Consider the following 116325-nt stretch of genomic DNA (forward strand, 5'->3'; position numbering starts at 1 on the left):
TGGTCTGAGGTTCAGGAGGGTTGGGCAGCCAGCATGAAAGCTGGTTGGAGAGGAAAGTGGCCTCAGTTCCTGCTGCACTCAACAAGCCAACCTCTGAGATTAAACAGAGGTTGAGATCCAGAGTGTGGCGTGAATTGGTGCAGTCAGGTGTGACAGGTGAGATGAGGACAGGAGGTGGGGCCAGGTAAGCCAGTGGAAGCGAGGCCAGGAGTAAACACACCACAGGCCAGGAGTAAACACTCGAGGGGAGATGGTACCAGTCAGAGCTGGAGAGGTGCCCAGGGTCTGAAGTGTTGGGGGTTATGAGCTGGAGAAGAAACGAGAAGCACCAGCACCTAGAAGTCAGGGAGGTCATCCCTCGGCCAGGCAAGAAGCCAAGTACTCCTCCCTGAACGACAGGAACCATTAGACACAAGTGGGCTGGAGCCAAGAAGGAGAAGAAACAGGAAGACCTGCCTACCTGGCAAGTGACCTGCCAGAGGGCGAGCAGGTGCCCCAGGAAAACACTGTTCAGTGCCTTGCACAGATGAGGATTACAGCAGAAGAAACGTGCCCACCCAACCCACAACTGTGCAAGGCATGTGGTAGGTGAGGGGCAGACACTGGCTAGATTAGTTCTTGACCAGTTAGGAAAATACATTTCAGGGCTCCTTTTCACTTGACTTCTTCCCTGAGGTGAGGAATCCAGGTTTGGAGAAAGCAAGTCATCTTTTTTTGTCCTGGTTATGATTTAGTGAAGTTCTTGGTGGCTCAGATGGTAAAGAATCTGCCTGCCTGAGTGGGGAAAATCCCCTGGAGGAGAGTGTGGCAACCCACTCCAGTAGTCTTGCCTGGAGAAGCCCATGGACAGAGGAGCCTGGCGGGCTACAGTCCATGGGGTCACAAAGAGTCAGACGCAACTGAGTGACTCACACTTCACTTTTGCCCCAGGAGGGTAAGCAGGACTTGTTGTTTCATCACGGGATTCCTTTGAAGTCCCCTCCGCACAAACCTCCCTCCCCACAAGATTCTGCTGAACTGGGATTCTAAGATTAGCCGTTTCCTCCCTCCTCCCCCAGGCAGAGTTGGGGCCTAGAGACACTGTGCGCAGGGGGACGGCCTGGCTGGGAGGGGCTGCACAGGTTTAGCTGGAACTTGGTTGAGTCTTTCTTAAAATGGAAGCATGTCAGTTAGGACTACAACTTTTGGCTACAATAGAAACTCCAAGATGACAGCAGCTTCAATAAACAGGAAGTTTCTTCTCATAGTTAAAAAGTCCCTTAGAAGCAATCTGGCATCTTTTATGAGATGAATGGATAAACTGTGGTTCATCCAGGCTGCTGCTGCTGCTGTTGCTGCTAAGTCGCTTCAGTCGTGTCCAACCCTGTGTGACCCCATAGATGGCAGCCCACCAGTCTCCCCCGTCCCTGGGATTCTCCAGGCAAGAACACTGGAGTGGGTTGCTGTTTCCTTCTCTCTGTAAACCTAACACTGTTCAAAAATGAAGCCAATGAATTAAAACAAAAAAAGTCCAGTGTAGAATAACTCGGGCTGGAGTGGTAGTTCTATTGCTAATCTGAGATTGAAGAAACCGTTATCTTTCTGCCCTTCTAGCTAGCGTGTACCTCTTACCCTTGGGGTCTTCCTCATGGTCCAGGACGGGTGTGGAGCACCAGCTATCTAAGTTCCAGGCAGCAGGAAGGAGGATCCCACATGACCTAACTTTCATTTATGAATCTTCCCAGAGTCCTACACAATACTTGCATTTGTATCTCCTTAGTCACACACAGCTTCAAGAGAAGCTGGGAAATGTAGACTTTTCTCTGGGTGTCTTTGCACCCCTAGTGATACTGTAGTTCTGTCACTAAGGAAAAATAGAAGGGGCAAGACTCTTGAGAGTCCCTTGGACTGCGTGGAGATCAAACCAGTCAATCCTAAAGGAAATCAACCCTGAATATTCATTGGAAGGACTGATGCTGAGGCTGAAGATCTAATACTTTGGCCACCTGATGCAAAGAGCCAACTCATTGGAAAAGACCCTGATGCTGGGAAAGATTGAGGGCAGGAGGAGAATGGGGCGGCCATGGATGAGATGGTTGGATGGCATCACCAATTCAATGGCCATGAGTTTGAGCAAACTGCAGGACTTGGTGAAGGACAGGGAAGGCTGGCAGGCTGCCGTCCACAGCATCACAAAGAGTCAGACATGACTGAGCGACTGAACAACAGTTGGCTAGCTGCTAGGTCTCTCTACCTCATTTTTTTTTTTTTTTTTTTGGCTGCACCATGCAGCTTGTAGGATCTTAGTTTCCTGACTGGTGATCGAACTCACATCCCCTGCAGTGGAAGCATGAAGTCTTTATCATTGGACCACCAGGAAAGTACCAGGGAGGTACAACCCTTCTTGGGAGGGTAGGGTTTGGCCTTTTCAAGAAGCTCTGTAGTTTCTCAGTGACCCTGCTTGGGGGACAACACTGCTGGGTCTTGCTCCAGCCTGGAGGAATTTCAGAAGAAATCTGTGACTGATGGGGAGGAGTGTGGGGACTGCTGGACTGGACAGGCGCTAGAAGGAACACTGTCCACCCCGTGGCCCCTTCCAACAAAAGCTCCCAGGGCTGCAGGCAGACACCACTTTTCTACCCTCGTATTGGAGGGAGAAGTGGGATGGAGCGAAGGATGACTCGGGTAGTAACAGGAGTGCAGTGGCAGCACCCTGAGCCTCCTCCTCCAGGGAAGGGAAGGCCTGCCTGTGTGCCAGGCAGGGGCGGGGGCTGGGGGCTGGGGCAGCAGGACACGGCCCCTGTTTTCTGTGCAGTGCGAAGAGGAACAAACACACCAACCCCCAGTTCCTTTAGCCAGGCTGGGTGCCCTCCCTCATGAATCACAACCCTCCCAGCAGAGCAGAGCTGCTGGCAGCTGATGGGGCTTCTGTCTGACAATGCTCCCCGTGATCTTCCCGGTGCGTCAGATGCCATGTTAATTGCTCTGAATGACGGCACAGCACCGGAGGGCAGAGCAGTGGGTGAGGCTGTGACAGGGGAAGAGAGCAGGGATTCATCCAAGGAGACATTGGGTCTGAGCAGACAGACCCGTGATGTGCGCGGTCTGTCAGCCTGTTAGGTGCTCACTGACAGCTGTCGGTGTTGGAGCCAGGGTTGGGGGAACCTCTGAAACTCCAGCCATGTGTTGGACTCGAGGGTTGAGGGTGTTTTCTCTGCCCCTCCCCTCTCTGCTTCCTAGACCCTGGGATCTGCCAGAGCGCAGATAATTAAGGTTCAATATCTTTTTTTTTTTTTTCTGTATGAAGAAAACACTTTGTTTTAAAAACCATTATGTGTTGTGCTGGGCTTAGTCGCTCAGTTATATCTGACTCTTTGGGACCCCACGGACTGTAGCCCGCCAGGCTCCTCTGTCCATGGATATTCTCCAAGCAAGAATGCTGGAGTGGGTTGCCATTCCCTCCTCCAGAGGATCTTCCCAACCCAGGTTTCAAATCCAGGTCTCCCGCATTGCAGTCAGATTAACATCTGAGCCACCAGGGAAGCCCATGAATACTAGAGTGGGTAGCCTACTCTTCTCCAGGGATCTTCCTAACCCAGGGTCTCCTGCATTGCAGGTGGATTCTTTACCAGTTGAGCTACCATATGTCTGGTTAAATATAAAGTTAGCTAACAGTGGCCATCAGGTATGGAGTAACATGTTACCTGACAATTATCTGGACTTATTTAGCAGTTATTTAAAGGGCCAGCTTGGGGAAATGCCAGGGAAGTGAGCAGTAGATTTAAACCTCAAATCTATATGCTGCTGGCCAGTGTGAGGCCCCCCTCTCTGTGTTTTCTTTCTCTGGTAACTTCAGGCATGTTGATGCTTATCCTTGGAGTGCTCCAAACCTGGGCTTAGTTCCTGAATGGTGTTTGTCTTTCCAGAGAGAACAAAGACAGACACAGATGATTGTGGGATGAATCGCAAAGAGGCACAGGTGTCATCCTGCTTGAATTATTTAAAAGACTCTTGCTATTGAAACACTTTTAAACATCCTGCAGAGAGAGATAGACAGAGGAAAAGAAATTTAGAAATGAATGAGAACTGAATTGCAAAATCACATAGCAATTGTTCTAGCTGTCAGATCTGCCGCCCCACCCAAAATCTTCCTCAACAAAATGATTTCCCTTTTTATCACTCCACATTATCATTTTTTATCATTCATTGTTCATCTTAAACATGGACTGGGCAGGAAGTTCTGCCTTTTCCCATTTATCACTCACAAAAAGCTTGTTTCTATGGTGTCTTTTTGAAGGTTTATATGAGGATATGTGCGCTTAGTTGTTCAGTCATGTCTGACTCTTTGCAACCCCATGGACTGCAGCACGCCAGGCTCCTCTGTCCATGGGCATTCTCCAGGTAAGAATAGTGGAGTGGATTGCCATGCCCTCCTCCAAGGGATCTTCCCAACCCAGGAATCGAACCAGATCTCCTGCATTGCAGGCAGATTCTTTATTGTCTGAGTCACCAGGGAAGCCCCTTATATGAGGATGTTGCTGCTGCTGCTGCTAAGTCACTTAAGTTGTGTCCGACTTTGTGTGACCCGTAGACGGCAGCCCACCAGGCTCCCCTGTCCCTGGGATTCTCCAGGCAAGAACACTGGAGTGGGTTGCCATTTTAACAGAATGCAATTTACTAATTCTGGCAAAAAGCTCCCCAAAGTATATGCTATTCCCTAGAGAATCCCATGGACAGAGGAGCCTGGTGGGCTACAGTCCATTGGGTCCCTAAGAGTTGGACATGACTGAGCAACTAACACACACACACCCACACCCACACACACACGAATGCTTATTCATTTTAATCAGTTGCAAATTGTGTAGATACAGCGTCAAGATAGAAAAGGCAACGTTTCTTGGTTTGCTACTCACAGAGAATAAAGTGGGTTCAGAAAGATTTTGGCTCAAGCATGTAACATTTTATAGAAAAAAGATTTTCTTAAATTTTCCAATCAGAAAAGACTTCTTCACATTTCAGACAATATTTTTCTACAGGATATAAGAACATGATTATAAAAATGAGAAAATAATCCTTCTTTGAAATTAGCTTTTTCAGATCATTGCAACAAAGTCATAGCATTAAAATGAAAATAAAATTATAACTGAGATAAAATGACTTTATAATACAAAAAAGCAATCAGCATGCTTGCCTGAGAAATCCCATGGACAAAAGAGTCTGGCAGGCTACAGTCCATGGGGTCACAAAGGAATCAGACACGACTGAAGTGATTAAAACAACAACAAAAACAGTGAGAATAACACTAATTTAAGGAAATTTTCCAAGTCCGTTTTGAGAGAAGGATGAATCATTGTAGATGATTTAAACAAATGAATTTTACAGGCTCATGGATTTGAACAGTTTTTTTGTTTTGTTTTTTTTTGCCAAACCCATGGCACATGGACTATTAGTTTCTGACCTAGGATCCAACCTGTACCCCCCTCATTGGAAGGCAGATTCTTAACCACCAGGCCACCAGGAAGTCCCTGGCTGTGCCATTTGCATTCTCATCAGCAGTGAGTGACAGTTCCTGTTGCTTCACATCCTTACCAGCATGTGGGGTGATCAGTAGCTGGGATTTTAGGCACTCTAATAGTGTGCAGTGACATCTTATTGTTGTTTTAATTTGCAAGTCCCTAATGACTATGATGTTGATCATATTTTCATATATTTATTTGCCATTTGTATTAATATGTCTTCTTTGATGAGGTGTCCTTTCAGATCTTTCACTCAATTTTTTTTTTCTTTTTTTTCTGGCTACACTGAGTGGCTTGTGGGACAATTTCTCAGTCAGGATGGAACCCGAACTCCCAGCAGTGACGGCACTGAGTCCTAATCACCCGACTGCCAGGCAGTTCCCTTTCGCACAGCTGAAATTCATTTTTGTTTTCTTAGTTTTACGAGTTCTTTGCATGCTGTAGATATCAGTTCTTTATTAGATATGTGTTTTGCAAAATTTTCCTCCAAGTTTATGGCTTATGTTCTCATTCTCATGACAGTGTCTTTCAGAGCAGAAGTTTTAAATTTTAATGAAGTTGTATAGTTGCCAGGAGAGAAGGATAGGGGAAAGAGATAGGGAGTTTGGGACCGACATGTACACACTGCTATATGTAAAATGAATAACCACCAAAGATCTGCTATATAGCACAGGGAACTCTGATCAGTGTTATGTGGCAGCCTGATGGGAGGGGATCTGAAGGGAGAATGGATACATGGATATATATGGCTGAGTCCCTTCACTGTTCACCTGAAACTATCACAGTAATGTTAACTGGCTGGACCCTAATAGGAAACAAAAAGTTTAAATTATTTTTAAAATTTTAATGAAGTTCAACTCACCCTTCTTTCTTCCATGGATTATGCCTTTGGTGTTGAATCTATCAGTCATTGCCAAACCCAAGGTCATCTAGATTTTCTCCTATGCTATCTTTTAGGAGTTTTATAGTTTTGCATTTTATATTCAGGTATACGATCCACTGTGAGGCAGTTTTGTGAAGGGTATAAGGTCTGGGTTTAGATTCTTTGTTTGTTTGTGTTACCTGTGGATGTCCTGCTGATCAGCGTTTGTTGAAAAGGCTATCTTTTCTCCATTGAGTTGCCTTCGCTCCCTTTCCAAAGGTCAGCTGACTATATTTGTGTGGGTCTCTTTATGGGCTCTCCGTTTTGTTCTATCGATCTATTTGTCTATCTTTTCACCTAGCGCACACTATTTGATTACTGCAGCTTTATAATAAGCCTTAGAGCTAGGTGGTGCCGGTCCTCCAATTCTGTTGTTCTCCTTAAGCCTCACATTGGCTCTTCTAAGTCTTTTGCCTCTCCGTATAAACTTTAGAATTGATTTGCTGATATCTACAAAACAAACTTCTGGTGCTTTGATTGAGATTGTGTTGAATGTAATCATTATATACATTTTTGGTGGGTCTCTACCTATCTCTACCTAGCAGTAGAATCGATGAATTGTGGAGAAAGCATATGTTAAGCTTTCATTCAATTTATGTTCAGTTTTCCAAAACTTATTTTGCAAATTCACATACCAACCAGAAGTAGGTGGGAGTTTAAGTTGCTCTGTATCCTTGCAGTATTCAATGTTTTCCCCTTTAGCTGTTTTGGTAGGTGTATAATGATGTCACATTAAAATTATAGTTTGCATTTCCCTGGTGACTAATGAAGTTGAAAACTTTTCAGATACTTATTGGATATCCTCTTTTGTTGAGTTTCTGTTCAAGTTTTTTGTTCATTATTTCTACGAAATATTCTTTTCCTTATCGATTTGAAGGGGTTTTTTTCCTATTCACAATGTGAGTCCTTTGTTGAGCATGTATTGCAAATGCTTCTTCCAATGTGTAGGTTCTATTTTTAATCTGCTAATAATGTCTCTTCAATGAATAGGAGTCTTCATTTTAATATTTTCCAAATGAAGTCATTTTTTTCTTTTATTACCAAAGTTTTTGTGTCTTGTTTAGGAAATCTTTGCCTCCTTCAAAAATTGATGTTGAGAGCAAAATTTAGTCATCAGAATGGGGCTGTGTGTAATGATAAATTTACTTATTCATATACCTATTTGTGCCATAAATATTTATTTCCTGGTATATTTATATAACAGAGAAGGCAATGGCACCCCACTCCAGTACTCTTGCCTGGAAAATCCCATGGATGGAGGACCCTGGTGGGCCGCAGTCCATGGGGTTGCTAAGAGTCGGACACGACTGAGCGACTTCACTTTCACTTTTCACTTTCATGCATTGGAGAAGGAAATGGCAACCCACTCCAGTGTTCTTGCCTGGAGAATCCCAGGGACAGGGGAGCCTGGTGGGCTGCCGTCTATGGGGTCACACAGAGTCGGACACTACTGAAGCGACTTAGCAGCAACTTAGCAGCAGCATATTTATATAATGGAATACCATACAGTAGTTTAAGTGAACTACAGCTGCATGTATTAACAAGAATGCATCTCAAAAGCATTATGCTGAATGAAAAGAGTCACAGAAGCATGGAGAATATATAGTATACTATATATAGTATATTACTATACTATAGTAATATAAAGTAGAGTAATAGTTGAAATTAAAAAAAAATTGAGTTTTATTTATTTATTTGGCCGAGTCGTGGCATGCAGGAACTTTGATCTTTGTTTTGACATTCAAACTCTTAGCTGTGGCTTGTGGGTTCTAGCTCCCTGACCAGGAATCAAACCCAGACCCCCCAGCATTGGGAGCACAGTCTGAGCCACTGAACCACCAGGGAAGTCCCAGACTAATAGGCAAAATTAAACAATGTGTTGTGTAGAAACTCATATGATTGTGGTATATCCTTCAAGAAAAATGAGGGAATTGTTGATGTAAAAGTCAGGTGTACAAATACCTCTTAGAGGATGCAGAGGGGTGTGGTCAGGGAGAGCACACGGGGACTTCTGATATTCTGATGAAGCTCTGTCTCCTAAGTTGGTTGGTGGCTCCAGGTGTTTATTTCACTATTTTGTACCTGTACAGTCCATGCACTCTTTTGAATGTAGGATATAGTCACAGTAATAAAAGGGAAAACAAAAGATGAGCATGTAGATTGAAGGGACACACCCAGTCTTACGCAGAATAGATACAAATATGTCCTCACACAGACATAGCAGGGAAACCACAGAATCTCAGCAGCCTAGCATCACCAGAAAGACAGGTACCTAAAAACAAGGATACTTTGACTGACAGTGGGCTTAGCAGATGCCAGCAGCTACCTAATGACATCTCCAGACTGCTGAGGGAAAAGAATTCCTTACCCACAGGTTATTCCCAAGATCTAAGGCGCAATAAAAGCAGCTTTTGGCTCCGTCTCTTCATTCTTTCTAGGGATATTTCTCCACTGTTCTACAGTAGCATATTGGGCACCTACCGACCTGGGGAGTTCCTCTTTCAGTGTCCTATCTTTCTGCCTTTTCATACTGTTCATGGGGTTATCAAGGCAAGAATACTGAAGTGGTTTGCCATTCCCTTCTCCAGTGGACCACATTTTGTCAAAACTCTCCACCATGACCTGTCCATCTTGGGTGGCCCCACACAGCATGGCTCATAGTTTCATTGAATTAGACAAGGCTGTGGTCCATGTGATCGGATTGGTTAGTTTTCTGTGGTTGTGGTTTTCAGTCTGTCTGCCCTATGATGGAGAAAGATAAGAGGCTTATGGAAGCTTCCTGAAGGGAGAGACTGACTGAGGGAGAGACTGGGTCTTGTTCTGATGGGTGGGGCCATGCTCAGTAAATCGTTATTCCAATTTTCTGTTGATGGGTGGAGCTGTGTTCCCTCCCCGCTATTTAAGTTCAGTTCAGTTCAGTCCGACTCCTTTCGACCCCATGAATCGCAGCATGCCAGGCCTCCCTGTCCATCACCAACTCCCAGAGTTCACCCAAACCCACGTCCACAGAGTCGGTGATGCCATCCAGCCATCTCATCCTCTGTTGTCCCCTTGTCCTCCTGCCCCCAATCCCTTCCAGCATCAGAGTCTTTTCCAATAAGTCAACTCTTCGCATGAGGTGGCCAAAGTACTGGAGTTTCAGCTTTAGCATCAGTCCTTCCAATGAAACCCAGGACTGAACTCCTTTAGAATAGACTGGTTGGACCTCCTTGCAGTCCAAGGGACTCTCAAGAGTCTTCTCCAACACCACAGTTCAAAAGCATCAATTCTTCGGCGCTCAGCTTTCTTCACAGTCCAACTCTCACATCCATACATGACCACTGGAAAAACCATAGCCTTGACTAGACGGACCTTCGTTGGCAAAGTAATGTCTCTGCTTTTGAATATGCTATCTAGGTTGGTCATAACTTTCCTTCCAAGGAGTAAGCGTCTTTTAATTTCATGGCTGCAATAACCATCTATAGTGATTTTGGAGCCCCCAAAAATAAAGTCTGACACTGTTTCCACTGTTTCCCCATCTATTTGCCATGAAGTGATGGGACCAGATGCCATGTTTCTGAATGTTGTGCTTTAAACCAACTTTTTCACTCTCCTCTTTCACTTTTATCAAGAGGCTTTTTAGTTCCTCTTCACTTTCTGCCATAAAGGTGGTGTCATCTGCATATCTGAGGTTATTGAGATTTCTCCCAGCAATCTTGATTCCAGCTTGTGCTTCTTCCAGCCCAGCATTTCTCATGATGTACTCTGCATAGAAGTTAAATAAGCAGGGTGACAATATACAGCCTTAATGTACTCCTTTTCCTATTTGGAACCAGTCTGTTGTTCCATGTCTAGTTCTAACTGTTGCTTCCTGACCTGCATACAGGTTTCTCAAGAGGCAGATCAGGTGGTCTGATATTCCCATATCTTTCAGAATTTTCCACAGTTTATTGTGATCCACACAGTCAAAGGCTTTGGCATAGTCAAGAAAGCAGAAATAGATGTTTTTCTGGAACTCTCTTGCTTTTTTGATGTGGATGTTGGCAATTTGACCTCTGGTTCCTCTGCCTTTTCTAAATCCAGGTTGAACATCTGGAAGTTCACGGTTCACATATTGCTGAAGCCTGGCTTGGAGAATTTTGAGCATTACTTTGCCAGCGTGTGAGATGAGTGCAATTGTGCGGTAGTTTGAGCATTCTTTGGCATTGCCTTTCTTTGGGATTGGAATGAAAACTGACCTTTTCCAGTCCTGTGGCCACTGCTGAGTTTTCCAAATTTGCTGGCATATTGAGTGCAGCACTTTCACAGCATCATCTTTTAGGATTTGAAAGAGCTCAACTGGAATTCCATCACCTCCACTAGCTTTGTTCGTAGTGATGCTTTCTAAGGCCCACTTGATTTCACATTCCAAGATGTCTGGCTCTAGGTGAGTGATCACATCATCGTGATTATCTGGGTTGTGAAGATCTTTTTTGTACAGTTCTTCTGTGTATTCTTGCCACCTCTTCTTGATATCTTCTGCTTCTGTTAGGTCCATATCATTTCTGTCCTTTATTGAACCCATCTTTGCATGAAATGTTCCCTTGGTATCTCTAATTTTCTTGAAGAGATCTCTAGTCTTTCTCATTCTGTTGTTTTCCACTATTTCTTTGCATTGATCGCTGAGGAAGGCTTTCTTATCTCTCCTTGCTATTCTTTGGAACTCTGCATTCAGATACTTATATCTTTCCTTTTCTCCTTTGCTTTTCACTTCTCTTCTTTTCACAGCTATTTGTAAGGCCTCCTCAGACAGCCATTTTGCTTTTTTGCATTTCTTTTCCATGGGGATGGCCAAGGTAAGAGAAACAAAGTAAGATGGTAGGTGTTGCAAGAGGGCATCAGAGGGCAGACACACTGAAACCATACTCACAGAAAACTAGCTAATCTGATCACATGGACCACAGCCTGGTCTAACTCAATGAAACTAAGCCATGCCATGTGGGGCCACCCAAGATGGGCAGGTCATGGTGGAGAGGTCTGACAGAATGTGGTCCACTGGAGAAGGGAATGGCAAACCACTTCAGTATTCTTGCCTTGAGAACCCCATGAACAGTATGAAAAGGCAAAATGATAGGATACTGAAAGAGGAACTACCCAGGTTGGTAGGTGCCCAACATGCTACTGGAGATCAGTGGAGAAATAACTCCAGAAAGCATGAAGGGATGGAGCCAAAGCAAAAACAATACCCAGTTGTGGATGTGACTGGTGATAGAAGCAAGGTCTGATGCTGTAAAGAGCAATATTGCATAGGAACCTGGAATGTCAGGTCCATGAATCAAGGCAAATTGGAAGTGGTCAAACAGGAGATGGCAAGAGTGAATGTCGACATTCTAGGAATCAGCAAACTAAAATGGACTGGAATGGGTGAATTTAACTCAGATGACCATTATATCTACTACTGTGGGCAGGGATCCCTTAGAAGAAATGGAGTAGCCATCATGGTCAACAAAAGAGTCCAAAATGAAGTACTTGGATGCAACCTCAAAAACGACAGAATGATCTCTGTTCGTTTCCAAGGCAAACCATTAAATATCATGGTAATCCAAGCCTATGCCCCAACCAGTAATGCTGAAGAAGCTGAAGTTGAATGGTTCTATGAAGACCTACAAGACCTTTTAGAACTAACACCCAAAAAAGATGTCCTTTTCATTATAGGGGACTGGAATGCAAAAGTAGGAAGTCAAGAAACACCTGGAGTAACAGGTAAATTTGGCCTTGGAGTACGGAATGAAGCAGAGCAAAGGCTAATAGTGTTTTGCCAAGAGAATGCACTGGTCATAGCAAACACCCTGCTATTTACCTGGGGCCAAACTGTGGTGGAGGTAATGAAGATGATGGTGACCTCCCTCAAAAGATCCCATGCATGTGCAGTTACACTCAGTGCCCCCAACCCTGCAGCAGGCCACCACCATCCCACGCCTCCACCGGAGACTCAGACACCCACAGGCAAGTCCGGGACAGTCTCCTGTGGTGTCACTGCTCCTTTCCCCTGGGTTCTGGTGCACAAGGTTCTGTTGTGCCCTCCAAGAATCTATTTCCCAGTCCTGTGTAAGTTCTGGAAACAAAGAAAGGAAGCTTCAAAGAGAAGGCTGAATATGACGAAGGAGGCACTCTTTGACCAGAGAACCTGTAGCAAGGGTACTTCAGGCAGAAAGTATCATTGCTTCTGTAAAGGCATACAGAGGATAATAGCTTTAAAAACTCAGAGAAATGAAAGTCACCCAATAGCTTTGGAAAATAAGGTCAACAAACGAACAGTAGTGTGACATTAAAATGAAACCAATTTTGGCCTTCCCTGGTGGCACGGTGGACAGGAGTCTGCCTGTCAACGCAGGGGACATGGGTTTGATCCCTGGGCCCGGAAGATCCCACATGCTGTGGAGCAACTAAGCACCTGAGCCGCAACTACTGAGCTCGCACTCCAGAGCCCACGCTCTGCAACAGGAGAAACCACTGCAGTGAGAAGCCTGTGCACCGCAACCAAGTGGAGCCCCCGCTGGTTGCAACTAGAGAAAACCCACGTGCAGCAACGAAGGCCCAGCACAGCTGAAAATAAATAAATAAAATTATTTTAAAAATTATTAAATGGAGCCAATTTTATGATTTTGCACCGGGCTTGAGTAAGATACTAAGCAAAATTCCTAAGTTTGCTCATTAAAGTAAGTTCATGGGACTTCCCTAGTGGTCCTGTGGTTAAAAAACTCCACACTCCAATGCAGGGAGCATGGGTTTGATCCCTGACCAATCTAGACAGCATATTAAAAAGCAGAGACATTACTTTGCTCATTCATGCAAAGATGGGCTCAATAAAGGACAAAAATGGTATGAACCTAACAGAAGTAGAAGATATTAAGAAGAGGTGGCAAGAATACATAGAAGAACTGTACAAAAAAGATCTTCACAACCCAGATAATCACGATGATGTGATCACTCACCTAGAGCCAGACATCTTGGAATGTGAAGTCAAGTGGGCTTTAGGAAACATCACTACGAACAAAGCTAGTGGAGGTGATGGAATTCCAGTTGAGCTCTTTCAAATCCTAAAAGATGATGCTGTGAAAGTGCTGCACTCAATATGCCAGCAAATTTGGAAAACTCAGCAGTGGCCACAGGACTGGAAAAGGTCAGTTTTCATTCTAATCCCAAAGAAAGGCAATGCCAAAGAATGCTCAAACTACTGCACAATTGCACTCATCTCACATGCTAGCAAAGTAATGCTCAAAATTCTCCAAGCCAGGTTTCAACAGTATGTGAACTGTAACTTCCAGATGTTCAAGCTGGATTTAGAAAAGGCAGAGGAACTAGAGGTCAAATTGCCAACATCCATTGGATCATAGAAAAAGCAAGAGAATTCCAGAAAAACATCTACTTTTGCTTTATTGACTATGCCAAAGCCTTTGACTGTGTGGATCACAACAAACTGTGGAAAATTCTTAAAGAGATGGAAATACCAGACCACCTGATCTGCCTCCTGATAAATCTGTATGCCAGTCAAGAAGAAACAGTTAGAACTGGACATGGAACAACAGACTGGTTCCAAATTGGGAAAGGAGTACATCAAGACTGTATATTGTCACCCACGTTATTTAACTTATATGCAGAGTACATCATGCAGAATGCTAGGCTGGATGAAGCATAAGCAGGAATCAAGATTGCTGGGAGAAATATCAATAACTTCAGTTACTTAAATGACACCATCCTTATGGCAGAAAGCCAAGAAGAACTACAAAGCCTCTTGATGAAAGTGAAAGAGGAGAGTGAGAAAGTTGGCTTAAAGCTCAACATTCAGAAAACTAAGATCACAGCATCTGGTCCCATCACTTCATGGCAAATAGATGGGGAAACAATGGAAACTTTATTTCTATTGTGAGCAACTTTATTTTTTTGGGCTCCAAAATCACTACAGATGGTGATTGCAGCCATGAAATTAAAAGATGCTTACTCCTTGGGAGAAAAATTATGACCAACCTAGACAGCACATTAAAAACCAGAGACATTACTTTGCCAACAAAGGTCCATCTAGGTATGGCTATGGTTTTTCCAGTAGTCATGTATGGATGTGAGATTTGAACCATAAAGGAAGCTGAGCGCAGAAGAATTGATGCTTTTGAACTGCGGTGTTGGAGAAGACTCTTGAGAGATGCCATGAACACTTTGAGAACATGAATGTCACATTTTACAACCAGTGATGTGATTCACTGGTTGTAAAACACAAAAAAAGCCAATTCAGGGCACTTTCATGACAAGTTGGACTTAATACTTTAGCATGACTGTTGATGTATAGCATGAAAGGATTCTGAGAGCCTCACTTTGTTCTTTGGGAAGAGTAGTATCCTAACTTCAGACTTTTCTTAAGTACACATGGTTAAAAGTATACTTAACAACAGAAACACAATGTAGGACTTCCTTGGTGGTTCAGTGGTTAAGAATCCACCTGCCAAAGTAGGGGAATGGGTTTGATCTCTGGGCCAGGAAGATTCCACGTGCCATAGAGCAGCTAAGGCCATGCGCTACACCTACTGAGCCCGTGTGCCCAGAGCCCACGCCCCACAGCAAGAGAAGCCGTGGCAGTGAGGAGCCCATGCCCCACAATGAAAAGTGGCCCCCACTCACTGCAGCTCGAGAAAGCCCGCGTGCAGCAATGAAGACCCAGGGCAACCAAAAATAAAATTAAATAAAAAGAAATAAAATATATAATTTTCAAACTAAAAGAAGAAACTAAGAGAATAAAAAAATATCGCAGGTAGGAAATGAGCAAAAAGAAGCATGAAAAACGCATGATAAATAGAAAACCAAGAATTATCTGGTAGAGACAAGTCTCCGTAACAAGCCATCATGATAAACTTGGGCAGTTAAATCATATATTGAATTATATACTAATGAGCAGAGTAACAAAGTAATACTTATGAGAAATTAACAAAATCTGGCTCTGTGCTATTCTCAAAGAAGAAAGGTCGAAAGTGAAAAGGATGTTCAGGCAAAACAGAAAGTGGGCATAGCAGAGGTTGCATTGAGGTGGAAATAACCCAGGCTGAAGGCCTCTAGAGAGGAGTTGGGTGGTTGGGTGGTGGAGGGGCTAGTGAGGAAGTGATGTGAGACAAGGGTGAGAGGTCATGTGCAGATCTTTAGGAAGAACATTCCAAGGGTCCTCAGGCAGGAAGAAATTTAACATGTTCGAGGAGCAGAAAGGCCAGGGAACTGCTGAGAGAGTGGTGCAAGAAATAGATCAGGAAGGACCTGGGAGAATATTTACATTTTATTTTTAGTGCAGTGGGGGTCAATTGAAGAGTTTCCAGTAGGAGAGTCATATGATATTTTTAAAAAATATTTACTTCTATCTATTTCTATTTATGTATTTCCCTGTGCTGGGTCTTAGTTGTAGCATGCGGGATCTTTATTCTTTGTTGGGGTGAATGGGATCGAGTTCCCTGATCAGGGATCACAGAGTGCAGAGTTTTAACCACTGGACCACCAGGGAAGCCCCCTCTCCTAAAAATTTCAGTAATCATCTTCTAATAATAAGAATATTGTGTTACACAACCATAAGAAATTTTCAAAAGTCTTCAATATAATCTAATATCCAGTCCATGTTTAAATTCTCCTAGTTATTCCCAAAGTGCCTTTCTTAGTTGTTCATTTTTTTTCAAGTCCACATTTACCAAGTTTCTCTCATCACATCTGGTTATAAAGGCTCTTTAGTCTATTTAAATATGGACCATTTGTCTCAGTTCTTGACACTGATATTTTGTTTTTGTTTTTAAAATCAACTGTATTGGGTATACTTTAGATTTTGTAAATTGCAGTCATTTCACATGTACTGTTCATACCTTTGACAGATGCAAGCCTCAGTTAATAATCATCACGCCAATCAAGATACAAATCTCTGTCATCCTAAAAAGCTCCTCTGTGCCCCTCTGCAGTCATTCTTCCTCTCTGCTCCTGGGCCCAGGCAACCATTAATCTGCTTTCCACTCTCGTATTGATTTTCTGAAGAGGCAAGGCCAGTTTGTTTTGTAGAATGTCCCACGTGTCTAATTACATCCTTGTTGTGTTATTATCTTGATGTCCTAGCTATCGAATTTTCTGTGCATTGAAGATAGGACTAAAGGCTTAATTGTGCTTAGTCGCTAAGTCCTGTTCGACTCTTTGAGAGCCCAGGGACCGTGGCCCTCCAGGCTCCTCTGTCCATGGGATTCTCCAGGCAAGAATACTGGAGTGGGTTGCCATGCCCTCCTTCAGGGGATCTTCCCAACCCAGGGATCAAACCAACATCTCTTACATCTACTGCAGTGGCAGGCAGCTTCCTCACCACTAGTGCCACATGGGAAGCCCCAAAGCCTTCATTTAGGGGCGGGTTAAATACTCCATAGGTGGAAGAAATGCTTCACAGGTGAAATGGGGTGCTCCCTGTGGCATCACCTCAAGAGGCCCAGTGCCACGTGTTCCACTGTTAGGGACGCCAAGCTTGCTCCCTTGGTTGAGATGTGGCCTCGGCTCCTGAGTGATACTAATCTGCATTCAAGGTTGGGAGTCGTTGCAATAAAGGAAAGATAGAGCCTCCCAAAGTCCATCAACTAAAGAGGAGGAACAGTTTCCAGCCTCCGGGAGTGATCATACTACTATATGGACGCTGCAGTGGCAGTGGAATAAAGTTTGAAGTTACTATTCTCTTTTATACACATGCATCCTTCCTCATGCTTGTATGTGTGTACGTGTACACATATATATATTACACATGTGAGATACTCTTCCTGTAAGAGATCCAGTGACACAACAGGAATCAAAGAAGCATACCTCGGGACTTCCCTATTGGTCCAGGGGTTAAGACTCTGCACTTCCAAGGCAGGGGATATGGGTGCTATCCTGGCCAGGGAGCTAAGATTCCTCATGCCACGTGGCCAAGAAAAGAGAAAGAAAGAAATGCACCTCCTCCTTACTCCCACTCCCACACCAGTTCCGTAACACCGTGCCCCCCTCTGTAAGGGCTCCCGTGCGATTCCCCGGGCTTCTTTCTGTGCACTTTGAGCACCTTCATGCACACCCATGCTTTTGTTCCTGCAAAAATGAGATCACGTTACCTAATTTGATCTTTTTAAAAATTTTAACAATTTTCATGGCTAATACTTCTTTTTAACAGCTATTCAGTGTACTTGGATGTTTGGTATGGCTCATTCTCTGGTTTACTTAGCTTTTCCCCTATATAGACATGCTTTCTGGTGACTTTTGTTTGAATTGATGTAAAAACTCTTAGAGCAGTAACCCCCAAACACAAAGTTAAATGAGCATAATTAAAACTATGACTCAGAATCACATTCAAACTTAGTGAAGAACTTTAGTCACTGATGTCTTATAAAAGTCACAAACCTTTGTTTATCAATCTGGAAGCACTTCTGCTTTAGGGTAAAAAAAAGAATAGAAGAAATATTATTCTGGAAAATAAGTGTGTTTTCTACTGGAAACTATGAAAGGAACAGGAGTGTGATCATTCTTGAGTGGGAGGAAAAGAATTAACAACAGCTCATTAGACTGAAGAGAAAGGAGCCAGGAGGGGCGTGGTGGCAAGCAGACACCCCCTCACTCCTTTTCTGACTCCCTTCCTTGCTTTATTTTGAGACAAGAGTGGTTATGCATGTGTACATCACTCAGGGTGACTAAGCTGAAGGTGGCGTAGAAGGCGACCGTGTCTCCTCCGTCACTGGCCTTATGAGCAAGTAATGTTGAAGGGGAAATCAAGCCAGAAGCTGCAATTTCGTGAAATCGCCACCACTATTATGGAAGTGTCACGCACTTCTGAGAACTCCCAGGTGGTGGTGAAATCAGCAGGTAGGTTTTCCAGGCTGGAATGCCATTGTGTAAGGGTTCAATTAGATGCTCGTTCCATCTGAAATAAAAATGAAACCGTGTTCTAGCTCGCACTTCACCAGCTGCCTCGAGCAGGGCGTGGAAATGATCAATTGGTTCAGAGCCTAATGGAATTGCTGAGTTACCCAAAGGTAACAGCTGATGTCTGGATTCAAGAGGTCCTGAGAGAATCCTCTGATGCTCGAGGCTGGCACTTGGCCCGAGCCTAGCTAGTCAGAGTTAATATTAATAGTATAGTTTACCAGGCTTATTATACCGAAATGCTTGTTTAGAAACATGGCTTCCTGGGGTTCACTGGTGGATTATTTCTCCTAAGAAATAGATGAGAAGAAAGAAAAACAATCAGCCATTCCTAGTCAGGCAGTTCAATTTCCCCAGAATTTTTTTCTTTTCTAGTAAATAATTAGAGGGACATTGTAGGAGATATGTCTGGGAAAACACTCAACATATGTCATGTGCTAATCCTAATGGAGCCAGGACTTCCTGTGGCTTCTGTCTGGGTGCTGCTCTGCTCTACTCAGTGCTATGGTCACACAGTAGGCTATGGCCAAAGGCTGCAGGGAAACTCAGCTGGGAAAATGCAGATGTGGGCATTAAGAGGCCATTCCAATCACTGCAGGCAAGTTTTTTTTTCTTTTTAACTTTTTTTTTCTATGTTGAAGTACAGTTGATTTCCGGGAGAAATATCAACAACCTAAGATATGCAGATGATATCTCTCCAATGGCAGAAAGAGAAGAGGAACTAAAGTGCCTCTTGATGAAGATGAAAGAGGAGAGTGACAAAGTTGGCTTAAAACTCAACATTCAGAAAACTAAGATCATGGCATCTGGTCCCATCACTTTATGGCAAATAGACAGGGAAATAATGGAAACAGTGAGAGACTTTATTTTCTTGGGCTCCAGAATCACTGCAAATGGTGACTACAACCATGAAATTAAAGATGCTTGCTCCTTGGAAGAAAAGTTATGACCAACCTAGACAGCATATTAAAAATCAGAGACATCACTTTGCCAACAAAGGTCCATATAGTCAAAGCTATGGTTTTTCCAGTAGTCATGTATGGATGTGAGAGTTGGACCATAAAGAAGGCTGAGCACCGATGAACTAATGCTTTTCAATTGTGGTGTTGGAGAAGACTCTTGAGAGTCCCTTGGACTGCAAGGAGATCAAACCAGTCAGTCCTAAAGGAAATCAACCCTGAATATTCATTGGAAGGACTGATGCTGAAGCTGAAGCTCCAATACTTTGGCCACCTGATGGGAAGAGCTGACTCATTGGAAAGACCCTGATGCTGGGAAAGATTGAAGGTGGGAGAAGAAGGGGATGACAGAGGATGAGATGATTGGATGGCATCACTGACTCGATGGACATGAATTTGAGCAATTTCCAGGAGGTAGTGAAGGATAGGGAAGCCTGGTGTGCTGCAGTCCATGGGGTCACAAAGAGTCTGACACGACTGAGCAACTGAACCACAACAGTCGATTAACATGTTGTATTAGTTGCAGGTGTATAGCAATGTGATTTTGTTATTCATATACATGTATCTATTTTCTTTTTTAAAAAACTTTTTATTTTGTATTGGGATATAGGTGATTAAAGGGCTTCCCTAGTGGCTTAGTTGGTAAAAAATCCACCTGCAATGTGGTAGGTAGACCTGAGTTTGATCCCTGGGTTGGGGAGATCCCCTGGAGGAGGGCATGGCAATCCACTACAATATTCTTGCCTGGAGAATCCTCATGGACAGAGGAGCCTGGTGGGCTATTGTCCACAGGGTCGAAGAGTCAGACACGACTGAGTGATTGAGCACAGCACAGTAGGTGATTAACAATGTGATAGTCTCAGGTGAGCAGCGAAGGGACTCAGCCACATGTATCCATTCTGCCCCAAGCTCCCCTCCCATCCAGGCTTCCGTGTAACACTCAGGCAAGTTTCATGTCTCATCTTTTTCTAAACACTTCATAGAGGGTCCATGCTGCTGCTGCTGCTAAGTCGCTTCAGTCATGTCCGACTCTGTGCGACCCCATAGACGGCAGCCCACCAGGCTCCCCTGTCCCTGGGATTCTCCAGGCAAGAACACTGGAGTGGATTGCCATTTCCTTCTCCAACGCATGAAAGTGAAAAGTGAAAGTGAAGTCGCTCAGTCGTGTCCGACTTTTAGCGACCCCACGGACTGCAGCCCACCAGGCTCCTCCGCCCATGGGATTTTTCCAGGCAAGAGTAAGAGGGCCCATGGGTAGTTAAAATTTCTTCTTCCTGCATTCTAGAGAACAGGTTAAGGTGGTTAGGAGGGAGGGCTGGTTACGAGGCAAAACGCCTCTGTGGGTGTCCTGTGAACAGCCTGCCTCTGGAAGATCACTGCCTTGTTTCATCCCATATTGTGTGTTTAACTCTTACCCCGTCTCTGCTGGGTAACGCCAAGCCGTGGGGTCGGAGTGATAGCACGATGGTTCTGATCTCCCAATCCTAGTGGCTGGAGTCCGGCTGGCTATGGCTTGGTCCTGCGCCAGAAAGTTCAGTCTTATTACCAAGGTTCCTTATCACTCATGTTCCTGGTAACAGGGGCTTCCTCCAGCTGTGCTATTTCATTAAGTCTGGGGATTAACTGTGACTCATTGTGGAGGGCGAGTGAGCAAGAACCTGGCTACTTTAATAGCAGTCTAGTGGATTTTCCTTTGTCAGTTATGTCTGTTTTGAAACAGGCCAGTCTTGAAGTGAGCAATCCCTGGCCCAGAAGTGGCTCAGCATCCACACAGCACCACTGACCCCTCTGGGACCCTCTGGACCACGTACCTTCCCAACATCACCTTGCAGGTAGAACTAACAGGACTGTCTCACAGAGACATGAAATCACACGCACATTTAGAAGGCCCTGAGAGTAGACAGCAGGGAGACAGGCTCAGGAACAGGAGAATCTGCTCCCTGTAGACTGGACCCTCCTGCAGGACAGGCACCAGGCAGATTGTGCTCACAGCTAGTCCTTGATCCTGAGCACATGGTAACTGCTCTGCGAATGTTTGGGGAATGAACGAAGAGATGAGAGAAGAACCAGGAAGCATCTGGCCAGCAAGGTGAACAGTGTGCACACACGTGCTCAGTTGTGTCCAGCTCTGCGACCCCATGGACTGTAGCCTTGGGCTTCCCAAGTGGCTCAGTGGTAAAGAACCCACCTGCCAGTGCAGGAGATGCAGGTTCGATCCCTGGGTCAGGAAGATCCTTTGGAGAAGGAAATGGCGACCCACTCCAGTATTCTTGCCTGGACAATCCGATGGACAGAGGAGCCTGGAGGGCTATAGTCCACGGAATTGCAGAGAGTCAGACACAACTGGGTGACCAAGCACGAGTGACTGGGTTCTTTACTAGCTGAGCCACTGGGAAAGCCCAAGATGAATAGGAACGACAGCTAAATAGTCCCACAAAACAAATGCTACAGTACAGTACCGCTCAAAATTTCCATCAAAGCTCGCTCCCTAGAGAAGTTTACAGGGAATGCTCATCTTGGGGGGGGGGGGGTCCGGAGTGTAGCCCAGGGACCAGAAAGCACACTCAGCCATGCGTGACCGGCAACGTCACAGCTGCCACGTGCTCGCCCCGAGGGCCTTCCGTGGATGACAGTTGGTCCAGCTCCTGCACTTCCTCCGCAACACGGGAGCCTTTCGTAACTCCTGTGCTCTGGGCGTCCTCTGAGCGCCTGCGGGTCCTGAGGGACTGTGGCCCCAACAGCCAGATTTGCTTCTGTCCTCCCATATTTTCTTTCCTGGCGGAGATCTTTGGATTTTGTCTTTTCTCTGGAGACGTTGACTTCTTGCCTCGGAGGTGTGGCCCTCTCCTGGGGTAGTGACAGGAAGATCATCGTTGGTCAGCATCGCAAGTACCAGGAATGCTAAGGAGGCAGACGGGGCTTGTGCAAGGGTGCAGGTTGTGTGAATTAGGACAGCAAGGCAGGGGGATTTCTTAACAAGCTGTTGACCGTCAAAATCAACTGACAAGGGGACTTCCCTGGGGGTCCAGTGGCTAAGACTCTGCACTCCCCGTGCAGGGGGCTTGGATTTGATCCCTGGTCAGGGAACTAGACCCCACGTGCTGCAGCTAAGAGTTCGCACACAACAACTGAAGATTCCTCTTGCTGCAGCTAAGACCTGACACAGCCATATAAATAAATATGAAAAACCAGTCAACTGACAATAGTGTGAGATCTGCTTAGAAGGACTATAAGATGAGAAAAACCCCTCATCCGTGCAGACTCCATGAGCAGGTGCCTGTCGGAAGGCAGAGGACAAGCCAGGTGATCTTGTCAGGCTCCCAAGACACCACAGTTCCCCAGCCCCTGGCTCGTCCAGCACCTCTCGCCGTGTTGTGGTGGCCCAGTTTCAAACAAATCATTTGATCTTATTTTTGAGGCCGGGAAATCTAGGTCACGGCATGTCGGACCATTTTGCCCAAAGTGAAACCTTTGTCAGCTGTCTGCTGTCCTCAGAGGAGAGGGCAAAATTGGCAAAGTTCTGGTTTCCGGCTTATAATTAGCCCCCAGAAAATGATGACAGATCACCCTGCTATGCTGAGGCCAGTCCTCTTTTCCCAGGGACCCGACACAAAGTCCCTGCACCAGCTGCGCCAGCCCTGTTTATCGTTCTCTTGCTGCCAGAGCCCCGGGGCTGCAGGAAGAGATGACTGGGCTCCTCCTGACACTGCTCCCCAAGCAGGGGTTCCCACGGGGTTGGGGAGGGCCCTCATCCGGCTGAAGCCCATGGGCTCAGCTCTGGGAGGTCACTGAACCCTGGCTTGAGTCCCTGGATCCTGGTGGAGCTCGGAGGTCACAGGGGTTAGCTCCTGGCTGCAGGTGTCTTAGAAATCCAGGGACATGGGTCCAGTTAGGGGCTTCTGATGACTTCTCTGTACATCATGGCTGCTCTTGCTCATATCTGAGTAATTCAGGCCATCTGGTTGACCCTGGATTTTCTGGTGTGACCCTTGGATTGGGAGGGATGTGCTCTCAACACAGATGTGTTTTCTATGGAAAGAAATGCCCTTGCTTGGGGCAGCAGGTTTCTCTGCTGGAAGTTGGTCCGTGGCCTGTTGCTTTTCTGCTGTCAGGCCTCGTCTTCCCACCTCTCCGCCCGGTTTCTGTTCTTTCAGCAGCAGCGATGTGGGCTCCGGGGCCCCACCTCCTGCAGACAGGCCCTCTGGGAGTTCAGCCCTGCCTCCCGGCTGGTGGGGGCGGGGGTCCGGCTCCCTGCTACTGCTGGTTCTGGCCACCCCGTGGCCCTCTGCTTGGTCTGTCAGCTCATCCTTCCCCTGTTTTGAGTTCCTGCTCTGAATCATGGGGAGGGCACCCTGCTTTCACAGTTGGACACTAAATCGTGTGCCTAGAGATTCCTACCCACTTGGGTGTCTGGTGAAGATGCAGATTGGGCCAAATAGTCTCACTAAAAAGGGAAACAGAAGGAAGAGATGGAGAGACAAGTAGTTTTTGGAGGAGCGGCTTCCCAGGAGGCTGGATAGCAAGGTGGGGAGGAGACGAACAAGGATGTGATCAGCCTGGTCAGTCCCTCCCATGAGGACTCTGGGTGCCAGGTTCCCTCAGAGCCATCTGGAATGAAGCTCCACCCAGCAATCACTTCACCAGAAGGTGGGTGGGCAGGGGTGAGTTCCCCGCTCCCTCAGTGGCTCTGTGATCTGGGAGCTACTGTGGAGAGGAAGAACCAGACATGGAAAGGACACCGGAGGGACAGGGAAGAAGGGAGCCCAGGGGTGGATCCAGGGGAAAAGGTAGGGAAGCTGTGGGCACTTGCTATGTTCAGAGGAGAAACCCCTGTAGTCTGGCAAAGAATAAGTAATTCTAGTTTCTACTTGGCTGGAAGGAGACCCCCAAGAGCAGGGCTGGTCCCCCAGGACCCAGCTCAGTGCAGACCCAGAGAAGGGTTCAGAGAACCCTGCTTCGCCTGGGTGATCACTCCCCCTACAGGGCTGCCCCTCACCAGGTCAGGGGTGTCTAACCCCCAGAAACACAACCATGCTCCTTCTCAGGATGTTTGAACTCAGAACCCGAAACCGTTGTGTGATGCCTGTCCACAAAGGAACACGCTTTTGGTGACGCTGTTCAAAAGCTTTGTAGCAGGTTCTGCAGATAAGTTAGGGGTTTCTGGATCCAAAATCAACCTAAAACCAACTGCCTTTTGATAAAACAGCAGCAAACAACTTGGGGGAAAATAACCAAATATTTACGAGACTTCAATACAGATCTGTATTGAGCATGAAAGGAGGACAGACATAGACAGTGTACATGGACTGAAGACTCCATGCTTTAAAGATGTCAGCCCTCCCCTAATAACCTAGAGAGTCCATACAGTCTCAGCTGGGTCTGTCGCGTGGAACTCCAGGATCTGACTCTGGATTGTGTGCAGAAACGTGAAAGCCCTCTCAGGGTCAGGGTCATGGTTCTCTCCTGGGGAGAAGCAGGAGGATGCGTGGGCTGGGGGCTGCACGGCTCCTCTAAGGCAACGGCAGCCTTCTCTCTTCTCTCTCTCATCTGGGCACTGGTGACTCTAGTGTTTATTTTCTAACCTGTAGATGAGATATTAAAAAACAAGAAAAATAAAAGCAGCAGGGGAGAGGGTTGTCTGCAGAGGAACTAGACTAAAGAGGACAAGGACTGAGGAGGCTACTCTGTGATCCAGGTGAGAAGTGCTGAGGGTCAGAATGCTGGCCGGAGAGTAGAGCACCAAGGGGGCATCATGGAGTCCCGAGTGGTGGCCCCCAGGGTTAGACCCCAGGGTTGGACCCCAGAGTGGACTCCAGGGTTACACCCCAGGGTGGTAGATTCCAGTGTTACACCCCAGGGTGGCAGACCCCAGGGTCAGACCCCAGGGTTGGACCCCAGAGTAGACTCCAGATTTAGATCCCAGGGTGGTGGACCCCAAGGTTAAACCTCAAGGTTATACCTCAAGGTTAGACCGCAGGGCATCTGCAACTCACGCTGCACTTAATGAGGGCCAGGGAACTGTCTAGAATATCCAGTGACTCCTAGGTTTCCAGCCAGGGGACTGGATGGCCTGTGGTGGGTGGGTAGCAGGGGAGTGGGTTGGAAGGGATGATACATTATGTTTGGGGCAAGTTGAATTTGGGGTAGTTGTGCAAATACCCGAGCGGATAGTCTAGTAGTCAGATGTAAGGATTATAGCTCCGTGGAGGAGCAGCCAGCGGTCTCTGAGAAACGTCCAGCTGCTAAAGATTGTTACAAGTGTTTACTTCCTCTCTCTACTTGTCAGGAGGGACCCGAAGCTCCCCCAGGCGCTGGTAATTTTGCAGACTGAGTCAGTGGATGGCCCTTCTCTTGTGGTTCATCTTTCTTTACCTAAGAAGAGAGTTTAATGATTTTCAGGCTCCTTTTCCCTCAGTTACAATATGGAACTGCTCAGCCTGGTACTTAAGAAACTCATTTCCTACACAAACCTTATTAGAATCTAATTCCTTCACTCACTATAAAACGGCAATGCAATAACCTCAGTTTCCCTGGCTAAGTGGAGGAGAGTGGCTCTGACAGCCGCAAGCAAACTGGAAAGGCAGAGGGAATGAAGGAAAACATAATCCTTACTCCGGGCCCTGGGGAGCTTGGTGAGGGCATCCCATCTGCTCTGTGAGGACACATCTGGGACTCACAGCAAGCCTGGGGCAGGAGGACATGGGATAGCTGGGAGCGAAGGGACCATCCATCACCAGTCCAGCCCAGGGAGGTGGAGTGACTTGCTAAGGGGACCTGGCAGGAGGGACATTCAGGGCTGGGGCTGGGGAAAGAGGTGCTGAGGCCCCCAGTTTAAGAAGCATTTGTGGCCCTAGGAGTGACCGTCTCCTTAAAAACAAGAAGAGTAAAAGGAGGGGACTTCCCTGGTGGTCTAGTTGTTTAGACTTTGCCTTCCAATGCATGGGATTCAGGTTCCATCCCTGGCTGGGGAACTAAGATCTCACATGTCTCAGGACAATGAAGCCTGCACACTCCGGAGCCTGTGGGCAGCAACTAAGACTTGATGCAGCCAAAAATTAAAAAATGTTTTAAAAAAACCCAAGAATATAAAAGGAACAGTAATAAACCTTTCACCTGGATTCACCTACTGTTAACATTTTAACTCATCTGCTCTATTGCTCTATCGTTCTCTCTCTCCCTCTCCCCACATCTCAATTTTTTGAACCATTTGGGAGTAAGTTACATCCATCAAGAATCTTTATTCCTAAATACTTCAGTGTATATTTTCTAAGAACAGGGATATTCTTTTACATAACCAAAGTCATCAAGTGCATGAATTTTCATAGATCTGTAATTTTAACTTAAGCCACTGTTCATTTTCAAATTCTCGGTTGACCAAGAGTGAGCTTTCTAGCATTTCTCTCATTCCAGGACCGGAGCTTGCATTTAGTTATGTCTGTTTTGCTTGTTTAATCTAGAAGTTTCTTCTTTGCAATGCCATGCACACATGACCTTGGAAATCTTCACATCCTGCATGGACAGATTTGACTTGCAGAGGACAGAGTCCTCTCGATGAGTTTCATCAGACAGGGATTTGGCAAAGGGTATTAAATTGCCTATAGAATCATGGCAACATTTAAGGCAACAGGTTATAAACGGAAGCCTCCCCCTTCACAATCATCTGTCTAGGTCCTGAATCACACGAGAGCATCAAAACTGCTGCCTGGCGCTCTGCCTCTGGACATCCATGGGCTGGTGAACAGACATGGGAAGGGGCAGCCTTTGCTCGTTCTGATGCAAAAAAGCCCATCGCCTGGGTGGGTGTGCTCACAGACAGGCTTGGGGGCAGCAGCAATGCAGCCCGAGTCTCATGCTCCCCACATGGCCCACATCCACAGTCTTGGCTGCAAGGATTCTGGGAATGGTGGTCTCCCATATACCCTCCTCCATCACATCCACCTGCCTTCCTTGGCTTCTTCAGTTGACCAAACAGCAACCCTCTAAGAATTCAGGTGCGCATCTGGCCCACACCCTCCTCCTCACCTCAAACAAATCCAAGAGCCCCCTCCATTTTATAATGAAAGTTCCAGTGATTAGAGGGAAGCTGGTTTGAAACCATCCCTTACAGCTCAGACCTGGGTTTCTGCACTTCTCTCCAAAGTCCTGGTTTGAGGAGAGGAGAGCTAATAGGAAAAGCACTGACCAGGGTCAGCAGATGAGAGCATCTCTTGAGGGCATCATGGCTACGCACAGCTTGGCAGGTGAGATCGAGCAGTTACAGTGCGAAGGGAAGGCAGAGCCGAGGAGGCTGGAAGCACTTGGCTCAGCATCTGAGGCTGGGCTGGGTCAGTGTTGCAGAGGCACTTCTGGGGCTCTGAGGCAGACCGCTCCTTAGTGCATGGGGCGGTGGGGACCAGGGGGTGAGGAGGAGTGGGCACCGAGGCCATGCCGACAGAATATTCAGGGCCAGCCCCTCTTTTTTTAATTTAATACTATTTATTTGGCTGCATCAGGCCTTAGTTGTGGCATGCACTATCTTCCATTGCGGTGTAGGGGCGTCTCTCTAGTGGTGCTCTGACTTAGCTGCCTTGTGGCGTGTGGGATCTTAGTTCCCCAACCAGGGATCAAACCCATGTCTCTTGCATTTGAAGGTGGATTCTTAACCACGGGACCATCAGAGAAGTCCCAGCCACTCTTGTTTTGGAATTCTGCGTCCGCTTCTTCCTCCTGGCTCCCTCATCTTCCTGCTCCACCTTTCCGGAGTCCAGAGAGTCCCTCTGCACCACCCACCTGCACGTAGAAAGCTGGGAGCTGCTTCCAGGGAGGGGAGTTCTGTTCTTGGCTTTGCCACTTGATCAATAAACTTCACAATCTGTAAATGTGTGTGAAGCCAAATCATAAACTATTGATGACAAATATGAGGGATTATTGTCATTATTGACTTTGAACTTTTAGAGCTCCACTTTAACACCAAGTATACTATAGTGATCTTCGGGATCGCACACTTTCTCTCTTCATACTCTAGTGACAGTGTTGGTCATCACTCGTGTCCAGCTCTTTGCAACCCCATGGACTGCAGCCCGCCAGGCTCCTCTGTCCATGGACTTCTCCAGGCAGGAATATTGGACTGGGTTGCCATTTCCTCCTCCAGGGGATCTTCCCAACCCAGGGATTGAATCCGGGTCTCCTGCATTGCAGACAGATTCTTTACCATCTAAGCCACCAGAGAAGCCCCACATATACTCTGAGCAGGTCATAAATATTAAATATAAAAACAATAATGACATGACTACATGCTGATGAAGGAGCACTGCTCTGTGCGCCCACTGCCCCTCCTGTTGTAGGGACTAGGCCACGGTCAGGACCACTCCATCAAAGTTCACCCACCCTGAAGATTCTGGAGGAGAAAGCTCAGTCACTGCCGACAGCCCGGCCACTTCCAGTTCTCATCTAGGGAAAATGACTCACGCAGCAATTATTTTCAAGATGGGGAAGAGAGAAAGGAAATGAATAATTAGGAGCAACTGAAGAGATGCAAATTTCCCTTTGCTCAGAGCTGGTAGATCAAGATGCCTCTTTTCATTCCATTTAATTTCAAGTGAACAAGGAGAGGGGGTTGGAGGACAGGAAAAGCGAGACAGAAATGAGAGAGATAAGAGGAAAAGAAAAACAAACTTCCTGCCACAGGAAAGGCAAGCCATTGCTATTCTATCATAAAAGTAAAACTGCAAGAAATGACCTTGGGCAAGGAAGGATCCTAATCCTTTATGAGAATCCCGGTGTCCACAAGGGGAGGGTGCCTGCTGTCTCTGGGTCCCTGTCATGTGGCTCCTTTCGCTCCACCCTTGTCTCCCCTGAACTCCCAGCTCCCCAGCGTGGACTGTGGGATTGTAAGCAAGTGACCACAGCCTCAGCATGCAGCCCGTTATTTTCTGATCAAAGTCCTTTAGTGAAAACAGTTTCACTTTGGTGACTTGCTCTGGGGCAGGCACCACGTTGGGCACCTTGTGGGTGTTCGGCTTCTCCAGGTGGAGCCTCCACAGGGGGCCCAGACGGAGGGCTGTTGGCTTGCCTGCAAGACCCCACAGTCTCTTTGCAGGGGTGGGGGCAGGCTTTGGGGAGGGGTACCCTCAAGGTTCAAGGGCTGCTGCTCAAGTCTGGGGCCAAGGCAGAGAGCTTCTGGGAAGCTTTCCCTGATTCCAGGGGTGCCCAGCACCCTAAGATAGAGTGCCCTATGCTCCCTGTCAGGACACCGTGTTGTTGTTCAGTGACTAAGTCATGTCCGACTCTGTGATCACATGGACTGCAGCACACCAGTCTCCTCTGTCCACTATCTCCCAGAGTTTGCTCAAGATCGTGTCCCTTGAGTCGGTGATGCCATACAACCATCTCATCCTCTGTTGCCCCCTTTCCTTTTTGCCCTCAATCTTTCCCAGCATCAGGGTCTTTTCTAATGAGTCGGCTCTTCCCATTAGGTGGCCAAAGTATTGGAGCTTCAGCCTAAGCATCAATCCTTCCAGTGAATATTCAGGGTTGATTTCCTTTAGGATTGACTGGTTTGATCTCCTTGCAGTCCAAGGGACTCTCAAGAGTCCTCCAACACTACAATTCAAAAGCATTAGTTCATCGATGCTTAGCCTTCTTTGTGGTCCAACTCACATCCGTACATGACTACTGGAAAAACTAAAGCTTTGAATATACAGACCTTTGTTGGCAAAGGGATATCTCTGCATTTTAATATGCTATCTGAGTTTGTCATAACTATTCTTCCAAGGAGCAAGTGTCTTAATTGCATGGCTGTAGTCACCATCTGCAGTGATTTTAGAGCCCAAGAAAATAAAGTTTGTCACTGTTTCCATTGTTTCCCCATCTATTTTTCATGAAGTGATGGGACTGGATGCCACGATCTTAGTTTTTTGAATGTTGAGTTTTAAGCCAACTTTCTCTTTCACTTTCATCAAGAGGCTCTTTAGTTCCCCTTCACTTTCTGCCACAAGGGTGGTGTCATCAGCATATCTGAGGTTGTTGCTACTTTTCCTGACAATCTTGAGTCCAGCTTGTGCTTCATCCAGATCAGGGCACCACGCTGGGTTACAACTGTCCCCCACTAGCCTGGGAACCCCACGAGGCCAGCACTGCCTTTCTTTAGTTCACCCTCAGTGTGAACAAATGTGGAGCACTTGTGTGCCCAGCACACGGCACAGGGTGAGTAGGAAGTGTCCATGAAGCTGCCACTGCCAGCTGCCCTGTTGTGTGTCTTGGGGGCACAGTCTCAGTCAGAGGAAAGATCTTTGCAGCCAGGAAGGCAAGATAAGGAATCAGTCTCACGTGCCAAGGAAGGAGCATGCCAGGCTCCTCCCTCGCATGGAAATGGGGAATGAAGGAAGAATTTTAGTAATGAGTGCACAGCTTCAGGTATTGCACCCAGAGGTGGTAAAATAGTTACTCGGGTGAATTGTCAGGTGGCAAAGGTGTCAAAGGGCTTCCCAGGTGGCTCAGTGGTAAAGAATCCACTTGCCATTGCAGGACTCACAGGAGATATGGGTTGGACCCCTTGGGTTGGGAAGATCCCTGGAAGAGGGCATGGCAGCCCACTCCAGTGTTCTGGCCCAGGAAATCCCATGGACAGAGGAGCCTGGCGGGCTACAGTCCATGGTGTCCCAAAGAGTCAGACACGACTGAGCAACTAAACAACAACAACAAAAAAGAAGCCAAAACCCAACTCAGGCTATTCTGCCAGATGGAAAAAGTCCAAAGTCACTGGGTTGCTAGCATTACCCACCACAAAAGGAAACCATAACCCATCTTGGTTAAAAAGTACACAGATGATAAACACAAGCTGACTTACTGGCTGGGGAATTCGTGAATTTTTTCCCAGAGAGGGCCACAGTCAAGGGCTGCACCTTCGGTGTAACACGCTCAGTAAATATTTACCGCGTCCTTGGGTTCTCACGTTCCCCACGCTCAGCGCCGTGACGCCACATGGCTGGCTGGCATCCTGTCTCATCTTCACGTTGTTCTGCCTGAAACCCCAAACAAGGTCATTAGGGTTTAGAAGGACAGACGTGTCTCTGGCAAGACGCGGATTTGGGAGGCACAACTCCGGCCTTTTAAGGACAACATCACGGAGAGGTCTCTCGTGCCCCGGCAGAGCCTGGGAGGTCAGAGGAAGGCTGGAGTCGCTGCAGGATTGTCCCAGACACAGTGATTCATGCTAGATCATCATCTGAGAAACCACTTAGCAGATCTGCTGAGAACCTCCTTGTGTCCCACTTGAGAGGCTGAGCGGAGGGAGACCTGGTCACACGTAGTTCTGTTCAGTCCTTATTCTGCGGCAACCAGAAGGGCCTCTCCCTGGCTGTGGGCCAAGCTCCAGCGGAAGGGCTGGAGAGGTGGGCTTAGAAGGAGGTTAACAGCTCCTGGAGTGGTGCTTTGCCCACACTGTCTCTGTGCAGGTGTGACCCTGACGTGGCTTGACAGAAGGGCATGCTGAGGCTCAGAGAGGTCAAGTGAGCTACCCAAGGTGACACAGTCAACAATGAGTGGAGCTGGGGGGTAGGGCTTGACCACTCTGCCATCTGACCCCTCCCGAACCAGGAGGCTTCCAAGCTGGCCAACCAGAGAAACAGCCATGTGTTTGTGCTCATTAGGAACATCTCCAGTTGTGAGCTTTCTCCTTTGCGGTGTTCTGCTTCTTCCCAGAGACGGAAAGCATACATATGTGGGCTGCATTTTCCAGGGCTCAGGGAGCTTCCACTGAGCAAAGCATAGGTACTAGCCGATGCAGACTGGTGTCACTGGTGGAGAACGGTCAGACGTGTGACAAGCCAGTAAAGTAAAAGTGACAAGGGGTCTAAATGAGGGTTTACATAAGAAACATGTTTGATACAATGTGAAAACGGTGATTTATATCTGTCTACCTCTAGTCACCTTTCGCGGTAGCTCAGAGGTAAAGAATCTGCAATGCAGGAGATGTGGATTCCATCGCTATTTTGGAGAAGAAAATGGCAACCCATTTCATTTGCCTGGGAAATCCTAGACTGAGGAGCCTTACAGGCTATAGGCCATGTGGTCTCAAAGAGTAGGCCACAACCGAGTAAACAGCAGCAACAACGAAGTCCAGAGGTCGAAAACTCACATGGCCTGTGGCACAAAGGTGATACAAAAGAGACCAACGCATCAAGATGCACCCGCAGCCCTGGGACCTGAGGAAAGCATGGCCTTCAGGGCAGCTGAAATGCCCTGGGTGGGTTTGGCATTCTGAGATGGAGCGGGACCCTACGGTCCTTGCCCTGAAACCATGACCTCTGCATGCCTTTTGTCTATCTTTGGTCAGAGAATAAGTTTCATCAGAGAAGTGAGAACTGTGGAAACAAAGGAAAACAGTCAAAGAAGATTAAATAATAATAATGTAGTCATTAAGAATAGTCAAGGACCTTTAGTTCTTTCTCAAGGGCTATAGATAATATTCTGAGCCATATCCTGTGAGCTGTCTTATACATACTAAAAGCCCAGGTGAAGTTAACTACTTGATGACCAGACTGTACCCATGATAAGAGCTGCCACAATTCCAAGAATTCGCTGCAAAGAAATCAGAACAAATGGACCCCGGAACTGAAGAATAACTGTACCTAAAACAACCAAGGTGATGCTGGACAGACCACTGATGAGCAATGGAAGATGACTGTCAGAGATGGCTGTGTTTGTTTCTGCATGTAGCCCCCCACCCCAACACCACGTCTATAAAAGCTCTTACCCTCTGCTTGTTGGTGGTGGGGAGAGTCAGTCTTTGGACAGGTGTCTGCTCCCCGCCGGGCCCCCCAGTTGCTGACATCTGAAATAAAGCAAACTTTCTTTTCCACCAGGCTGGCCTGTTTATTGGCTTTTGGGCAGCAAGCAGCCAGACACACACACACTCTCTCTTAACAATTCTACCCACTCCCCACTGCAGCGTTCCTACCCACAAGACCCGTCCACACGGAGAGGGGCTCCACCAAAATTGGGAGGATGGTCAGAAGGGGAAGAGGGTGCCCTGTACGTGCCCGAGTCCTCACCCAAACGTCCTGGGTCACTCTGCCGGGGCTTGTCTCCAAGGAGCGCGTTCATGCCTTCAGTCACCCAGCTGCTCCCTGCTCGTCCCTCGTCATCTTTTAGCGTCACGCTTTGTCACGAGCAGAGCTGAGTGCTGGTTATAAAAATGGAGAAAACACACCCCCTGCCTTCAAACTGTTACCGTTCTACAAAGCGCTATTATACAAGCTCAGTTCTATGGGTTTCGTTTGGGGATGCCATGCCTGGGAGCTGGGGGTGGGGAGGTTTCCAGAGAGAAGAGCCTTAGCCGGATTGTTGGAATGAAGGGGCATGTCCCCAGGTTGGGGGCAGTGGGAGGGCGGGGCAGGGAGGGACATCCCAGTCTGAGGGAGCTGCAAACAGGAAATCACAAGTGATCAACTCGTCCCATAATCTTCCTGGCCACCCAGCTTCCAGTCTGTGGATCAATCCTAAATCTGTCCCTGGATTATTTTTCTGAAAACCCATGTTATTCCCCTGTACCAGCCCTTTCATGGCTTAGGATGAAAACCCCAGTGCCTCTCTTTGTTTTAATGAAGTATAGTTGATTTGGGCTTCTCTGATGGCTCAGCTGGTAAAGAATCCACCATGCAGGAAATGCAGGAGACCCAGTTTCGATCCCTGGGTGGGAAGAAGCCCTGGAGAAGGAAAGGGCAGCTCACTCCAGTATTCTTGCCTGGAGAATCCCATGGACAGAGGAGCCTGGCGGGCCACAGTCCATGAGGTTGTAAAGAGTTAGACACAACCGAAGAGACTGAGCACACACACACACACACACACAGTTGATTTACAATATTGTGTTACTTTCAGGTGTAGAGCAAAGTGAATCAGTTTTGTACGTAAATGTATATTCGATTATTTTCCATTATAGGTTATTATAAGAAATTGAATATATTTCCCTGTTTTATACACTAAATCCTTATTGCTTATTTATTTTATTTTTTATTACTTAAAAAATATTTATTTTGACTGTGCCAAGTCTTAGTTGCAGCATATAGGATCTTCTTTTAGTTGCCCCATGTGGGATCTAGTTCCCTGATCAGGGATCAAACCCAGGCCCCCTGCATTGGGAGTTTGGAATCTAAGCATCTGGACCACCACAGAAGTCCCTGCTTATCTATTTTATGTACAGTAGTCTGTATCTGTTAATCCCACACTTCTAATTTATTCCCCTGCCCCTTTCCACTTTGGTGCCTGTGAGTCTCTTTCTGAAGCCCCAGTGTCTTGATTGGTGTCCAAGGCCATCCACTGTCTGAGACCCACCCACTGCTGGGCGGAATTCCTGCCCTCTTTGCCCACCTAGCCTCTCCTTTAACCAGAGCTGCTGCTGCTGCTGCTAAGTCGCTTCAGTCATGTCCGACTCTGTGCGACCCCATAGACGACAGCCCACCAGGCTCCCCCATTCCTGGGATTCTCCAGGCAAGAACACTGGAGTGGGTTGCCATTTCCTTCTCCAATGCGTGAAAGTGAAAAGTGAAAGTGAAGTCGCTCAGTCATGTCCGACTCCTAGTGACCCCATGGACTGCAGCGCACCAGGCTCCTCCATCCATGGGATTTTCCAGGCAAGAGTACTGGAGTGGGGTGCCATAGCCTTCTCCGTTAACCAGAGCAGGTCTCTGTAATGCCAGCCCAGGTGGAAAACTCAAAGCCTCAGAGGCCACAGATCCCAAAACAGCAGGACGTGGCAGAGCAGACGACTGCAGGACGCCTGTGACAGAAGATTGCTGGCTACTGGCATTTCCCTGGGTGTCCTGCTCGCTGTGCTGGGGAGGGCCTTGCGGGGCTGTCCCATGTCCAGTCCTGCGTCCAGACCCTGGTCCAGTCTGGGCCTCCCTTCTGCCTGTCCCGCTCCATCTGTCTCCTATCCTTTCTTCAACACTTAACCTCTTGTGAAACTTCCTAAAACACTCCAGGGAACAAAAGCTTGCCTCCTGCCAAACCAAACCCAAATTTGTCCGGAACTGGATTCATCTTCCTTTTCCAAACTAGAGGAAAGCAGCAGCTGACTTAACAGCATCCTCACTTGTGCTCATCTGGAGGCGCCGTTGGTCCTTGACTTCACAGGGAGCAAATCTTCTGGCTGTGCATTTAGTGCCAGGAGCCAGTCTGTGCCTTGGATGACCGACTTGAGCCTCAGGCTCCTTGTCTACATTGAGGCCAAGAGCGGGCCGTCCTCTCGGAGTCCGTGACATTGGCTCACCTGGCACTGCCCCGGGCTTGTTAAGGACTCAGACGACCCCTGCTTCTCCTCCATCTCCTAAGTTATCCCTGTTATTGTTTAGTCACTCAGCTGTGTCTGACTTTGCGATCCCATGGACTCCAGCCTTCTCTGTCCACCATCTCCCAGAGCTTGCTCAAACCCATGTCCATTTAGTCGGTGATGACATCCAGCCATCTCATCTTCTGTCGTCCCCTTCTCCTCCTGCCTTGAATCTTTCCCAGAATCAGGGTCTTTTCCAATGAGTCAGTTCTTCACATCAGGTGGCCAATGTGGAGCTTCAGCTTCGGTATCGGTCCTTCCAATGAATAAGTGATCCCTAGAGAACTGTGTCTCCATCATGGAGTTTGTGCCCCAGCCTCACACCTCAGGCATCCAGGCTCTGGTTAGGAGCACCACCAGGGCAGAACACCCTGAACTTGCAGCCCTTCCCCTCTTCCCCACAGGGACATGCTGGCCCAGTGACCAAATGCTGGGGTGTAGGAGATCCCGGCACACAAGATAATATGAAAGGGGGAGGAAAGAGCACAAGTTCTGTGAAAAGAAAGCAAAGCAAACATCTGTTGTGACTTTTGAGAAGGAAGGCATCTCACCTCCCTCTGGGAAAGATGGGCCCAGGTTCCTGGCCGCCGGCTGGACCAGGCCCCACTTCTGAGTCCATAGCCCCACCTGGCGGTGAAGTCAGCACGTGGGGGTCACCTATCTTGCTGAAGCCAGATTGTCCCTCTCCTCTTACTAATAAAAATCTGCCTTTGATTTGAAAACCAAACACAGTATCTAATTTACTTCCTCTACAGTAAGCCATTGCCCCTGGGAAAGCTATATTCATTTCTGTTTTTCATCTTGGGCAAAACATTCTTTTCTGAAGAGGAAATGCCACTTCGGCAACATGACTCTGATATACCTGTTCTCTCCTGGACTGTAGGGAAGTGCCCCCTTCTGTAGGATAAAACGTCGCTGTCCGTGATGACACCCGCACAGTGGCCTTCCGTTCTGGATGGACCCCTCCCTCCTCCCGCGCCCCCTCGGTCCCCTCGCAGGGCTGTGCCCCTGCCGGCCCCTGCCGGGAACGGTCCTCCCCTTCCTGGCTGGCCCCTCAGGTGCACTCTCATGAATGCATCCACATGCCACCAGTCTAAGGGGTCCTTCACACTGCACCCTCGACGTAAAACCGTCACCAAGGTGTCACCTCCCTCATGACTTCAGGAAGCACCTTTGTCCCTTATTTCTTGTAGGTCTCTCTCCCACCTGCAACATGGGCAACCTTCATATTTCACGTTTGCATTACTGATCGTGTTCTCTGCTTTTCTCGCAGCGTATGGTGCCCGGACTGTAGACACACTCTGTGACTATTTCCTGAATGAACCCATGAATTCATCTTTCACAGCTGGGCTCCTCTGCCAGCTTTGCAGCCTGCCCCGGCCTGCCCTGAGGCAAGGAGCAGGGAAGAGAGGAATGGCAAAGACACCTGAGCCCTTCTTTAACCGGTGAGCTGGGAAGCAGTGAGGTCTCTGCATGTGTGGATTGACCCATGTCTGAAGAGATCGCTGACGCCCTCATTAACTCACCAAGCAGGTGGGCTGGGCTGTGGCTGGGTCTTGGCTCTGCTGGGAAGAGATTCATTGTATTTTTGGTGGGGGGGCCCACACCACTCGGTATGTGGGATCTTAGTTCCCTGACCTGGAATTGAACCCTCGCCCCCTGCAGTGGGAGCTCAGAGTCTTAACCCACCCTCGGTGCAGGGTGAAGGGGGAAGGATACTTTGACATGGACATTCCTTAAGATATGTTTGCTGCTTAGGAGACTGAAAGTGCCCCCCGGACGGTGGAGCAGGGTATAGTCTCTGTCATGCTCACACTGACACCACTCTCACACAGAGCTTTCACATAAGGAGGAAAGAGGCCATTTAATTTCCGAGCACTGGCGCCTAGTAACCATGACGGCCAGCAAGTGTCGCTGTTCCCCAAGAAGTGAAGTGCAGGGACCAGGCCTGTCAACCTGGGTTGCGGGGGAGGAGAACTGGATGAGGCTGCCCCTAAAGCCAGGGATAGTCAGGGGCCTCGGGGTCATTCATATGCTGGTTCACGGTGGGAAAGTAGCTCATGTCTGGCCTGCTGACCTCCCAAGAGAGTCAGGAGGAACATTTTAGTTCAGATAGCCGTTTTATTTTGAGGGGATGTGTTGGCCACTTTTTTTTTTTAATTAATTAATTAACTTTGTTTTGACTGCACTTGGTCTTTGTTGCTGCTCTTACACTCTCTCTAGTGGTGGCAAGCAGACGCTACTCTCTAGTTGGAGTGTGTGGGCTTCTCATCACGGTGGCTTCTAGTTGCAGAGCCCGGGCTCTAGGTGTGCCGGGTTCACACGGGCTTAGCTGCTCCCCTGCTCCGGGGATCTTCCCGGACCAGGGATTGAACCCGTATCCCCTGCACTGGGAGGTGAACTCTTATTCACTGCTCTACCAGGGACGACCTGTCCCTTGTTTTCGTTGCTGCAACCCTGCCCTGCTGGACGCTGGGACTTTCTGGAGCTGCGTGGCCACTGGCCCTCTTGGCCCGCCCACCTGTCTTCGAGCTTGTAGGTTAGACTCTCCCTGGCCCCTGACACTGCTGCTGTTTGGGGGTGTGGATGCCCCGCTGCAGACACGGGGGCTCTTGTCTCAGTCCCGTGTGACGTCGTCCTCCAGGAATCGCCTCCTGCCTCCAGGCAGTTGTTCCTTCCTCCAGGCAGGAATCTCAGGGACGCTGATGCGGAAGAGTGAGGCCTTGCTCCTGTCCTGACCAAGGCCTCCAGATTCCCATGGTCCACAATTTGTCCTTCGTGTTTAACAATTTCTGGAATATGCACGTCACTGATAAGACGTCCCAGGGAGACCCATCCTGGGTGCTGGTGATGCAGCCCATCGCAAGCACCATCCTCAGGGGGGTGGGGAGCAGGGCTGCCCCAATAACCCCTGGGTTAAATCATAAGCTCCCCGACCCTCCCCAGGGCTTCAATCCCTGGGTCAGGATGATCACCTGGAGAAGGAAATGGCAGTCCAGTATTCTTGCCTGGAGAATCCCATGAACAGAGGAGCCTGGTGGGCTACAGTCCATGAGGTTGAAAAGTGTCAGATGCAACTTAGCGAGTAACACTTTCACTTTTTAACCCCTCTCCCCAGTCTATCCTGGCTGCCCACCCAGCCCTGCCATCCTGAGCTGACATCTGCTTCTGGTTCCATCTTCAGGGCTGGCCTGTCCCTCCTGGGCCAGTGGAGGCACCCTTGCAGGTAGCTCTCGGAGGCTGAGATTTCTGGGTCTCGACTCTTGCCTGGTCCTGGGATGTCAGGTTTCCAGTCCCCTGACAAAGTGCACACAGGGAGGGAGGTTATTGCATTTAGCCACATCATTCTGCCCCAGGGTCAGTGGCACCAGGGTGGCCTCACCCCAGTGGCCTCAGTGCAGGCATTGGGCCAGGTATGCCAGGGAGGTGGTCAAAGGACAGCCCAGCTCTCTAACCCTCTCCACCTCTGCTATCCGTGATGTGCGTGGAAGCAGACCCAAGAAAAACTGCCTGCCACACCCCCATACACCCAGGAAGCACTTCCTGGAAGGCATGTACTAGAATCTGGTTCGTGAGTTCCCATTTCTAGCTTGTAATGCCTCTGGGTTAACTTTAACACAAAACAATACACTGTGATTGTCTACAACTCTCAAAGGCAGGGCAATGAAAGTTGAAGACACCACTACATTTTCTCTGGATCATAGAATTATCAATGTTTAAGAATGGACCAGATTTCTTATGCCTCCTGATAGTGCATGGCACAGCTGAGCCTGGAGGAAAGTGATCATTCCTGGCCCTATCTCCTTTAAGATGATCTCTCAGGGGCAAAGACTTTGAGAGGGCCCTTAAAGGATGGGATGGTAGAATTACTAACATCCTGTGAACAAACGTCCTTGTGGGACAACCCAGCAGATGTGTTCTTTGTTTGTAATTTGGTTTTCCCTGTGACTTCCTCTCAAGCCCATTCTAGCCCTTTGCCCACTGCATCCACACATCCAGATGTATGGATGGCTTGGGGGCCCCTTGAGGTCACAGCAAGGGCCTAGACACCGTCTGGAAGATGTTTAGAGAGAAAACCCCTGTGTTCCTGACTCACTGGCAATACATGTCCCTATACTGGAGTTTGCTAGCATTTTCAGCATTACCCCAAGTCTTTATCTACTTTACCCACGAAGCTGAAACATGTTCCCTAGGAACTCTCTTCTTCGTAATTTTTTTGCAGCATAAAACCACAAGATATATTAAAGCCATGCTCTTTCTGGCTAATTGGCATCACTTTTATAAACTGTTGGGGCAACTGCCAGTGGGTTTGGGCTCAACTGGACCAAGCTGGAGCAGATGACTGACACTGGCCCGGGGCTTCCTCAACACCCCCCTTCCCTGCTCCCACCCCATGGCCATGATTTTTTTTAAATAGCATTTGAGCTGATCAAGAAGTATGTGTGTGTGCATGGTCAATCGTGTCTGACTCTGTGGCCCCACGGACTGTAGCCCACCAGGCTCCTTTGTCCATGGGATTCTCCAGGCAAGCATACTGGAGTGGGGTGCCATTTCCTTCTCCAGGGGGTCTTCCCAACCCAGGGACTGCACTGTGGCTCTTGCATCTCCTGCATTGGCAGATGGATTCTTTACCACTAGTGCCACCTGGGAAGCCCAATCCAGAAGTATGGAAATATTACAGTTATTGAGAGGAAAAAGTCTAGTTTGCCAGCCTCTGCAACACTTTTCAGTTTGCAACTTGGTTTTCAAAGTGAATCCGATTTGGTAAAGAGCCAGATGTGATTGCTCTCCCAGGGTAAAGCCATTCAAAGCAGAAACGGTTAAAATGGTTACTAGGCACAGATTTTCCCACACTGTCCTGAGTGTTCTGTCTTCCATTTAGAAGGGTTTTTCACCCCATAATGTCCTAGGTAGATTCAAAGATGCATGAAACACCAGGGTTTATTTTTGAAAATAAAATACTAAGTAGAATAGCACAACTAAGAAAAAAAAAAGTTATATTTTTGTTTTGTTTTTTTTTTTCAACTTTAACATGAGTGTTAAAACATGTACTTCTTTTAGAGTTCTGAGTTGTTCCATCACCATGTGTTTTAAACTGACTAGTTTTAAATTCACTTATTATTTCTTTACATGTTGCTTTCATTAAAAATAACTTTCCTGGGAATTCCTTGGCTGTCTAGTGGTTAAGACTCTGTGCTCTCACTGTTGAGGAAAAGGGTTCAATCCCTGGTTGGGGAACTAAGATCTTGCAAGCCACACTGTGTGGCCAAAAAAAAAAAAAAAAAAAAATGGTTAACTTTTCTTCCTATAGGCCGTCCGTGAAGCTCTTCTGTCTACATGGGTGACCCCTCATGTCAGTCTGTATAGGAGCTGTTCACCTGCAAATGACTTTGTTCTGTTTATTTTTAAAATTTATTTTATTGAAGTAAAGTTGATTTACAATGTTGTGTTAATTTCTACTGGGCAGGAAAGTGATTAAGTTGTACATACATCCATTCTTGTTCATGTTTTTTTCCATTATGGTTTATCATAGGACATTGAATGTAGTTCCCTGTGTTATATGGTAGGACCTTGTTGTTTATCCATCCTGTACATAATAGTTTGCATCTGCTAACCCCAAACTCCCAATCCTTCCCTCCCCCTTGGCAACCACAAGCCTGTTCTCCATGTCTGTGTGTCTGTTTCATGGATATGCTCACTTGTGTCATATTTTAGATTTCATTGTTAAATGATATCATATGGTATTTATCTTTCTCTGACCTACTTCACTTAGTATGATGATCTCTAGGTCCATCCATGTGGCTGCAAATGGCCTTATTTCATTCTTTTTGTGGCTGAGTAATATTCCACTGTATGTACGTACCACATCTTCTTTATCCATTTCTCTGTTGATGGACATTTAGTTTGTTTCCATGTCTTACTGACTGTGAATAGAGCTGCTATGAACACTGGGGTGCACCATCTTTTTGAATTAGGGTTTTCTCTGGATATATGCCTAGGAATGGGATTGCTGGATTATATGGTAACTATTTTTACTGTTTGGGGAACGTCCATACATAGTTTACATTCCAAGTGGCTTTGTTCTAAATGTGGGCTTTAACAAACACACCACGGAAATTATGTCCCTGGAGCCCCAGGAAGGCCCCAGGGGAGGAACGACATGGGCAGAGCGACCTGCAGACAGGGGCAACCTCAGTGAACCTCCTCCGTGATACTGTGGCCCATGACTCTCTTGGACTGTAGACCAGGCAGGCTGTGCCCTGGCGTCTTGACACGTCGAGTATTTGTTTGTGATGCCTCCTCCCCCTCCAGCGCTCCTGCAAAACCTTGGACAGATCAGCAAGCTCATGGCGGCATCACGCTGTTCAACCTCCAGAACCCACTGGATCAGTCCCAGTGGAGGCAAAGAGTTCACGTGCCGGGGCCAACGCCTCCCGGGCTTTCATCTCTGTTCCAAGAAATCTGACATTTTCAAAAATCCAAAATCAATCGGAATGGAGCCGGCTTTGTCCAGCAGATTATTAATGGCCCTGGAGCCGACTGATCATATTTGCACAACCTTTCAATAAACAGCTTCAACAACAACTAGGGTGGAAAAGAAAGCACACACCTCCCATCCAGTCAGGAGAAATGCGAGGTATTGATTACACCACCTCCTTCTCCATCCCCTCACTTTCAAAACAAATGTAGAGTCTTACCCCAGGGCAGTGGATCCCGGCCAAGCCCCTGTGTCACCAGGTCCCGACTGCATTTTGCTGGCACAGTGCATTGCTTGCTTTAGCTGGAGTAACTTCCAAGGTTTCCTGAGGCCGAGGATATAAACAACTGAATGGGGGGAAAGGCAGACATGAAAGGAATGTCTGACGGGGCCAGGAACTCCAGGTAGCTTTTCCTGATTGATGATTTCTCGGCTTGATGGAAAGATGCGGCCATAAACCTCAGTGGGAAGGTCTGGTCCTCCCAGAGCCTGTAAACAGAAGTCACTCGTGCCGGGAGGGCGGGGAGCAGCACACAGAGAGCTCTCGGCCGGGGGGAGGTTTCAGAACCTTCATGAGGCTCCTTTCTGTTTTAGACTCTGTCTTGTTAGTGGAAGGGCCTGGAGTGCTGCAGTCCATGGAGTTGCAAAGAATCAGACACGATTTATTGACTGAATGACAACAACAGCTGTTTGTGAGAAAGAAGGGGAAGCCACGGGAGAGGTTCCCGAGGACCCTGGTGTTCTGGTCTATACACCGTCCATGCTGCTCTGCTGGCCTGACAGCCTTCTTGGTCCTCCCTGTTGTGACTTTGGCAAGGACAGCTCCAGGACGCAGGTTTAATCCTGTCTCTTCATTGTCCAAAAATGTGACATCTCAACACAGTTAGCTCTTACTTGTGCAACACCCCTCCCACTCCCTAACCTCCATCGGCTTTAATGATTCGTTAAACTAGTTTTGCTTATTCTTCTCCTTCATCAGGTGTTTTTAGTTCCCATCTGACTGCATTGTCACCCTACTGTTTGAGCCTGAGGATAATCTCTAAGGTCTATATGTCACCTTCCAACGAAGGATAATAGATACAGTTGAGGGGCAAGAGTACAGATGCTATGGGTAGATGGATAAGAGTTGGGTTATTCATTCAAGAGATGCTACACATAGGTGCTAACTACCAGGCCCTGAAGTGAAGTGAAAGCTGCTCAGTCATGTCCAACTCTTTGTGACCCCATGGACTGTATAGTCCATGGAATTCTCCAGGCCAGAAATACTGGAGTGGGTATCCATTTCCTTCTCCAGGGGATCTTCCCAACCCAGAGATCGAACCCAGGTCTCCAGCGTTGCAGGAGGATTCTTTACCAGCTGAGCCACAAGGGAAGCCCAAGAATAATGGAGTGGGTAGCCTATCCCTTCTCCAGTGGATCTTCCTAACCCAGGAATTGAACCAAGGTCTCCTGCATTGCAGGAAGATTCTTTACCAACTGAACAATCAGGGAAGCCTTATATGCAGCCTAAATGTCAGCTGAGTTCTGCACCCAGATTCAGCTGGAGGAGGGGGAATTAGGACTAGTTGTTCAGCCCACAGCTGCCCCACCTGTAACCACACGGATATGATGCCCCTGGGTTTCCATGAGAATTTAGGGGGATGATGGGCAAGGCTGGCATTTGGCGGGCCTTAATAATTTTTTGTTTCATTTTTTTCATTTGGGCCAAACACAAGGGAGGCAGTTTGGGAGGATAATCTGATCCACAAAAACTTGATTCCTTAGTCAGATGAACCTGCGAAGCCATGGCCACTCTTCCGTACTTATCACTGTGTAAAAACCAAGGCCTCTGACCCTGCTCCATATCTTTAAAAAGTTTACTCTACCTGAGCAAACACTCAGTATCAAAGAAACAAATATCAGCAGCACAAAAGTTCAGTTATTCCAGGTGGGAGTTAATTAGACTTAACCAGTCATCAAGTGGCGTCTCGACTGTCACGTCTTAGGATAACGCAGTCTTCATGAGGGACCCAGAGGCCAGGTTCTGACCCCAGCCAGGGCCACCGCCTACCTAATGAAAGCATGTGACTTTGGACTTAACCTCTCTGTCTTGGGCCAAATTCCTTATATCTAACAAGGACGGGTGAGGTGCTGGGTGGTCTGGGAGCCAGGCGTCCCTTCTCCCTCTGTCCTGGCTTCTTCCCTTATCCCCAGGCCCCTAGCAATGCTGGGCCAGTGTTGGACAGGCCATCAGAGGACCATCTTGCCCTGCTGGAGCCTCAGGGCCACAGGAAGACAGGGTCCTGTTTCTGTTCTGGTTGGAGTAGAGCTCCCAAATGACAATGATGCTCTGTGAGCTCAAGCTAGGAACAGTGGTTGGTATTTTTCCTATTGTATTTTGTTATCAAGGCTCGTGGACTCTGGGGGAAAGGACTGAACATTCTCTCTTTTTTAAGAACACCCAGGTGGCGTTAGTGGTAAAGAACCCATCTGCCAATGCGGGAGACCTAAGAGACGTGGATTCAATCCCTGGGTTGGGAAGATCCCCTGAAGAAGGGAATGGCTACCCACTCGGGTATTCTTACCTGGAGAATCCCATGGACAGAGGAGCCTGGTGGGCCACAGTCCATGGGGTCGCAAAGAATTGGACACGACTGAAGCAACTTAGCGTGCACATTTTTCTTACTGCTTTCTGTGTGATTCTAGACAGGTAGACCAGGAGGAGAGAGGTTTAGCTTGCCAGAAAGGCCTTCGTTGCAGAGATGAATCATCACATTATGTTCTCAGAACTCTCCAGGCTGCTGTTGCCAGGAGAGGGAGCCAGCACCTACAGACATGTGGTCCGATTACCTGGTTATCTAGCCATCTGCTTTCTGGTACTAAATGATGCTTCAAAAATTTTGTCTCTGGTAACTTCTTAGTCTTGGGCTTCCCAGGTGGCTCAGTGGTAAAGAATACACCTGCCAGTGCAGGAGACTAGGATTCAATCCCTGGGTTGGGAAGATCCCCTGGAGAAGGAAATGACAACCCACTCCAGTATTCTGTCTGGAAAATCCCATGGACAGAGGAGCCTGGCGGGGTACAGTCCATGGGGTCCTGAGAGAGTAGGACATGACTGAGTGACTAAACAATAGCTTCTTAGTCTTACACGAAAAGACACAGCATCGCTCCATGCCCCGAGTTTAGATTAGGCAATAGCTTTACTTCACCTTTTTATTGTAAAAGGTGTATGTAAACACCACATAGCATCAAGTTTACCATTGCAAGCACTTTTAAGCATCTAGCTCAGGGGCACTGACCACCTTCACGCTGCTGTCACTGCCGTCCACATCCAGAACATTCCCATCTTCCCCGCGTGAAATCTGCTTCCATTAAAGGCTCACTCCCCATGCTCCTCCCTACCCCTGGCACCCACCCTTCCATTCTCCATTTCCATGAATTTGCCTGCTCCAGGTACCTTCCGGAGAAGGCAATGGCAAGCCACTCCAGTACTCTTGCCTAGAAAATCCCATGGATGGAGGAGCCTGGTAGGCTGCAGTCCATGGGGTTGCTATGAGTCGGATACGACTGAGCGACTTCACTTTCACTTTTCACTTTCACACAATGGAGAAGTCAATGGCAACCCACTCCAGTGTTCTTGCCTGGGGAATCCCAGGGACGGGGGAGCCTGGTGGGCTGCCGTCTATGGGGTCGCACGGAGTCAGACACGACTGAAGCGACTTAGCAGCAGCAGCAGTAGCAGGTACCTTCTGTAAGAGAAATCACATCATATTTGCAACAACAGCCTTATTCTTTCTGCTGCAGGTGGGAAGAAGAAAGGCACAGGTTCACCTCAGACAAATCTCCTCATGGGGAAGAGCTCAAGAACCTCAGTACGAGAGGTTGCAGGCATCTCCATCATCCTGACAGCAGAGTCCCGAGGGCAGCCTTAGGCGATGCAGGCTGTGTTGCCACGGCAATTCTGCCCAACTCCTGCGGCCCATGGAAAGAAGGCAGTGGGGGTTACTCTGGAGCCCCTTGGTATCTGTCCTCTAGAGGGGCCCCTGCGAACCCTCAGACTCACCATGCCCTCGCTGAGCCTTGAAGGTAACCCTGTCTCTGCCCCAGTGCTCGGCTGATTCCTTCGGGGTCAGGTGCCTCTGTCCCCCAAGAACATTTTCCTGTGTCAGGGACCCATCCTGTGAGCTCTCGCACCATCCCAGCCTTATGGCTGTGGAATCTCTTACTGTAATTGTTCCCTTTGCCAGTCACTGTCCCGCCACAGACCATCTCCGCGCAGGGACCACATTCTCCCTGCTGGGTCACTGGAGTCTGGCAGCGGCAGAGGCCGAGGTCTGAGACATGCAAAGGCTGAGGAAGGGCGTGTGCTCAGGGAAAGACAATCCACAGGCAGTGAGGGGGATCAGGCAGGGGGGACACTGAACAGAAATGTAATGTAGCCTCAGCCTGATCCCGGGACAGGTCTGCAACATGAACAGATCAGCAAAGCCGTCCCACCTGCCGCAAGGGGGCCAGGATTTTTTGTACCTAGGCAAGTCAGTAGGCAGCCTTCCCAGGTGGCTCAGTGGTAAAGACTCTGTCTGCAATGCCCAGGACTTGAGTTCGATCCCTGGGTCAGGAAGATCCCCTGGAGGAAGAAATGGCAACCCACTCCACTGTTCTTGCCTGGAGAAACCCCACAGACAGAGGAGTCTGGTGGGCCACAGTCCATGGGGTCACAAAGAGTCGGACACGACTGAGAGACTGAACAATGACCACGAAGTCAGTAGGTGTAAACTTCCAGGCATTTTCAGGGCAGGTGGCGTCCTGAGGAGGCCAGGTCTCCTGAGAAGGCGCAGCTGTGCTAGCAGCGATACTCTCACCAGGGGCGCTGGGGTTCTACCACACTGGGTGTTTGTCGAGTGAAAATTTTGAAATTAACAACACATCTGCCGTCTAACATCCACAATGTGCCAGGCACTGTGCTCTGCCTTTTACCACTCGGTCTGTCTCGAAGCAGCCCTCGGACCACAAGTGGAGAGAGGGAAGATCCAACGAAGCTAGACAATGCCTCCCCGTTTGCCCAGACACTGGGAGGCAGGTAGATCAGCTTACCTGTACCCAAGTGATGCGCACACCAGTAACGTTTGAGATGCAATCAGTGGACAAGGCACTGTCTCCCTGCCTCTTTGATCAACTTTTATTCGGGATGGGAATCGTTGTGTTATGTCCTTTCACTGTTGCTTTTCTGAGATTGGGCCTGGGCTAACCTGCTGGGTTGCTAAGCTGGTGGGAACATTTAAACATTTTAACCTGATCAGACCCCGCACCCTTCCACGTAGTCTTCCCTCCGCTTGGCAGCATCCTCGGTGAATTGGATAGATGTCTACCTTCCAGGTTAATTTCTTTTTCAGTCCTAGCTATTCAGTCTCCTTTCCCTGGGGAGCTTGGGGAAGAGGGGACACCCATTCCCACTCAGCCCATGGGAACACTGTGCCAACAACCCTCAACGCTCTGCCCTCCCCAGGCCCCCGGCCACGGCACTGTTTGTCCAAATTAGAGTCCGTTTACTCTGCAAACTGTGCTTGTGCTTCCGTCCACACTGAGCAGCTGCTGCCCTTGTTTGCACGGCTTGGTCAGCAGGCAGACAGCCACCCCGGACAAGCCCGGTGAGCTTCCGGCCGGAGGGAGCCGCAGGCACCCGGACGGACGCCGCCCAGCTTCCCTGGAGCAGACGGCGGCGGCCTGGGCTCCACAATCCAAAATAGTGTGCAATAAATAAAACATTCATACAGAAGAACCCTGGAATATCCGCCAAGGGGCAGCCTCCCAGCCCTGGCTCCACCAGACACTCTCTTTAAAAAAAAAAAGTTAATTTTAATTGGAGGCTAATTACTTTAAAATATTGTGGTGGTTTTTGCCATACATTGACATGAATTGATGCTTTTGAACTGTGGTGTTGGAGAAGACTCTTGAGAGTCTCTTGGACTGCAAGGAGATCCAACCAGTCCATTCTAAAGGAAATGAATCCTGAATATTCATTGAAAGGACTGACGCTGAAGCTGAAACTCCAATACTTTGGCTGTCTGATGCAAAGAACTGACTCATTTGAGAAGACTCTGATGCTGGGAAAGATTGAAGGCGGGAGAAGGGGAAGACAGAAGATGAGATGGTTGGATGGCATCACTAACTCAATGGACATGAGTTTGAGTAAACTCCAGGAGTTGGTGATGGACGGGGTGGCCTGGTGTGCTGCAGTGCATGGGGTCACGGAGAGTCGGACACGACTGAGCGACCGAACTGAGGTGACTCAGCCATGGATGTACATGTGTCCCCCATCCTGAACCCCCCTCCCACCTCCCTCCCCATCCCATCCCTCAGGGTTGTCCCAGAGCATCGGCTTTGAGTGCCCTGTTTCATGCATCGAACTTGCACTGGTCATCTATTTTACGTATGGCAATACACATGCTTCAGTGCTATTCTCTCAAAACATCCCACCCTCATCTTCTCCCACAGAGTCCAAAAGTCTGTTCTTTATATCTGTGTCTCTTTTGCTGTCTCGCATATAGGGTTGTCATTACCATCTTTCTAAATTCCATATATATGTGTTAATACACTCTATTGGTGTTTCTCTTCCTGACTTACTTCACTCTGTATAATAGGCTCCGGTTTCACCCACCTCATTAGAACTGATTCAAATGCATTCTTTTTAATAGCTGAATAATATTCTATTGTGTATATGTACCACATCTTTCTTATCCATTTGTCTGCCAATGGACATCTAGGTTGCTTCCATGTCCTGGCTATTATAAATAGTGCTGAGAGGAACATTGGGGTACATGTGTTTCTTTCAATTCTGTTTTCCTCAGCGTGTACGCCCAGCGGTGGGATTGCTGGGTCATATGGCAGTTCTATTTCCAGTTTTTTAAGGAATCTCCACACTGTTCTCCATAGTGGCTGTTCTAGTTTGCATTCCCACCAACAGTGTAAGAGGGTTCCCTTTTCTCCGCACCCTCTCCTGCATTTACTGTTTGTAGACTTTTGGATAGCAGCTCTTCTGACCAGTGTGAGATGGTACCTCATTGTGGTTTTGATTTGCATTTCTCTGATAATAAGTGATCTTGAGCATCTTTTCATGTGTTTGTTAGCCATCTGTATGTCTTTGGATAAATGTCTGTTTAGTTCTTTGGCCCACTTTTTGATTGAGTCAATTATTTTTCTGGTATTGAGCTGCATGAACTGCTTGTATATTTTTGAGATTAATTCTTTGTCCAGACCCCCTCTTTCTGAGCTTGGCTTGGCTGGTGGTTCCTGAGGCAGTCTATGCAGCAAGATGGCAGGGTTTGTAACCTGGTTCCCTTGAAAGTGGTTTAACTGCTCTGCAGCTCAGCTTGTTCCTGTGTAACATGGGGCTGAAGTCCTGGTGGGAGGATGGTGTGAGCTAATGACAGAAAGTACTCAGAACAGCCTCCCACACGAAGTTGTTGTTGTTCAGTCACTAGGTGGTGTCCGACTCTGTGCGACCCCATGGGCTGTAGCCAGCCAGGCTCCTCTGTCTACGGGATTTCCCAGGCAAGATTACTGGAGTGGGTTACCATTTCCTTCTCCAGGCAATCTTTCTGACCGAGGGATCTAACTCATGTCTCCCATACCAGCAGGTGGATTCTTTACCACTGAATCATCTGGAAAGCCCCCCATATGAAGTATATACTCGGTATAAAACCCAGCATTTATTTGTCTCTCTACTGGCTAAAAGAGCGCCGAGTGGTGAGGAAGTGGTGTTGGTAATGGTGTGTTATTTCCAGCATTAAGGGTCCTTCCAGGCAGGAAACTGTATGGAATGCTTGTCAGAACCTAACCGCAGAGTTTGGTTGGATAATGAACGATGGCAGCTGGAAGCCCAGAGTTCTGGTCCAGGTCCCATTCCTGTTGCATTATCCCTACTGCACATCCGCCCCCGCCCCCGCCCATCCGCACTGCATCCCTGGGACTCCTCCGGACTCTCTTCTGCGTGGACTCACTGTGGGGATGTAACATGTCCTGGTCCGGTAGGATACTGTTTGTCTATCTATCCTGCCGTTCTCACACGGGGTAGCTCCGTGAGATTTTCAAGCGGCTTCCTTACACATTTGTTTGTTCCATCTTGAAAGTACCAGGATTTAAAATTTAGTACTGGACTGAGTCTTCTTGGGCCCTCCAAGGTCCATTTCCAGTGGTTTTCCATGTGAACAAAGGGCAAGGCTTCCACAGCTACACAGCTTTGTTGTTCAGTCACCATGTCGTGTCCAACTCTTTGTGACCCCATGGACTTCAGCACACCAGCCTTCCCTGTCCTTCACTATCTCCCGGAGCTTGCCCAAACTCATGTCCATTGAGTCGGTGATGCCATCCAACCATCTCATCCTCTGTTGCCCCCTTCTCCTCTTGCCTTCAGTCTTTCCCAGCATCTGGGTCTTTTCTAACAAGTCAGCTCTTTACATCAGGTGCCAAAGTATTGGAGCTTCAGCTTCAGCATCAGTCCTTCCAATGACTATTCAGGGTTGATTTTGTTTAGGATTCACTGGTTTGATCTCCTTGTAGTTTCAAGGGACTCTCAAGAGTCTTCTCTGGCACCCCAATTTGAAGGCATCAGTTCTTATTAGCTTTAATCAGCAGCAAAATAAAATGGAGATGCTTCAACGAGGCCCACACAGATGGTGAGTTCCTTCTTAGGCTTTACTGCCTGCCATGCCAACAAGCCTGTGGCTCCCCGAGCACGTCTTTTCCTGGCCATGGAGTTCTCTGTGAGCTGCCACGCCCACCTCGAGGAGTGCCTGCAAAGTCCTGACTTGACAGTGAGCTCCAGGCAAGGAGGGTGCTTCGGAAAATCCCAGGTGGAAGATGACTCTCTGTGAGCAATAGGCTCATCACACTGCTATGCCCAAGCTGAGCCCTCGACACTCTGGTGCCTGGCAGGGCCATTTCCTGGCAAACGTGAAGAGAGGGTTAGTTTCTACCTGCCCTTCCTGACTCAATCAGCCCTAGACCCAGTGAGCAAACACATGCCAGCCTCTGGGGCCGTCTCCCTGACTCCCAGCCCAGACCTGCTCCCGGGGCAGTCAGCATCTACCATGAGCCTCCCATTTTATTTGGTGGCTTCCAGTCAGTAGGAGTTTATAGACACAGCCAGTCCTCCCTGGTTTTATTATGCTCATAAGGTGTAGGGGAAAAAATTATGCAGCCACACCCTCTTCTCTATCTGTCTCAGGCTCAGGAATCCACACGTTCCAGTCCTGATTTTGCTCCAGGTTGTCTGAATTCCTGGTAAGACCAGGAGGGGGCACTGTGTAACCACACAGCGTCTCCCTGGCAGCTTAGAGCACTGGTTTTCCCAGGTCCCCCTGCGACCTGGCCATCCCTCTAACCTGTAGAAAGTGCCAGGCTCCATTGACTCTGGAAATCTAACCTACCTCTTGCCTGGACCACAACACCCGGATGAAACTGCAGTGTAGCAACACAATCTTCATAAGGGCAGAGCAGTCCTCTGAGCAGTATCCTTCACGAACTCTGCCTGCAATGCGGGAGACCCAGGTTTCTTCCCTGAGTCAGAAAGATCCCCTGGAGAAGGAAATGGCAACCCACTCCAGTATTTTTGCCTGGAGAATCCCAAGGACAGACGAGCCTGGTGGGCTACAGTCCATGGGGTCGCAAAGGGTCAGACACGACTAAGAGACTGAGCACGAGCAACAGAAAACCATATTTAGCACTTTCGTGTCTAGTTTTTACTTTGGTTTAACAAGCAATAGGAGAAATTTTGGTATCAGTAACAGTATTTTGGCACCAACAACAAAACCAAAAATCTTTCAAAAAAAACAAAAAAACAAAAACCTGTGCCATCAAAAGATAACTGATGCACCCAGTGAAGTACCAAACATTAGCAGAAATGAAATAGAATTAGGTACATGGGAAAGGGCTTTGCAAGCTCTAAACTACCAAAGTAGGGCTGTGAGAGGGGAGTAGTAGTTGAAACAACAACACTCTCCCAGATAAATGATAAAGAATAACCTTGAAACCTCAGCTCTCTGCTGTCCCCAGGGAGCCTTTTGTGGGACCCCATCCATGGGTCTTGGCTGCCCCTGACAGCCTCTACCCCTTCTCCCCACCAGGGGGCTTCAGTCCTCTTTTCTGCCTTGTTCTTGTTCCTAGACCCTTGTCCTTCCTCTCGGAACCTGTAGATTCCCCATCCTCCCCAGTCATCCTCCCACGAAGGGCTTCCTTTCCTTGTTCCCCTCTCAGTTTGTGATCCAGGCATTAAGACTTTGGGGAGCCACAGATGAAATAAAGCAGAGTTAGTGGTAAAGAACTCACCTGGCAATGTGGGAGGCAAGGGTTCGATCCCAGGGTGGGGAAGATCCCCTGGAGAGGGAAATGGCAACCCACTCCAGTATTCTTGCCTGGAGAATCCCACACACAGAGGAGCCAGGTGGGCTACAGTCCACAGGATCGCAAAGAGTCGGATCCAACTTAGTGACTGAACAACAAAAGCCACCAGTCCCACATTGTTGAAACTGTTTTCTCGTCTATTGCCCCAGTGAGGGGAAAGTGTATGATTTATTTGTGTGTGTGTTCATTCCAAAGCTCGGTGCAGTGGGGTAAGCCAGAGGCATTAAGCAAATTTGCAAACCTCAGCTAAACTGAAACCTCCAAAAATGTGATCAAGGTTGCATGGAACAAAAGATCGAGATTCCACTGAGGATAGATTTGGCTAATTTAAAAAGCACAAAAGAGGGGGGTCTCGGGCATCAGGTTTGACAGAACTTTTTCTTTGTTATGTTTGCTTTTAGTTTACAGCTTTCCTTCCCCTTTATCATGTCACAAGGGCATCCTTGGCTGTAAACTGTTCTTTCTCACCTTCCCAAACTGAAACTCTGTTCCCATCAGACGCTAACTCTCACCTTCTGGCAACCATCCTTCTACTTTGTGTGTCTATGAATCTGAAAAGTTTCCAGAGCTCAAGGTCAAGAAGATATTTTCCTGTTTCCTTATAGAAAATTTGTTTTGTCCTTCACATTTAGAGCATCAGTCCATCTAGAACTGATGTATGGTGTGGAGTGGGGGCCAAGATTGTCTTTTGCACGTTTATGGAACCAATATATGTAAAGAACCGATTGCTGTAACACCGATTATTGAGAAGACCTTGCTCTCCACTTCTCTGCACAGGTGCTTGCGATGTCGATCCAGTGTCTGTGTGGCTTTGTTTCTGGACTCTTTTATTTTTTAAATTATGTATTTATTTAGTTATTATTTTTGGCTGCACTGGGTCTTTGATGCTGCATGCAGGCTTTCTCTAGTTGTGGCGAGTGGGGGCTACTCTCTAGATGTGGTGCATGGGCTTCTCATTGCAGTGTCTTCTCTTGTGGAGCACCGGCCCTAGGGCGCCTGGGCTTCAGCAGCTGGGACACATGGGCTTAACAGCTCCGAGGCTTGTGGGATCTTCCCAGAGGAGGGACTGAATCTGTGCCCCCTTGCATTGGCAGGCAGACTGTTAACCGCTGGACCACCGGTGGTTGTTCTTGGGTCTTAGTTATTCTCGGGTCTTGATGTTTCCCCACCAATTATGGAAGTAGACTGTGAATTTCTAAAACAAAATAAATTGCTGGTATTCTAATTTAAATAATTTTGATCAATAGATCCATTTATGGAGTAAGTCACTTTTCTATGACCTAGATCACCCTTCCGAAAAGACAAGACAGAAATACTCACTGAGCAGTTATGAGTATGACAAGGGCAATAGGTTTGCAGACTGAAAGAAAAATCACTATGGAATTGCTGTTCATATATATATATATCTAATAGAAGGAGCGCGTGTGAGGATTGGGGCTCAATCTTCCTGTGTGCTCAGTCGTCTCTGACTCTGACCCTGTGGACTATAGCCCGCCAGGCTCCTCTGTCCATGGGAGTTTTCAGGCAAGAATACTGGAGGGCGTTGCCACTTCCTACTCTTAGGGGACCTTCCTGACCCAGGGATTCAAGCGCCGTCTCTTGCGTCTCCTGCATTGCAGGTGACTTCTTTACCACTAGGGCCACCTGGGACGCCCCCACAATCTTCCTACGATGGGTTATGTAAAAGTTGGAGCAACTTTGGGATCTGGTCTCTGAGGCTCCTTTTTCCTTCACTGGCCTGAAATTCAGAGGCTGGAGCTCTGGGAGATGGAAGAAGGGGGAGGATTTCCTCTCCGGGCTCCCACTGCATCCCCAGTCTAGCGCTTCCTTGCGATGACTGTGTGCTTATCCTCGCATGTTGTTCCCTTTGCAGCCTGGAAACTGAGGAGGGAATCAGATTATGATTTATTTTTCAAACACACCTGCTGAGTGTCCACTCTAGTTCTGGGTAGCGCTGCCTTCCAGGTGTTCTGTATAGAGTGTCCCACCTGGAGAGGGGATGACCAGGGACCCTGATGGGAAAAAGGCTATCCCCCATGACGGCCTTTCTCCTGTCCCCTGGAGCATACTCTGAGTCGTGCTGAGGCCACCTGTGTGTGTCTGAGTGACCAGGACAGGAGCCAGATGGAGGCAGTCTTCTTTCTGTCCCGGTCAGGCTGGTTAGCAAACACTCTTCCCCCTCAGCCCTAGACGCTTCCTTCAAAGGCTTTCCTGAGAATCCCTTGAACAAATGCCTTCTGCAAGTCGGAATTCCCAGGCTGAGACAAAGACGGGCAACAGGACTCCACGGAGTCTCCTTCTCAGGCCTCATTGTCTTTCCTTCCGTCTGTGGAGCCCTGGAGGGTGACCACGTCTGCTCAGTGGCCACAGTCCCCCACCCCCAGGGCTGCCGAGCCCCAGGGAACCTCAGGGCTTTTGTGCTCTGGGGTCCCCCAGGCTCTCTCCATGCTTCTGCCCTTTCTAGCTCCCCAGGGGAGGCCCAGAAGTGGGAATTAGCTGGACCTAAGGAAGTAGCACGGACTTCCCAGGGGGGGTGAGTGGTTAAAGAATCCGCCTGCCAATGGAGGAAACATGAGTTCAATTCCTGGGTCAGGAAGATCCCCTGGAGTAGGAAACGCCCAGCCACTCCAGTGTTCTTGCCTGGAGAATCCCATGGACAGAGGAGCCTGGTGGGCTACAGTCCATGGGGTTGCTAAAGAGTCAGACATGATTTAGTGTCCGAGCACGCACAGAAGCAGCAAGCCAATTACAGACTAGGAGGACACCAGCTTGGGCCCATGCTCCCCACCCAGCAGGTTGTGCCTGGGGAGTTGCCAGGGCTGGAGGTTGGGCAGCTGACCTGGACATCGCGCAGCAGGCAGGCCTGGGGCTGGAGCAGGGTCCTGGCTCCTTCCCGGCCCTGGCTGACTCCGCACCAGCTGGGTGGAGGCTGGGGTTGGCCAGGACTGTGCAGAAGGGGCACAGAAGGGCCGAGGTCTGGGCCGGTGGGCCCCCCCACCCCTGCCACTGAGGACATGGCCAGAGGCCCCTCACTCCTGGGAGGGGAGCTCAGGACCTGGCTGAAGCTCAGGACGGTTGGGATGCGCAGGTTCCTGGTGGCTTCACTGCCCCCCCCACCTCCCTACCGCCTGTCAGAGCAGCCAGGGCTGAGGGGATCCAGACGATCTGCTGGCAGAACCGAGTGCCTGGCGGCGGGGGCGGGGAGGGAGGAAGACAGAGAGAGAAAATGGACAAAGGGAGACCCCCGTAAAACCAGCCGCGGGTCTGTAATCACCAGAGCCTTTGTTTAGAGCTGGTTTAAACAAGTTGTGATCCTTGGGAAGGGGAGGCCATAAACTGAAGCGAAAATAAAAGCGTTTACAGCGAGGGCCCGCGAGGTGCCGGGGATCAATGGGGGAGACATGGGGGTGTGCCTGGCCTGCACTGCCTGGCGTCCTGGGTGCCGGCAGGCCAGCCGGGCTCAAACATCACAGGCTCCACAGAGGTGGAGGGATGGGGTGGGGGTGGGGGGAGGGGGAGGCGGGTGCCCTCCCCCACCGGGTGGGGGGGACAATCCTGCATTCCAGGCTGGGGGGCGGGAGGGGGGCAGGGGGAAGAGGGCAGGGTGCCAGGGCTCTGTGACATTTAGAGATTCATGGCCGGAGGCCGGGAGATCTTAGAGGCAGCCTTCCACTCCCCTACAAATTCCTTTATAATGGACTTGAGGGGTTGCACTAATAAGAGGGTTTGAAGGGCACTTGTTCCTGGAAGACATGCCTCTTAGGCCCGACTTATCAGCATGGAAAGGTGTCAGGAGGCAGGTTTCACCCGCGGGAGCAACATTCCTCAGGGGCGCTCCATGTAGCCATGGGTGGTGAGGCGAGATGCTTGTGAAGGTGAGGCTGAAGGTGGTCATTCCTGACCGTCCAGCCCTGAGATGTTGGTGTGGACCCTCCATTCACTCAACAGATGTAACCAGCACCTGCCGTAGGCCAGGCAACCAGGCAGGGATGCGTTAGGGAATTGTATACATGTATTCACTCCTGTTTTTTAACAGATTAATTTTCCCCAGGGATCTGTGTAACGGGATGTTGTTGTTTTTGTTGTTGTTTAGTCGCTAACTCGTACAAGTGGGTTTCCATTCCCTCCTCCAGGGGATCTTCCCCACCCAGGGACTGAACCCATGTCCCCTGCATTGGCAGGCGGGTTCTTGACGGCTGAGCCACCTGGAGAAGCCCATGTAGTGGGGTGCTTTGGGAGAGCGGCAGTACCAAGGAAAGCCAAGGCGGTTCTCGGACATATATTGTCTGAGGTCAGAGGGCCTCGTGGGTTGTGCTCAGAGGGAAAGGCAGCCAGGCTTTTCTGAAAAAAAAAATCACACCGAGGTCACGTTCATATTAATAAAGCAGATGAGTAATTGGAGGCTCCTGAACAGATGCAGCAGGGCTTTTTGCTTGATTTTATTTCCCCCCCCTTTAAAATTTCCTGCTGACTCTTTGGCAACATTTGTGGAAGTGGTGCTGAGCTGAGTCTTCCAAATGGCAATGACCAGATAGAGAGAACCCAAAGGCAGGCAGCTCACCCGCTCAAGAGATCTTAAGAGAAATGGGCAGTGGGGATCTTGTGCCTTTGGTCCTGAAACACCAACACTTTGTGCAGGGGGAAAACAGGGCAGGGAATGGGTGTGGGCTTTGCAATTAGACAGTTGGGTTTTTTGTGTGTGTGTGTGTGTTTTACTATAAATAACACCAAATTATATTTTAAAAGACAATCAAGCGTTAGAAATTGGATGGGATATATAATAACAAACTTTCCCTGGGTTTTTTCCAAACTTATTTATTTTTAATTGAAGGAAAATTGCTTCACAGTGTTGTGTTGTGTTGGCCTCTGCCAACAGCTTGTTTTTAAATCTCTTCTCCTCAACTTCATCACTGGACGCTTGGCATCATCTCCAAGACTCTGTTTTCTCATCTGTAAAATGAGGACCAGAACGTACCCGCCCTGGGGCTGGGTATGAGGAAGGCTGAGGTGGTGTGCATGGGGCTCCTCCCATTGCTTCTCCTTCCCTCCCGCCCTCCTCTCTTCCCTATGAGACAGATTTAGTATCGCCCCTCCCAAATTTTGAAAAATGGAAATTATGATAACAGAAGCACCAAAAAAAAATAGATAAGCTCTCCTTGTTTGTTTAGGAAACATCTTGAATTCCTACACCTGGTGCTTTACTCACTAAGTTGTCTTCAGCTCTTTGTGACCTGATGCACTGTAGCCCCCCAGGCTCCTCTGTCCTTAGGGTTCTCCAGGCAAAAATACTGGAGTGGGTTGCCATTTCCTCCTCCAGGGGAATCTTCCAGACCCAGGGGTCCAACCAGAGTCTCCTGCGTTGCAGGCAGTATCAAAAAGATAGATGAGATCTCCTTGTTTGTTTAAGAAACATCTTGAAGTCCTGCACCAACGACATTCAATTTCACTGTCCATATGTCCTAAACAACATTGGTTTAGGACTTCATTCATGTAGTACCTGCCATGGGCTAGGACTGTACTAGGCAGTGGAGATGCAGAAGTGAATGGCACTGTCCTTAGCCACAGACAAATACCAAAGGTGCAGATAATTTCAAAGGCACAAAGAATTCGGGGGAAGTAGAGCAGAGCTCTGGGCTTTGCTCATGGCTCAGATGGTCAAGAATCTGCCTGCAATGCAGGAGATGCAGCTTCAATCCCTGGGTTGGGAAGATCCCCTGGAAAAGGGAATGGCAACCCACTCCAGTAGTCTTGCCTTCAACGAGACTTCCATGGACAGGGGAGCCTGGTGGGCTACAGTCCAGGGGGTCCCAAAGAGTTGGACATGACTGAGCGATTGAGGACACACACATTGTTAATTTAATCACATCTTTAGAGAAAAGTGAAAGTGTCAATTGTGTCCAACTCTTTGCGACCTGATGCACTGTAGCCCCCCAGGCTCCTCTGTCCATGGGATTCTCCAGGCAGGAATACTGGAGTGGGTTGCTATTTCCTCTTCCAGGGGATTGACCCAGGGATCAAACCCGGGTCTCCTGCACTGCAGGCATACTCTTTACCACCTGAGCCACTACTTGTCTCCAAATACAATCTCCTTCTGAGGTACTGGTGGCTCAGAGGTTAAAGCATCTGCCCGCAATGCGGGAGACCTGGGTTCAATCCCTGGGTCAGGAAGATCCCTTGGAGAAGGAAATGGCAACCCACTCCAGTATTCTTGCCTGGAGAATCCCATGGACAGAGGAGCCTGGTGGGCTACAGTCCACGGGGTCGCAAAGAGTCGGACGCGACTGAGCGACTTCACTTTTACTTTCTTTCTGAGGTACTAGGGGCCAAGACTTCAACGTGTGAATTTGGGAGGGATACAATTCACTCCATAGCAGTAATCATAAGCTCTTCTGGGTGCACCCACCAGTCTGTGGGGACGTGGGAGCTAGGGGAGTGCTCTGCGGGGCACTTCCCAGGCCTGGCCCTCAGCCTGGCCCAGCTGCTCCCCTCTACTGGACAGTCCGTCCCGGTGGGCCACACTTCAGCTCCAGTTCAAGGCTTGAAGCCTTTCAAGGTGGTCTTTCTGAATCAGCTTTCCTGAAAAACTGTAACATGTGCATCCCAGCTGCAGTCACACCAGTAGCCTCAAAAAAAAAAAAAAAAAAAAAAAAGATAAAAAAGAAAGAAAGAAGGGGAGAAGGACAAAAAAAAGAGAGACGTGATTGGGTTTCCTTGGTCTGTTACAGCCCAGGATACATCTGCAGAGATGCTGAAATGGGGCTGCTTTTATCGAACCATCCTGAGCAGGAGAGAAGTCGTTTCTTTTCATTTGGGGTTCTCGATGAAACATTCTAGGAGACAGATACAGGAAAAGGGGAACAGAGCAAAGACTACAGCCCCTCGGGTTTGTGAAAGAGACACTTGGGCACCTGGCCCAGGTGTGGGAGGAGCTGCAGGAAGCGCACAGAACTTGCCTCCACAGGGGGGATTTGGTGTGAATCCCGGAGAAGGGACAGGGCCCGAGAAAGACCCCCAGATGCTGGCAGGAGAGGGGGAAGGGAGGAAGAAGGAGGGGACAGGAAGTGGGGAGGCAAGGGTGTGGGAGGGGTGAGGGGAGGAGATGGCAGGCAGAGATGTGAGCAGAGGGAGAAAGTTCAGTTTCTAGTAGATAAAAGCCAAGCTGGATTTTTGGCGTCTTTTATTCTTCAGGCAACTCTGCCCTCCTTTGCTCCTGGTATCTGAGTCACGCATCTCAGTGCTGGGCTGAGATTGTTATCCAGGTATTTGAGATCTGTTATCTTGTGATGGGAAGGTCTAGATGTGTTTCCTGCTCTCCCCCACCTCCCCAGCTCCTAAATAGTGCTTGGTCATTCTGTATGGGTCAGAATCTGTGCCTGGTCCCACATGCCGTGCTTGGTAGGTGGCCCCCTCAAAGGGAAGCACTGAGACCGCCCTGCTGCTCTGTCTAAACTCGCCTCCAGGGACCCAGTACTGCCATCTGCCTTGCTCGAGTTAAAGAGTCTTGAGCAGGCGGGCAAGTTGAGTCTTCACCGAACACACTAGAATATTCATAAACGCAGAGAACAATATCATGACCCCCATCCACCTATCCCCCACCCTATTTCCTCATAGCCAAGCCTGTTTCATCTTCTCTGACACTACCCCTCCTCCCAGGTTATTTTGAAGCAAATGCCCAGATAGTTCAAACTCTGTAAACATTTTAGTAAATATTTCTAAATGAACTCTAAAAACCCCACAATAACATGGTACCTAAAAAATGAACAATCATATCCTCAGTATCAAATAACCAGCCAACGTTTGCATTTCTCTGATTGCCTAATAATATTTTTTTGCAGTTTGGTTGTTTGATTTGGAATCCATATAAGGTATAAGGTCCATACATTGGCATATATGTCTCTTGAGTGTCTTTTAATCTCTAGATCCCCCTCCCATTCCCCTAACTGCACCCTACCTTCACCAGAAATGGAGTTGTTTTTCTTTCAGAGTTTCTCGCAGGCTGAACATTGATGATGGGATTCTTGTGGGAGTCCTTTAACATGCTTTTCTGCCCCTTGTACTTTCAGTTCTAGAGGCTTGGTTAGGGGTGTGTGAGCAAATGTATTATCCATTAGCAAATGTATCATGCTTTTCTCTTTTTGTATAATGTAACTGATCACTGATGATCATCGTCTAGATTTATTACTTAAATTAGCAATTAATTAGCAATTAAATTAGCAGTTAATTTAATTGCAAGTTGCAAGATGGTGATATTCTATCATTCCTTCTTCATTGACTGGCTGGAATGCTGTAAAGTAAAACCTCTGTCGTCAATTCTTTGGTTTCTCTCAGGTCCAGATCATATAGGAAAAGAAGGACAAATACTTGGTTGTGTCCCCTGATTCAGCAATTCAAAAGGGAATAAAGATTTTGTTCCTTAATATCATCCAAAGGTAATCAAATGAGTTATTGTTTTGGTGGGCTCTTGTATCAGTGAGAACTCAGGGGCTTAAACATATTTGACCTTTTTCAACCCACTGCACTTTTCATTCATATAAAAATATGTTTCACTTGTCCTAGCTTTGACCTGAGTAGCCTGTGATTGTTTCCTAGCTTATCTGTAAAGGTTTCCTGGCCCAAATCTGCAAGGGGCCATTTCTCCAAGGATTCCTGATTGTTTTTAGCGGGATATGCCGTGTAGAGATAACAGTCTGAGTGTTGGGAGGGGTAATTACCACCAGGTGGGTCACTGTTTGTAGGCCTTTTCCACGGACAGAGCTAGAAAATATGTGTTCTTTAGGAAAGATTAAATAACCATAAAATCCTCTGATATGGGGATTCAAACCCAAGATTTACAGGAATTTTGCTTTGTCAGTCTTACATTGTGTCTTCTTTCAATCACAATGGAAAGTTCTCAAAATACCAGCATAATTTGATTTGTCTTGCGTAACTCTCTGGCTTCCTCGGTGGCTCAGGGGTAAAGAACCCACCTGTCAGTGCAGGAGACTTGAGAGACCCCGGTTCGACCCCTGGGTCAGGAAGATCCCCTGGAGAAGGGAATGGCAACCCCATCCAGTATTCTTGCCTGGAGAATTCCATGGACAGAGGAGCCTGGTGGGCTATAGTCCATGGGGTCGCAAAGAGTCGGACTCCACTGAAGCACGCATGTTACTACCTAGACACGAGTCTCAGAACGACAGTACGAGTGTGACCATCAACAGCATGTTGACTGAAAGTCTCAGGAGGCTTGGCTTCCGGGTCTTTTTGTCCTTTGGGCACATCCCACTGAGGATTTGCGGCCAGCTTACAGTGTAGGAATTGCTGTTTGATTTAATCTTGTTTTGTGAAGTTCCATAAAACAGTTTGTAGCTCCAGATGATCGTACTAAGTGAAGTAAGTCAGATAGGGAATGGCAAATATCATATATCACTTATATGTTGAGTCTAAAAAAATGATACAAATGAACTTATTTACAAATTTTGAAAACAGATTTATGGCTACCAAAGGGGAAAGGTGGTGTGGGGAGATAAATTAGGAGTTTGAGATTAACATACACACACTATATCTAAAATAGATAATCAGCAAGGATCTGCTGTATAGCACAGGGAACTCTACTCAATACTCTGTAATAATCTAAATGGGAAAAGAACCTGAAAAGAAATGTATAAATTTAACTGCATTACTTTGCCATATGTATGCCTAAAACTAACACAGTATTGTAAATCAAATATATTCCAATATAAAATAAAAATTAAATTTAAGAAAAAATAAAATAATGATCCCTCAAAAAAAAAAATTTAATGGCTCCAAAGTAAATTCTATAGAATGCAGTGTATGAAAAAAAGTCTACCTTTATCCCTGTACCCTTCAGCTTATCCTTTTCATTCTTTTGTTGGTAAACATTTAAAGAATTACGACTTCTTTCTTCCATTTTAAAATTCTTCTGTGTAAAGAAAAAAAATTTTTAATTAAAAATGCTTTTGTTTATTTTTATGAGTTGTATTGAGATATTGTTTACAAACCGTCAGATTCATCCTTTTAAAAATCAGCATATGTCTTCTTTCCTTAGACAAGTGGCAGCATGTAGTAAACACTTTTTTCTCTGCCTTGCTTTTTACAGTAACAGTATACCCTAAAGATTCTTCCATGGTATGAAGAGATCTTCCTCAATCATTTGCAAAGCTGCATAGCTTAAAGCACCACATTTTATTCCACCAGTCCTCTCCTGGTGGCCATTTGAGTTCTTTTTGTTACTGCAGGTAGTGCATATATTTTTTTTCATATTTTGATGAGTGTACTTTTGGACGATCCCTTTGTAGGTGGGGAATTGCTGGGTGAAAGAGGAAAGGCATAGATAACTTTTCAAGACATTGCCCAGGTCCCCTCCCACCATAAATGTATGAGAAGCATTGCCTCCCAGCTTAGCTAACATTGTATATTGTTGAAATGCTGCATGTTGGCCAAGCTGCCAGCAGAAACTGTATCTCAGGGTGATTTTACTCTGGGACTCTCTCCATATGGTGAGGTGGAGGGCTTTGTCATGACCGAGCGCCCCTTGTAGTTCTTATCTTGTGAACCATGTTTTTTGTGAACCTTGTGAACCCTGTCTTTGTGAACCATGTAATTTCTCATCCTTTTTCCATAGGTTTTTTGACCTTTAAAACTCCCTGTGATAACGAGTGCAAATGGTTTTCCTAATTTGTCTTTTGTCTTTTTACTTTGTAACAGTGTTATATGCCATGTAAAAATTGTTTCCCTGTTGTTCGTTTATGTAAGCGAATTTATTAACTTCTTCTTACTTCTGATTTTGAAAACATAATTGGTGAACCTTCCCCCATTTCTGGTTTATGGATTTGAGCTGTCTCCTTTAGCATGTGAAAGCGGCTCAGTTGTGTCTGACTCTTTGCGACCCTATAGACTATAACTCGGAGAAGGCGATGGCACCCCACTCCAGTACTCTTGCCTGGAGAATCCCATGGATGGAGGAGCCTGGTAGGCTGCAGTCCGTGGGGTCGCTAAGAGTCGGACATGACTGAGGGACTTCACTTTCACTTTTCACTTTCATGCACTGGAGAAGAAAATGGCAACCCACTCCAGTGTTCTTGCCTGGAGAATCCCAGGGACGGGGAGCCTGGTGGGCTGCCGTCTCTGGGGTCGCACAGAGTTGGACACTGCTGCTGGGACTTAGCAGCAGACTATAACTGGCCAGGCTCCTCTGTCCATGGAATTTTCCACTCAAGAATACTGGAGTGGGTTGCCATTCCCTTCTCCAAGGGATCTTCCCCAACCCAGGGATCAAATCTGGGTCTACTATATTGCAGGTGGATTCTTTACCGCCTGAGCTCCCAGGGTCTCTTTTATGGTATACTAAATTCTCACATGCAATTGGATCAATTTCTGGACTTTCTTTTCTGGTCTGTCTGTCTGCCTGTCTTTGGGCCAAAATTAAACTTTTAATTATAGAAGCTTTATAATACCCTCTCATGTGTGGTAAGGCTAGCCTTTCTTCTCTTGGTCTTTGCTCTTTTCCAGGGTTTTCCTTGTTCCTACTTGTGTACAAACCATATTTTTAAAATTTTAAGGAGAATTTATACAATTGTAATACATAGATGTTGCTTAGATCCTTGTTCAAACAAAGAATTATTTTTTTCAAAGTTAGTATGAAACTAAGAGAATATCCATTCTATGTATTTGATGAAATTATAAAGAATTATTGTCAATGGATGTGTGATGGTGGTGGTTGTTTTAGTCACTAAGTCATGTCTGACTCTTCCGTGACCCTATGGACTGCAGCCTTCCAGGTTCCTCTGTCCATGGGATTTTCCAGGCAAGAATACTGGAGTGGGTTACCATTTCCTTCTCCAGAAGATCTTTCTGACCTAGAAACCAAACCTGTGTCACCTGCATTGCTAGGTGAGTTCTTTACCACTAAGCCACCAGGGAATCCTGTGTGTAATGGTACTAAAGGGTATTTTTCAATCCTTATCCTTTAGAGAAATATAGTGAAGTAGCACAGATTAAATCATAATTTATATCTGCTTCTAAGTAATCCTGGTGGTGGCTGGAGGAGATATAGATGAAACAACTGACCATAAACTGATAATTATTGAAACTGGGTGGTGGGGACTTGAGGTTCATTTTACTATTCTATTTATTTTTATATATTTTTGAAATAAGAAATAGTTTAAAAAAGAGAAAAGGATTTCGAGTTCTAAAGGTTTTGAAATGTGGAGCAATATGAAACTTTTTAAAAAAGTAAGTTTCAGCAAAGAGTGGGTGCTTTGCATAAGAAATTTGCAGTCAGAAGCCAGGATGCAGAGGACGGAAGTAGGGAGAAAATGTTTGCATTGGTTACACGACTGACTCAGCCCAGGGCCAGGTGCATGAACTAATCCTTTCCTCCATTAAACATTTACCTGTAACTGAACTATATCCTTTTTCTGGGACATAAAGGTCCAATATAGATAGGTGTGCCCTGATTTACAGACCAGATGAGTTCCCGAAAAGTTGGTTTCAAATTCTCTATTTTCTAACTGATTGCCTACCATGTTGCTCAGAGTTTGGGGTCTTTGAAATTCCGAAGTGTTTCAGAAGGACAAATTGAAAAAGATATCATAAATATCACTTTTATGGAACTCTTTTTATTTATAAGCAATGTATATTTTAGAAATAAAGCCGTAGACTGCAGACCACAGACCCTCTAAGTTGCCCTTTCCACACTTCAACGCTTGAGAGGTGAATTTCGTTCAGAGTTTAAAACTAGCTCTCAATCCTGCAGCTTGACCCCCTCTCTTGACTGAGTATCTGAACACTGCTCTCCAGAAGTTATCATGTTTGCAGTCTGTTTTGAAGAAAAAATACAGATAGAACTGGGTTGTTGATGTGAGGAAGGAGGAAAACAAATATATCCCTTTTATTTCTTTAAAATTCAGTACTGGCTACCTATATTACCTGTCAAACATTAATAGAAATAACTACTTGGGAAAAGAGTCCTGCTCTGACTGAAGGTAAATATACATACAAATGCCACGACCCACAAATCGAGCTTCAGAGATATTCTTGCACATGGGTCCCTGGACACAAGTACAAATGAATGTGCCAACAAGATTGCTCCCAACAATGAAGCACTGGAAACATACAGGTGTTAGAAGCAGTAGGCAGTTGAGCGTTGATAGACTAGATAATTATACAGCCATGAAGAGGAAGTATCCATGGTTACATTCAGTAACATGGATGAATATTACAAAAGATGCTATAAAAAGAGTAATAAGAATGCATACACACTGTTTATAAACTGTTGCTAAAGGATGCATACATAAATGTTAAAATAAAGAAAACAATAGGAAGAGTGACAAGTATACATGTGCTAAACTCAAGGATCAATTGTTGAATCATCATAGAAGGTGGGGGCTTCCCTGATGGCTCAGGGGTAAAGAATCCACCCGCCAATGCAGGAGACGCAGGAGATCCGGGTTTGATCTCTGGGTTGGGAAGATCCCCTGGAGGAGGAAATAGCAACCCACTCCAATATTCTTGCCTGGAGAATCCCATGGACAGGGGAGCCAGGTGGACTAGAGTCCATGGGGTCGCAACGAGCTGGACACAACTGAGCACAGCAGCAGCAGAACAGAAGACGGGCTGGGAGTTATCTTGGTGAGAAGGGGAAATAAATGAGAAGAGACACATAAAGACATCTGGGGTTCTGGAAGTGTCCTGTTTACCAGCCTGATTGGTGAATGCACAGGTATACAATGTATGATTATTTATTAAACTGCATATTCATGTATATACCTTGCTGGATAGGTTTCATATTTTTCAATTTAAAAGGTTACAATAAAAAGTTAATTAAAGGGCTTTTAAATGTTTATGGGAAACATAATTTCCTTCGTATTGTCTATAAAAATCTATATATCACTCTTATAACAGCCATCGTGGGCATAATTGTAATGTCACTGAATTGCTGGACCATATAACTCATACTTATGTAAAGAATATTGTAGAAACTAGAGATATGTAAGGGAATAAAATATCTAAATATGTCAACAGCAGTGATTTTCACTGAATTAACAGTTTGCAAATAGACATCTGTGAGTCCAGGTTAAATAATGCTTTGTAAAGAGAAAACATAAAACAGAGAAGGTTGTAGCTCACAGCAGAAGATGCAGCAAACTCTAAGTATATTGATTTTTTTGTGCTTAGAATAAAACTCCTGTCTCACACTTGATGCGTGTTTGTAGGGCAAGGAAGAGGAGACTGAGTGATGAGGGAAGCGATTTTACTTTGCAAGTGCAGCCTCTGGAGGCCCGTTTGATTTGCCATGTGGGAGGTAGAGTCCTTTCGAAAATCAGATCATCGCAGCTGTCAGCCAGTCAGAAACGCAGGTTAGGCTGCCTTTCTAGAATTTGACATTGGTTAATGTGTTGTTGTTGTTGTTCAGTCGCTCACTCGTGTCCAGCTCTTTGTGACCAGCCCCAGGGACTGCAGCACTCCAGGCTTCCCTGTCCTTCTCTATCTCCCAGAGTTTGCTCAAACTCATGTCCATTGAGTCAGTGATGCCATCCAACCATCTCATCCTCTGTCGCCCCCTTCTCCTCCTGCCCTCAATGTTTCCCAGCATCAGGGTCTTTTCCAGTGAGTCAGCTCTTTGCATCAAGTGGCCAAAGTATTGAAGTTTCAGTTTCAGCATCAGTCCTTCCAATGAATATTCAGGGTTGAGTCCCTTTAGGATTGACTGGTTTGATCTCCTTTCAGTCCAAGGGACTCTCAGGAGTCTCCAGCACCACAGTTTGAAGGCATTCATTCTTTGGTGCTCAACCTTCTTTCTGATCCAACTCTCACATCTGTACATGACTACTGGGAAAACTATAGCTTTGACTATACAGACCTTTGCCGACAAAGTGATGTCTTTGCTTTTCAATACACACAATAGGTTTGTCACAGCTTTTCTTCCAAGGAGCAAGAGTCTTTTTAATAAAGTACATGCATATCCCCTGCATTAGAGATTATTACAAAAGAAATGTGTAGTATTGATACTTCACATGGCACTGGGTTTGAGAAACAAGAGCCAGTTACAGAAATACAACGAACAATTTGACGTGTTATCAGCGGAAGTTACAGAATTACTCTGAGCAAAGAGAAACAAGGAGCGCCTGATCTTTGCTGCACACCTGGGGCTGTGCCAGTCTATTTCACAGCTAATCTCAAGCAATCTTACCAGCAGGGCTTCCTGCGAAGCAGGAACAACCCCCAAGGATGATGGACCGTTCTCCCCTATTTCACAGACAAGGACACTGGGATTCAGAGCAATAAATTCACCTGCGCAGAGTAAATGGCAGCATCTGGGAAAAGTGTGAATTTCAAAAAAAAAACTTAAATTGCTGTCATAGACAAGATATTAAGAAAATGCAAGGACTTCCCTGGTGGTCCAGTGGTTAGAGGTCCGCCTTGCAGTGCAGGAGATGCAGGTTCCGCCTCTGGTTGGGGAACTAAGATCCCATGTGCCACTGTACAACCAAGCCCAAGGGCCGCGGCTGCCAAGCCTGTGCTCTTGGAAGCCTGAGAGCCACAACTAGAGAGTTTGTGCACTACAATGAAAGATCTCACATGACTCAAGTAAGACCCAATGCAGCAAACTAAAAAAAAAAGAAAGCTCAGATGCTTTCTACAATATACTTACTATATGTGAAGACTAAGCACTCAGCTTAAATAAATAAATATTCAAAACGTGACCCATTGCAAAGTCTTCCTGACTTCAAGACTTATTACATAGGTATAATAAGCACAAGAGTGTGGTATTGGTGGAAGGACAGATATGTGAATCAATAGAAATGAAACAGGGAACCCAGAGGTAGACCCACACACAAACAATTAATTTTTGAAAAAGCAGTAAAAGTAATTTAATGGAGGAAGAATAACCTTTTCAAAACATGGTGCTGGAGCAATTACAAGTGCATAGGCAAAAAACAAAACAGGGACCTTGACCTGATTCTCACATCTGACAGAAAAACAAACTTCAAATGGGTAATAGTTATAAATGTAAAACTCTGAAACTTTTAGGAAAAACATGGGAGAGGATCTAGGATAAAGCAAAATTCTTAGGCTTGACCCCACAAGCATGGTCCACAAAAGGACAAATTGAGAAATCTGACTTCAAAATTTAAAACTTTTGCTCAGCGACAGACCCTGTAAAGAGGATGAAAAGACAAACTCCAGAGTGGGAGAAAATATTTATAAACCATATAGGCAGCAAAAACCTGCTATCTGGAATATAAAGAACTCCTAAAATTCAACTGTAAAAAAAATTGAGCAATCTAATTAAAATATAGGCAAAAATCATTTCACTGAAGAAGGTACACAGATGGGAAATAAGCATACATGAAAATGTGTTCCACATCATTAGCCATAGGGAAATGTAAGTTAGAACCACAATCAGATTACACTCCGCACTGACCAGGATGGCAAAAATAAAAAGTAAAACCTACACCAGGTGTTGGTGAAGTTGAAGAGAAACTGACTGATGGAAACATAAGATGGCACCACTCTGGAACCACTTTGGCAGCTGCCTAAGAAACTAAACATAAATGAAACACACAACCCAACAATTACACTGCTGGGCATTTATTCCAGAGCAATAGAGACCTGACATTCACACAAAACCCTATAAACAAATGTTTGTTTGTAACAGTCCCAAACTGCCACCAACTTCGATGTCCTTCAGTCAGTGAAGAGTGAAACTGATGGGGCCAGGTACACAGCACAACTCGGACGGGTCTCCAGATTCGTCTTCGTCGGTGAATGACTTATCTTGACGGGGTCTTACACTTCTTCATTCTTGGTACGTCAATTGTCTTCAATCAAAGGCTGACCTGAGGCTTTGGCATTAGAAGGTTTCAAGAACAGTTTGAGGAAAATCCCTATTGTTGTCCAAGTGTTTAAGTTAGCCTGCCATCTTCAAAATTAAGGTTTAGAGTCATGAGCAATGTTTACAATTTAGTATTTTCATGTCTTCCTAGTGCAGCAATTCTGAAACTTTTGAATCTCAGGACCTCTTTAAATTCCTGAAAGTTCTTGAGGACCCCAAAGAGCTTTTGTTTATATGGGTTAAATCTACTTCATATATACTATATTTGAAACAAACACCCAGACATTTAAAAAGTTTTATTAATTCACTTAAAACTAACAGCAAATAAATCCTCTGTGTGTTGACATAGATATTTTACTTAAAATAATTATATTTACTTAAACAATGAAACAGTGAGAAGGGTATCATTGTTTTCCATTGTTGCAGACCTCTTTCATGTCTTGCTTTGTAGTTTGCAGATCCCTTTAACAGCTGCGTTCTCATATTTGCTTCAATTTGTTGCAGTGTTTTGGTAGAGGTGAAGCATATAAGAAGGGCCAGCCTCCTACAGGTATGCAGTTAAAAAAGAGAGATCTGGGTGACCCTTTGGAAATGTCTTGGGCCCCCCAGAGATCTGTGGACCACATTGAGTCTGAGATCTGTAAATCCATACTGATCTAGTGGATTTCCTCAGATTTCATTTATCTTCTTTCTTCAAGGTTGCAGAAGACACAAAAAGTTTGACATTCTGTTCAAGTTTTTGGAGGACTTAGTCCTTTTAGACAGCTTGGGGACAACTTTCCAGGAGGCACTAGTGGTAAAGAATCCACCTGCCACTTCAGGAGACGTAAGAGATGTGGGTTCGATCCTTGGGTTGGGAAGATTCCCTGGAGGAGGAAATGGCAACCCCCTCCAGTATTCTTGCCCGGAGAATCCCACAGACAGAGGAGACTGGCGGGCTACTGTCCATGGGGTCTCAAAGAGCTGGACACGACTGAAGCAACTTAGCACACATGCATGCAAACCGAAAATAGGATGATGAAGAAAAACAGCATCTCCAGAGGCTGTTGATGGAGAGGGGTAGGGTCTGTTTTTTCTTAAAAATCGTACCCTGAAGACAAGGTCTCAGTGAGCCCACAAGGGCCAGCGTTGGGGACTGAACAAAGTCCCTGACCCAGCCCTAGCGCCCCGACGCACAGGTGACCCAGTCCTGGGAAAACGGGGCGTTTCCAGCAGCTCTGGAACCGCAGTGTCTCTCTTAGCTTTCCTTGTAACAAGATTAGTCTTGCTTTTCCCTCCTCTTTATTCCACCGTCTTGCGGGCCACCTCTTGGCTTTTGCGGTAATGTGATTAGCTGGCCTGTGGCCCACACCGAGGCCACTGACACAAAGATCTCTGCTTAGTTGAGTGCACCTCTTTCCTAAACAGCATCTCAGTGTTTATAATCACAGGGCCATTGTGAGTGCTGGGATTCCAATAGGACAGGATATTTACGATACCCGCCTACCTCCCCCACCTCCATAAAAGTCTATTCAAGGAGACAGTTGGAAAAGGAAAAGAGACAGATGTGTGTCCTTCCCAGATGCTGACGAGCCTCAATTGTTCTGCATATGTAATGACTTTTTACGGCTCTCTGCAAAGGCCTCTTCTGACTTTTAAAAAGGTGCCAAAGTCAAATATAGGTAGTTTTAGTAATCTCCCCGGATGCTCCAGCTGCCTAGAAATCCTCTGTCAGAGGGTGTACAAAAAAGCCTGCCTCCCTTTCCTGTTTCATGGATGTAACATTGATCTCTTAGTATTTATATTTGACTGTTCATGTATATACAAGAGTCCATAGCATCTTATTTGGACAAGAGTCCTTTATAAACATTCAATGGTTCAATAATTGTTTTAAAGGCAATTTATGTAATTAGAACATAAGAAAATAAAATGAATGGAGAATGTAGACCCTCCTATGAAGTTTTTAACAAATATTTTAATGTTTCTATATTTCTGAATATAGAACTTTAAAGTTGAAAAAACTTTTTGATGTGGAATTAGCTCATTTGATTTTTATAGCCACATAATCTTGAAGAAACGTTTCTTTTTTGAAAATTTGTGTTATTTTCTAATAGATAGCCAATGGGAATGTGCTGTATGGCTCAGGAAACTTGAACAGGGGCTCTGTATCAACCTAGAGGGTGGGATGGGGAGAGAGATGGGAGGGAAGTTCAAAAGAGAGGGGATATATGTATACCTATGGCTGATTCATGTTGAGGTTTGACAGAAAACAACAAAATTCTGTAAAGCAATTATCCTTTAATAAAAAAATTTATTAGTTAAAAAATTTTATTATTTTCTAAAAATTGAAGTATAGTTGCTGTACAATATTATATAGGTTTCAGGTATACAGTATAGTGATTCACAATTTTTATAGGCTATACTCTATTCATAGTTACTATGAAATGTTCCCTATATTTCCTGTGCTGTACAATATATCCTTGTAGCTCATTTTTTTACCTAATAGTCTGTACTTCTTACTCTCCTACCCCTAGGTTGCCCCTGAAACTTCTTTTCTTTTAACGCAAATTAATACATTTGATAATTTCTGATGGATAAGATTTGTTCTGGTCATTTGGGTACTTTAGGTTGAGCTGAACAGGAAAATATCCAGGTTATCTGCGGTGCTGATCAGCTTCTTCTTTATTTATTTTAAAATGTCTATTTATTTATTCATTTGGCTGCACCAGGGCTTAGCTGTGGCATGTGGGATCTTTAGCTGAGGCATGTGGGATCTAGTTCCCTGACTGGGAATTGAACCCAGAACCCTTGCATTGGGAGCGCAGAGTCTTAGCCACCGGACCACCAGGGAAGTCCCTGATCAGCTTCTTCCTGTGCTCCTCTCACCTTAAAAATCCTCTGCTAAGAGTTGAACACCCTTTGTTTGATCCCTGTGTGCAGGGTCGCCACTGTGTGCTTCTACTATGATTTCAGAGGACATGCAGGAGGATACTGAGTGCCTCACAGGCCTGTTCCCACTGTCATTTTCCTTCCAAAACCCGGAGCAGAGAAATGAATCCCTGACTGATTTAAAAAATGGCAAAAGACAGCAGAGTCCGTGAAGAGATGCTTCCAAACCCATACATTATTCCTCTGCATGCTAGGCCCAGTTCAAGTATCTTCTCATCTGTGAAGTCCTTGGCACCCTCCATCTGAAAATGCTCTTTTTCAGTCCTCATCTCAGTTAGGCGTGTCCAACGGTCTGCTGGTAAACGTTTAACAACCAGCTCTTTGTGGAGAAGATGAACCCTGGTTTGTAGTGCTTGTGATGTAAACAGTCCTGCCCTGGCTGACTTTAGTCCCACCAAGATGTCACTGGACTTCCCTGGTGGCTCAATGGTAAAGAATTTGCCTGCAATTCAGAAGCCCTTGGTTCAATCCCTGGGTCAAGAAGATCTCCTGGAGGAGAAAGTGGCAACCCACTCCAGTATTCTTGCCTGAAGAATTCCATGGACGGAGGAGCCTGGCAGGTGGCAGTCCATGGGGTCAAAGAGTTGACACAACCGAAGCAACTTAGCACGCGCCCATGCATGCGTGCACACACACACACACACACACACACACATATATATTCTTTTTAAGGGGCTTTCCAGGTGGCTTTACTACTAGTAAAGAACCTGCCTGCCAATGCAGGGGACGTAAGAGATGGGGATTCGATCCCTGGGTTGGGAAGATCTCTTGGAGAAAGGCATGGCAACCCACTCCACTATTCTTGCCTAGAGAACCTGATGGACAGAGAAGCCTGGCGGACTGCAGTCCGTGGGGTCACAAAGAGTCAGACATGACTGAGTGACTAAAACTTTCACTGTCGTTCTTTTTCATATTCTTTTCCATTGTGGCATATCACGGGCTATTGAATATAGTTCCCTGTGCTCTACAATAGGACCTTGTGGTTTATCTATTCTCTAATATTGAGGCTTCCCTTGTGACTCAGCTGGTAAAGAATCCTCCTGCAATGCTGGAGACCTGGGTTCGATCCCTGGGTTGGGAAGATCCCCTGGAGAAAGGAACGACTACCCACTCCAGTATTCTGGCCTGGAGAATTCCATGGACTCTATAGTCCTTGGGGTCGCAAAGAGCTGGACACAACCAAGCGACTTTCACTTCACATGTAATATTCAACAGTTTGCATCTGCTAATCCCAAACTGTTATGTGGTGCAGCCAAAAAAAAAGGGGAAAAATCCAACAAAATAAAAGCACAAAATATGACATATGCTGATATATGTGGAAAGAGTGAGAGCCCTGATTACATCTAACATGTAAACACACTGATATGAAGTATGATTTTTCTTTGGACCTTAGACCAGTGATCTCATGGCTGATACAGACCTACAGTTATTTTACCACACTGACCCAAATATGTAAAGCACTTATTGTTATCATAAGCATCAAACATGTTTATTTGTTAAATGTTCATTAAATGTCCATTTAGGTTGTGTGTTAGTCCCTGCAGTCAGAGTGATTCTTTGTCTTTGAAAATGGTGACCAGAAGTTGCAATCCTATTTAACCAAACCTATTACTAATACCTAGGAAATGCTCTCAATTCCTGGTCCTATAGGTGATGTCTCATCTAACATCTCCCAAATTTCTGGATTGGGCAGAAGTTACAGAAATTTCCAGTTTCTATTACAGGTTTTTTCCTGTGTTTTTATTAATTTAGGCTGTCATTTCCACAATACATACGTTTATTCTCGGAAGTGAAATCTGACCAAAATATAGACAGAAGCATTTTAATAAGAATTTCATTCCAACTGCTTTAGCCATTCGTCTATAATTATTTGGGGCATATACCAGAGGATCATTTTCTACTTTAGGTGAAGTGTGACTCAGTCAACAATCTCTTGTGAGTGAGTAACATCCTAGGATTCATGGCTGGTCCCCACAAGTGCTGCTGATAGACTGATTCGCTCAGCTCCTCATTCTTGGGAGGAAGTCCAGCTTCACCCCTCTTCCTCCTCACCCACCAGCCTCAGAAGGGAACTTGGGCTTCTGGTATTTATAGATAAATATACAGACTGTGGTCCAACACTGGACACCTGCATAAGCTCATAAAAGCGTCCACGGTTCAAACAACCAGTTTTACATTCTTGGCCAATTGTGGAAACCCCACCCTCACTGGGCTGAGGCAGCAGCGAGTTCCAGCTAAGGCACGCACACACTCAGCTTGTCTTGCTGGACTAACCGCCTCTCTAGGAACCAGATGGAAGCCATTGCTGTGTTAGGATACCCATCACACAGACAAGCAGGCGGGGGACCCAGAGGGAGGAGACCCCAGAGGGGTGATTCGGGAGCCCCTCGGAGATGAGGACAGCCTTCAAAACCAGGCTGTCAGTCCATCACTCCCCACACCCTGAGATTCCCCACATGAGATGAGTTGAGAGCTGGATTTACCAGAAGCAAGGGGAAATTTAAACCTTATCAATTATGCCCAACAAGAAACGCCCCCCTCTTCCCCAAACTAAAATGCATTTGTCGTCAAAAGACCTTTTCATGAAAGCAGTTATGTCAATACGCCATCTGGGCACAAAGAAAAGGGTCCATCTGAATGCACGTAAATGCTGTCGGCATTCAGGTTGTTCAGACTGTGGGTGACAGTTGTGTTTTGGCCAGTGCTACCCGCACCCTTACGTCTCCAGTTCCTCCTGGAAACCAGATTGCTGCATCTCAAGGCTGCAGTTTCCCCTGCCTATGAGACGGAAAGCGGTGAGGCTCCCTACTATTTTCAGGCTTCTTAGGTCAAGAAGAACTGATTTAATTTTTCTTATTCAACTGCTTACTTAATATATAACATGAATAGAAGGCACTTATTTAAATGTATCTTTCCTGTAGTATCGTTGCTGTTGTTCAGTCGATTAGTTGCGTTCGACTCTTGGCGACCCCTCCCTGTCCTTCACTATCTCCTGGAGTTTGCTCAGACTCATGTCCATTGTGTTGGTGATGCCATCCAACCATCTCATCCTATGTCATCCCCTTCTCCTCCTGCCTTCACTCTTTCCCAGTATCAGGGTGTTTTCCAATGAGTCTGCTCTTTGCATCAGGTGGCCAAAGTATTGGAGCTTTGGCTTCAGCGTCAGCTCTTCTAATGAATATTCAGGGTTGATTTCCTTTAGGATTGGCTGGTTGGATCTTGCTGTCCAAGGGACTCTAAAGAGTCTTCTTCAGCACCACGGTTAGAAAGCATCATTTCTTCAGCAGTCAGCCTTATTTCTGGTCCAACTCTAACATCCATACATGACTACTAGAAAGACCATAGTTTTTACTAGATGGACCTTTGTCAGCAAAGTTATGGCCTCCAAATTAACGATTTGCTTATCGGTTTTCTTTAAAACATTTTCTCCCAAGAAAATCAGAGGTGAGGGTTCTTCTGAGAAGAGAATAGTTTCAAAGTCTATGGTACTTCCTTCCTGGAATACCATGTGGGGGAAACAGAGCCCAGGAGCAAGTCTGGAAGAATCTGGATGGACAGGGTGGGGGTGGGCAGGAAGATGTCAGGCCCTCCTCTGCAGGATCCTGGCTCAATCCAACAAGAAATTGGAAGAGGGAGATGGAGAAAATATTTCTGTCTGGTTATATTTTCACATGGATGGGCCCTTTTTGAAAAAAGATGTTAAGACCTCATGAAGAATTAGATATGGGCTTCCCTGGTGGCTCAGTGGTAAAGAATCTGGCTACCACTGCAGGAGACATGGGTTCAATCCCTGATCTGGGAAGATCTCACATGCCTCGGAGGCACTAAGCCCAAGCACCACAACTATTGAGCCTGCGCTCCAGAGTCTGGGAGCCGCAACTATGGAGCCCAAGTGCCACATCTACTGAAGCCTGAGCACTCTAGAGCCCGTGCTCTGCAACAAGAGAAGCCACCTCAAGGAGAAGCCCGCACCCCACAACTAGAGAAGAGCCTGTGCAGCAACGAAGACCCAGCACAGCCAAAAAAGTAATTGAATATTGGTTTTTTAGAAAAGAATTAGCTATTATAAAAAGTAAAACTTAAAAAAATAAACTCCACACGTGACCAATAAAAGGGCCAGTGCGGTCACACGGGGCGAAAAACGACGTTTAGTCCTCTGATAAAACACTGCGAGATGTATGAATCATCCACACATATCCTTGGACGTGTCCTTTGATATCGGAATCTGAGTTTTATGATCTGCCTGTAATTAAAGTTCTGGGTTAAGTTTTTAAGGGAGAGAAAATTAAACACTTTAAAAGCCAACACCTTGTTTCTCAAGACGTAACCCGGGGCAGGTTTTTATGGCCGCGCTAGGGTTTTAGTCACGGGCTGGCACTCGCATCTTCATTTTCACGTTGCTGCTAGCCCTCTTTATGGCAGGGCCTGTGCGTCCCGCAGGGGCTGCAAGTGCAGACCTGCCTGTTCAGCCTGTGTAGACAGGCTCTGTGGCCACAGCTCGTCGGTCCTGGTCGTGGGGTGAGCACTGGACCTGCGACAGTGACGAGGGGTGAGGGCTGATACTAAAGAGAGTGGGCCAGGCCTAGAGGCGGCCAAGCTATAAGCTGAGAGAAGTCAGAACGGGACACAGTCACCATGTCTGAAAGAATAAAGAGCCTCTCTGAAATCACAGGTACCTTCACTGCCGCAGACACAAAGGTGTGCCGGGCCAGCTGGTACAGGCGCCTGAGAACCTCCTAGTACCTTCCAAGTCAGTTATTAAACACAGCCATTCTTTTCTAAAAACATTTATTTATTAGGCTGTCTTGGGTCTTAGTTGTGGCATGTGGGTTCTTTTCATTGCAACATGCAGGACTTTTTGCTGCGGCAGGCTCTCTAAGTTGCAGTGTGCGGGCTTAGTTGCTCTGCGGCATGTGGGATCCTAGTTCCCAGATCAGGGATTGACCTCGTGTCCCCTGCATTGCAAGGCAGATTTTTAACTGCTGGACCACCAGGGACATCCCCTAGAGAGTCATTCTGAACAATAAATTGTGTAAGAAAAGAAGGTGGTATATTCAAAGTTGATCACTTACTACTTGTCTTTTACTGCATTTTACTATTTATCTGTATTCTTGAGGTCATTGGATTATTGTGGAAACCCTATAAGGGTGCATTACTGGGCATCTCTTATCAACCCCACATTCAGTGATGTCACATCAGTAGGTGGAAACCAGCCTTGGTGAGAGTGTGTGCACCATAGAAACTGGCAAAACTTGCTCGATTCATTGTTAAATCACTCAGGGCTTGATTATGTATCAGGGCTTGATTTATTGTTTTGCTGATTGTCTAGACTTCAGAAAGTGATGGAGGAAATGTTAATACTGCAGATTAAACTGAGAAAGTATGTTATGTGTATAACTGTTAAATTGTGAGTATCTGGAAAATTCAAAATGTATCCTTCCAGTATATGAAAATATTATCTGACGTGGTAAAGAGTACACACACATCACTGATAAATAACTGAAGTTTTGATATAGTTTTTGTTGTTTTTTAACACTTGAGCAAAAATAGCAACTAACAGTTATGTTGGAGCTATGTTTGTTCATCAGTGGCACCTCTAGGTTGGCTGTGGATTCAAGTGCGCAACAAAAATTAATGGACAGCATTCTGTGAGACTCAACTAGATAAATGGATTTTACAGTCAATAGTATTACATATTTTTGAGGGGGAAGGAATAGTTAGGGACTTTGAGAGGGTCATGCATACACTGTTATATTTAAAATGAATAATCAACAAAGACCTATTGTATAACACATGGAACTCTGCTCAATGTTATGTGCCAGGCTGGATGGGAGCTGGGTTTCGGGAAGAATGGATACATGTATATGTAGGGCTGAGTCCATTTGCTGTTCACCTGGAACTACCACAACCTTGTTAATCAGCTGTATACCCCAACAGTGAGGGACAGGGAGGCCTGGCGTGCTGTAGTCCCTGGGGTCTCAGAGTCAGACATGACTTAGTGATTGAACAACAACACCCCAATACAAAATAAAAAGCTTAAAGTTTAAAAAAATTACACATTTTTAAAAAATTTGTAAATTGTATCACACACCTATACATCTATTATATACACACATATAATGTATAATAAACCTATATATTATTATACAATGTGTAATAATTATGCAATAATAGTGTATAATAAACCTATATATTAAGCACATTATACACACACACACCTATTTTTACCCCTGAGAACTGGTTGCTTAATACCTATTGCCTACGACTGTACATACTGGCGCAATGTAACGCCAGACTTGCAGAACTCAGACCACAGGCCACCATGACAAGCTGAAACCTTTCTGATCTACCTCCCTCCATCCGTTTCCATATGACACAGAGAAAGAGCCCCTCAGATACATTCAGCAGAATTATGCTCATTTTAAACTTTGCAGTAGGGGTGTGGGTGGTGGTTTGCTTTGGAGCATTGCTGTGTTACGACCAGAAAAGTTTAAACAGATGCTAACATATCCCTACACACTGCAGAGCTAACCAGACACTCGCCCTGATCTAAGGGGGCAGTAGCAAAGCTAAATCCACAGTAGGTTATAATTTAAAAGCCAGAAAAGCGGCAATCGTGACACATGACCAGCTCAAGACAGACAGGTGACAGTTTTCCTCCCCCCAAACTGCAGGAATCCCAGCTATGCTGCAGGGACCCGGAGCCAAGCCTCATGATAGCTGGACCTCTGGGCAGGGGTGGTTGAGAGGGGCACTGGGTGTATCCAGTCTTGCGCTAAGTTTAGTTTGTGAATAATACACTAACTCCTAATGGCTCACTGTCAGGTCACAAATAATTAAGGTGTGAGTCATCTGTAAAGCTGAAAGTGTCTGGAATGGCCTGTCATTCATAATGCAAGAGGAGGGAAATTTGCCTCCTTTCCCAGGTGGACTGTGGTCACAGAAGCCCCTGGCTCACAGGTCCTGGGGCTCTGTGGACCCTGACCATCTCACACGTAAATGCTCTGTCCCCCACATCAGACTCAGACAAGGAGTCCTTATTTCATTAAGATCTGGTGGTGGCTCCTGAACAGTGAGGGTGGCATCTTCGTGGAAGATCAAATCCTTCCGGTCTTCACCGCACCTTCGGGTCCAAGTCAATCACAGCGCATCTCAGGCAGCACCTGGCTGCCCTGCCCCAGGTAGAAGGCCTTCTCTGATCACCCGTCACTGCAAAGGCCCAGCTCCACCCCAGATGCGGGGGCGCTTGGGCAGACAGGACTCTATCCTCCAAACGAGGGCTAAGTGAAGTAAAAGTCGCTCAGTTGTGTCCGATGCTTTGCGACCCCAAGGACTATACAGTCTATGAAATTCTCCAGGCCAGAATACTGGAGTAGGTAGCCGTGCCCTTCTCCAGGGGATCTTCCAAATTCAGGGATCAAACCCAGGTCTCCCACATTGCAGGTGGATTCTTTACCAGCTGAGCCACCAGGGAAGCCCAAACAAGGGCTAAGTGGCCAGTTATCTCTGCTAAGGAAATCCTGTGTCTGCTTCGTGGGTGCTTTAGAGAGCTTATCTTTCTGTTTGTTTGTTTGTTTGTCTTCCCAATCCAGGGATCGAACCCAGGTCTCCCACATTGCAGGTGGATTCTTTACCAGCTGAGCCACCAGGGAAGCCCAAACAAGGGCTAAGCGGCTAGTTACCTCTGCTAGGGAAATCCTGTGTCTGCTTCGTGGGTGCTTTAGAGAGCTTATCTTTCTGTTTGTTTGTTTCTCCTGATCGAAACTGCTTTGGCCCATGGACAAACCAGCACCAGAACTGACCCAGCAGCCTCAACTGAGAGTTGACTTGGGGGTTAAAGGTTACAGTTTTTGAGAAAGGCAGTCAAATATTAATGATGGGTAAAGTTCTTTCCCTCTTGCCCCATGAGCTGACTGGGCAATCCTGTTTGTTCTACAACGTGGACAGTATTTGCTGAGGGTAATTGAAATCCACCGCACAAACAACCTCCCTCATCTCCTGCCGCCTCTGGGCCGCCGTGTCAGGTGAGCACTGCCAGGCGTTATCAGGCAGCCGGAAACAGCCTGGTCCTGTCCCCGACCTGCTCTTCATCAGCTCCCACACTGGACAGATGCTGCGTGTTCTGCGAGACCCGCTGGACCAGAGACTGGAGTGTCTCAGATGCTAGGAGCCTCATGGGCTTCTAGAGCTTAGTGTTGTTGTTGTTCAGTGGCCAAGTCTTGCCCCACTCTTCATGATCCCATAGACTGCAGCATGCCAGGCTTCCCTGTCCTTCACTATCTCCCACAGTTTGCTCAAACTCATGTCCATTGTGTTGGTGATGCCATCCAACCATCTCATCCTCTGTTGTCTCCTTCTCCTCCTGCTCTCAGTCTTTCCCAGCATCAGGGTCTTTTCCAGTGAGTCAGTTCTTCACAACAGGTGGCCAAAGTATTGGAGCTTCAGCATCAGTCCTTCCAATGAATATACAGGGTTGATTTCCTTTAGCATTGACTGGTTTGATCTCCTTACTGTCCAAGGGACTGTCAGGAATCTTCTCCAGGACCACAGCCTAGAGTTTATACCTCACTTGCAAACATGCATCCTGTGGTGCCCAAAAAATTAGGGCATTTTCGTCACCAGAGACACTGAGTTTATTCCTGTCTCTAGCCCCCAGGCTCCTGGGTGACTCTGGGCCATGCTCCAAATTTGACATCTACAGTGTGATGCATTTCTTTGTTCATGGACATGTTTCCATGCTTGGAGCAGTGCCTGACACATAGTGAGTATCTGTTAAACCCAAAAATGAATAGTATTACCTCTTCCTTGGGGCTTCCCTGGTGGCTCAGATGGGAAAGAATCTGCCTTCTAATGCAGGAGACCCAGGTTCAATCCCTGAGTTGGGAAGATCCCCTGGAGGAGGGCATGGCAACCCACTCCAGTATTCTTGTCTGGAGAATCCTGTGGACAGAGAAGCCTAGCGGGCTTCAGTCTATGAGATTGCAAAGCGTCGGACATGACTGAGCAACTGACACTTTTCACCTCTTCCTCACTGGCTGCCCATTGCCTTCATGCCACTTCCCATCGCTCCTGGGGGGATGTGGCTGTTACCTGGCCCATGAGAATCAGTGAGAAACAACCGAGCCAGGCCAGCAGAGCTGGGAACTGACCCCTGTGGGCCTCGGCAGGAAGTCAGTGGGCTCAGAGATCCTCATGGGCCCAGGGCTGAGGCCCAGCAGGCGCCTCTTCATCTTCCAGGCAAAGATCAAGCTGGCCCACATGGGAGTGCATCAGCTGGAGGAGAAGGAAGCACAGTCCAGCCTGCCCCGTGGACACCAGGAAAACAGCTTGTTGTAAAAATCAAACTGAATTCTTAGCTGCCTCCGAGAGCATGGCCAAAGCCATCCATGAAAGACCATCCCCTGATTCAAGCTGATGTCCCTTGGTGCCTGGGAACATCTACCCCATCCCAGGCTCTCACAGTCCCAAGGTCTGTGGTCCTGAGGCTTGGCTTTCCTAACACAGTCCAGAAGGCCTCCTGTGGGAGAAGGAGCCACACCTGTGAAGACCTCTGAAGGAACCACATCTCTAGGCAGTGAGAGAAACCCGTATCAGCCATCACATTCCTAGAAACGTCTCTTGTGACGAGTACTCAGCAGGGAGCTTAGGCTCACTTACCTGAGGCTGAAGCTTGCATGCAGGAAAGCACACAGCATCACCAGTCACAGCTGATACACGCCGGCAAAGCTGTGCGAACGCAGGTCACGTGGGCGCTTGGAGGCGCAGACAGCCTGAGCCCAGGTGGCAGCCACACTCTGAAAGTCGCCCCCAATGCCTCGGGGGTTCTCTCTGCAGGCCTGGAGAATGCGGCACACTTGTGTTTACACAGATAAAAGTTGGCCACGAGATGATCGATGCTCCCAGGAGCCACAGCATGAGTCGTTGACACCTACAGATGGACATTCTGCATCTCACATCATCTCCGGTGAATCAGACAGTGTGACTGCACAGCTTTGACAGCCTTGGAGAGCAATCCAGTGTATTACTATTTTTCACCATGGTGCTGGCGCTCCGTTGCAAAGTCATGTCCAACTCTTTGTGACCCCATGGACTGCAACCCCCCAGGCTCCTCTGTCCACGGGATTTTCCAGGCAAAAACACTAAGGTGGGTTGCCATTTCCCTCTCTGGGGGATCTTTCCAACCCAGGGATTGAATCCATGTCTCCTGCATCTCCTGCATTGGCAGGAGGGTTCTTCGCCACTAAGCCACCTGGCAAGCCCATTTTTCACCACATAAAAATCCAAACCATATAGTTGGGGCAAATAACAAATCTTTGGGAATGGATCCTTATTATCCGATGTGGTTATTTACTTTGATCCACTCACAAACGGATGAGTGGATCAAAAACTGAATTCTGATTTGATTATGTGCCTATAAAGGTAACCCAGGACCCAGACTGAGTAACTGTCCGTCCAAGTCTCTTCTGACAACAGCAAGCATTATAGCATGCCAATAACATTTTTATCAGGTAGTTAAGTTAATTACCTGTGGTAAACGTGTTAGTGAGACAAGTGCGGTTTGTTGTCAACATTTGCCGACCACTTTAAAACACTGCCTGGCCATGTGGGAGGAATCAAGGGCACAAGAGTTTGCAGATGCGTTGACACCTGCCGGTGAAGTGTGAAATCTGATGCAAGCTTTAGGCTGAAACCTGCCTGTTGTTTTTCCACCACAAGATGGCTCTATATGGTTTCTTCTCAGAAGAAATATGGGCTTGTGTGGCAAATCTGTGTTTGTGAAGCAGCAGCAAGCCCTGGGCAATGGTATTGTCCAAACTGGATGGTCAGTTTTTACAGGAATCTTCGTCCTGTTCTCCATGGTGGCTGGACCAATTTATATCCCCATCAACAGTGTACGAGGGTTTCCCTTTCTCCACATCCTTGCCAACATTTGTTGTTTGTAGACTTTTTGGTCTGGAGAAGGCAATGGCACCCCACTCCAGTACTCTTGCCTGGAAAATCCCATGGATGGAGGAGCCTGGAAGGCTGCAGTCCATGGGGTCGCTGAGGGTCGGACACGACTGAGCTTCCCTTTCACTTTTCACTTTCATGCATTGGAGAAGGAAATGGCAACACACTCCAGTGTTCTTGCCTGGAGAATCCCAGGGACGGGGGAGCCTGGTGGGCTGCCGTGTGTGGGATCACACAGAGTCAGACACGACTGAAGCGACTTAGCAGCAGCAGCAGCAGACTTTTTGGTGATGGCCACTCTAAATAGTGATAGCTCATTGTGGTTTTAGTTTGCATTTCTCTAATAATTAATGATCTGACAATTCCACTTCTGGGTATATACCCAGAAAAACCCCAAAACACCATTTTGAAAAGATACATGCACCCCAGTGTTCCTAGCAGCGTTATTTACAATAGCCAGAATGTGGAAGCAGCCAAGTATCCATCAACAGATGAATGGATAAAGATGTAGTATATACAAACAATGCATTATTGCTGTTCAGTCACTGAGTCGTGACGATCCTGTGAACTGCAGCACACCAGACTCCCTGTCTTACACTATCTCCCATAGTTTGCTCAAACTCACATCCATTGAGTAAGTGTTACCATCTAACCATCTCATCCTCTGTTGCCTCCTTCTCCTCCTGCCTTCAGTCTTTCCCAGCATCTTTCCCAATGCATTACTGCTCTGCCACAAAAAAGAATGAAATACTTCCATTTGCAGCAATGTGGATGGACCTAGAGGATATTATGCTTAGTGAAATTAGAGAAAGACAAATACTGTATGATATCACGTCTATGTGGAATCTAAAAAATAAACAAACTAGTGAATATGAAAAAAAGGAAACAGATTCACAGATAAAGAAAAACTGGTGGTTACCAGTAGGGAGAGGGAGGTAGGGGTAGGTGATTAAGCTACTATGTATAAAATAAACTCTAGGGATCATGGCATCCGGTCCCATTACTTCATGGGAAATAGATGGGGAAACAGTGGAAACAGTGTCAGACTTTATTTTTGGGGGCTCCAAAATCACTGCAGATGGTGACTGCAGCCATGAAATTAAAAGACGCTTACTCCTTGGAAGGAAAGTTATGACCAGCCTAGATAGCATATTCAAAAGCAGAGACATTACTTTGCCAACAAAGGTTCGCCTAGTCAAGGCTATGGTTTTTCCTGTGGTCATGTATGGATGTGAGAGTTGGACTGTGAAGAAGGCTGAGCGCCGAAGAATTGATGCTTTTGAACTGTGGTGTTGGAGAAGACTTTTGAGAGTCCCTTGGTCTGCAAGGAGATCCAACCAGTCCATTCTGAAGGAGATCAGCCCTGGGATTTCTTTGGAAGGAATGATGCTAAAGCTGAAACTCCAGTACTTTGGCCACCTCATGCAAAGAGTTGACTCATTGGAAAAGACTCTGATGCTGGGAGGGATTGGGGGCAGGAGGAGAAGGGGACGACAGAGGATGAGATGGCTGGATGGCATCACTGACTCGATGGATGTGAGTCTGGGTGAACTCCCGGAGTTGGTGATGGACAGTGAGGCCTGGTGTGCTGCGATTCATGGGGTTGCAAGGAGTCAGACACGACTGAGCGACTGAACTGAACTGAGGGATACGTATCGTAAAGCACAAGGAATACACAAGATTTTATAATAACTGTAAATGGAGTATAATCTTTAAAAATTGTCAGTCACTGAAATTTGTGTTATGTTGTAAATCAACTATAACTCAAAGAAAGAAACAAACTCAGGCAAATGTTTCATAAGAGTGTTAAGGGCAAAAGCCAGAGCATAGAATACAATGAAAGACAGATAAAAATTGATAATTAAAAAGCATATATGTTAAAAAAAAATCCAAGAGCAACTTAAAAAATTTAAACATGATGGCAGAAAATATAAAAACAAAAATAGTATATAATATTTTATTTATTTTTAAAACTCCTGGTATTAGATATCCTTTCTTCATACCCAATGTGGACAGTTCTAACAGCCTACAGAATCGGTCCCTATCTTCCCCTTTAAAAAAAATGTTTTTGGCTGCACAGGGTCTTCATTGCTGCAGCAGGCTTTCTCTAGTTGTAGAGTGGGAGCCACTCTCTAGTTGTGGTGTGTGGGTTTCTCACTGAAGTGACTTCTCTTTTGCAAAGCACAGGCTCTAGGGCGCCTGGGCTCGGTAGTTGTGGCGCACAGGGTTAGTCACTCCGTGGCATGTGATCTTCCAGGACCTGGAATCAAACTTGTGTCCCTTGCATTGACAGGCAGGTGCTTAACCACTGGGAAGTCCAGTATACAATATTTTAAAAACTCAGTAGAAAGCTTCGAAGATAAAGCTGGGGCAATCTTCCAGGAAATAGATCAACATGAAAAATAAGAACGAACAGGTGAAAACATTAGAGGAGGAGCATCACTGAAGAAGTAAGCCAAGGAAACCTACAAAGATGCCAGACACAGCTTTCCAGACTAAGAGAGCCCACTCTGTGCCCGCCCCAGTGGTGCAAACAGGCTCTGTGCGTCCTTGTGAAATGTCAGAACACCGAGAGACGGAGAGGATCCTCAGAGTTTCCAGTTTCATAGCAGGTCCTGGAGCCGCCAGTCCAGGTGAGGAGAGGTCAGAAGTGCTCCGGCAGGAATTTCTCCAAGACAGTAAAGCTCATAGAACACCTGATGTGTTGGAGCATACTGAGGGATCACGACTGGCAGGAGATAGGTTGAATTAGAGATAAGTACAAAAAGCACAAAAGACCAGGTAAAAACAGCGACAAAACCCAGACAGTTTTTAAACTTGGTAAATTTAAAAGTTTTGCAGGAAGGAAAGAGACGTCACAGTTTACTGCCTGGATCAGCTGTGGCTAGCACTGATATAACCGTATTAGTAAACACATTGAAGGTGGTCTAACAAAAGCTGTGTCATAATCCCAGCCGTCTATGTGGTGACTAAGAGCACAGACCCTAAGGCCAGACGGCCCAGGCTCAAACCTGCGCCAGGTCATAATAATCTGATTATGAGCTGTGTCAGTGGGCCGGCCTGTCACTCTGACTCAATGTCCTTATCCGTAAATAGGGGATCATAACCGAACCTATTTCATAGGGCTTGGGGGAACAGTGAATGAATCAATACACAGGAAAGGCTTAGAACAATGCCTAGCCTGTGGCAAATTCTATACAAGAGTAAACCTAGGATTTCCCTGGTGGTCCAGTGGTTAAGAATCCGCTTGCCAGTGCAGGGGACACGGGTTCTATTCCTGCCCAGGAAGGTCCCATGTGCTGCGGGGAAACCAAGCCTGCAAGCCACAACTACTGCGCCCATTGCACCCCAATTACTGGAGCCCACACACCCTGGGGTCTTCGTTGCTGGACCAAGTGGCTCAGGGTGAAGAATCTGCCTGCCAATGCAGGAGACGCAGGGTTGATCCCTGGGTCAGGAAGTTCCACTGGAGGAAGAAATGGCACCCCACTCCAGTATTTCTTGCCTGGAAAATTCCATGGACAGAGGATCTTGGCAGGCTACAGTCCACAGGGTTGGGAAAGAGTTGTATATGACTGAGCAACTGAGCACACACTTTCACATGCTCTAGAGCCCGTGCTCCACAACAAGAGAAGCCACTGCAGAGAAGCCCGCACAGCAAATAAAGAAATGCCATGCAGAGCAATGAAGACCAAGAGCAGCCAAAAAGAAATAAATAAAACACTGTTAGGTAACACATTCAGGTTTTGTTTTTTTTTTTTAAGATGAACTTGAGATACAGAAATATAATTTTTAAAAAAAAATATATATAGCATAGTTAGTACTGTTATTTATAACCGTTTAGGAGAATGGAGAAAGTGTGTGTGTGTGTGTGTTAATCTTTATATTCCATAAGAGAAAATCAACAGAAAATGCCTAAAACTTAAAAATCAAGAAGTAGCACTATGAAAATGTTATTAGAAATATAAATATAAAGAAACATAATGTACCCCCCTCAAAAAAAAAAATAAGAAAAAGGCTGAGATGAGTGTAAAATTGTTGCTTCTGGAGAACAAGAGGTTGGAGAGAGTCTGGGTGGAGGTGGCAGAGGCCTGTTGTTTTTTGGAATAAATCTTTTAAAATGATTTGAATCTTGGTTTGCCGGAGCAGACCCTGGGACAGGATTTGTGGGCATGAAGGAAGTGCTGGAGGGGAACCAGTGGGACAGGGGACGTGGGGGAGGGAGGCAAGGCCCAGGCTCCTGCCCCTGCAGGCAGAGTCGCTGCCTCTCCTGTCCCCCTGGCTAAGGCCACCACCCAACAGCCCACAGGTGGGGGGCCCTGCAGCCCTGGGGAGGGCCCTTGGGAGACTGCTGGATGCTGGCGCCCAGAAGGCTGGTGATAGGACTCAGAAATGTAAAATTATCTGGGAGGTGGCCTTTAAATCGCTACAGGTCCTAAAAATCTAGTTCAAAACTCCTCAATTTGCATCTCAGAGCCAGAGGCTCCCAGACGTGTACAGCAATAAACTCAACTCACCCCATTCCCCCGGGGGGCTCCTGAAGGCTTCACAGCCGCCTTCCTAGGAAGATTTGCCAGTTTCTTTTCAAGTACCCAAATACCTCAGTGTGTACTTTAAAGTAGGAAGCAAAGAACCATTTCAGGGCCAAGTTCTTCCTGAACCCCTGGAATCACGGGGGCGCAGACAGGCCCCTCTTCCACGGGGGGCTTGAAGCTGGGTGGCTGCCACTCAGGAAATGCATGCTCATTACTTATTGTCCCCCTCCCCCATGCAATTAAATAAAAATGACTGTTTAATACATTTTACAAATACACAAATTTTAATCCAATTATAATATTCAAACAGCACTCTTTTGCAAATACAACCAAACAAATGATTCATTATTGCTTGAAGTAATTTTGCAAGACAAACCAGTCCTTTTGGTTTTCTCCCAGATTCACATACTTTCTCGTATTGCTCAGTAGCTTTATAGACCTTATATGTGATGCCATGAATAACATAAAGTCTTTCTTCATAAACACATAGTCTTTCTTCACCAAGCTTGCTGTCAATAAGTGGGCAATTTCACTCTGTTTCTAACATTTTGAACCGCTAGCGCAGCGCTGGTCCGGGTGTCTGCGAGGTGTCACCTCGGAGACTCTGGGGTGCACCCCCTGAGCACCATGTGGGTCTGGCCCAGCATCTCATATACAGATTCCCAATAAATACCTGCAAGTCCCAACCTTGACCCATTCTGTACAGATCCTCCTCCCTTCGGTTCATCACGAAGAGCGTCATAAAAGTCACGTCTCTGTGGGAGGCCAGGACGTCAGTTACTTGTTTGTGGCTGAGATCCCCTGTCACACACCATCCCAGGGAGAACACACTTCCTTCTAGAGGACAGTACTGCCCCTCTGTGGCCTCCTGCCCTGTGGGATTCTGGAGGAGCCCCCTGAGCTGAAGACAAGCCCTACTGGGAACAGCCACGAACTTCAGGACTTAAAATCATACCACAAAAAGCAACCAAAGATATAAAATTCCAACCAGGGTGCTGGCTCCATTAGTCTCAGCTGCCCCAAGTGTTACTTTTGAAAAAGCGTTTTCTACTCACTGTCTGGAGCAGGAATTCTTTTTTCTTTTTAAAAAAATTTTATTTTTTTAAACACCAAAACATTTTGTATTGGGGTATAGCCTATTAACTGGTGGCTCGGACAGTAAAGAATCCGCCTGTAATGTGGGAGACCTGGGTTTGATCCCTGGGTTGGGAAGATCCCCTGGAGGAGGAAATGGGAAACCACTCCAGTATTCTTGCCTGGAGAACCCCCATGGACAGAAGAGCCTGGTGGGCTACAGTCCACGGAGTTACAAAGAGTTGGACACGACTGAGCGATTAAGCATACATGCACACACACACACACACACACACGGCCAATTAACAATGTTGTGGTAGTTGCAGGTGAGCAAAGGGACTCAGCCATACATATACATGTATCCATTCCCCCCCAAACCCCCCTCCCAGGTTGGCATGTAACACTGAGAAGAGTTCCATGTGCTATAGGTCTTTGTTGGTTATCCATTTTAAATAGCAGTGTGTACATGACCTTCCCAGAGTCCCTCCCTTCTCCCTGGCAGCCATAAGTTCATTTTCTAAGCCTGTGAGTCTCTTTCTGTTTTGTAAATAAGTTCATTTGTATCAGTTCTTTTTAGATTCCACCTATAAAGGATGTCATATGATATTTCTCCTCTGTCTGACTTACTTCACCCACTGTGACATTCTCTAGGTCCAGCTGCTGCTGCTGCTGCTAAGTCACTTCAGTCGTGTCTGACTCTGTGCGACCCCATAGACAGCAGCCCACAAGGCTCCCCCGTCCTTGGGATTCTCCAGGCAAGAAGACTGGTGGGTCCATGTGGTCACAAAGAGTTGGATATGACTGAGCGACTAATACTTCCACTTTCCAGACGTTCCCAAAGATCCAGGAGACCCCTGCCCTTCCTGTCTCTTCCCTCTGTCTGGAGAGAGATGGTTCCTATTTCTTCGTGGCACTGTTGGGAAAACTTTGGACTCAATCAAGAAGAAAGAGTGATACAAACTGAGAAAACAGCATGTCGGGGGAGTAAATGATGGCTGGGTGTGAGTAAGGAAGGAAGCCCAGTAGACTTGGACCGGAGTGGTGGGATGCACAGTGAGGCTGAGTGTGGGGGTACAGCAAGGAGTCGGGTCTTTATCCTAAAGGCTCTGGGATGCCACTGAAATCCCTGACACTGGGGAAGGATCCCTTAGCAGTGGTGTGGAGAAAGGACTATAGAGCAGGAGCTGGCTGCAGGATGCATCTGGAGATCAGGTGAGACAATAGTGGAAGGAGATGCAGACAGTGGGGGTGAAGAAAGATGGATGGGTTTCACCCCTAAGGAAAACCAAGGAGCCATCCAAAAATGGGGCGAATGCTTCTGCTCATCTCTGCCAGGAGGCAGGGCGGCATCTCTGTGGGCTCGATGAGAAAAGCTGATGGAGGAAATTATCAAACACGAACATCTTGCATGGGCTGCAGATAGAAACTGTGAGCACTCAAGCACCTGACCCTGTGAGTAATCAGACAGCAATCAGGCCCTGCTCACTAGATGGAATCTGGCTGCTTCCGGCTTAGATGGATCTGAAGCGGGTGAGGGGTGACTAAGCGCTGGCCCTACCCCGGCCCGGCAATTACAGCCGCAGGAGAACACTGCAATCAGGCTAAAGCAAGAGGAGGGCTAATTGGAGCAGCCAGGCTGGAACTGCGTGGTGAGCAGGCAACCAAGTGGGGTGATCTTGGATCTCCCGCTGGTCACTGATGGTTCCAGGGGAAGTCGTGGGGGGAGGGGACGGTCCAAGAACAGATGCTTCCAGAGGGCGAGGACTCTGCTGACAGAGGACAGCTGGGAGCAAGGGCAAAAGAGCAGATGACGCCTGGGGACCTCTCTTGACTGCTTAGATGATCAGTGACCCCGGAGGCTCCCTGACAGACGAGGGAGATGGCAGTATCGGGGAATGTGGCCGATGGGCAGAATCTCTCTTGCTCAATCCTACCTTGGTCGTCCTTGGGCTGACCTTGGTTCAACCCTTCACTCACTTTTTGTTTGAGCCAGTGTTTGAGAACCTAGTGTCATAATAGTTTACATAAAAAACAGAGACACTACTTTGCCAACAAAGGTTCATATTATCAAAGTTATGGCTTTTCCAGTAGTCAAGTATGGATATGAGAGTTGGATCATAAAGAAGGCTGAGCGCTGAAGAATTGATGCTTTTGAACTGTGGTATTGGAGGAGACTCTTGAGAGTCCCTTGGATTGCAAGGAGATCAAACCAGTCAATCCTAAAGGAAATCAATCTAATATTCCTTGGAAGGACTGATGCTGATGCTCCAATACTTTGGCCACCTGATGCAAAGAGCCAACTCATTGGAAAAGGCCCTGATGCTGGGAAATACTGAAGACAGGAGGAGAAGGGGACAACAGAGGATGAGATGGTTGGATGGCATCACTGACTTGATGGACATGAGTTTTTGAGCAAGCTCCAGGAGTTGGAGATGGACAAGGAAGCCTGGCATGCTGCAGTCCATGGGGTTGCAAAGGGTCGGACACGACTGAGTGACTGAACAACAACAGCACTTCATGGTTGGCAAAGGTGCTTTACATGTATTTTCTTGTTAATCTTCACTGTCTCCGATATAGGTATTACTATCCTCAATGGGCTGATGAAGAAACCAAGGTTCAGAGAGGTCAGTCAATTGACCAAGTTCCCAGGTGATGCCCATAACAACTGTGTGAGGAGAGAAGGAAAACAAGTTGGGAAGAGTTGCCCAAAGTCATACGCAAGTAGTTAGTCACAACTGGGGTTGAATCCAAAGGTCTTTCTTCCCCACGCCTATAAAAGAGGGAACAGAGAATTCCCTGGTGGTCCAGTGGTTAGGACTCTTCGCTCTCACTGCCAAGGGCCTAGGTCCAATCTTTGGTCAAGGAACTAAGACCCCGCAAGCTACATGGCGTAGTCAAAAAAATCCATCAAAAAAAAAGGTCAGAGCTTTAAGTTTAACATGGGCTTCAGGGATGATGCCCTGGTGCCTTGCTTGATCTGCAAGGACAGTGGCCCTGGCTGACTGTCTTGGCTGTGCTGGACTGACATGAGAGAAGTAAACATTAGAAGAAAAGAATACAGTTGGGATTAAGGGACTGTATACTGCAGGGAAGTCCATATTCGAGCTGTTTTGTCCACTTATCACCATACCTATGTGCATTCTTTCATGCCCTGTATCTGACTTTTGGATAGGAAGACAGTTGTGTGGTGGTTGGATGCTGGGTCAGGGTCCCCCTCTTGTCAGAACCCTCTTTGTTCAGCTGTTGTCTCCTTAGGGTGAATTCAGGACTATTGGAGTTATGTCGTGTGATGAAAGACTGACTGTGTGTTAGTCAATGCTGGGTAACAAACCACCCCAAAATTTAGTGGCATAAACCAACACACACCTATTATCTTACCATTTCTGCAGGTCAGGAGTCTGGGTGTGGCTTACCTAGGTTCTCTGCTTCACGGTCTCTCCCAGGCTGCAAAGAAGGAGGCAGCCAGGTTAGAGTCGCATCCCAGGGTCTGGCTGGGGCAGAATCTGCTTCTAAGCCTACACGGTTGTCAGCAGGATTCAGATCCTCCATGGCTGCTGGACCGACAGCCTCAGTTCCCTATTGGCTGGAAGGCCATCCTCAGTTCTTTGCCTTGTGGGTGTCTCCAGCATGGCAGCTGTTTTGTCAGAGTGCACAAGCCCAGAAGGGAATGAAGGTCTGGGAGGAAGATGAAATCCCATTATTTTGTAAACCTAACCACATCCCATTACCTTTGCCTTATTCTATTAGTTGGAAACAATTCACGGGGTCCAGTCTACCCCAAGGAGGGGGTGATTACACAAGGATGGGATACCAGGAAGCAGTGATCACAGGGGGCCATCACAGAAGTCTGTCAACCACAGGGCACATGTAAGGATAGAAGGCATAAGCCAGCACAAGGTGGGGGAAAATATTTTTCAATTTTTTTTCTATAAAGATTTATTTATTTATTTATTTGGCTGTGGTGGGTCTTCATTGCTGGATGTGGGCTTTGCCTAGTTGAGGCAAGCAGGGGCTACTCTTTGTTGTGATGCATGGGCTTCTCACTGCGGTGGCTTCTCTTGTTGCAGAGTACACAGGCTCTAGGCTTTTGGGCTTCAGTAGCTGCAGCATATGGACTCAGTGGTTGTGGTGCATGGGCTTAGCTACTCCATGACATGTGGGCTCTTCCCAGACCAGGGATCAAACAAGTGTCCCTTGCATGGCAAGACAGATTCTTAACCACTGGACCAGGGAAGCTTGATTTTTTTTAATTACTTTTTTAAGTTGAGCTCTGAGCCAAGCACTTCACATGAACTGACTGTCTCATATAAACCTCACAACAATGCTCTGGCATACATATCGCTATCCTCATTGCACAGATAACACAAAGTTCAGAGGAATTAAATAACTGTCATGAGGTCAAATAGTAAATGCTACAGACAGCAAGCAGAGTTAGGTCTGCCAAACTACCAAGCCCATTCTTTTAACCACCACCTTCACTGAGTTGCCTTTTTACCTGTGCACTTGAACATCTCCTACCTGCCTCCTTCTTGCTGGTCCTGTGGTCACTCCCTAGAGCCTGGACCTCCTATTCTGCTGATAACAGTAGCCTCTCAGTCTTCCTGACTCCAGGACTTTCTCTTCTAATCCTACTATAGACACTCTTTTCCTTCAGTACCAGTGTTAGAAGGTATAAGGCATGCTGGATAATGGGGAGAACTGAGGTCTAGAGAAGTCTGGGGAGGATTGATCCCTGGACACTTTTCTGGTGGGATCACAACCAACTGGGAAAGGCCAGTGCTCTCTCACTATAATACCTTCCGTCAGGGGACTGAGCATGAAAACTTGGGTATGGAAAAGCACCTGGGAAGAACAGATAGTTAAGGGGATGGGAGGCATCAGGAAGGCAGAAGCAGAGCGTGGGACTTGGCATGTGTCAGGAGAATGAGAGGAGGGAGGATGTGGAAGAGGTTTACCATACACCTCACCACTTCCAGGGCACAGTGGAACATAGATGAGACAGCCAGAACCACCACCGGGGGATACCATGTGCGATGTTCACAGTCATAGGAAGGATGTGTGTGGACTTGTCCCTGGAGAGGGGCTGGGTCAGCAAAAGAGAAAAGCAGCATGTGAAGGCATGTCCCAGACACCCTCTCCCAGTCCTCCAGACACCTGACAAGACAGGCTATTATCCTCATGGAAGCCCTGGCTGGCTTTCAAAACTGCACTTCTTTGCAGGGTTCATCACCTTCAGACAGGGCTTGCTGAATGATTCAGAGTGATGAAGTTTGTGAAAAATACACACCTCGCAGAACATCACACAATCCTGTCATTGTTATTCTCCTCCAAGGATGTTCTTTAAATATGTGGTCCCCCAGGAACCAAGATACCCATACCATTCAAGCCTCTGAACAGAGCTGCTCAAATTCCAATTTGTATCAAATCACCCATAGATCTCTCGGATTCCAGAAGGTCCGAGGTTCCCATTTCTAATGATGCTCCTACTCCAAAGACCACACTCTTGTGCGACCAAGCAATTGAGCAGTGGTCCCAAATTTGTCTGCACGTTGGAATCACTTGGGGAATTTCCAGACTGTGGATTCTCGTTTTCCACCGCCAAAACTGTGATTTAATTGGTCCGGGATATGTGCTGGACTAGGAAGTTTTAAAATATCTCCACGTGATTTTAACCAAGTTTAGGAAGGAGGCACTATCCCGGAGACTGCGGAGGAAAGTTGTAAGAGCTTGCAGGAAATTAATCCATAAAGAAGGCAAACCCAAAATTTAATAGTAAGAACTGGATAGTTTGGATGATGCAAGGTTAGTACTCTGCAAAGGGTGGTGGCAGATGGAAAATACATATAAGCAGTGCTTAGGGGTCCATGGAGGACCCATGACTCGCGGGCGCCTTTTGCTGGGGTAGGACGAAGCCCTGAGCCCTTCATTCCTCGCCTCCGCTCTGCCCGGGGAGGGGTAGAGACGCGGGTAGCCGAGAGGGCTCCCCGGAGCATACGCATACGCGGGCCCGCGCGGAGTCTCTCGGAGCATGCGCGAGCGCCACGCCGGCGCTCCAACCCCGCCCCTCCGGGGTCACGCTCCCGGAAGTGCCGTGGGCCCACGCGTAGGGTCCGGGGGAGCTGTAGGTGGTCAGCGGTTCTGCGGCACGTGGGTCGACACGTGGCGGAGCGCTTGGCCCAGGGCAACCTGGAGCCTCCGGGCTCGGTGGCTGAGGCGGTGTCGTCCCTGACTATCGCCGATGCATTCGTTGCAGCCGGCGATGGCGCCGCCTCGCCGCCCCAGGCGCCCCCTCGGAGGTTCATCTGTTCCTTCCCCAACTGCAGCGCCGCTTACAACAAGGCCTGGAAGCTGGACGCGCACCTGTGCCGGCACACGGGGGAGGTAACCGGGCTGCGGCCGCCGGGGGCGTGGCGTGCTGGCCTCCGACCTGGGGCAGCCAAGGCCGCCGCCCACTCCTTAGGTCAGGGGAGGATCGAGGACGAGGACGCAGACAGGTCGTTCTAGGACCAAGAGATACCCTTGTCGTGGGTCCAGGGCTCACTAAGCAACGCTTTAATCTTTGATCTTGAGTGATGGCCAGCCACCGCCTCCCTAGAACTTGAAAATACTTGCAAGGTTAGAATACCCTCTCCCACCCTCACCCCTCTGGTGGCTCAGATGATCAAGAATTCGCCTACAATGCAGGAGACCCGGGTTCAATCCCTAGATGGGGAAGATCCCCTGAAGGAGGGCATGGCAACCCACTCCAGTATTCTTCCCTGGAGAATCCCTTGGACAGAGGAGCCTTGGTGGGCTATAGTCCATGGGGTCGCAAAGAGTAGGACACGATTGAGTCGACTGACACTTAACTTTTTTCACTTTTCACCTCCCCAATCCCACCCCAATTGGCCTTCAAAGGCCCCGCCTCCTGGGACTGGAATGGCGGGAGAACTTCTGAGTCCTAAGGGTCTGCAAGCAGTCTGTGTTCATTCATTCGTAGTTCTGCACCATTCTAGCCCGGAGAGCTGCAGACCCGACAGGCCTGGCTTCTGGTGTCACGGACCTTACGGTTTAATCCGGACAGACCGAGGAATAAGTAGGAATGCAGCACAGTGAAGAGAGGGCTTCTGGAGGGCGGTGGGGAAAGCCCTCTCTTAACCTGAGTGAAAAGGAAAGGTTTCCGCCCTGCAGACACTTGAGGGAAAAATAGGGCAGGCAGAACTGCCAAAGGAGTGTGTGGTCCTGGGGGCAGACTCCGGGCAGTGTGGTTGGGTGGGGGTACCATCCAAGGGGAACCTAAGGGGCAGGCCAGGAAGGTCATTTGCAGACCAGGGTGCAGATGGCTTTAGAGCCTGGGTTTTGTTTTGAGGGCTGTAGGAAGCCTTTGGGAGGTCACAGATGAGGAAAGGACATCTCATGGAGGCCTAGGAATCAGTCCGGTTTCCTGGGTTTTTACCTTTCCTTTTAGACTCCTGGACTGTGTTTAGGATATTGGCACTCCCAGCTTCCTTCACGCCGGCTGGAAGACTAGGAGCCACGTCATCCCACATCCCACACGTCAGTTTGACAGCGTTTTTCGAGCCTCCTCCGTGCCAGGCTGTGCAGAGTCCTGTGTACCTGCCTGGCAGCGCAGTTCTTGTCTCCTGTCCACCTGCTTTGCTACCAGTACTGTCATCTGAGGCCTCGGCGCCTCCTTCCTGCATGGTGGTGGGGCACGTTTTCTATAGTTCAGTACACAAACTGGTTATGTGGGGGACCCTTCCTCCCAGCTCCTGGGTCCCTAGTGGTGGTTACACGCTGGGCCGTAAGCTCTTCTGGGTGTGACACAGTCCTCTGTAGCTGTGCCAGACATTCTCTGAGCAGATGATGGGCTTGTCCAGGATGACACAGAGCCTGCCCTGGACTCTGAGCAGATGAGAGGATGCTGGGGAGAGGAGGCAGGACCAGTGGACATGGACTGTGCTGATAGCAGCCAGGAAACCTTTGAGGGGGCCACTGCTGAAGCTCAGTGTAGGTCAGGAGCAGCTTCGTGATGCTGTAGTGTTACTGTGGAGGCTGCCCCCCTTTCTCATATGTTGCTGTTCCTAGGTCAGAATCTGCTGCAGCAACCTTGTGAGCAGCTGTGGCAGTTTGGTCATGTAACCCCAGGCGGCAGGTGCTCAGCACTTACTGGGTGGAAACCACCTCTGCAGACAGAGTCCACGGCTTTGCCCATCACACAGATTAAGGCTTTAAGTAACACCAGAGTTACTGACTGGGACAGGACTGACATTCTTTTTATTTCCTCCCTGCTAGAGACCATTTGTTTGTGACCATGAAGGGTGTGGCAAGGCCTTCATCAGGGATTACCATCTCAGCCGCCACGCCCTGATTCACACCGGAGAAAAGCCCTTTGTGTAAGTGGGGAACTGTCTTTGGGCCTTGAAGTGGGTTGTGTTTGGCACAGAAAATTGATCAATGACTAATGAGATCAAGAACGTGGGGCTTCTGCATCTCCTCAGAGGAGATTCAGTTTCGAATATGTGGAGGAGAGTCGGGGTTTTGTGTGTCATTGTGTGTGACAACTTCAGGGGTGGGTTCATCCGAAGGTCTCTTGAGTCTGATCCTCTCAAACGCTTCCCTGGCAGATTGAGGGCTCTGCATCCTCAGGGCCTTTACGAACCAATCAGCTGCTGGGATAACAGACATAAGCATGAGAAAGTAGAACTGTAACAGTTTATCTTCTGCTCCTCACCATGCCAGTATTAATTACATTCTACTCAGAGTTACTCCCTATCTCTGAAAGGGTGGATATACTGTTTTTCTTTTAAATTGACTATTTTAAAGCAGTGGATCTAGAATTTGGGGTGCTTTAGAATCACCTGGAAGGCTTGTTAAAAAGATGGAAGAAGCCTGCCTGCTCATCAGGAAGGACCAGTTAAAGTATATGTATATCTATATGGTGGGATACTATACAGCTATAAAAAGGAAGGCAGGCATTCCCTGTGAAACTTGTAAGAAAATCTCCAGGGCTCATTAATTGAAAAACCAAGGTTCAGAAGAGGGTGTTTATCAGGCTACCTTTTTGTGTGTCAAAAAGAACCCGGAGGGTAAACAGGAAGACCTCTATTTGTATTTGCTTCTGTTTATATAAAGAAATCCTAAAAGTTATAGAACAAAACTTGAAATATTCTTGCCTGTTTTGGGAGCAGTGGGAGGCCTGGGTGGGTAGGAGGCAGGGGTGAAAGGATTCGTGCATTTGTGTCCCTTTTCATGCTTTTTGGTTTTTACTTATTAGTGAAATGATGGCTAAGATGAGGGCTTGTAAAGGAAGCCATGCTTCATCCATCAGATTTATGAAAAGTCATCACAATAAAAGCACATATTTTTTAAAAAGTTCACAGAGAATTTAGATAATTCAGGATCAAGATATAGAAACACTTGTGAAGGAGACCTGTCCCAGCTTGGTGAGATGCTAGAGGGCGCAGTAGTTATGGTTCCGCTCTGTCTGCTTTTTGCCTCTAATGATAAACTGAAACCAGTTGTTTTTGAGGTCTTTTTGGAAGTGCAGTTTGTAGAGACATTTCAAGCAAAATTAAAGTGATCAAATTCTAAATTGAGAACAGTTTCAACGTGATTTAAGTCTAAGCAGGCTGTGGGCTTTCGGAACTAGTGTTTCCACCTCTCCTCGGCCGACTGTACATCTGCTGCACTGTGCTTAATTTCAGAAGCCTTACCGAAAATGCATTTTGTTACATGAAATCAAACTGAGATGCCTCCATGGTATGGCTTAACACTTCAAAATTTGTTAAAGAATATTTTATACTATATATCAGAGTAGATAGCTTTTATAAAGTGGGAGGAGGTAAACATCTTAAAATTTCTCTTCCCTCGGTTTGTTAATATTTTGGTTTATACAATTTCATAACAGTTGTACAGCTAATGGCTGTGAACAGAAATTCAACACAAAATCAAACTTGAAGAAACATTTTGAACGCAAACATGAAAACCAGCATAAACAATATACAGTAAGTATGAATGATTTTATATGCTCAGATTCCTTAAATTTTATGTTTACTGCCTGTGTATCTAAAATGTTCATCAGCTAAATTTTGTCTGTCAAATATCTGAATTTAGTTTGACACTAGCTATAATAATAATATCATAATATTGGTATTGGTATCGTTTTGAAAGCAGACATTCTTTGCTAATTGTATTGTTGGTTCAGTTCAGTTCAGTTCAGTTGCTCCGTCGTGTCCGACTCTTTGCGACCCCATGAATCGCAGCACACCAGGCCTCACTGTCCATCACCAAGTCCCAGAGTTCACTCAAACTCATGTCCATCAAGTTGGTGATGCCATCCAGCCATCTCATCCTCTGTCATCCCCTTCTCCTCCTGCCCCCAATCCCTCCCAGCATCAGGGTCTTTTCCATTGAGTCAAATCTTCACATGAGGTGGCCAAAGTTCTGGAGTTTCAGCTTCAGCCTCAGTCCTTCCAATGAATACCCAGGACTGATCTCCTTTAGGATGGACTGGTTGGACCTCCTTGCAGTCCAAGGGACTCTCAAGAGTCTTCTCCAATACCACAGTTCAAAAGCATCAATTCTTCAGCGCTCAGCTTTCTTCTCAGTCCAACTCTCACATCCATACATGACCACTGGAAAAAACCATAGCCTTGACTAGATGGACCTTTACCAAATGAAACATTGTTTGCTGTTTCAAACGTGCTACTTTTTGAAGCTTCTTGAATTTTATAGTAAATGGGTGAAAGAAGGAAGAACATAACTTCTGCAGTATTTTTATCTTTAAAGGATTCTGCTATGAACTGTTCTTTGATTTTTTCCAAGACTAACAAACCTCTACTAAACAGTGCAGTTTTGAAGGTTGTGAGAAGACCTTTAAGAAACATCAGCAGCTGAAAACCCACCAGTGCCAGCACACCAATGAGCCACTGTTCAAGTAGGTACTTTGCATGGGTGAAAACCTCTTCAAGCTCAGGCAGACATAAGATTAAAATGCACAGGTGGCGTGCGCATGCTCAGAAACAGTTTCTTAATCAATGTTTTCCTGTTGAGTTGTACGGTCTATGCCCACGTATATATTGGGGCATTTCAGAATATGCTAAAGTATAATAAAACTAGATGTATAATAAACCCTTTAAATCATTGGTAAGTGTACAAGTGGAACCAAGGCATTTACTGGACAAAGTCATGTTACCGTAATGGTTACTTGCTTGTGCGTTACCACACTGTGTTATAATTTGCTTCATTACCTTGCTCTTTGATACATAGTGTGCATTTCTCTGTCACTGTAACGATTATAATGACAAATTTTCATCTTACTGCACAATCAAAATGGCATTGATAGGAATGAACTCCAGAGGCTGGGCCTGACAGGGAGGTTGGTCACTCAGGCCCGGTGCTCAGTTGTATGACCTGTACCTCTCAACTTTTGCCCTATCTGTTAAATATATGCGATGTCATTAAATGCTTTTAAATCTAAAAAAAAAAAAAGAAAGAAAGAGTAATGTGTTTCAGAATCATTTGTGAGATTAGTACAGTTGTGGTTAAGCTTAACTATCTATATAGAGCCTGTTGAATAATAAGAAATGTCCTTATGAGGATGCTGAGTATTGCTTTCCTGTAGAACAAAGGTAACTGAGCTTAGCCTGCATCAGAAGGGGTTTCAGGAAGAAGAGGGGACTGGACACGTTGGCAGAGATTTGCAGAGGGTGCCTGCCTACGGCCGCCCTGCAGAGCCCAGGCTGATGGCTGTGTGCGAGCTGAGCTGAGCTGCCTGCGCCTGTCTCAGCTCACGGGCCCTGGGCCTGGGACTTGCAGTAGCAGCAGTGCCGGTCCCTGCTCGCAGCCCTGCTGCCTCTTCTCGTGCCGCTGGTGGCCGGAGTGCAGAAGCGGTGTGCTTGTTATGGCTCCCCAGAGGCAATGCATCTACAGCCCTGTTTTCACAGCATCCCGTGGCAGCAGCATTAAGGAAACCAGACACAAACGATTCAGGATGGCTTGGGTATTTACCCCAGCTATCTTTCTCTGGCCATGGAGATGAGGTGTATTGACCAAAGTACAAAGATGGAAACAGTGTTAAATTTGATCACATAAGCATTAATAAAAAACAAAAACAAACTTTTTTTTCTGGGTTTACTCTGCCCAAGGCTGGTCAAGTGACTTGCATCTTACGTGCAACTAGGTCTGAATTTGCAGTCCCAATTTTGTGACTGCTCTGGTTGTAGGAGAGGGGCTTTCCTGAGAGGGGCTCAGACGGCAAAGAATCTGCCTGCAGCGCAGGAGACCTGGGTTCCATCCCTGGGTCGGAAAGATCCACCTGGAGAAAGCAGTGGTGACCCCCTCCAGTATTCTTGCCTGGAGAATCCCATGGACAAAGGAGCCTGGTGGGCTACAGTCCATGGGGTCACAAAGAGGCAAACACAACTGAGTGACCAACGCTTTTACTTTAGTTGTGGGAAGAGGAGACTGGCAGGGTAGGACAGCATACTGTTTATTTTAGTAGTTAGTTCTCTCTGCGAGTGGGTCGATCAGCTGACACTCATGTGTTGTTAACCCAGGTGTACCCACGAGGGATGTGGAAAACACTTTGCCTCCCCCAGCGGTCTGAAGCGGCATGGGAAGGTCCACGAGGGTAGGTCCCTGTGCCCACCCTGACAGGCACAACAGCCGTAGTGTGTGTAATACTCTGATCTAGCTTGTTTTTGATAATAATCATTTTCCTTTCAGTTTAATTTGATTGTTGTTTATACTGAATATTCACAAAAGACAACATACCAATCTGTTTGTTTTTTTAATAGGCTATATATGTCAAAAAGAATGTTCTTTTGTGGCAAAAACATGGACAGAGCTTCTAAAACACATGAGAGAAACCCATAAAGGTAAGGCCAGCACAGGGGACATGATAGAAATGTAATATCTGCTCCTGTAGAACTATTACACATGCTCGGGAAAGTAATAGATTATCATCTATTACTCTCTGTAGTATGTCTCTGTAGTATGTCTTGTTAAGCACTGGGTCCCTGGGTGTTGGACACATGATCAGAGAGACCCGTAGCCCCAGGTTCAGGAGGAGCTGGGCCGGGTCTCCAGGCCTGTGCTCACCTGGCATCTTAAAGGCTCCAGCGGGGGAGGCACGTGGGGAGGCCCTGGCTGGAGTCTGTGGGGGCAGCTGGGAGCGTGCCCTCTGTGCCCGAGGACAAGGGAGCAGACGGGTCTGTGTAACTTGCTTCCCTGCCCGCAGCTCCATGCAGAGAAGCCCTGTACTTAACAGGGCCGGGGGACCGTGTATCACATAGGAATGTAGAAGAGCTAAGGCAGACCTTCAAGAAGCAAGCACTGCAGTTCGCTTCCTCCACCCGACATTCTGATTAGTGTGTTGTCATCAGGCTTCTGGCGTTGAACCCATTACTTGATATATTCAGTGTTTGCTTTTTCTCTATGGTTAACGCCGGGGACGTGGGCTCCCCTTGCTTCTGCTCCCCCAGAGGACATAAGGTGTGGCGTGTGCCAGAAAACGTTTAAGCGCAAGGACTTCCTGCGGCAGCACATGAGGATGCACGCCCCGGAGCGGGACGTGTGCCGGTGTCCCCGGGCAGGCTGCGGCCGCACCTACACCACCGTCTTCAACCTCCAAAGCCACATCCTCTCCTTCCACGAGCAGCAGCGCCCCTTCGTGTGCGAGCATGCCGGCTGCGGCAAGACCTTTGCCATGAAGGTGAGCCCTGCCCAACTGCCCGCCTCAGGGGTGGGGGGCCGCCCTTGGGGTCTGCATCTTTTCTGCCAGGCTCCTGGGAGATGCAGGGGCTGGAGGGCGGGGGTCTGGCCCATCATTCTGGCTCCAGCGGGAGTGGTTCTCCACCAAGCTGGGCAAACACCAGATGGGCCCCTGCTCCTGCCCCTTGAAGTCCAGCCCTCAGCATGGCTGGAACCTGCCAGAAATGCACATCCAGGCCCCGCTGCAGACCCACTGACTCAGAAGTCTGGGGGATGGGTCCACTCATTTGTTTTTTAACCAACTTCCCAGGTGATTCTTAGGTGACTAAATTTGAGACCCAGTGGCCAGTGGCACCATATGCATACTGTTAAAGAGTCTCCTGATGTCCTGGGTGTCCTTTTGAACTGCAAGTGGTCTGGGGATTGGGAACTGGGTGGGGTCTGAGAGCTTCGGGATATTAGTCCAGATTTTGAGAGCAGGACCCCGACCCTGTGGACCCGTGCCCAGCTGGTGCTGTCACAGGCAGTGACTGAACTACAGTAGCCAGTGGAGGGTGAGGGTCGTGGTCAGCGACAGGGCGGAGACCAGACCTGGGCCACACTTTCCAGGGGGGTTGCGGGTGCTATAGACACCGGGGTAATTAGAAGAGTCTCCCTCCTTCAGCTCAGAAGAGTCCATTCAGACCTGGCCCCCTCCCACCCCTGCCCCCTCTGCAGGCGGGGACCACACACACTCCTAACCTGGGTCCTGCGGGAAGGCAGGGATTTCAGTGGAAGAGGGAGCAGTGTGCTCCAGTGCTGGAGGTCAGATCCCTCCACAGAACAAAACAGAAAGAAGGATGTTGGTTTATCTGAGTAACTCATGGGACTTGAACAGACTCCAAGGGTGTCTCACAAATATACTCACTGTCTCTCTCTCCTTCACCGCAGCAGAGCCTCAGCAGGCATGCCGTTGTGCATGACCCCAACATGAAGAAAACCAAAGTAAGTTGAGACTTAGCATGCTATTAATTTTAAAACATGAATTGCTTAAACCAGATGCTAAATATGCTATTTGGCATATTTTCAACTACTTATTGGTGTGTGAGTCTGTCGGCCTATCGAAGCGCTCACGTGGCGCTCGCGTCCTTATTTCCGAGTTTTATTGTGTGCTGCAGCAGTCGCATGCCTGACAGGCGTACGATTCTGATAGTTTTGATTTTGAATTAAAGTTAGTCATCCCTTGGTATCCGTGGGGAGTTGGCTCTGGGACCCCCCAGGATACCAGAGTCCGCAGGTGCTTGAGTATATGTAGGTTTTCGACTGTGCTCGTGTCCATGTGCCTAACGCCCTGCCCGCCTACCCGAGTTCCAGGGCCATCTGTATTTGCATGTAACCTCCGCACATCCTCCTGTGTACCATGAATTATCTCTACGTTCCTTATGATACCTAATACAATGGAAATGCTGTGTAAATTGTTGTCAGTGCACGGCAAATTCAAACTTTGCCTTTTGGAACTTTCTGAATTTTTCCTTTTTTAAAAACACTTTGGATGGGCTGTTGGTGGACCCAGCTGCAGAACTTGCAGACATGAGGCCTGACTTGCTCTGTCTTCCTTATTCCCTAAGGTGAGGCCGTCTCGTAGGAAGCGGAGCCTGGCCTCCCGGCTCAGTGGGTACGTCCCTCCTAAAAGGACACAGGGCCACGCTGTGCCTTTGCCCATGAATGGGGAGCCGCTGAGCTGCATGGAAGGCCACGTACTCTCCACGTCACCATGCTGACCACAGCTGCACACCCGCCTGCGCTGTGTGGAGGACCACAGACCAGCCACTGCAGCTCTCTCCCCTGGAAGCATGTGTCTATTAAAGTCACTGGGGCAGGACACCAGATGCTCCATCCTTCCCGTCTCCCCCGTTCAGAGCATCTCTTCTTGGGGTGTCCGGAGCTGCTCTCCACGCAGCCTCCTCCTTTTTGCTCAAGGGACGAAGAACACACATCACAGCCTTGCCTCCTCTGATGGGCTGTGGCCGGGATGAGAAGGTTGCAATTCCAGACATGGTCTGGACGATTTGATTACACATCTCCTCCTAGAAGAGGAAACAAAAGGCTAGTATAAAACCAGCACCTCTGATTCTTTCCAGTGTTCATGCTTATCTGATACCCATAAAAGCCAACATTCTTGAATTTCTATATAAGGGATCTGCTAAGTCAAATCGTATAGACCTGGTTAAGCTGATTGAAAACTGTACAATAACCAGGTGGTTATACAAACTCCATGTAACTAGTCCAATGCACTAAAGGCTTGATAGTTTTGAATCCCCTATCATGACACTGAGAGGCTGTTTGACCCAAACCACCCTCTCACAAAAAGTGAAAGTGGTGGGTTTGGGCACTGGCAGGGCCCCTTATCCCCCTAGCTTGTCAGCTCGGTGCTGGTCCCAGCTGTCCTTCACAGAGTCACTGAGGTGGTCAGAAAAAGACACATGGTTCTAGAGATTCTGGGTGGACTGAACTGGGCCCAGGGCCTGGGTCATTCTAGTCTGGAGCTAGGGCTGAAAACCACTGGAGTAAATGCTGCCTTTATCTGCTGCTGTGTAACTCCAAAAGTGAAATCCACAGATCCTCCACAGACTTACCCTGGGACTGTAAACTAACACTTTCTAGAAGAGTTTGACTTGAATGCTTCTCAGAGGCATTTATAAACAGGAATCGGACTTAAAAAGATGAACCCATACAGTCTCTAGTTTTCTTATATAAATGTTAGACCCTCTACAGTCTGTGAAGTAGAATAGTATATAGCCCTTAAGTGAGAAAGTAGTGTTCTCACATGGCGAAGTACTTAACGCTACAGTGGGAAAAAAGTGTGTACATTTTGCATTTTGAAAACCCAATTAGAAAGCTGCCACCAAGACTGGGCGGAATTATTACTTTTCTCTGCCTTTACGTTTTCCAGGTTTTCCACAGCTGTATTTGTAAGTTCAGAAAACAAGCAGTCGCTCAGGCCTGTCTTCACTTACCATTTTGTCCTCGGGCTCATCTGCACTCTTCCCTTTCTTTACTGTAATCTGGACTTTGTACTTTTTTTCGATCCAGTGCTGAATCTGTTTACTCTTTGTGTCCAGATCATGTTGTCCAATATTTGAAGAAAAAGTCAGCTCCTTGGTCAGGGTGGGTCCTAGGTTGAAAGAGCGAGATCTGGGGCTAGTGTGTGAGGCCTGTGTTTATCACACGCGCGTCCTAAGGTCTACGCTGCTACAGGCCCTCCTGTCTGCCTGGTTTTAACATTTTCACCCTCCAGTTAAATAGAGGAGACGGACACAAGGTGAAATACCACTTTTGCCAAGTAAGAGTACCTAAACAGGGAATGCTTCTGTTTATCATTACCATTGTTTGATGAAAGAACAAAAGAATGGTCCTTTAAAGAGAACCAGGTACTTTTTTTTTTTTATTTTGGGTGGTGTTCACTGTACTTTTTCTTTATCCTTTTTTAATTTAAATAAAAATAATTTTTCTAAAAAGATACACCTCCTTGCTTCTCAGAGCTCCTACCAGCTGGTTAGAGTCCTCTGTTAGCCCTTCTGCCACCTCTGAACCAAGCTTCTCAGGCTGTTCACCTTTTTTTAAATGTGATGCAGTTTGATGCCCTTAGCACTGCAGCGGGCCTCTTCTGGATATTTTTTGTTTTCTAGTCAATATCCCTGTTGCTAGATGTGTTGTCCAGAGAATCGACACATTCTGACCTCTAGTGATGAGCAGTTACTAGCCATCATGAAAAACAAACCTCTTCACTTAATTCAGCTCACGGCTTCTGTAAGGTTTAAGTGACAAGTTGGTAAAACACGTTGAGTGTTCCTACCCTGACTATCACAGTGGGCATGGGGGATGCTCTGGGGATGACTTCAGAGTTAGGAAGAGCTTCTCTGTAATGAACTGCCTGCCTCCCCTTAGAGATAAGAGGAGAGAAGGAGGAGGGGACCCAGGGCAGGCGATAGGCCAGGACAGGACTGGGAACTCGTCCCCACCTCGCCCACACCTCACCCCATGCGGCGCTCTGCGGTCCCAGCCCTGGGAGGCCCCACCACGGTCAGAGGGGAAAAGAGCGCCCATCGTTTGGCGGTGGTCGCCTTGTCTGTCTCTCATTTTACACAGGGGTAAAGGAAGAGATGATGGATACAGAGTAGCAAGGAGAAAAGGAAAAGAAGTAAGTGGATGAAAAACACTGGACACAGTAGTAAAACCGGATTCCAGTTACTCACCGCCTGTTTTTACAGGCACTTGGCAGATGCCCGATTTAAACTGCAGATCTGCCGGCCCGAGGGACATGAGAGCAGAGAGCAGGGTACCTACCCGGCTTGGGTGCGGCCCTCTCTGCCTCTCTGAGCCGCAGCCGCTCCTGGTGGATCTGTGCGCCTGTCAGGAGCTGGTACTGGGGGGGCTCCGCGCTGGCGTCCCGCTGCACCAGCCGCAGGCCCCGCTCAGCCATGAGCCTGATCACGTTTGCCCGGTGCATGTGGCCCAGGTCGTTGCCCTGCTCGTCCAGCACGTGAATGATGCGCTCGTTGATTTTTCTCCCAACGCTACTGAAAGCCGTCGCGTTCTTTTTTTTCTTTGTCATCTCATCCTGGGTGTCTTCAGTGCTAAAAGTTTTCGCGTGAATGAGGCAGGACGGTCTTGGGGGCTGCTGTGTGGGCACGGGCCCCTGTAAGATGTATTGGCCCAAACATCTTCTAATGCAGTAATTCTCAGTCTTTACCGTTTGTAATGTTAACTTCTTGAGGAAAAGAGCAGCCATCCTATAAAGCAGGGAGAAAAGATCGTTAAAATCCAGCTGTTCATTCCCGCGGGCTGGTGCTGTGGCGCACGGAGGAGGCTGGTCAGAGGTGAGGGAGAGGACGCGGTGTCTCAGACAGCGCTTCTCGGGGAAGCTCCCGGGTCTCCTGCTCGAGCATTGCCAGGGTGTGTAAGGCTGGGACTCCCTCTGGTCCGACTTTGATCCTCCTGGGCTGTGTATCCCAGCCCTCTTGCCCGTCACCACCGCACACACCCACTGTTGACCAGTAAATCGCACAGGAAGTGATGGGAGGTGCGTGCTCTCACTGCCCTGCCCCTCAGGTACCCAGGTTGATCCCTGCAACGCCATCCCTGCAGAGGTAACTGCCTGCCCAAGCCCAAGCCCTCCACCCAGGCAGCACCCTCAGGTCAGCACGTGCAGGACTGAGTTCCACCTGCCCTCCCGCCCCCAGCTCAGGCCTCCTGTTTCTATATCACACACACACTTCATGTGTGATACAGAGCTAAGTGATCCCCAGACAGCTACGTGATCCTTGGCCCTTCTTTTTCTCTTAGCCGTTCATCAGCAGATCCCGTTGTTCCACCTCTAAAAGCCACCAGGACCCAACCACTCCCCACCCCCTCCCTTGCCGTCACCCACCCCCAAGTGCGGTGATCACCTCTCACCTGGGTCAGGTCCCAGCTCCTGACTGCCTCCTGCAGCTGCCCTTGGCCCTGATGACCATCACGCATGCTTAAAGCACGGACATCAGACAATGGCCCCACTGTGCTCACAGCCCTCCAGGGCCCCCACCTCACTCCAGAGCCCTCCCCCACCCCACCCCACTCCGCCCACAGCACCCAGCCCACCTCCTCCACTCACTCTTCCAAGCTTGCAGCTCCTTGCTGTTCTTGTAAACACTGTACACACACACCCCCACCCCTATGTGATCCTTTCCCTCAGATAATGCAGCTTCGTTCAGTTCTCGTCCACTCTGTAAATGACACACCCCATCCTTGCAAACCCATCACTTTGCCCTTTAAAAGCATCCACTGCTGACATTTATCTCCACACAACGTTCGTGATCTTCCCTCAGTAGAATGTAAGCTTCATGAGAAAACATGTCTGTCCGCTGCGTTAGGAGCACGGCAAGGAACCCACTGGTTCTAACCCAGCGCCTAGAGTCTGTCCCAGAACATGCAGCATCCTCAGTATCCTCATGGGGCCGATCCAGGGCCCCCGGAGACACCCAAATCCACGGACACTTGAGTCCTGCATGTAAAACGCTGTGTGTTTGCATGTAACCTGTGTATATCCTTCCACATGCCACATCGTCTCTAGGTTCTTACAAAACCTAACAGGGGAAATGATATGTCAATAGCTGCCTGGCATAGCAAATCAGTCTTGCTTTTTGGAACTTTCCAGAGTTTTTTTTCCCCTGAGTATTTTCAGTTACGGTTGGTTGCATCCATGGATGCAGAACTGGTGGACACGGAGGACTGGCCATACCTGCTGAATGAATGTGTGAGTCAAAGGAGATGGTCAGGAGGGAGGCAGTGTCCGCAGGCATTATCCCGGGCCTTCAGGTGCATCACCCCCCCCGCCACACAGAAGGCTGCTAAGTGCGGTATCTGTCTATTCTAGAAATGCTCAACTTTCCTCCTTATATCTTCTTCCTTTATCCAAAACCTAGGGTCTTTTTACCCAGGAGTATTTGATCATATCACTGCGTCAGCTTCTTCTGATGATCTTCTATAGTACCATGAGAAAATATTGTCAGATTTATGAATAAATCTTGAATAAAATGACCCATGCTTTACCAAAGAAGAAAACAGTTCCTAGCTGGCATTTCAAATGTCCACCACCCTCCATGAGATCTGTGATGTTTCATCCATGGTGAATGAGGCGCCTGGAGTCATGCAGAAGGACCCCACCTGCAGACGCTGCAGAGGCCCCAGGACTGGACTGAAACTGGGTTTAAATAGCTGAGCCACATCAAAAAGTCTACAAACAATAAATGCTGGAGAGGGAGTGGAGAAAAGGGAACCCTCTTACACTGTTGGTGAGAATGCAAACGGGTATAGTCACTATGGAGAACAGTGTGGAGATTCTTTAAAAAACTGGAAATAGAACTGCCATATGACCCAGCAATCCCATCACTGGGCATATACACCAAGGAAACCAGAATTGAAAGAGACGTGGACCCCAATGCTCATGTTTACAATAGCCAGGACATGGAAGCAACCTAGATATCCATCAGCAGATGAATGGATAAGAAAGCCGTGGTACATATACACAATGGAGTATTACTCAGCCATTAAAAAGAATGCATTTGAATCAGTTCTAATGAGGTGGATGAAACGAGCCTATTATACAGAGTGAAGTAAGTCAGAAAGAAAAACACCAATAGTGTGTATTGATGCATATATATGGAATTTAGAAAGATGGTAACAATGACCCTATATGCGAGACAGCAAAAGAAACACAGATATAAAGAACAGACTTTTGGGCTCTGTCGGAGAAGGCAAGGGTGAGATGATTTGAGACAATAGTATTGAAACGTATATTACCGTATGTGAAATAGATCACCAGTCCAAGTTCGATGCATGAAGCAGCCACTCAAAGCCGGTGCACTGGGACAACCCTGAGGGATGGGATGGGGAATGAGGTGGGGGGGTGGGGGGTGGGGGTTCAGGATGGGGGCACATGTACACCCATGGCTGATTCGTGTTGATGTATGGCAAAAATCACTACAATACTGTAAAGTAATTAGCCTCCAATTAAAATAAATTAATTTTTTATAATTATAATAACTAATCATAAAACACCATTAAATATATACCACTATGAAAAATTAAATAGATAAATAGCTGAGCTACTTACTGCTCAACAGCAAACAATCACTTATTCATGGAGGAAGCCCCCAAAGCAAAAAAAGCAGAAAAGTCTGAAGACGCTGGAGAAAACTTCTATTTATCATGAAAAAGCACACATGCCCTGTGTGATCAATCAGCAATCCATTATGCAGAACAAGGGAGCAAATAAACTAGGCACAGGAAAAAGATGGATTTCAGAAGAACCCTGGAGTTTTCCTAAGACTGAAGACAGTAATTTTCTCTTCCCTATTCTTCCTAATTATCATTCTCTAATTTTTATAAGGAGGGGGTATTTTTTATACTAATAAATTCTATGTATTTACAAAATAAAAACTGTTTCTGAAACATAGTTTTTTAAAAAGCTTTAAAAACACTTTCCAAAAAGAGGAAAAGGTAAATAGTATATTTACCTTTATTTTTTTTAAAGAGTCTTTGCTGCTGCTGCTGCTGCTAAGTTGCTTCAGTCATGTCCGACTCTGTGCGACCCCATAGACGGCAGCCCACCAGGCTCCCCCGTCCCTGGGATTCTCCAGGCAAGAACACTGGAGTGGGTTGCCATTTCCTTCTCCAATGCAGGAAAGTGAAAGTGAAGTCACTCAGTCGTGTCCGACTCCTAGCGACCCCATGGACTGCAGCCTACCAGGCTCCTCCGTCCATGGGATTTTCCAGGCAAGAGTACTGGAGTGGGGTGCCATTGCCTTCTCCGAAAGCGTCTTTACCATTATTCAAATTTTTAAAGGGTTTAAACCTTCTTGACTTACACAGAAGTTATGCTTCAATACTAGCTGAATTTTGACTTTAGATCAGCAAAGTTGAAGATATACACATTTCTTCAAAATAAACTTTACATAGATAAACATATAAATACAGAGTTAGGGGGGAAAAAAACCTGTGATATTAAATGTGAGAGACAAATAACAAATTCAAGTCATTAAGAAACTTTTAATCAGGAAAATTCTCAAACACGTACAGAAAAAAGAGCAAAAGGAAGCCCAAAGCATCCATCGCTCAGCTCCCTGACTCTCAGCACTCCAGCCAACGTGCTTCCTCTCCACAAACAGCTGCTCCCTGGACCTCAACATCCAGTAATGACTTCACAGTAAATCCCGTCTCATCATTAGCCAATTGAGTACATCACCTCTAAGAGCTGAGGACTTGCTTATCTTCTGAATAACAACAGTACACATCCCAACTAATAATCATTCCTCTACATCATCAAATATCCAGGCTTCAGATGTCCCTGGTAGTTATCATTCTGTTTATGTTTCATTTACAACTTGATTGCATGAAGAGACTCTCACTGGCCAAATGTGGGATCATTTACACATCAGTGACTGAAATTCATTTCAACACACCAACCATGCAAAAATCCATGAAAAAGAAAGACAGTTTGCCACAACTCTACGTGACTAATACCCTGACTCCTTACTTTGGAAATTGGTCATTAAAGAAAAAGAACTAAGTATTTATCCTACCTTTTTAGGAAGAACTATAATCATCCCCAGTCGATGAAGAAAAGTATTCTTTAGAGGAGAATGCCAGCTAATATCTGGAGAAGAAAAGTAAAAGTTAATTGAAAACCACCATTTTCCCAACTCCAATCAGACCACTGATTCAGGCTTGTTGTTCAATTTCTAAGTCGTGTCTGACTCTTTGTTCAGGCCTAGATGGTTGCAAACATCATTAGGTAAAAGGCTGATAAGGAAATAAGGAGTTCATGGGGTGCCAAAGGGTGACCCAAGGTACACTTCCAAATGGAAGCAGGAAACACATGCTCCAGCTGTCACCCCATAACGGGTCAGACTCAGCACTCTGACACCCTAACACTTGTCTTTTCGTGGGATGGGTGATCCTTCTGTGAAACAGGCCTGCCCAAAATGGCTGAACCGGAACAGCATCAAGCCTCCTGGTTTTCAAGGATGTAAGGGCCAGACTCTGAGAGGAACAAATCAGATGACACAACAAGGAAACCACTGACAAATCCAGACTATGGGACAAGACCTCTGGCTTTAAGCCTTACAAAAAAATCAGTGTCACTGGGAACTTGAATTAAAAGACTAAGGAAACATAATCATAAAATTCAATGATTGAAAAAGAAACAAAAAGACACATGGGGATAAGGGAGGAAGAACTACATATGGCCTAAATTCATGATGGATTAGACTATCAGAAAAGTACTATTTTCTCAGCCATGAAAATGGCATTCTTAGGAAATCTTAGGGAGTTAGTCACGACATCTGCTTACTTATTCTGAAATGGTTCAGCAGCAAATAAATGTGATTATGGCAACATCTGCAGAAGCTCAATTATGCTTGTATGAGTGCTTAGTTGTTAGTCTTTCAACTTTTCTATGTTTAAATTTTTTTTTCATAATTAAAAAGTTCATTTTAGAAAGAATCAACAACCTACAGGGAGGAAAAAATTCACTAGTCATGCCAATATGACTATTCCAGTCTGTGTAATTGTATATTTACTGTAATTTAATACACTGGCACTCTGACTTTATGTATCCTTAACAAATATTTCTTTCATTAGCTGTAAGTCTATGTTTAAGCAGAGCCTATGTCTAAGGAACTTTACAAACTTAATGGTCTGACTTTTTTTTTTTTTTTAATTGCAAATTGCCTTTCTTTCTCCATCTGGTTTTCATCAGATCAAGTCCAAAAGTGCCTTACCTGGTAAATGGTGATGATTTCAGTTTAAGGTAGAATGTGTACAATTTTCTGCTAACCGAAGTAGCTAAAAGCTAATGTGTATTTTGGAGAAGGGCTCTCAGAAGCTTGGGGCCCACCTGCATCATCTGGGGATGCTTTTTCAGAACCCACAATGTGTCCTCACCCCTCTCCTAGTTAACAGCTCCAGGGTTAGGACCCCCAGAAAAATATGGCATAAGAAAGTGAGTAATAAAGCATTACAGTATAAGTGGATTCAAGTAACTTACGCTGAGATGTCTTGGGCTACCCTTAACCTTTCAAGACTGATGCAAAATAGGAAGCCTGTTTCTCTGATGAGATGTCTTTGTCAAACATATAACAGCCTGACTGAATCAGATCTATCAAAATGAAAATGCTTATGTTCTTAGGACAATACTGGTATACTTGGTCACTCCCACAACTACCGTTTCTGAGACATCCAAATATTTTAAGAGCCAGTTACCTTAAAGCCAGTTACTTAAAATGCACAATTTGATAGTATGAGATATCCATTTCTGATTTTGTATTTATTCAGACCTTACTGAAACCATGCTGTGCTGTATTAGCTGCATCTACTGGTAGTTTTGATTGAGTAGCTAACTCCACATTCTAGAGAGAAACAGAAGGCTTCTTTTTCACTGTTGTTCTTTACTTACTTGGGACGGGATCACTGAAAAACTCCACATCCACTGAGCACTGGAACAGACTGACAGGTATCCCCAGAGCCCGTCTCCTCTGGTCGTGGCTCCTCTTCCGCAGCTCCTGCTACTTTCTGTCCTCACTCCACTTCCCGGGGCTCTTCTGCATCATCCCTGACTGTCCTAAATGATATAAGAAAAAATGTCAAGTTACATTATTCCAGATGTACACAACAGGGGAATTGTGTTTGATCCATATATTTCATAAGAACTGGAATGTAAACATTTAGCCATAAAGTGGGCAGTCCTGAAATGTGTGGCACTTCCTTGTGCTGCCTGTAGGGCTGCATCCTTCACACTGTCACATCAGTCTTCAGTTGTCTCAAAGGAATCACATTCTTTGAGGACTATTACCAAGTTTAAGCTTGTACTGCTCACCACACGACAGACCAACAAATCGACAGACGAGTTGTTGGGACGAGGAATGGTGACTTTGTTTAGAAAGCCAGCAGACTGAGAAGATGATGGACTCGTGTCCCAAAGAACCAACTTCCCTGAGTTAGAATTCTGACTTCTTTTACATGAAAAGGGAAAGGGGTAAAGTCAGGTTCCAGCCAGACTCCAGAGGGGATATGTTAATTTCTTCCTCCTTGCAGCCATTCAGAGGTGGGACTGGACAAGGTGTTTTCCGGGACCTGAACAAAGGTATTTGAGCTTCACCTGGGAGGCAGGGTTTCTAAAGATGGACCACTGTGTAATTTAAGCTTGCAGGCAACATTTCTTTAATGATTAACTGGAATACAGTGGCGCTTCCCTATTATAAGACAACTTTCCCCAACTTTCATTAAGAAAATGCTTAAATATTCAGAAAAGTTAAAATATTATACAGTCAACACCCCAATACTCATTCACCTAGATTCCACTGTTGCTCTCCTTGGTATATGTATATTTACTCCTCTTTCCATCCATTTTATTATGTTTTGATACATTTCAAAGTAAGCTGCAGACACTGCTACACTTCACCCTCAAATACTTCAGCAGGCATATCATTACCTAGAGTTCAGTATTCATTTACAACTCTTTTGAGACAAAATTTACAAACAATGACATGTACAAGTCTTAAGCATATAATTTGACAGCACCTCTGTAACCAAACTCCTATCAACTGATGAGATGAAGATAACTTCTATTTACTTGTTCACTCACTGCTTTTCTTTCCTACATAGCTGATATTGTATATTGATATCTATTATTTCCTGGGAGATTGGAACAAAAGTTACATGGATTCTAGTGGACTAAAATATTTATGAAATTAATTTTTCCAATTCTGATGACTTTTAAGAAGCCTCTGTCACGTCTTCCAAAGGAGTTTCACTAAGTCCTTCTGCCTGCAGGCCTGCCCCCTGCCCCATGTGCCCGCTCTGGTAGGGGCTGAACACTGCAAACCCCAGGCCTGCAGGTTGCTGTCTGCTGGCTCTGATTTTGCACAAAGTATTCTCCATACCGAGATGGGCTGTTTAAGAGCTAGAATAGTGACTAAAAACACTGGAAAAAGCCAACATAATATCCTGGCTAATTATTTAGCCACATTTCTTTAGCCATAAAATTTTAAATTTATTTTTTAGTTATTTTATTGAAATAAGCATCCAGAAAACATTTTTTAAAAAGCTTTTAAATCCTGAGTTCAAGACTCAATACTAAAATATGTACTAAATCCTGTATATTATTCTTCTAATCTGTCATCTCACCTTCCAGAACCCCCATCTCAGAGACCAGCATCTTTTCCAGGTCTGCTCTCCAGCACTCCCACAGCTAATCCAACACCAAGGCTTCTGAATGTTACTTCCAAACATCAATCAAATCCACCTACTTCTCTCCATGTCCATCGCCACCACCCTCCTGAGGACATCTCCCACCATCAGTCTCCTAACTAGGCTCTTGCACCTTGAACTCCTCCCCTCTGTACTGCTGGTGATGGCTCCACACGCAGTGCTCGCCCCCTTAAAACTGCCTGCAGACTAAAGACCTACAGTTCAGGAGGCCAAAAGGCCCTTCCCGCCTCATTCCACACCAAGTTTCCTTTATGCCTAAACCACACTGGCCTTGCTGATCTTGAATGCTCTTCCCCGCTGGTTTAGGGAACTCCCTTCCTGCCGAGCACTGTCTTTCTCAGGACATTCCTCTGATCATCTCTAAGACTAAGCCAGATCTCCTCTGAAAGCGCCCCCGGCCCAAGCGTCCCCGCCCCCCCGCATTTGTTTTTCGAGGTCAACGGTCAAATATTTCCACAGTATAACCTCTCTTTCCACGATTATAATTTTGTGATTATTACTGATTCTCTCCTTCACTAGACGGTGAGTTCTGTGAAGCAAGGAACACACGTGGCATACCCTTCCCGGAACCGCGCCTGGCACAGTAAAACCTCACAGCTTGCCCTCGGAACTGCGGCTATTCAGTAAGAAAATGTTTTTACTTTTTTCAAGGAGCCCTATGCCGGGGAGCCCAGTAAATGATAAAAGGGGGTAAAAAAAGAAAAAGAAATCCCAGATGGTTCGGCGACTTTCCTCCAGCATCCCTCCTTGGGCCGCCGCGGACAGCAAGGGTATGCAGGTTTCTGCGCTGTCTCACCTGCCAGGCGCTGAGCCAGGGGCCGAGGGGCGGGGCTACGCGCGCCAAACGGACCAATCAGGTGCGCTTGCGATGGCCACGCCCACCCACGCGCTGCGGCGCGCCCGGGTAGGAGCCAGGCGTAGCAACGTCCGGCGTGCGTGTGTCCCCGTACGTGCGCCATGATGGCCGGACGGAAGACGTAAGGGCCGGAAGGACGGGCGCCCGGCCTAGCCAGGGCTCTAAGACAACTTTACACCAAGGCCGCAGTGCGGCCGCACGGCAGCGTCTGCAGTCC

The 116325-nt window shown here is 47.0% G+C and overlaps 2 protein-coding genes across 4 annotated transcripts; one reads left to right on the top strand and one right to left on the bottom strand.

Moving 5' to 3' along the window:
* Positions 1-49907: 49907 nt before the first annotated feature.
* On the top strand, positions 49908-104349 carry GTF3A (general transcription factor IIIA). Its single transcript, XM_044926887.1, has 10 exons — positions 49908-50070; positions 94620-95149; positions 97043-97143; positions 98658-98754; positions 99598-99686; positions 101308-101381; positions 101548-101628; positions 102235-102464; positions 103394-103447; positions 104071-104349. The coding sequence occupies exons 1-10, from the start codon at positions 49908-49910 to the stop codon at positions 104221-104223; spliced, it is 1572 nt and encodes a 523-aa protein (XP_044782822.1). The 3' UTR covers positions 104224-104349.
* Positions 101528-116042, bottom strand: MTIF3 (mitochondrial translational initiation factor 3). Of its 3 annotated transcripts, none has more exons than XM_006068019.3 (6): positions 115811-116042; positions 113439-113603; positions 111565-111638; positions 106790-107235; positions 105460-105617; positions 101528-104529 (listed from the first exon to the last, which is right to left on the bottom strand). In XM_006068019.3, exons 4-6 carry the CDS (start codon positions 107232-107234, stop codon positions 104311-104313), a joined length of 822 nt encoding a protein of 273 aa, XP_006068081.2. In that variant the 5' UTR covers position 107235; positions 111565-111638; positions 113439-113603; positions 115811-116042; the 3' UTR covers positions 101528-104310. The 3 variants fall into 3 exon arrangements, with proteins under 3 accessions (XP_006068081.2, XP_006068080.2, XP_044783236.1); XM_006068018.3 differs by lacking the exon at positions 115811-116042 and adding an exon at positions 115169-115563; XM_044927301.1 differs by lacking the exons at positions 111565-111638; positions 115811-116042 and having other exon boundaries at positions 113439-113576.
* Between the last annotated feature and the right edge of the window lie 283 nt (positions 116043-116325).

The sequence above is a fragment of the Bubalus bubalis genome, chromosome 13, assembly GCF_019923935.1.
Source record: "Bubalus bubalis isolate 160015118507 breed Murrah chromosome 13, NDDB_SH_1, whole genome shotgun sequence".
Classification (NCBI taxonomy): domain Eukaryota; kingdom Metazoa; phylum Chordata; class Mammalia; order Artiodactyla; family Bovidae; genus Bubalus; species Bubalus bubalis.

Coding starts and splice junctions, on each gene's coding strand:
- GTF3A (XM_044926887.1), top strand. CDS start 49,908: ATGGCAGCTGGAAGCCCAGAGTTCTGGTCCAGGTCCCATTCCTGTTGC. Junction 99,687..101,307: donor ACCAATGAGCCACTGTTCAA/GTAGGTACTTTG, acceptor TTGTTAACCCAG/GTGTACCCACGAGGGATGTG. Junction 103,448..104,070: donor CCAACATGAAGAAAACCAAA/GTAAGTTGAGAC, acceptor TTATTCCCTAAG/GTGAGGCCGTCTCGTAGGAA.
- MTIF3 (XM_006068019.3), bottom strand. CDS start 107,234: ATGGCTGCTCTTTTCCTCAAGAAGTTAACATTACAAACGGTAAAGACT. Junction 105,618..106,789: donor GAGGGCCGCACCCAAGCCGG/GTAGGTACCCTG, acceptor CTTTCAACCTAG/GACCCACCCTGACCAAGGAG. Junction 104,530..105,459: donor ATGAGCCCGAGGACAAAATG/GTAAGTGAAGAC, acceptor TTCCTCTTCTAG/GAGGAGATGTGTAATCAAAT.